We start from the raw sequence: 144,179 nt of genomic DNA, 5'->3' as shown, positions 1-144,179 counted from the left end.
TTCCCTCAGTAGGACTGCTTATCATATATTGCAAAGGATTTGGTATATTGTATTTTCATTTTAATTTTGTTCCAGGAATTTTAATACGTTTTTGGTTTCTTATATGACCCATTTTTCATTTAGTAATGAGTTATTTACCCTCCATGAGTTTATATACTTACTACAGATTCATTTGATGTCAACTTTAAGTTTTATTGTATTGTCATGTAGGATATATAGAGTTGTTCAATATTCCTGAATTTGTTAAGATTTGCTTTGTTTCTCAGGTTGTGGTTTATTTTAGTAGTGCTTCCATGTGCTGTGGAGTAGAACATGTATTCTTTAGTGTTAGAGTGAAATATTCTGTAGATATCTATTATGTTCTTTTGATATTTGATATTTTTTTAAACTCTGCTATTACTCTCTTTAGTTTTTTGTAATGGGTTGAAGTTAACCTGTGTCTTTTATCCTAGTTACACATTTTTTATGAAGTTGGGTGTGCCACAGTTTGGTGCACATCTCTGGACATGCAGATAGAGTCTTAGAATCCTAGAGATTGTGTGTGGTACAGAGAAGGGTATCAAATCTAAGCCTGAGCACTGGAGGTGGGACCCAGGCCAGATTCAGGGGTTGGTGCATAGAGAAAGATACCAGATGGATTAACCTAGCTAGGCCTTAGTAATGGCTGTGTTAATATGGCAGGGCAACTGTTGTGTTCTTAGGGTAGACTCTAGAAAGTACCTGAAAACATTTGGCAACATTTATTTGACCCTATTATCCATACATGCTTTATCAGCATCTAATCTGTGTAGATACGTAGCTCCACTTTTACAGCTGTTATCAGTATTTTACTCATTAGGGAACTCCAAACCACTCCTACCACCACTTACTCAAAGATAAATATTACATCTGCTCACTAAACTACTCATCATTCAAGTGTACAGCATAAGCCAAATAAACCCTTTCCTTCCCAATTTGTTCTTGGTCTTGGAGTTTCTTCATAGCTGTAGTAACCCAAACTAAGACAAAAGGGTTGGTGTGTTAGCTCATTCATTTATAGCGCTTACTGCTATTATAAAAAAAGAAAAAAAGAAAAAACTGGGTTCAAACTGGAGTGTGAACGGTGAGCAGGATGTAAAGTGAATAAGTAAAAAATAAAATAAAATTTAATTTAAAAAAAGGAAAGAAAAACTGTGTTCAATTCCCAGAACCCACATAGCAGTTCCATTTTCAGAGAACTGGAAACCTCTTTTGATCTATGTGGCCTTTGCACACACATGAAACACATACATATACTAAGGCATACATACATTCACTAAGGCATACACACACACACATACAAATTAAAATAAAATATTTTTAGAAATTAAAAGATAAATTAACTGAAAAGAGATAAATTAACTGAAAGAAGGAAAATCCAAATTAATAAAGTTGAAGATGAATAGAGAAACATAACAGCAGATACTGAGGAAATTCAGAGAATCAAGACAACGTACTGTAAAATTTTATCTTCTGCCATGCAGGGCATTGCCTACATAATGCCATGATAATGAATGGCTAGGGAAGCAGAGGCAGGGAGATTTCTGTTAGTTCCTGCTCAGCCTGATCTACATAACAATAACAATGACTTTATATTTTTCATTAAATTAGAAAATTTACAAAGAAAATGTGAATTTCTACATGCATATAACCTAACAAAGTAGAAACAAAATGAAGAAGATAATTTAAGCAAATCTATAACAAGCAATGAGTTAGAATGAGTAACTAAAATTCTCCCTATCTGGGCAGCAGAGATGGATTAGCAGTTAAGAGCAGTGTGCTGTCCTTCCAGATGACTGAGTTATGGTCCTAGCAACCATGCCAGCTAGCAACAGCTCACAAATCATCTGTAACTCCAGCTTCACAAAGATCCAATGTCTCTGTCCCCAATATGTGCCTGCCTTCATGGGAACCACCCCCTTCTACACACACACATACAACTCAAAATAGAAAAAAAAAAATCTCCTAAGTAAAGAAAAGCTCATCATCAGATGGATTCAGCACAGAATTCTAACAGACCTTCAACGAACTAGCATCAGAACTCTTGAAATTATTCTGTAAAAACTTTCTAAACTCTTTTAACAAAACCAGTATTACCTTGATACCAAAAAAAGGAAGATACAACAGAGAGAGAGAGAGAGAGAGAGAGAGAGAGAGAGAGAGAGAGAGAGAGAGAGAGAAGGATTATAGGCCAATCTCCCTGATGAGCACAAACCAAATTTGATCAGGTTGTCTTTTTTTCCCAATAATTTAGGGATTACATGACATATGCAAATTAGAAAAAGTAATTCATCACATGGATATATTCAAGGACAGAGAACAAAAATTATATAATCATTTCCATTGATGCATAAAAAGCCTTTGACAAAAGGCTTTCATTCTAAAAATCCTAGAGAAAGGATGGATGAAGGGAACATCAGTTAACATGATAAAAGATATGTATGGCAAGCTGATGGCCACAAATATATTAAATGAAGAAAAATGCCAAGCGTTCCACAAATATTGTGAATAAAACAGGGTTTCTACTTTTACCAACCCTGTTCAACATTGTGTTTGGAGGCCTAAAACAATAAGACAAAAGAACATCAAAGCATTACAAATAGAAAAGGCATATTAAAAATTAACACACCGTCCCAGACCCGGTGAGAGAGAGACCCAACCGCCTGGTCAGGTGGGCACTCCTGAGGCTGCAGAGCGGAAGAGACCACCAACACTGCTCACCCCTGCCCACATCCCTGGCCCAAGAGGAAACTGTATAAGGCCTCTGGGCTCCCGTGGGGGAGGGCCCAGGAGCGGCAGGACTTCTGCGCCTGAGACACCGCCGGAACCTGAAAGAAACAGACCGGATAAACAGTTCTCTGCACCCAAATCCCGTGGGAGGGAGAGCTAAACCTTCAGAGAGGCAGACAAGCCTGGGAAACCAGAAGAGATTGCTCCCTGCACACACATCTCGGACGCCAGAGGAAAAAGCCAAAGACCATCTGGAACCCTGGTGCACTGAAGCTCCCGGAAGGGGCGGCACAGGTCTCCCTGGTTGCTGCCGCTGCAGAGAGCCCCTGGGCAGCACCCCACGAGCGAACCTGAGCCTCGGGACCACAGGTAAGACCAAATTTTCTGCTGCAAGAAAGCTGCCTGGTGAGCTTGGGACACGGAAGCAGAATTTCTCTAGGAGGCACGGTCTGTGTTTACTGGAAGTCTCACACCCGCGGATCCCGGCCCGCAGCAGCTCTCTGCTCCCAGACCCGGTGAGAGAGAGACCCAACCGCCTGGTCAGGTGGGCACTCCTGAGGCTGCAGAGCGGAAGAGACCACCAACACTGCTCACCCCTGCCCACATCCCTGGCCCAAGAGGAAACTGTATAAGGCCTCTGGGCTCCCGTGGGGGAGGGCCCAGGAGCGGCAGGACTTCTGCGCCTGAGACACCGCCGGAACCTGAAAGAAACAGACCGGATAAACAGTTCTCTGCACCCAAATCCCGTGGGAGGGAGAGCTAAACCTTCAGAGAGGCAGACAAGCCTGGGAAACCAGAAGAGATTGCTCCCTGCACACACATCTCGGACGCCAGAGGAAAAAGCCAAAGACCATCTGGAACCCTGGTGCACTGAAGCTCCCGGAAGGGGCGGCACAGGTCTTCCTGGTTGCTGCCGCTGCAGAGAGCCCCTGGGCAGCACCCCACGAGCGAACCTGAGCCTCGGGACCACAGGTAAGACCAAATTTTCTGCTGCAAGAAAGCTGCCTGGTGAACTCAAGACACAGGCCCACAGGAACAGCTGAAGACCTGTAGAGAGGAAAAACTACATGCCGGAAAGCAGAACACACTGTCCCCATAACTGACTGAAAGAGAGGAAAACAGGTCTACAGCACTCCTGACACACAGGCTTATAGGTCAGTCTAGCCACTGTCAGAAATAGCAGAACAAAGTAACACTAGAGATAATCTGATGGCGAGAGGCACGCGCAGGAACCCAAGCAACAGAAACCAAGACTGCATGCCATCATCGGAGCCCAATTCTCCCGCCAAAACAAACATGGAATATCCAAACACACCAGAAAAGCAAGATCTAGTTTCAAAATCATATTTGATCATGATGCTGGAGGACATCAAGAAAGACATGAACACACTTAGGGAAACACAGGAAATCATTAATAAACAAGTAGAGGCCTACAGAGAGGAATGGCAAAAATCCCTGAAAGAATTCCAGGAAAACACAATCAAACAGATGAAGGAATTAAAAACGGAAATAGAAGCAATCAAGAAAGAACACATGGAAACAACCCTGGATATAGAAAACCAAAAGAAGAGACAAGGAGCTGTAGATACAAGCTTCACCAACAGAATACAAGAGATGGAAGAGAGAATCTCAGGAGCAGAAGACTCCATAGAAATCATTGACTCAACTGTCAAAGATAATGTAAAGCGGAAAAAGCTACTGGTCCAAAACATACAGGAAATCCAGGACTCAATGAGAAGATCAAACCTAAGGATAATAGGTATAGAAGAGAGTGAAGACTCCCAGCTCAAAGGACCAGTAAATATCTTCAACAAAATCATAGAAGAAAACTTCCCTAACCTAAAAAAAGAGATACCCATAGGCATACAAGAAGCCTACAGAACTCCAAATAGATTGGACCAGAAAAGAAACACCTCCCGTCACATAATTGTCAAAACACCAAACGCACAAAATAAAGAAAGAATATTAAAAGCAGTAAGGGAAAAAGGTCAAGTAACATATAAAGGGAGACCTATCAGAATCACACCAGACTTCTCGCCAGAAACTATGAAGACCAGAAGATCCTGGACTGATGTCATACAGACCCTAAGAGAACACAAATGCCAGCCCAGGTTACTGTATCCAGCAAAACTCTCAATTAACATTGATGGAGAAACCAAGATATTCCATGACAAAACCAAATTTACACAATATCTTTCTACAAATCCAGCACTACAAAGGATAATAAATGGTAAAGCCCAACATAAGGAGGCAAGCTATACCCTAGAAGAAGCAAGAAACTAATCGTCTTGGCAACAAAACAAAGAGAATGAAAGCACACAAACATAACCTCACATCCAAATATGAATATAAAGGGAAACAATAATCACTATTCCTTAATATCTCTCAATATCAATGGCCTCAACTCCCCAATAAAAAGACATAGATTAACAAACTGGATACGCAACGAGGACCCTGCATTCTGCTGCCTACAGGAAACACACCTCAGAGACAAAGACAGACACTACCTCAGAGTGAAAGGCTGGAAAACAACTTTCCAAGCAAATGGTCAGAAGAAGCAAGCTGGAGTAGCCATTCTAATATCAAATAAAATCAATTTCCAACTAAAAGTCATCAAAAAAGATAAGGAAGGACACTTCATATTCATCAAAGGAAAAATCCACCAAGATGAACTCTCAATCCTAAATATCTATGCCCCAAATACAAGGGCACCTACATACGTAAAAGAAACCTTACTAAAGCTCAAAACACACATTGCACCTCACACAATAATAGTGGGAGATTTCAACACCCCACTCTCATCAATGGACAGATCATGGAAACAGAAATTAAACAGTGATGTCGACAGACTAAGAGAAGTCATGAGCCAAATGGACTTAACGGATATTTATAGAACATTCTATCCTAAAGCAAAAGGATATACCTTCTTCTCAGCTCCTCATGGTACTTTCTCCAAAATTGACCATATAATTGGTCAAAAAACGGGCCTCAACAGGTACAGAAAGATAGAAATAATCCCATGCGTGCTATCGGACCACCACGGCCTAAAACTGGTCTTCAATAACAATAAGGGAAGAATGCCCACATATACGTGGAAATTGAACAATGCTCTACTCAATGATAACCTGGTCAAGGAAGAAATAAAGAAAGAAATTAAAAACTTTTTAGAATTTAATGAAAATGAAGATACAACATACTCAAACTTATGGGACACAATGAAAGCTGTGCTAAGAGGAAAACTTATAGCGCTGAGTGCCTGCAGAAAGAAACAGGAAAGAGCATATGTCAGCAGCTTGACAGCACACCTAAAAGCTCTAGAACAAAAAGAAGCAAATACACCCAGGAGGAGTAGAAGGCAGGAAATAATCAAACTCAGAGCTGAAATCAACCAAGTAGAAACAAAAAGGACCATAGAAAGAATCAACAGGACCAAAAGTTGGTTCTTTGAGAAAATCAACAAGATAGATAAACCCTTAGCCAGACTAACGAGAGGACACAGAGAGTGCGTCCAAATTAACAAAATCAGAAATGAAAAGGGAGACATAACTACAGATTCAGAGGAAATTCAAAAAATCATCAGATCTTACTATAAAAACCTATATTCAACAAAATTTGAAAATCTTCAGGAAATGGACAATTTCCTAGACAGATACCAGGTATCAAAGTTAAATCAGGAACAGATAAACCAGTTAAACAACCCCATAACTCCTAAGGAAATAGAAGCAGTCATTAAAGGTCTCCCAACCAAAAAGAGCCCAGGTCCAGATGGGTTTAGTGCAGAATTCTATCAAACCTTCATAGAAGACCTCATACCAATATTATCCAAACTATTCCACAAAATTGAAACAGATGGAGCCCTACCGAATTCCTTCTACGAATCTACAATTACTCTTATACCTAAACCACACAAAGACACAACAAAGAAAGAGAACTTCAGACCAATTTCCCTTATGAATATCGACGCAAAAATACTCAATAAAATTCTGGCAAACCGAATTCAAGAGCACATCAAAACAATCATCCACCATGATCAAGTAGGCTTCATCCCAGGCATGCAGGGATGGTTTAATATACGGAAAACCATCAACGTGATCCATTATATAAACAAACTGAAAGAACAGAACCACATGATCATTTCATTAGATGCTGAGAAAGCATTTGACAAAATTCAACACCCCTTCATGATAAAAGTCCTGGAAAGAATAGGAATTCAAGGCCCATACCTAAACATAGTAAAAGCCATATACAGCAAACCAGTTGCTAACATTAAACTAAATGGAGAGAAACTTGAAGCAATCCCACTAAAATCAGGGACTAGACAAGGCTGCCCACTCTCTCCCTACTTATTCAATATAGTTCTTGAAGTTCTAGCCAGAGCAATCAGACAACAAAAGGAGATCAAAGGGATACAGATCGGAAAAGAAGAGGTCAAAATATCACTATTTGCAGATGATATGATAGTATATTTAAGTGATCCCAAAAGTTCCACCAGAGAACTACTAAAGCTGATAAACAACTTCAGCAAAGTGGCTGGGTATAAAATTAACTCAAATAAATCAGTTGCCTTCCTCTATACAAAAGAGAAACAAGCCGAGAAAGAAATTAGGGAAATGACACCCTTCATAATAGACCCAAATAATATAAAGTACCTCGGTGTGACTTTAACCAAGCAAGTAAAAGATCTGTACAATAAGAACTTCAAGACACTGAAGAAAGAAATTGAAGAAGACCTCAGAAGATGGAAAGATCTCCCATGCTCATGGATTGGCAGGATTAATATAGTAAAAATGGCCATTTTACCAAAAGCAATCTACAGATTCAATGCAATCCCCATCAAAATACCAATCCAATTCTTCAAAGAGTTAGACAGAACAATTTGCAAATTCATCTGGAATAACAAAAAACCCAGGATAGCTAAAGCTATCCTCAACAATAAAAGGACTTCAGGGGGAATCACTATCCCTGAACTCAAGCAGTATTACAGAGCAATAGTGATAAAAACTGCATGGTATTGGTACAGAGACAGACAGATAGACCAATGGAATAGAATTGAAGACCCAGAAATGAACCCACACACCTATGGTCACTTGATTTTTGACAAAGGAGCCAAAACCATCCAATGGAAAAAAGATAGCATTTTCAGCAAATGGTGCTGGTTCAACTGGAGGGCAACATGTAGAAGAATACAGATCGATCCATCCTTATCACCCTGTACAAAGCTTAAGTCCAAGTGGATCAAGGACCTCCACATCAAACCAGACACACTCAAACTAATAGAAGAAAAACTAGGGAAGCATCTGGAACACATGGGCACTGGAAAAAATTTCCTGAACAAAACACCAATGGCTTATGCTCTAAGATCAAGAATTGACAAATGGGATCTCATAAAACTGCAAAGCTTCTGTAAGGCAAAGGACACTGTGGTTAGGACAAAACGGCAACCAACAGATTGGGAAAAGATCTTTACCAACCCTACAACAGATAGAGGCCTTATATCCAAAATATACAAAGAACTCAAGAAGTTAGACCGCAGGGAAACAAATAACCCTATTAAAAAATGGGGTTCAGAGCTAAACAAAGAATTCACAGGTGAGGAATGCCGAATGGCTGAGAAACACCTAAAGAAATGTTCAACATCTTTAGTCATAAGGGAAATGCAAATCAAAACAACCCTGAGATTTCACCTCACACCAGTGCGATTGGCTAAGATCAAAAACTCAGGTGACAGCAGATGCTGGCGAGGTTGTGGAGAAAGAGGAACACTCCTCCATTGTTGGTGGGATTGCAGACTGGTACAACCATTCTGGAAATCAGTCTGGAGGTTCCTCAGAAAATTGGACATTGAACTGCCTGAGGATCCAGCTATACCTCTCTTGGGCATATACCCAAAAGATGCCTCAACATATAAAAGAGACACGTGCTCCACTATGTTCATCGCAGCCTTATTTATAATAGCCAGAAAATGGAAAGAACCCAGATGCCCTTCAACAGAGGAATGGATACAGAAAATGTGGTACATCTACACAATGGAATACTACTCAGCTATCAAAAACAATGACTTTATGAAATTCGTAGGCAAATGGTTGGAACTGGAAAATATCATCCTGAGTGAACTAACCCAATCACAGAAAGACATACATGGTATGCACTCATTGATAAGTGGCTATTAGCCCAAATGCTTGAATTACCCTAGATCCCTAGAACAAACGAAACTCAAGACGGATGATCAAAATGTGAATGCTTCACTCCTTCTTTAAATGAGGAAAAAGAATACCCTTGGCAGGGAAGGGAGAGGCAAAGATTAAAACAGAGACTGAAGGAACACCCATTCAGAGCCTGTCCCACATTTGGCCCATACATATACAGCCACCCAATTGGACTAGATGGATGAAGCAAAGAAGTGCAGACCGACAGGAGCCGGATGTAGATCGCTCCTGAGAGACACAGCCAGAATACAGCAAATACAGAGGCGAATGCCAGCAGCAAACACTGAACTGAGAATAGGTCCCCTATTGAAGGAATCAGAGAAAGAACTGAAAGAGCTTGAAGGGGCTCGAGACCCCAAAAGTACAACAATGCCAAGCAACCAGAGCTTCCAGGGACTAAGCCACTACCTAAAGACTATACATGGACTGACCCTGGACTCTGACCCCATAGGTAGCAATGAATATCCTAGTAAGAGCACCAGTGGAAGGGGAAGCCCTGGGTCCTGCTAAGACCGAACCCCCAGTGAACTAGTCTATGGGGGGAGGGCGGCAATGGTGGGAGGGTTGGGAGGGGAACACCCATAAGGAAGGGGAGGGGGGAGGGGGATGTTTGCCCGGAAACCGGGAAAGGGAATAACACTCGAAATGTATATAAGAAATACTCAAGTTAATAAAAAAAAAAAAAATTAACACACCAAAATCAATAGCCTTCTTATATTCCAAAGACAGACTGAGAAGATAATCAGGGAAACAATCTAATACATAATAGCCCCAGGAGAAAAGATAAATTTGAATAAACTTACTAAAAAAGTGAAAAGACTTATATCATAAAAACTTTAAAACACTGAAGAAAGAAACTGAAGAAGACACTAGACAATAGAGACTTCCCGTGCACCTGCATTGGTAGTTTTATTATTGTGAAAATGGTCATTCTATCAAAATAATTTTTCACAGAAACTAAAAAAGAAAGAAAAAGAAAAAAGAAAAATTTCACATGGAAAGACAAAATCCCTGGCTACCCAAAGGAATCCTAAACAATAAAATCACTGCTTGAAGGACTGGAGAGATGGTTCAGTGTTTGAATATTTGCTACTCTCACAGAGCCCCCAAGTTTGGTGGCTCTAAGAAACCATGTCTGCTCAACCATATTTAATTCCAGTTCCAGGGAATCTGATGTTCTTCCTTGCCCTTTGTGAGCACTGAATCCACATTGGGCACTTACATGCAAAACACACATGTGTAGATAAATGTACAAAATATTTTTTAAAAGAGAGAAAGACTTCTGTAGGTATCATTATTTTTGATTTCTTGTTATACAATGGTATAGTGGTAGCAGCAGCATAGTAACAGATACGAAATGACATTTAATTCAGTGAAACAGGATTAATATAGATTTGTGTACCTACAATCACCTGGTTTTTTTTTTTTATAAAGATGTCCAAATACACATTGGAAAATAATACACCAGTTTTAATTAAGGTTTGCAAACTAAAACTTGACCTTTCCCTCTTACCCTGCATATAAATCAATTCCAGATAAATCAAAGACAGCAATTTTGGAACTTTAAGACTTGTAAAAGAATGACTAGGCAGTAGTACAATTCAAAACATAGGCTTATATAAGGCATTTCTGGCTAGGATTCCATTATACAGAAAATAGACCCAACAATCAAGAAGTAGTAGTTAGGTTCAGCCCATGGCTCTTTCCATTTTTCCAGAGGCCTGCTGGCATCAAGGACATCTAGGTCTGCCTTCATCTATGGAGTCCTGCCTGACCAGGCTTGCCAACATCTGGGACAACCAGGTAAACTCTTTCCCAAGTCCTTTGCCTGCCAAATACCCTTAGGCACACCTCTGCACTTCATTTCTGGCCCACAAAGCTGCTTACATGTCCAGATGCCTGCCTGTACCCAGTAAAACCCCTTTCCCCAATCCTCTGCCTGCCATGTAACCCTAAAGCACACCCAACAGCAATAAACTGCACCCCCTCCTCTGTGCTCCATTTTCTGGCCCAGAACCCTATCTCCATCTTGGTGGTCTGTGGGTACCAGATACAACCAGATAGCTACAAGCCAGCATAATAGCACAATCAACAAGGGCAAGGGCAATATTGCACCAGCAGAGCCCAGCTATCCTACTACAACAAGCCCAGAAGAGCCTAATGAGTTGAAGCACAAAAAAAGGACCTTAAATCCAATCTTATAAAGATCTTAAATAAGAAATGAATACATCACTTAAAGAAATACAGGAAAATGCAATCAAACAGATGAAGACAACGAATAAAACTGTTCAAGACCTGAAGATAGAATAGAAGCAATAAAGGAAACATAAACTGAGAGAAATCCTAGAAATGGAAAACCTAAGGAAGCGAACAGGAACTACAGACACAAGCAACACCAGAAGACTATAAGAGATTGAAGAAAGAATCTCAAGCATAGAGATATAATAGAAGAAATCAATACATTGGTCAAAGAAAATAGTCAGTCTAAAAAGTTCTTGACACAAAATATCCTGGAAATCTGAGACACTATGTAAAGACCAAACCTAAGAATAATAGGAATAGAAGAAAAAGATTCCCTGCTTCAAGGCCAAGAAAATATTTTCAACAAAACAACAAAATCACAGAAGAAAATATCCTCAACTTAAAGAGATGGCTATAAATGTACAAGAAGCTTACAAAACATGAAATAGATTGGACCAGAAAAGAAAACTTTTGCATACCACATGAAATGTATAGAAGTCTTGACTCAAATGGAGCTAACTAATATCTATGGAACATTTCACCCAAACACAAAAAAATATACCTTCTCTTAGTACTTCATGGAACCTTCTCCAAATCTCACCATAACAAAGCAAACCTCAACAGATACAAGATAATTGGAAATTGAAATAACCTCTTTTGGGCTGGAGAGATGACTCAATGATTAAGAGTACCGAATGCTCTTCCAGAGGTCCTGGATTCAGTTCCCAGCAACCACATGGTGGCTCTGTTATGGGATCTGATGTCCTCTTCTGGTGTGTCTGAAGACAACAGTGTACTCATATACATTAAATGAATAGATAAATCTTTTTTAAAAAAGACAGAAAAAAAAACCTCTTCTATCTTATCAGACCAGCATGGACATTGACAACAGAAACAACAAAAATCCTACAAAGCCTACAAACTCATGGAAACTGAGAACTTTCTAGAATTCATTTAAAATGAAGCACAACATACACAAACTTATGGGACACAATTAAAACAGTGCAAAGAGGAAACTTCATATCAAGAAATGCCTTCATAAAGAAATTGGAGAGCTCTAATATGAGCAACTTCCCAGCACACCTGTAAGTTCTAGGACAAAAAGATGAAAACACACCCAAGAGGAGTAGATGACAAGAAATAATCACACTCAGGGATAAAATCAATAAATAAGAAATAAAAAGGATAATACAAAGAATAACAAAATCAAGAGTTTGCTCCTTCAGAAAATCAACAAGATAGACAGGCCCTTCATCAATCTAACTAAATGACAGAAAGAATATCCAAATTAACAAAACTAGAAATGAAAAGGGAGACATAACAACAAGTACTGAGGAAATCGAAAGAATCATTAGGTCATACTTCAAAAACCTGTACTCCACAAAATTAGAAGTCTAAACAAAATGGATGGTTTTCTTGATAGACACTACTACCAAAGTTAAATCAAGATGAAGTAAACAATGTAAGATGACCTATAACCCCTAAAGAAATAGAAGCAGTCACTAAACTCTCCCAACCAAAAAATCTCCAGAGGCAGATGATCTTAGTGCAGAATTCTACCTGATGTTCATAGAAAATCTAACACCAATACTGCTCAAATGATTCCACAAAATAGAAACAGGAGGGACATTTCCAAACTCATTCTATGAGGCCACAGTCACCCTGACACCTAAACCACAGAAAGACTCAACAAAGAAAGAGAATTTCAGACCAATTTTATCTACATTGGTTTGAAAATACTCAATAGAATAATTGCAAATCAAATCTAATAACACATCAAAGACGTCATCCACTATGATCAAGCAGCCTTCATTCCAGGGATGCCCAAGTGGTTCAATAAGCAACAATCCATCAATGCAATCCACCATTAAAACAAACTGAAAGGAATAAAAACCCCACATCATCAATTCATTAGATGCTGAAAAACGTTTGACAAAATCCAACAGCCCTTCAAGATGAAAGTCTTGCCAAAATCAGGGGTTCAAGGCCCATACCTAAACACAATAAAGGCAATATACAACAAGCCAATAGTCAATATCAAATTAAATGCAGAGAAATAGTGAAAGAAGTTTGACAAAAGAGAAAATAATTCCACTGATGTCAAGGAAAAGATAAAGTTGTCTATTCTCTCCCTATCTCTTTAACATAGTATTTAAAGTTCTAGTTGGAGCAAGAAAACACTAAAGCCGATCATGGAAACAAGTCAAAGTATTAGTCTTTGCAGATGATAAGATAATATATACAATAGACCCAAAAATTCTACTACAGCTGATAAACCTTTTAAGCAAAGTGGCTAGATAAAATATTAACTCAAAAGAAATCAGTCGTCATTCTTCACATAGTAGCTTTACATTCATAATAGCTTTATTTACAATAGCCCAAAACTAGAAACATCCTAGATGTACCTCAACTGGATACAGAAAGTGGGGTACAGTTACACAATGGAGTATTGTGCAGATATTGAAAACAAGAACATCAGGAAATTTGCAGGCAAGTGAATAGAACTAGAAAATATCATCCTAAGTGAGGTAACCCAGGCCTAAAATGACAAACATGGTGGTACTCACTTTTAAGTGGATATTAGTCATAAAGTACGGGATAACAATGGTACAATGCACAGACCTGAAGAAGTTAAGTAACACGGAAGATCTAAGGGAGGATGCTTGAATCTCACTGACAATGGGAAATAAAGTAGACATAGGGGATGGATGTAGTTAGGGAACTGGGTGGGAGAGGGAGGATGGATGGGAACAGGAGGGAAGGAGTTCAGGGAGGACAGAGGGTAAGAGAACTGGGAGAAAGAACTGAGTTTGGGGGGAGCACATTTGGGACAAACTAGAAACTTAGGACAATAAAAACTCCCAGGAATCTATGAGGGTGACCCTAGCTAAGACAACTAGCAATGCAGGATACAGAACCTAAACTGGAGACTTCCACTGGAGGAGTGGGGACAACAACCCAGCTACAAAACATTCAGTCCACAATTTGTACTGCATACAAGATATGTAGGAGGAAAAGAGGAGTAGAAATTGTGGGAATGGCCAACCATGACTGATCCAACTTGAGACCCAGCTGCTGAGAGAGAGAGCCCACCTTTGCATAACTGTCCTCTGAGAGGCTTTACCCAACAGCTGATGGAAACAGATGTAGAGACCCACAGCCAAACATCTGGCAGACTCCAGGAAATCTTACAAAAGATTACAGGAACCAGGGAGGTAAAGACACCACAAGAAGACCTACAGAATCAGCTGTGCTGGATCCACAAGGGCTCAGAGATTCTAAACAACCAACTAAAGAGCATGCACAGGACAGAACTAGGCCCCCATCACATATGTAACAGATGTGCAGCCTTGTTTGCACATAGGGTCCCTACCACCTGGAGCACAGGCTGTCTCTGATTCTGTTGCTTGCCTTTAGACCCCTAGGCTCAATAGGAGAAGCAGCATCTACCTCTACTGCAAGTTGATATGCCAGGGTTGGTGGATATCCATGGGAGAACTCCCCTTTTCTGAGGAAAGGGGGTTGGAGGGTAGAGGAAGAAAAGGGAGAGGATGGGATTGGGAGGCTGGGAGGGAAAGGAAGCTGTTATTGGGATATAAAGTAAATAAACTTTAATAAAAGTAGTAGGAGTTTATGATGTACTACAAAGGAATCTCTCATTTAATTGAAAAGGCAACCTACAGAATGAGAAAAAAAATTTTGGTAGCTATACATTTGACAGAGGATGGATGCCTTGAATATACAAAGAACTAAAGATAGTAAAGACTAATGAAAAATCAAACCAATTAAAAAGCTAGTTGTGAACAGAACAGAGTTCTCAGAAGAACCTCTCATTTAATTGAAAAGGCAACCTACAGAATGAGAAAAAAATTTTTGGTAGCTATACATTTGACAGAGGATGGATGCCTTGAATATACAAAGAACTAAAGATAGTAAAGACTAATGAAAAAATCAAACCAATTAAAAAGCTAGTTGTGAACAGAACAGAGTTCTCAGAAGAAATAAAAATGGATAAGAAGTAGGTTTAAAAGTGTTCACCACCCTTAGCCATCATAAAAATGCAAGTTAAACACTACATGGGAAACATGAGTTTCACGTTACCACAGTCAGAATAACTAAGATTAAGAAAGGAAAAATAAGAAACATGGGTGAGGATGAGGGGAACAGGGAGCCCTCATATAATGTTGGCAGGAATGTAAACTGGTACAGGCACTATGGAAATCAGTGTAGTATTCCTTAAAATACTAGAAATAGACCTACCATGTTTCAGCGATATATTTCCTGTACATACATCCAAAGAACTATGCTTCCAGCTCCAGGGACACATGCTCACCCAAGTTTATACATGGTTTATCCATGTTTATAGCTACTCTAGTCATAATATAGAGGGTATGGAAACATCCTAAATGCCCACTAGCTGATGCTAGGTAATGATCTATATCCTGTGGGATCTATACCCAATGTAAATCTATTTTCATTTTGTATAGATAAAGAAAAATAAAATTTCTGGGCCAATGAATAGAACTGGAAAATGCACTGAGTGAGGTAGCCAAGACCCAGAAATAAAATGTCACATTTTCATTTACATGTGGATTTTACTGTTGACTCTTCAACCTTCTGAGTTTAACTTGGAAGTACATCAAACTCCAGTAAACTAGAGAGGAGCCATTGTTGGGGAAGAGGAAGGTATTGGTATACAATAATACATAGTTGTTAAAAAGAAGGAAAGGAGAATAATGAGGAGAGAGGTTAAGCAGAGAGCAGGATGGGAAGGTATTGTGGAAAAAGATCTCAGAAGAGGAGCAACACAAAGGTTGTTTGAAAAATCAATATGGAAATATACTATTTCTTAAACTTTATATATACCTATGAATATATAGTCATATATTTATTTAAAGGTGTTTAGCTGGAATTAACCTACACAGAAGGTAGTGCTATATGTTGCCAAATAAAAAATACAGCACCAGGTGTGTGCTGCCTCTCCTTGAGTTGCTGGTCAGAGGTATCAGTATAAGCTATTGCCACTGCTATTGGTTGCTCACCAAAACAAGATAGTGAGACCTCATTCCTAAAGACCCAACACAATGTAGTCACAGGATATGGAGAAGTGAAGTTAGTACTGACTGGGAAGCTTCCTTTCAGCTATCTATCATTTTTACCAGCAATGCAGGTGCTATGCAGGCTGCTGGTCCTTGGGGTCATCAACTGTCTTACTCCTAAGCAGATCCTTTGAGCTAGAGGAATTACTTATCAAGATATGCCCTTGATGTAATTGTGGCACAAATGTTATGAGATTAACTAACTACCTTCTAATTGAACTTAACAACCAGTCCTCATGAGGAAATACATCCCTGGTACTATAAATCTTGTCAAGAATCCATGGCTGGGAATGCATAGGTTCCAGGGTTGAATATACTAGTATTATTTTTGTTAAGTGAGCATAATTTCAAAGTTCCCTCTAAATTCACATCGCTCTATAGATTTGGGACTAGTATAGCCTTCATACCTCATCAGAGTAGTTATTGCGTGCAATGAACAATGATTAACACTGAAATTCACAACTGGTCAAAGTTCAGAGAATAAGTGTCTTTGGAATTTTAAAAAACAAATGGGATAGATATATCACATCTCCTTTTCCCAAGGCTTGGGGACAATGTGGGACAAAGGGATGGAATGATTATCAAGACAAAAACAGTGTCTTCTGGGCATGATTAGACCACTGGACTTATGAACTCTCAGCAATTATAGCGGCTTGCACAAGACTAGCACAAGCCAGTCAATATGGTGTGGAAAAGTGGCTCCTGAATCCTCACCATTACTGAGGAATTATTAAATCAATTGGGATTTGACACAAAGTCCTGCAGCGAGCTCCAGAGTGCAGCACTCTTGCCAGAATGAGTTATTGCTGTTGCAGTTCTCTTTGAGTTGTCTGTGTTCCAGTATGGAACCCCTCATCCATATTCCATTGAATCTTCAGTTTGCTTACTGGTTTACTAAGCCAGACTTGGATAGAAATATTTCTTTACTTATTTTTCAGTTCAACTTTATAATTTTATTACATTTATTTGTCTATGTGTATATGCCCATATGTAAGCATGCATGAGGAGGTAAGAGGACAATGTGAGGAGATTAGATCTGTTGTTCTACCATGGGGGTCATGGGAAACAAACTCATTAGACTTGATAGCAAATGTGCTTACCCACTGAACAATCTTGCCATTCCCTGATTTCATTTCTTTTGTCTATCATTGGTGGTCTAATCTGAGTGGAGGTGTTTTTTCATGTATCCTTGGGATTTCACACAATTACACAACTAAAAGTGACTTTGAACATTTGATCTGTCTGTCTTAGCCTCCTGTCCAGTTCTCTTTCCTGATGATGTGGTAAAAGTACTTATCAAAAAAAGTCTGTGCAGATAGACCAATGGAATAGAATTGAAGACCCAGAAATGAACCCACACACCTATGGTCACTTGATTTTTGACAAAGGAGCCAAAACCATCCAATGGAAAAAAGATAACATTTTCAGCAAATGGTGCTGGTTCAACTGGAGGTCAACATGTAGAAGAATGCAGATCGATCCATGCTTATCACCCTGTACAAAGCTTAAGTCCAAGTGGATCAAGGACCTCCACATCAAACCAGACACACTCAAACTAATAGAAGAAAAACTAGGGAAGCATGTGGAACACATGGGCACTGGAAAAAATTTCCTGAACAAAACACCAATGGCTTACGCTATAAGATCAAGAATCGACAAATGGGATCTCATAAAACTGCAAAGCTTCTGTAAGGCAAAGGACACTGTGGTTAGGACAAAACGGCAACCAACAGATTGGGAAAAGATCTTTACCAACCCTACAACAGATAGAGGCCTTATATCCAAAATATACAAAGAACTCAAGAAGTTAGACCGCAGGGAAACAAATAACCCTATTAAAAAATGGGGTTCAGAGCTAAACAAACAATTCACAGCTGAGGAATGCCAAATGGCTGAGAAACACCTAAAGAAATGTTCAACATCTTTAGTCATAAGGGAAATGCAAATCAAAACAACCCTGAGATTTCACCTCACACCAGTGAGAATGGCTAAGATCAAAAACTCAGGTGACAGCAGATGCTGGTGAGGATGTGGAGAAAGAGGAACACTCCTCCATTGTTGGTGGGATTGCAGACTGGTACAACCATTCTGGAAATCAGTCTGGAGGTTCCTCAGAAAATTGGACATTGAACTGCCTGAGGATCCAGCTATACCTCTCTTGGGCATATACCCAAAAGATGCCTCAACATATAAAAGAGACACGTGCTCCACTATGTTCATCGCAGCCTTATTTATAATAGCCAGAAACTGGAAAGAACCCAGATGCCCTTCAACAGAGGAATGGATACAGAAAATGTGGTACATCTACACAATGGAATATTACTCAGCTATCAAAAACAACGACTTTATGAAATTCGTAGGCAAATAGTTGGAACTGGAAAATATCATCCTGAGTGAGCTAACCCAATCACAGAAAGACATACATGGTATGCACTCATTGATAAGTGGCTATTAGCCCAAATGCTTGAATTACCCTAGATCCCTAGAACAAAGGAAACTCAAGACGGATGATCAAAATGTGAATGCTTCACTCCTTCTTTAAATGAGGAAAAAGAATACCCTTGGCAGGGAAGGGAGAGGCAAAGATTAAAACAGAGACTGAAGGAACACCCATTCAGAGCCTGGCCCATACATATACAGCCACCCAATTAGACAAGATGGATGAAGCAAAGAAGTGCAGACTGACAGGAGCCGGATGTAGATCGCTCCTGAGAGACACAGCCAGAATACAGCAAATACAGAGGCGAATGCCAGCAGCAAACCACTGAACTGAGAATAGGTCCCCCGTTGAAGGAATCAGAGAAAGAACTGGAAGAGCTTGAAGGGGCTCGAGACCTCATATGTACAACAATGTCAAGCAACCAGAGCTTCCAGGGACTAAGCCACTACCTAAAGACTATACATGGACTCACCCTGGACTCTGACCCTATAGGTAGCAATGAATATCCTAGTAAGAGCACCAGTGGAAGGGGAAGCCCTGGGTCCTGCTAAGACTGAACCCCCAGTGAACTAGACTGTTGGGGGGAGGGCGGCAATGGGGGGAGGGTTGGGAGGGGAACACCCATAAGGAAGGGGAAGGGGGAGGGGGATGTTTGCCCGGAAACCGGGAAAGGGAATAACACTCGAAATGTATATAAGAAATACTCAAGTTAATAAAAAAAAAAAAGAAATGTAAATAAAGAAAATATGGGGAAAAAAAGAGAAAAAAAAAGTCTGTGGAGGGAGAAGTCTAGACAGGAACTAAAGCAGAGACCATAAAACAGCTGGCTCACTTTCCCAGACTTGCTCAGCTACCTTTCTTATACTAATCCCAGGCCCATCTGCTCAGAAGTGGTATCACCCACAGAGGGTTTATCCCTCCCACATCAATCATTTATTAAGACAATACCCCTGAGAATGCGCACACCAGGTCAATCTGATGGTGGCAATTCCTTCGTTTGTATTTCCTATTCCCAGGTGTGTCTAGGCTTGTGACAAGTTGACAAAAGTATTGGGATTGCTAGTATGTGCTGCCAACACCCAGCTATTTTAAAATTTTAAAAATTTTAAGTGTAAATACAGCAAGTGTATATACCCATGTGGTATAATGTAATAATCCAATGTAAAATGTACTTTCCCGTTTTATGACTGTGCTGCAGAATGTCCAACACAGAGTATAATTGCCAGAGGGACAGGTACAACTCAAAGGTAGATTATGGGCACAGCATGCACAATTCCCTGGGTATTGGATAAAAAACTGGTAGAGAGACAGCTAATTAGGATTCCACAAAGCCACAGTGACATACCTCCTCAAAGAAGGCTATACCTCTTAATCTTTTTCAGAAAAGTACTGAGGAACTTCCCTAGACTCCTGAAATTTTATTGTGAGAAGCCTCTAACTCTACAAAAGTTATGTTTCTGGGCTTAGAAACTCATTTAGCTCAAGGAGAGCCAAGACTACTTCTGAAATGTCATTTGAATATCAACATTGAATTGTCCAAAGACTGAATCTTAAGTCCTGTATATTTGTGCAACCACTGGACAAGTAGGGGTACGAGGAAACAGAACTTCAAACAGCTATTGAAGGAATCAGAGACAAAAATTTCCCTATCAAAAAACAATACCAATGAGCTAACTCCAGGTGTCTAAAGGTTCCATCACAAATATACAAATATGAATAGCCAAAACAATAAGCCTTCACTAAAAGTTATTACTCCCATACTAATGTCCTCCAATAAAAGGATGACATAAATGTTATAAAAGGATGGCTTAGATAATATAATAGATAAGGATTTCAAGACACGATAATCTAATGATGAAAACAGAATTTATTAAAAAGGGATAATCTTTGAAAGAAGCAAAAATGGGATTCAAAGGAAAGCCATACTCACAGATTGAACCAAGTGGTAGAGAGAATATGGGTTCTCAAAACCAAGGAGGGAGACTTGGATCGCTCAATCAAATCTAAAAGATTATAAGAATAGAATATGCAGGAACACTTGAGACACTGTAAAAGAGCAAACTTGGGAACAATAGAGATAGAGGAAGGAGAGATGATCCAGGTTAAAGGTACAAAAACTATTCTCAACAAAATCATAAAAGAAAACTTCCTTAATCCAAGGAAAGAGATGCTTATCCAGATCCAAGACCCAAAACTCATGTCATATAACAGTCAAAACTCTAAATATATACAACAAAGGAAGATATTGAAAGCCACAGGAGAAAATATATCAACTTACATGTAAAGGGAGGCCCATGAGAATAATAGCTGCAAAGAAGACCATGAGAACCAGAAGAGATTGGACTAAATGTTCTATAAGTTATGATAGATCACAGATGCTACACTAGTATATACATAGGAAAACTATCACTCACAATTGACGAAGAAAGGAAATATTTCCATAATAAAACAGCTTTGGGGAATTTATGACCATGAAGCCACCTCTATAAAAGATATTAGAAAGAATACTTAGGACTGAAGATAAACATACCCAAGAAGACACAACCAATAAATAATTCCTGAAAGAAATGACTCAAAAGAGGTCTACAAATTTGTGCATGATATGGAACATCTTTACTACTTTAATTGTAGCACTCTGGAGGCAGTGATAGATTTCTGATAGTAAAGGTCAACCTAATCAGGCTGTACAGTGAGTTCTAGATTCGGAGTACAGACAGCTAGGTCTACAAAGAGAGACCATGTCTCAAACAGTAAATAAGTACGTACTACGTAAAAGAGGTCTGAAACAATACTAGAGAACAACCTGACAGAAATATATGTTGTTCAATAATTCTCAATAACGATGGTCTCAACTTCTCAATAAAAAGACAGATTAATAGAATGGATCAGAAAATAGCATCCATCTTTTTGCTGCCTTGTGGTACATCTACAAAATGGAGTACTAATCAGCTATTAAAAACAATTTCATTAAATTCATAGACAAATGGATAGAACTAGAAAATATCATCCTGAGTGAGGTAACCCAATCACAAAAAAAAAAAGCACACATGGTATGCACTCACTGATAAGTGCAAATTAGCCCAAAAGCCCGAATTAACCAAGATACAACCCACAGACCACATGAAATTCAAGAAGAAAGACAACTAAAGTGCAGATGCTTCAGTTCTTCCTAGAAGGGGGAACAAAAATATTCATATTTTCTCATTAGATTTAAAAGCCACTCTACAAGATAAAATCCATATCTAAAGCCATTCTGTAGCAAAGAACCTATGGCTAGTCAGGACATAGGCTCTTGAAAGAACCAACTACTATTATTCTGCCAAGTGGATGTAGTATTGATCCAACTCCTAATGACTCGTTAACATTTCACCCATAGATTATGCACCTCTCAACTGACATCACGAGAAGTTTCCATTTGTAATAGATGATTAACCCAGAGATCCATAGTAGTAAATTTGTAAAGGATAAGAGACTGCAGAATTCTCAACCTGTGGGGACATTACAGAACATATACACCAGTATTACACTCCCACCACCTTCAAAGGCTTGGGGATCATGTGGAAAAGGAGGACGAAAGAGTGTAAGGGCCAGAGGTGATTAGTGACTACATGGAAACATTTTGGACATGGTAGGGAAGCTTCACATATATACTTACCACTATTGTGGCGATATCTATAAGACCTGGGCAAGCACAATCTAGACCTAATCTCAGCATTGGGAGGAGAGTTGAGCACACAATCTCACCGCTAGCCATGAAGCTACTGACAATTGCTAGTTGGTAGGAAAGGGAGAGAAAACATTTGCTAAGAATGTAGTCTCTGGTAAAGAAGTAGATCACACATCCAATTCAAGAATATTTGAGCAACACAAATTGATTTTGAAGATGTTTTGTTTTGTTTTGTTTCTTACATTGGATGGGTAGTGAATGGGCAATGATGAATCTGAGAAGAGTTGGGGGAGGGGTGAATATATTCAAAACATATTGTATAAAAGTTTGAAAGAATTTCAAAAGAAGGCTTTTGTTTGTTTGTTTGTTTGTTTGTTTTTAAGTTGTGCTGATCATTCACCCCATCAAGAGACAACCGCTCAGAGTGGTAGGTCCACCTTAAGTCATGGTCAAGAGATTTAAGAAATAATTATCCCTTTAATAAGAAAATGTACTCTTTCTTCCCAGAATTACTGCTCTGACTAGTGCAACTGCCTACAGAGCTACATAAGTCTGCTGGTTTTTCTAAATTTCCCTTTTCTTCTTTCTCTCTCCTCTAAGATACTTTCCCTAACATTTTGGACTTCACTCTTCTTTAAAGCTTTCCTCTCTTTCATGTGATTCCTCTCTGCCATGTGGCTCTCCTCCATTCTGACCTAACTCAAATGGCATGGCTTTCTCCTCTTCTCCGTCTTACTCTTCTGAGCAGCTGCCAAGATTTACAAATTGCTTGTCCTGGGGTCTTCACTCAATCAATCCAAAGATTAGACATGAGTCTTTCTTAGCTATGGCTACTTAGGAGTGGGAGGAGTGAAGTGAGAGAAGTGGGGAAGCCAGCTATTCATCATGGACTTGTAGGTGATGGAGAACTTGCCCAGGTAGTGGTTGATTCCCTCTGGCTTGATTTCTACCTGGTTGAAGGTCTTGTTGTTATACATGCCCACCATGTTGTGCTCCATTTCAGGCAAGATAATCATGTCCCACTGTTGGGTCTTTTATCACTGCTGGATTCTTTTTCTTGGAAGTGCTTCATTCTTTGCCTTGGACAGGCACTTGTATAGCAAGTGTTTCTTCTGCCACATCTGTATGTCTGTGCACCAGATCCATGAGTTGCCCTCACAAGTCTGAATATGTTGGAAATGGAGTTACATTTGTTTCTTAGCTGCCTGCAATGTTAGTGTTGGGCATTGAACCTGAATCTTTTGGAATATCAGCAAGTGCTAAACTACTGAGTCATTTCTCTAGGATCATTGTTCCATTCCTAAATTATTTTATGAATCTGAAATGGGTAGCCTTATTCCATGGTAACATTTGGCAACTCTGGTGTGACTTCTCCTAATTGCTATTAATAGTACAAGAAGCTCATGGTTGAACTACATGGTATACCTGTCATAATTTCTTTCCCTTTCTTTCTTTTTTAAACCTGAATTTTCTTCTCTTCTCTTCTCTTCTCTTCTCTTCTCTTCTCTTCTCTTCTCTTCTCTTCTCTTCTCTTCCTCTTCTCTCCTCTCCTTTCCTTCCCCTCCTCTCTTTTTCTTTTTCCTTCCTTCCTTTTTCTTTCTTTCTCTCTCTCTTTCCTTTCTTTCTTTCTTTCTTTCTTTCTTTCTTTCTTTCTTTCTTTCTTCCTTTTTTTGAGGCAGAACCACATTCTGTGGTCCAGGGTAGTCTTGAACTCACATAGATCTACTTGGGATTTTCTTACCTCTATCTTAGAAGTGCAGGGACTACCTACATGAATCACTGTATCTGTCTTTAACTTTTAACACATTTTAAAATTTTTCAGGAATTCAAAATATAAATAAGAGGACACTCCCCTTTTCTCTAGCAGAGGGAAATAACTTTTACTGAAACACTCCCTGGAATTTGAAGATAGTGTCGTCTTAGAACTGCTAATTGGAAGGTACTTTTCTTAAGACAGGCATTATTCCTTGAGACAGCCTGTTTACATTAACCAACATTTCTCTAATGCTTGTCAGTGTTTTATAACACATTTTCAAGTGCCAATTGTAGCTTGCCAGTTCTCCTCAAGTGTGGAGGCTGCAAAAGGAGGAAATCAGAATGGAAAAGCAGTCCCTTGGGGTTGGTACTGCTACAGTAAAACAGCTTTGCTCTTCGGTCTCATTTTATGTAGTCATTCCTAGACAGATGGGAGTTAGAAATACTGGATGAACTGATTAGTCATTGTGTGTAGAATACAGATTTCTCTGTATTTTCATATTTATTGTCCTTTAAGGCATTAAGATATATTATTAACTACAGATTGATTGGCTGAAGAAGTGGCTCAATGGCTAAGGGCATTTGCTGTTCTTCCAGAAGACCTTGGTAGGATACTCAGCACCTATGTGTTGGGTCACAATTGTCTGAAAATTAAGTTTCAGGGGATCCCCCTCTGACCTCTGTGGATACACAAATAAACAAACAAACACAACGTGGAGAATGAATTTATTTACACACAAACCATAACCTGTTAATGTCTAACAAAGTTTTCCCTTTAATAAATACAATGCAGATAGAAAAAACAAAACTAAAGAAAAAACTATTTTCTTTTGAGGTGGAATCTTATGTAGCCCAGGGTAGCCTCATATCCCTATGCAGCTAAGGATAAATTCAGCTATATTTTGAACTATCTATACCCAGCCTCTATCTTCGTTGCTAGGATTGTAAGTGTGTACCAACTGGCTTGGTTTGTTCACTGCTGGAAATCAGACTCTGGCCTTTGTATATGTTAGGTAGGACTCTTCCAAATGAGTCACATTCCTACCACAAAGAAGCAGATGCACAGGGCATACTAGCTGTCTTCTCTCATGTACACCTTATCACTTTTCAAGGCATTTCTGGAAATCTGATTATTAATATGTTGCAAACAGAGTAGGTTCTTCATTCCTATTTGGAAACCTATCTGCTCTAGCAAATTTAAGCATTGCTAAGTGAATATAATGAGGGGGAAACCTATATTTGTACAAAACATTCCAGATTCTATCTCATCATTTTCTATTAAACAATGATACAGAATGAGTTCACAACATTCATATCTCATTAGATGACATGAATAAGCTAGAGATGACTTAAATATACAGGCAGATGTGCACCATATCTAAAGGACCTGAACATCCAGAGATCTTCATGGAGACCTAAAATCAATCATCTCAGGATACTGAAAGGAGACAATGGGACTCTGCATGAGAATAATGTCCACTGTTAGGTTTAGTGCCCTTTTTCATTTCATACTGATATCGAATGGTGGGTATTCAGTACAGTAATGGACATCAGCATAAGACTTCAAAAATAGAGAAAATTGTGTTGCACATAGATCATATGATGTGGCATGTTTGTATGCTTACACCTTACACACACACACACACACACACACACACACACACACACATACACACACACACACACTAAGTAAATACAATTTAAAACATTTAATAAACTCATTTTGAGACCAAGCTGGCCTCAAACTCAGAGACCTGCTGCTTCTGATGGAATAAACTTGTGTCTTTATTCCCAGCATTGAGGAGAAGCAGAGAGAGATGGATGTCTGAGTGTGAGGCCAGCCTAGTCTACAGAATGAGTAAAGGACAGGCAGGAACAGAGAAACCATGCTTAGAAAAACAAACTAAAATTATAAATAAATAAATAAAATATTTAATAAAAATAAAGAAGGCACTGAAGAGATGGCTCAGAGGTTGAGAGACCTGGCTAATCTTCCAAAGGACCCTACTTCAGTTCCTAGCACCCACAAATCATCTCACAAGTGTCTATAATTCCAGTTTCAGGGGATGATCTGGCACCCTCACACCAACATATGTGCAGACTGAACACCAACGTACATAAAATAAAATTAATTACTTAAAACAATAAAGATGAAGTGAGATACCTGACATCAACCTTTGACCTCCATGCATCTATGCACACACATGCTGGCATACACAGAATAACACGTAAAGAAATACAAATAAAAAGAAACAATGAAAAAAAGGAAGAAAAGAGAAAGGAAGAAAGAAGGAAAAGAACAAGAAAATTGAGAGGCTGGAGAGATGGCCAAGCATTTAAGAGAGACTGCTCTTATACCAGAGTTCCTTTTTACAGTTTCCAGCACCTATGTCAGGAGGCTCGCAATTATCTGTAACTCTAGCTCCTTCACAACTGGCCCACTGGGGCCTTTGAGGGACAGTAGACATGTGATACACACACACACACACACACACACACACACACACACACACACACACACTTACTTTAAAAAATTTTAAATGGGGCTGGAGAAATGGCTCAACAGTTAAGAGCACTGATTGGTCTTCCAAAGGTTCTGATTAATTCGCAGCAACCACATGGAGGTTCAAACCATCTATAATGAGATCTGATGCCCTCTTCTGATGTGTCTGAAGACAGTTACAGTATACTCATAACATAAAATAATGAAGTTTAAAAATATTTAAAAGAAGAAAAAAATTAAAGGAATATTTAAAAGTCTACCTAAAACTACCTAAGTTTCATGGCTGGGTTCATGTGATAAAAGAACAAACTATTCATAGAAGCAGTTCACATCAAGATGCTTTTTCTCAGCTGATTTAAAGAATAAAATGTAGGAAAAGCAAAGTATCATGGGCCAAACATGATTTGTTGAAAGCAGAAGCACTCCCATGCATGCCTACACACAAACTCTCTCTCTCTCTCTCTCTCTCTCTCTCTCTCTCTCTCTCTCTCTCATTCAACAGTGGAGACTTTTCGTCTGAAGTTGGGATGAATTTCCCTTTGTCATCAAGAGTTGGCTCGTATATTTCTATTTCAGGGGACTGGATATTCCAGACAAATAGTGAGATCTTTCCTACCATAGAACCTACAAGAGGAGATTGGAATTTCTGGTGGGAAGAGTCTTAGTCTTGGAGAGGGACATAACTCTACCTAGAGCCTCTCTTCACTATCTTTTTGTCTGCCAAGAATATGTCTGAGTCTTTATTTCTCAAAATTAAAATGCCATTGGATATTTAACATAAATAGCTTTGTTCTTCATCTTATCAATTTTTCTAAGTGATTATATGTGTTAAAGCCCACAAAAGATACGTTAGAGTATTATGAAGTCAATGACACTAAAAATATCCATTTTATACTAGTTGATAATTAGAGATTTCAGAAAAAGCAAACAAATGCAAATGGAGTAACAAAATAAAAACATCTGAGGATCCAGAGCAAAACCATTGGGCAATAATTTATTACTTATGGCAGTTTTCCATGATCAGAATAAAAAAGAATGTCTTTTTTTCCTAGAGATATTATATCAATTTTTAAACTGAAGCAAATAGCACTCACCCTAAGGAAATTAGGCGTAGGGGTTGGAGACTCTGCTTAGCTGCTAAGACTACTATCAGCTGTTTTTTCCTGAGGATCTGGGCTCAATTCCCACCATCTACAGGATGGCTCACAACCACCTGTAACTCCAGGGAATCTGAAACTGATTTTGGTCCCTTTAGGCACTGGGCATGCTTGTTTTGCATAAGTACTTGCAGGAGGAAACACCCATACACATAAGATAAAAATAAATAAAAGATGTTTTTAAAAGGAATAAAAATAGTTGTGAGTGATGATGAACTTGTTTTCTTAGACTTATAAAAATAATTTTCAAAATTTTACACGTGTGTGTGTGTGTGTGTGTGTGTGTGTGTGTGTGTGTGTGACTTGTGCTGCTTTTGAGGTCAGAAAACATGCAGGAGGTATAATCTCTCCTCAGATTGGACTCAGGTGGTAGGCTTAGCTCCAAGTGCCTTTATTTGTTGGACCATCTAAAAGCCTCTTTCTAGACTTCATCATGAGAAATTTTAGACAGAAAAAGGATAAAGGGATAATGACATGAATAGCTGAAGACTCATCCCATCAATTCTATAACAGTAAGCCTGTTGCCAAATTTGTCAAATTTGTTTTCTTTTCTCTCTGGACATACTATTAATTTGTGTTCTTTATAATTTAATCTTATATGACAGCCTATTGATATAATCATATCATTTTCATTAACAAAAGAATCCCAACTCTACCCAATGTCCAGCCCACATTAAAACTACCTGTAACCTGTTCCAGGTTTTCAATCTAATAGGATTGACATATAGCATTTTCCCAACCCCCACAAGCCCCAAAGATCTTGTTAGCTTCTCCCACTTATCATTCTCTCATTTCAGCCTCCTGAGTACTAGCATCAAAGGCCTGTGGGCCACATAGGACAAAATCATACATAGCATTAGCCCCTTGGCAGACATGAAGATTTCTGTTTTGTTTTACCTTTAGGTGCTGTAGATAAATCAAGGACCTTGAGCACACTGGGCAAGATCTTACATGACACATCTGAATTTCTCTTTTTATTTTTCTTTCTTTCACTTTTAATTGACTTTAACAATAAATATATTCTGGAGCTGAAGAAACAGCTCAAAGGCTAAGACCACTTAACTGTTCTTCTAGAGAAGGTGGGATCTGTTCCTACAACACACATGGTTGCTCATAAGCACACCTGTAACTCCATTTCTAGGTTATCCTAGCACCTTTTCTGACTTCTGTGGGCACCCAGAACAAATGTAGTACAAGTATATACATGCAGAACAAACACTCATATACATAAAATTAAATAAATATTAAGTTACAAAATAAAACCCTTATTTCTGTATTTATTATTATTGTACATATGCATATGAAGTGTGCAGGGGTACACATGTGGAAGGCAGAAAACAATTTTCTGGAGTCAATTTTCACTTTCCATTTTTACGTGGGTTCTAGTAATCAAACTCAGGCAGCTAGGCTGGCTTACCAAGTGCAATTACCAATGAACCATCCTGCCTGTCCATTTTCCTGAGATGTCTGTTTTTAGGAAACAATCCTCCGCTTACTTTTTTTTCGATCTGTCACTTAAAATTGACTTTTAAATTTTTATACTGGGCAAAAGCACTCAATATATATCCCATAGCAAATTTTGACTTTAACCCTGGCTGGTGTTTGACTCAGTAAGTAGCCTAGGCTGGCCTTGAATGCCTTGATCATCCTGTCTCTACTTCCTAATAGCTGGCAATGATAACAGGTGAGGCCCATTGATGCCTACTTGGGTCAGTTGGTTTTGAAAAGAGCCCAAGGGTAGTTGTTTTGTGGAACGCCTCAAAATTCAGTTTATGGCGTATGACTTCTAGACCTAGACTTTACATTTTAGAAATATGGTGGCACCTTGAACATGCCCTGGCCTGTTTGTGGATTCTGGTCCACAGAAGTCATCTATCCTTAACACCAGAGTCTAAGTGTTATTAAAGGCAGTGGTGGTACATATCTTTAATCCCAGCATTCTGGAGGGAGAGGCAGGTTGATGTCTGGGAGTCTGAGGTTAGCCTAGAATAAGTGTTCCAGGACAGCCAAGGCTACAAAGAAACCTTGTTTCAAAAACCAAACCCAACAAAACAAAACAAACAACAAAAAGAAGACCAGGGATCTCCTCTAGTTGAGTTAGGCCTTAAAAGCTTCAAAGTTAATTAAGCTTCTGGTTAATTTCAGAAAGAAACTTTATTCAAATAATATTGTTAGAACAAAAGCTTTCAAGATCTGAACAGTGTCTGTTTCAATCTGTCTGCTGACTTCCCATCAATTCCTTGGTTTATAGTCATTTAAAGGGGTCACATTCCCTATTATGCAAATTTTTAGGAAGCAGCATCAAAGTGCTTCCTCAAACCACTTTTGTCATTTTACTACTAAATTCCCTTCAACTACAGTGCAGCCCAAGGCAATACTGAACTTTGATCAACTTTACCAGGGATTAAAATAACAGTAAAGTTGTGTTCACTGAGGTCTTCACTTTGATAGGAATTCCAGGCAACATTTGACCAGGTTTCCAAATACTAGCTCTCCTTTTTCCAAAGCACCTTGCTGGTGTACAGGGAAGAGCTCTAGCAGGAACGTCTTCTTGGACTACTTTAAAGAATCCAACCTTGAATCTGTTGTATTGATGTGAAAATCCTTCACTTTTTCTTTTCTTTTCCTTAGAAAGGTGTTTTAGGCTTACCTGGACTAGAGGATGACCTTGAACTTTCGGATCCTCTTGTCTCCTAAGTGCTAGGATTATAGGCATACGTTACCATGCCAGGTTGATGTAGCACTAGGCTTTTAACACAGGGCCTCTTGCAAATTAGCCAAGTGTCTTACCAACTGAGGTATGCATCCCCCTTGCCCAAATGAATCGGACCACATGAACTTGAAAGAATGTGCCATCCCAAGTGCATTAGAAGTAAACAGGATTAGAAAGAAGCAATATGTGAAAGAACATGTAGTACAATGGTATTTCTATCTCAGTTCTGTAATGAGTGCTTATAAACACATGTCGTTTTGGGTTAATACTTCTCTTAGAATACAGACTTAAATAAACAAGTTTGTCTCAGGCTGACCATGATGTTCTAGGGCCACAGACAGAGACTCTAATGGCCTGATTGACTGACTTCCAGCTTCACAGTGTAGCACCTCTCGTTCTCAAACAGTTTACTTGAATACTGAGTGAATAGCTAATCTCTTGTAAGTTTGAGGACTTAACTGAGGTAAACGAATGGCTGGACTGCAAAAGTAATCGCTGTGTTTCCTCCCACCCTCATCCCGGTTTCCAGAATTCCTTCGCTCTCCTTTCACTAGCCTGTTTTCCCAAGTTTGGTTTCCTATCCTGTGAAAGTATTGAAATTGCAAAAGAGATCTTTTTAATTATAAGTACTACAGTAATGAATTCAAGTACACTCATTTATCATAAAGGGCTTTCCCATCTGTCTCTAAAGCATACTTAGAAATGCTGTGTATTTGATAACATTAGCACCAAGCATCTTCCACATGTTAATGTTTAGCGTTTTTAGATCTTGTTGCCATTTCCCTCCTCCTTACAACTTGGTGGTGGTTTGAGAAACAGCACATTCATCTGTGTATTTAGGAGTGCCTGTGTGGTCTCTTCCTAATTTATTTGTTCTTCTGTCCTAGGGGATCCATCACAATCCCCCTAGGCAGGGAGATTAGGGAATGGGGCTGTCTGCCTTTACCTACCCTGCCAGATGAGGAAAAACAACTTCCCCCAAGTCCCTCAAGTTCTTCTGGCCACTGTACAAATTGTTCTTGAGCATGGAGAGTTTCCAAAAGCTCTAATTAGCAACTCACAGCAAACATTTCTTTGCATTAGCTAATGATCCGGCCACACTTGTAAGCAAACAGAACCAACATATCTAATCAATGCTGAAAACCAACCAAACGACTATTAAACATCTGGATGTAATTTTCTAGTTAGAACAAAATGAAAACATATGCAGGTCCCTTTGATCTTCATCTTAACAAAGAAATTGTTGATAAAAAGCATACTGGTCAGTCAATGTGTAATTTTCATAACGTCTGCTGGTTTCTCTTCAAATGCTCCCAGTTTAATTTGGTTGGTTTCCTGCAATCTCTAATTTTACCATATTGTGTGAAACCACAAGAGATTCTTTGGATGTGTTTTTATTTGCGGTTTTACTGCTGCATGGATCTGCTACTGATTTTTTTTTTTCCTTCTCTGCCTACTCCTCTTAACCTCCTCTCTTTGGGAATGGGATATGAACGAAATGTTACAAGCACCACTGAGAACAATTTCTTGTGGACTCTACTCCTAGGTTTTTAAGAAAACACTTCAGACCAGACCAAACCAAACCCAAATCAACCCAACCCAAGCATGCTGACTCCTGCTTATAATCCCATTAGTTTGGAGGCAAAGGCAGGAGGACTGTTACAAATTCAAGGCCAGATGGGTTTAACATAGTCAGCTCCAGGCTAGCTAAATTTATAAGCAAGACCCTGTCTCAAATAAATATACTGCAGAACAAAGGGTGGGGATGTAGCTAAGCTGGTGGAATACTTTCCTTGCCTGCACAAACCCTGTGTGGTGACGCTCTCACAATCCTAGAAGCAGGAGAATCAGTTTGTGGCTAGCTTGGACTACACAAAACCCTGTCTCAAAATCAAAAGAAGACAAAATAGCCATGCCCATTTATTTCAAGTGACTATTTACACTGTGTTGAAAAACTGCAATTATGAAGAAATGAATGAAAACACACTTATATGTGCATCAACATAAAATGAAGTAAGAGGATAAAATTGGTATTGTTTTTTCTAAGACAATTTCTTATGGGGGTGGTATACTTAACATTATTGACAGATTTCAAAACAAAAGACCAAAGCCAGACAAGACATGGTGGTACATGTCTGTACCAAATCCCAGCACTTGGGAGGCAGTGGGAAGAGGACAGCTACACATTCAAATTTGAGGCCAGTGTGGTGTACAAAGTGAGTTCTAAGTTAGATGCAATATAGAATGAGGCTGTTGTCTCAAAAATCAAACACATATACAAAAATGTGAAATATCAAAATTATAGATTTATGAGTAAGATTATATGTTCTTTTAAGGAAGCAGAAGGTAACTGCACATATTTATTCATTTCAAACATATGATTAAAGCAACTTGATTGTCCTAAACACCATCATCTGTAACAGTTTGATGAGTTTTGCAGTATAATTACAGCATGCCAATCAGTACAAATGTGATCTTTGAAAATGAAAAAGGACACAGCCCTCTTCTGTTCTCAGGGAAGATAACCTGAATGGAAAGGTGCCTTCAAAATCCAGACATCTTTTTATGTGCTTCCAATTTTAAAATCATTATGCACCCCCCACTTCCGCAAACTGCACTTAGAAATAATCCGAAGGGCTGTTTTTCAAAGGCTGTTCCTAAGAAAGTATTAGTTAAGAGAGTAATTCTAGTTTTCACTCACAACAAATTGGGGACGCCAGTGAGTTCTGTGAACAGTTAGTTCAGAGTAAAGACAGTGATTTAGAAAGTGGGCAAGTAACAATACTTTGCTTCTGACCCTAAACCTAGTACTTTTAAATCTAATTATCAGTGTGTTCCAGTGAGTAGACCTGATAGGTAAAACTTTTGGATGGGATCCCGGGGAGAAAATTTCACTGTAGGCGGCATCTCAAGTGTTTCCAACCTAGCCTGGGAGCTGATCAGACTGGCCATTGACTAGGGAAAGTGATCAAATCACTGGAGAGGTTGCTTTCTCAAGTACATCAGGATCACAGGTGTTCAAAAAGCACTGAGTGTTCCTTTGGCTAATCCACACATCACCAAATCTAAGCCAAGGAAAGTGAGCCCTGGTTTTCTTTTCATTTTGCATCCTATGAAAATTAGTAACATAAACCTCTTCCCAATTCCACCTCAAATTACACTGAATCAGTTTAAGCGTTCACTGAGGTCTACAGATTGGCTGATACTTTTTTGTTTTTCATTTATAATTGATGTACTTACAGACACATCAGTAGTATACATGTTTAAAAGGTCATTTCAAACTCCGTAATGTATTGCCCATTTTTTCCCCAGTATTTCAAAGAAAAAAATCTGTTAAGTGCAAATTCATATCTACTTCAGAAAGTTCCTCTTAGTAAGTCTCTATAAAGTAAAATAACGGGGATGGATGTTTATTGATGCCCCAAACTTGTTAACTAAGTTTCAACAAAAGACAAATGCTTGCCCAAACAGTGCCTTTCTTACCAGAGAAGTTACCACCACACCGAGAAACTAAAACAGCATCATTCACTCGTGGTTCAAATAAAAAACTGCTCCACGAACTGCTCTTTAAAGAAGGCAAACCTATGATGGTAGTACAGGTTTTCTGCTAGAGAAAAAGAAAAATTTAAAAAATAAAAACAAAACCAAACAAAACCGGAGACTCTGCATTAGCTCCGTAGCATTGTCTCCTTTACTTAAAACTTCGAAATTCCTCTCAAGTCAATCCTCATTAAACAAGACCCTCAAGCTGCTTCTTTTACCAATTCTCAGTGGTTCGCAAGCCTCTGCCAGGAGTACAACCAAAGCAACTTAGGAAGGGGAGGGGCAGGTTTCAGGTCTCAATGCTGAGTTATCCCATTGCCTTTCATTTCCCAGACATTTGAAACTGACTAGTGCTTTCCAGGCAATTTCCAAAAACGCTCCTATCCAAACAGTGAGAGCATTCCAAAACCAGAACTCATATTTCTCGCGGGGCGCATCTCCTCTGTGCGTGAGATACGTGTGTTAAATACTGCCGGCACCATAGTGATTTTTCTTGCTAAATGGAGACAGGTCGACCTTTCAAGAAGTGGTGCAAAATCCTTCGAAGCCCATGCAGCGGTCCAGTCTTCCCAAGATGGTGTGCACAAGCCAGCTGCTGCACGTCCCATCAAAGACACAGTTCACTTCTCGTGCGTCCGTGGAACAGCAGCTCGCGGAAAAATAAGCCTCCGATAAAGTTGTGAATGGAATCTCACCTTCGGAGTAGCACAAAAGGAACCAATACCGGAAAACCGCATTCTGTTCTTGTTAGCAAGACGCATCCCTCCCCCAACAAGAAACCCCGCAGTTAGTCTCTGGTACTTTCACTGAGATTTTCTTCAAGGAAAAGCAGAGCGAGCCGCAGGCTTCTGCAAACTTCAGCCCCCTGCTTTTTCTTGCCTGCCGCGCGCAGGTCGCTCGGCTCGCGCGCACTGGCGCGCTCCCTAACTCGCCCCACGTTACTTTGATTGACAGCCCGGCCCGCCGCTCTCCTTCCCACCGACCTTCGGAAGCGGCTTGCCAATCTCGGCGTCTAGCCGCTCCCCATTGGCTGGCGTGGGTGCCCCGCAGCTCCTCGGGCGCCGCGGCACTCAGAGCGCACAGGACGCGCTGGCGGAGGAGGGGCACCGGCGGGTGGGCGGGGAAACAAGGCACAGAGGCCGCGCGAGGTGGGCGGAGCGAAGGCCAACACAGGCTGTGGCCGGCATGCGTCAGTAACCCACGTTGGAGCGGCGCACGTGGTTGGCCGAGCGGCTGCGGCTCCGCCCACGTCCGTGGCCGCCTGGGTGCTTGCAGCCCCCGCCACACTGCTCGGGCGGGGTGCTGGTTTGCTAGCGAGTGTGAAACCGCGTGTTAATGTAAGCGGCGCAAGAGGCGCGGGCGGCGGCAGGAGCAGCGGCGGGGACCCCGCGTCCCGGGGCAGGAGCCGGGACTCGCCTTCGACGTGGCCCTCTGTGGAGGGAGGCAGAGCGGCAGCGTGCTCTCCGTCGCGCGGACGTTTGCCTCCGGGTCGTGAGAGAACTTTGCGCCGGCTGGAGCTGGTCAGCCCTTTGCTTAGAGCCGAGGAGGGGAAGGCAGGCTCTAGGAGTGTTAGAGCCGGGTAAAGCGCCCGGCGGCCTGATGCCCGGGGCAGGGGCGCGGCGGGCGGCCAAAGAGCTGCACCGCGAGCAGTAGCCGTGGACTGGAGGAAGAGCGCATACTGGCGTGACCCTGCCTGGACCCTGCTTGGGCTCCGCAGCTTCAAGCCGCGCCGGAGACTCTGCAACGCCGGTCGACGAGCCGGGGGTAACCCGGAGCACACCGTCGTGGGAGCGGGTGACCTCCCGACCCGAGAAGCGGCGCTCGCCTCTGGCTGTCTACGTGGGTTTTAGCCAAGGCGCCACCTGCACAGCCGCCGACGCAGGGAGGAGACACACAGCCCCCCTGCATCCGTGAGCCACCGAAGGGAGCGCACCCCGGGCACCGGGTGGAGGGCCGCGGTAGGTCCGGGCGCCCCCGCTGCTCAGACTCCCAGGCGCGGGGCCGAGCCGCCCGCAATGTGGCCCTGAGGGCGGGGGCCGCACCCGTCGCGCCCTGGCCTTGCATCCCGAGCGCCCCGTGCGCCGGCCTGCTGCGCTGCTTCGCGTTCCTCGGTGGAATTCAAGTTGGAAGTGGCGCGGAGGATAGAGCTATCCCGGAACAGAGCCGCGGCTGCTGCCAGAGCGATGTTCCCTCAGAGCCGGCACCCAGTGAGTCGTCGGCGCGGGTGGGACCTTGCCCCGCGCGGGAGCCCAGGAAGCCCCATTTTCCCTTGCCCGCCCCCCCTCCTACTGGATGTCTAGACGGGCAGACGGGCGGACGGGCGTCGCGTAGTCACTGCCCGCTTATCCCGAGGCAGGAGTGATCCCTGCTTTGCCCTCGTCTTGCCTGTTTACTTGTAGTCAGTGCGGCCCGGTCACTCCGGGACTAGGGGCCGAGAGGGAGTTGGCATTTCATCTCCAGATCCTGGGTCTTTCTCGCACCGGTTGGGGAGGGGCAGCCGGGACAGTGGAGCTCTGACTTGGTCCTTCTCAGCCTCCTCCGGGCCGGGTGACCCCAGAGCACTGGGCACACACTGTCCACACTGGAGGCAGACTTATTTCTGAACCTCCTGAGAAATCAGGGTCCCAGGAAGATCTGCTTTCTCCCTCACTAAAGTGAACCGAGGGCTCGAGTTTGGGCCTCCGTTTTCCACCACCTCTAACTTTATTTATTTATTTATTTATTTATTTATTTATTTATTTATTTTTTGTTTATGTCCCATCTGCTTCTCCCTCTTCTGACTTTTCTGCTTTATGCCCTCATCCTCATATCTCCTCCCTTGGTTACCCTTGCTGGTCACCTGCAGACGCCGCACCAGGCTGCAGGCCAGCCCTTTAAGTTCACTATCCCGGAGTCCCTGGACCGGATTAAAGAGGAATTCCAGTTCCTGCAGGCGCAGTATCACAGGTGCGTGTCGACCTGCTCGGGTGGTGGTCACTTGGGGGGTCTCTTCTCACACAGGCCAGGCTGCTAGGGCTGTTGTACTTAGGGCTTGTGTCCAGGCGGTGGCGTGTGGAGTCACAGTTAAGTCCTGTCATTCACATTACCCCCCTTTCGTCGCTCTTCCTGGGCCGTCCCTTCTGTTGTCTCCTCCTCCTCCCATTGTTTCCCCTTTGCGCATTTGTGGCAGTTCCAGGGAGTCCCTTTTCGTGTATTTTGGAGTTGCATGAGAACCGTCAATATTTGCGCTTCGTTTATTTGTTTTGCAACAGGCTGAACTGAAACATGGGTTCAATCAATGGCTCAGTCCTAGAATGTGCGTTCAGGAAAGCAAAGCCGTGTTGCAATCGCTGTTTGCCATACTAGAAAATTGGGTTGCCTGAGACAAAGTCCATTAGGGAAGGCTAGATGGGTTTAGCTGTGCCCATCAAGGGTGATTAGGTGGTAAGATGTAGTTATGCGTGGCCCACACTCTGGGGTGTTTGGATAGACTAGGGAACTAGAATCACATTCACCTCTGTTCTGGGTTCTTTATGTAATCATACCTTCTTCTTTGGATTGGTTAGTGGAAATTATAGCTAAAAGCCCCATCTGTAGTGAATAGTCCAGAAAAGCTACTTATTTTTCTACTATGAGGTTTTGACTAATTGGCGCAAAGCAGTTTCTTCGAAGATTTTTACTTTTATCATGCTTGAGAAAAAGGACCAAGGAGAAGCTTGGTGGCTTGGGTGTGAATTTTCTAAAGTTAGTCAGGGACTCTGATTTTTGACCTTTTATCTACTTTTATACCGTATCTCCAGAACTTGAGGCATACTTGCACACACTGTTTACTGAACAGGGACAGAAGAACTTCAACCCACTTCGTTTGCTGTAGCTGCTTGTCATGTCTTGGCAGGGATTCAAAAGGTTTTGAAAGGCACTAGTCACTGAGAGGAGTAACTTTACTTACCAGTAAAGTTTTCAGACCTGAAGACTGTCTTTGCTGGAGAATGGGGGTTGTGCAAAGGACAGACTTTGGTGCGGTCAAGAGAGGGGAGGACAGCTGAGAGATCTGTGTTTCCGTTCTTGGCCTCTCTACGGGACGTGTGCCCCACGAACAAAAAAGGACAGTAGTTGGTGGATATTCCCCGTTGTTCACCTTTTCCAGCATGGAATACAAAGACAGCTTTTAGGAAGTATGCCCAGCTTACAACTTTTCTAAATTGTTTTTGCTTGAAGTGCAAATATGGGAGGCAGATGTTAAAACAAGTGACATAATGTTTACCTTAAGCTGCCTGTTTTGTTTTCATAGTCTTAAATTGGAGTGTGAGAAATTGGCAAGTGAAAAGACAGAAATGCAGAGACACTACGTGATGGTAGGTATCAAAGCGAGGAGGACCTTTTCTCTTTCTGTAATGGTGTGTGTCCTTCCCACAACCGTGAGTTAACGGCATGCCTGGTTCTTCTCTTTACAGTATTATGAAATGTCATATGGATTAAACATTGAAATGCATAAACAGGTAAGCTATAGCTAAATCTTAAGCTTCGAAATCAGTTTGTAGGCTTTCACTGTACCGGCTTTGTCCTCGGTAACCACATGTTAAGGGGTGGGTGTTTGTGGGCTGTTTGTCTGCCCCCTGTGAGTTGGTGGTTAGCACTCTGCAGTAAGGATTGTTTCTTCACAGTTACAAGACAAGCTAGGTGAGATGCTTTGGAAATGCTTATGGGTAGACAGGAACTGAGCTCAGTTTGCTTTTCCACATGGATGGATTCCTCCTTTAAAGGTCTCGGATATATTGTGGTCACTGGAGTTTAGAACAGTTCATATTTTCATGTTTGCTTATAAAATGTGGAAAGTGAAGGGTACTTGGGTGTTTCTTTAATTGGATTTAATAAAGCATCTGACTTTAGAGTGCTCTTATGCTTTGGGGTTCCATAAAGTGACACTCAGGATTAGTGGCTTATTAGCAAACATGTTTTTGAAAATTTTCTCAGTTGATGCAGATTTGGAGGTGAAAAAAAATTCCTTTTTACAGCCAATGAACGTGTTGGAAGGTGCTTCAGCCTTAGTGGTTTTAAAAGCATGAAAAGATTAGTGACTGGAAAGCTTTAGCAATGACTTGCGTTTGCAAGTTCCCATAAAATTCACACTTATGGCTACTATAATGGTGTATAAAAAGAGTATTGAGCTGGAACAAGACACTAAGGACCTCATAAGAGAAGAAAAGCTAAATGATTGCTCAGCCCAAAGGACCCTCAATTGAGTAGTCATTGTCTGCCAAAGAAAGCATTAATGGCAGGGTGCAAGTGTTCTGGAGATATGCTGACATTCACTTTATCAAAATGCTGGTACAATAAGTCTTTTAGAAATCGATTGACTCTTAAAAAATTATCATCAGATGAAGTTGCACAGTTGGACACGTTTCAAAGTGCACAATACATTTCTTACTTGATGTATATGTGCTATTTCATCTCAGACCCTTGTTTCATTAAATTAAAGAGCATGGCTGACCGGCTGGGGCATGGTGGGGAAATTGATTAGTTCAGCTTTCAGAGATCTTCCTTATATTCAAAGATTTTCATTAAGCAAGTTTGTTTCAGAGTTGAATTCTGCTTTTGTAACTCTGTACTCTTTGATTTTTAATTCATCATAGGTTTCATAATCTTGTACATTAGATCTGTTCTCAGATACATGTTTTCAGAGCACAAAGTTCAGAGCCTTTCCTTAATAATGTAATGATCCTTTTGCAAAATGTTTGTCTTACTGATTTGCAAATTTTCTATGTGCGGTTGTTTTCCTGTGTTTCTATAGCTGGTGTTATGTTGATTTTAAGTCAGTGATTGTGAGCTAGAATATCTTTTGTCTGTCGGTATTTAAATAAACTTGCTGTCTTGTTCTAATTTGCATCTTTTATTTTGTAAGTTTTTCTTTTCTGTTACACTTTCTCTTTTAAGTATTATGCGCACTTAGCTTTTTCTTAGGCACTTAAACTGGAAGGATTTAATGACTTATATACAAGTAAGCACCTCTCGGTCCTGTGATATGCGTTAGGCTTATTGGGGAAGCAGAAAGGTGTGTAGTTCTGAGTTTGGGTAACTTTTTATTTTCTATGTACAGAAAAGGCGTAAGGAGCCAGGAGGGTAGATTTAACCCTGGGGTGAACAAAGTTTTCTCTTTGGTTCTGTATTGTTCTGTGTGGGGATTATGAGTATATGTGAGGATCTTTGTATGGCAATATACATTAATAATATACTGTGTGTAATTTGGCCAGTAATTTGAAACAAGTGGGAAGTTAACAGACACCATATTCTTCATAGTAAGTGTATTAAGCCCCCTGAAATTTAGTTTTTATTGTAAATGCTAGCAGACCATTCACTAAAATGGTGTGCAAAGTCATGCTGTAATTTAGTTTAAAGTGATCTTACATTTGAAAAACATCCTTCTGAATGTCACATGTTAATAGTAAGTTTTGAGGAGGCATTTGGTGCTGTTGGTGATCATAATTCTTATTAAAACTAGTGACGCCTGGCCCCCAGGGTGTAGCCAGGCTCAAATTGATGCTTTTTGCCGCCTGATCACCAGCGTGGTCTAAGTGCTCATTATATTGTAGAGAGGGCCTTTGGAGCGCTCATTAGATTTGACAGGAATTCTCTCTAGGGGGAAACTGGGCATTAGCAAGACTCCTGACAGGCTGAAATTATTCCTGCTTTATGGCTTATAACCAAATGCTAGCAAGGCATCATCAGGGGACACAAAAAATTGTCATTTCTGACAACATCTTTGTTACTGAAGAAAGGGTAGCAGTGAAAAAAGGGTAGCAATGGGGAAATTTCTCAGGGAGAGCACTTGAATGCTGTTAAGATTTGTCTCTAGTACAGCTCCTGCTTTCCCTCCTCGCTTTCAACAGCTTTGTCAAGATCTCACCACTGACTTTTCTGTCTGGGAGTTTTAAAGTGGAAGTCCATCCAAATCAAGAGTGGTATAATTGTGGTTTCCTTTCTTGGTATGGTGCCCACAGTCCATGTTTATGTTGTGTCAACACTTCCTGATATAATCTTCCCATGACTTTTTTTCTCCATTCTGGGGCTGGTTACAGAAAAGGCAGCTTATTGAGACATAATTTTTCCCCCTTGGTGATTTTAATAGGTTGCTGATGTCTTTCTCTTTCCTGTGTGGGTGGTAAATTTTCTTTGTGATCAGCAGAGAGGTGGGACCGATTTGTGAGAAAGCAGGCAATTCTGAGAACACCGAAGTGTTGAAAATTGTATTGAAAATAGCAAGCTGGTGTGAGTCTGGGTTTAAGAGCTGATCCCTAGAGGAGGAACTATAATTTTTTTGTTGCGTCCTATGTCCCTTAACAGTTTGGGAGCCAAGATGTATTGTATGACCTCTATATCTTTTCTGCATGATTATAGAGCCAAGGATATAAGCTAGTATGGTGGCAAATACCTATACCAGCTTGGCAGTAAAGCAGGGGGATTTTGAATCTGAGATCAGCCAGGGTTGAGAGCACCCCTCAAAGAAAAGATGGATGTGGCTATAAGTGATGTTCCTCATTTTTGACTATCATTTTCAGTGGTTGTCTACCTCCTTTGTGACACATTGAGAAGTAGCTGGGTGGTAGGTGTTCCACCTTGACAGAGCACCTGGAGATCAGTGCTCGCAATCATGGAAACTTTAGCTGGGATTGCTTGATTCAAGAGTTATCAGAACTGCTTCCTGTCTCCTTCAGGCTGCCTTAGGAATATGAACCAGTTGCAGAATCACTTTTGGACCTGTGTCCTGACCTCTTTCTCCTGCTGTGTGTCTTTCCAGGTCACTCAATCTGTGTTGATCAGTGTTAAAATTTATAATTAAAAGCAAGTAACCAGATGAATGTTCAAGTTAGGAAATTTACTAGTGCTGGTTTTCAGCTATTTGCTATTTGTGGGGATCTAGTCACTGGAAGGTAGAAAGCTGTATCCATCCCATTGAGCAGTACTGTTGTCATCCTAAATTGTATTCAAGAACAGATAAACATGACTGGAATCTTGTTGAAGACTGGCAGCCAAGCAGTCACAGTGTATAACTGCTTTTTTTTTTTTTTTAAGATTTATTATATATAAGTACACTTTAGCTGTCTTGAGACACACCAGAAGAGGACATCAGATCGAATTATAGATGGTTGTGAGTCACCATGTGGTTGTAGAATTTGAACTTAGGACATCTGGAAGAGCAGTCAGTGCTCATAACCATTGAGCCATCTCTCCAGCCCCTATAACTGCTTTCTGTTAGAGTGAGCAAGATGAGCTCTACAACTTCAGCCTGACACTGGAAAGAAAGATGATCATTTTTTCAAAGGTTTGACTTTGGGAGAAGTCACATGATATTTCAGCATGAGTGTGCACGCGCGCGCGCGCACACACGCACGCACACACACACACACACACACACACACACACACACACAGTATCTTATATTGAATAAATTTTGGAGTGAAGGTACCATTCACAATTTAGATCCGTGCTTCTAACTTTTCCTAGAAAACAGATTATTCTTTAGTGTGTGCATGCTTGTGAATTATATTGGTGGAATCAGTAAGGATTCATTCCTTAGGTGAAACATTTCCTGTTTTTTCTATACGATTTACCCTTGTTCTCCTTTCATTCTGTTGCTGAGGAATGGCTTTGATTCCTCCTGATCCTCTGCTTCTCCATGCCCTCAGGTTCTACTTTTTTTTTTACTACCTAACAGTTTAGCTGTGTGTTGGCTGTTTTCAGTTTCTTGTTTTGAGAATTTTAAAATGTCACATTTTATTTATTTTGCCTGCATATATATGTGTATGTTGGGTGTGCCTGTGTGCGTATACAGTCCATGTATATTTGCATCTAAATTTGATCTAAGATCTTTTTAAGGATGTAATACAAGGCCGCTACACATGTAGGATATCTGATCTGCTGATATTGAGCTGCTGAAATCCTACAATCCTGAGAGGCCCCCCTCCCCCCAGTAACAGGCTTAGGAATGATTAGCCAGAGGGCAGCACTTAGATTTAAAATGCTCTACCAGGTTTTAATCACCTTGCAGTACAAAGAGGGTAGCTGTCATCAAGATTGGAGTGTCCCCTAACTTGGCTTTCATGAGCCAGGCTTGGTCTTTACAAGTATAAATTCAATGAGATAAAGCAGGTGTGTTTAAAGCCTGGAGTCTGCAGTGTAAGATTAGCTTGCAGGATTTTTTTTTTTAAACAAACAGGCTTGATTTCTTACTACCTAACAGTTTTTCCCCAGCCCTTGTCTAATTTCTGTCCATGGCCTGTATTCGGCCACGGGATGTGCCAAAATCTGGCAAGAAAATTAAGGAGGCATCAGAAAACAAGTTATAATTGCTAGCTTAAAAAAAGATTTATATTCAGTTATGTGTATGTTGGGGGTTTCACAGTACAGCAAGTATGTACATAGTGATGTAGGTTCACGAGGAGGTCAGAAAAAGGAGTTGGATCCCCGCAAGGTAGAGTTGCAGGTGGTTGTGGGAGCTGGGAACTGGGAATGGTCTTCTGCAAGAGCATTGTATGCTGCTACTGTTTTTTAGACAAGATCTCTGTATATCCAAGCTAGCCTCAGACAAAGAATTGGACCTGTGAAGTTCTCAGTGCCATAGTCACCTCTCCTACCTTACTGTACTGCCTGGGACAGATCCTGACTAAGATCTATTGGTTTGGATACTTTAAGGTCACATAATTAGGGACTGGGCATCTCATGAACAAGTCCCAGGTCCTTAGCTTATATCTTTATGAATTGAAAAGGAGAGTGAGTTAAAGTCTTAATTCATTTTAATGCACGAGCCACACCAGGACATGTTTACAGATCCAGCACTCTGTACAGACTGAGGGGAGCTCTTCACCAGAGCACTTAAGATGTTCTACCAAATAGTGTTTGTTAAGAACCACAAACAAAAAATAACCTTCAGTAAATAAATCACCTTGAGTGGTATTGAAAGGTAGAGTTAGTTACTGGTTCATGAACCATTTTACATTTCTGTACAGTTGAGTCTTTCTTCTTTTCCTCCTGTGGTTTCTGGATGTGGATTAAATGAGAGGAAACAGAGGAAGCAGTCCAGGAGACTTTGACTCAGGCAACTTGTCTACCTCCATAGCTTACTGATATTGTAGCCTAGCTCCTGCTATAGCCTAGCTGGCCTTGAACTTTGACAAAGTTGAATGTTTATACCTTCAGAGTAGCCCTTATAAGAATTATCTACTAGTGTATAGTATAATACTTAATGTGGAAAACCACAGCCCCACACCCCACACTCATGTCTTGAAACTTTGTAGTACTTGGGATGGAACCCAGGGCCTCACACATTCATAGGCATGTACTTTACATTCCCAGCCCAACTTGGTATTTTAAAGAGTGCTGGGGTATGTGTGTTAGGAGGCTAAGGGTAGGTGAGTGTATAAGTAGGAGGAAGATTATCTTTTTTTTCTGAGGCATAGTTTGATATGATATTCACATATTGTTCACAAAATTTTTCATTGTGCTTTGTATGTAGTATCATATAAAACTATAGTTTCATAATTTCTCAGCTTATTACCCATTTACAATGTCCTTTTTTTTTTTTTTTTTGGTTCTTTTTTTTGGAGCTGGGAATCGAACCCAGGGCCTTGCGCTTCCTAGGCAAGCGCTCTACCACTGAGCTAAATCCCCAACCCCAACAATGTCTTTTTACAATGTTTATCTAGTAACCTGTGATTTAGCACAATTATTTCAGTTTTTAACATTTAAAATATGAATTGTTTTATTCTTTTGACCTACTTTGAAGCAACCACAGAATCATTTTGAGAACATAGCATTGACTTCCTTCCTATTCAAACTTTCATAATGGTTTTCTTAAGTTTAGGGCTGATGGTGTCTTGCCATTTTTGACAAAGATGGGATACTTATCATTTCTGATAGAGAAAAAACAGAGAAAGAGAAAAAATTCTGAATTTTTTATCAATGAAACTTTCTTAAAAACTGTGGTAATAACCCACCAAGGAGCAGTATAAGCTAACAGATGCTGCTATGTTTTGCTCATTCTTTAAAGAAGGTAAGATCAGCTCATGCTAATGTGGAACACAGTCATGCTGTTCTGTTAACCTGCTGGAGTGCATGCAGTATTTAACTGGATTTGTTTTAGAGCATACTGATCCAACCGTGGTATTTACATTGTGATGTCTTGTGCATCCTGCTCACTAGGTATTTTGAGCACAAATTACTAGAGTCATTTTCTGCCCACTTGTAGTCCATGTATTATACTGCCGTGTTGATGTATTATATACATTTTGAGTGAATTGAATATTTTACATGTAGGGATGAAAGTATACATGCTAATGTATAATTATATCTTGTTGGCTTTTCCAGTGTATTGCTGGTTAAATACACCCTAGCTCAGTCAGAGAACTGCTTTTCAGGCCTGTTAGTACACTTGAAATGTAGGACCTTTCACGTAGTGAATGCTTCACGAGTTTGGGGCTTAGGGAGGGTGATCTCCTTTAAGTTTTAATTGCCATTCTGCCTGTCAGTCATCTCCTTCTATGCCTGCCTCTGAGTATTTATTATTATTGTTTCTTTCTGTACTGCCTTTATTTTCTGTCCTGCAGCTCTCTGAATCCACACAAATGGGTCTCTTTGTGTTAGTAGTCTTGGACTTTTCCTCAAACTTTACATGGTTCCCTCAGCTTCCTTCAAGTTCTTTTTACCTTAGGACTTTCTGAATTAGCCCACAGCAGTTAGCCCACACCACACATTTGAAATCTGAGTTTTGTCTTATGCCTTGTTTATTTATTATTCCAGCTTGTTCAGAGTCTACAGGTAGGTAGCACATTTATTTGCATTCTCTGGAGTTGATATACATCGCAAACTTGATGTGGTTAGTACACTCCCATGTTCCGTGCTGGTTGCAACCATTTTGGATCCCCATTCTCTGAGATTTGGTGAGAAATCCTTTGCTAGAAACAACAAAAGAAAGCCGACCATTTGTGCCCATTTTAATGTACAGATACAAAAAGTAGCCCTACCCAACAGTTCAGATCCATCAGTAAGTCCATGGAACCCAGGTTAAAATCTTGAATCAAGATTTGCAACAGTGGTTCTCATGTTAAAATTTAAAATTTAAAATGAAAATCTGTTCAGTTGGGCACTTACAATGTTCATGTTTATTTTTTTAAACTTGTTTGAGACAAGGTCTTATAATGTAGCTCAGATCGGCTGGAACTTGCTATGTAGACCAGGGTAGCTTCAAACTCAGATCTTCCTGCCTCTGCCTCTTGAATAAAGACATGTTATTATATATGGTGTCTGAAGTCTGTAAATTAAAACATTTTATGCTTCTTGCCTGTTACTGGTTTTGGTGTGTATAAGGGACTTAGGGGTAAAATGGTATTACCTAGCCAAGGCTGGCCTTAAAGCTAACTATTTTGCCAAGGATGTCTTTAAACTCCTGACATACTTGCTTCATCTCCTGAGAGCTTGGATTACCTGTATGAAGAAAGAGTGGATCTGGAGAGTAGGTGTGGGCTTGGTAGATGACAGGGACTTTCTTTTTCAGCCAGTGTTAGTCAGATTTGATGTGAGGAAGGGGTCTTCTTAGGAGTTCTATCTTAATGGATTCTTCCTATTTTCAACTAAACTTATCCTTGTGCTTCAGCATGTTCGGATTACCAACTTACATAGCATTAAGGCGGTTTTCTTCAATTCTTCCCCAAAACATAATTGGTACTTAAATAGAAAAGCTCCTTTGGGAAGGTGGCCCAGTGAAGTACTTGCTGCTGTAAGCATGAGAAACCTGACTTTGGATCTCCAGCAGTAACGACTGTTTTGTGCTTTGCTTCTGTAGCTTTAACATTTGTGTGTGTGTGTTGGGGGCCAGGGGAGGTTGCAGGCAAATAGTAGGGTGTGGGGTGGAGAGACAGAAGTGGGCTTTTTTCTTTAGCCCAGTCAGTGAGTTCTAGGCTCAGTGCAAGACTTTGTCTAAAAAATAAGATGAAGAATGACAGCAGAAAACACCCAACATTGACCTGGTCCCTCGTCCCCTCATTCCACATATACATGGGCACCTTCTTCAGCCCCACCTCTACCTCCCTGCACAAAGGAAATGCCAGATTGCCTCACCAGGCCTCCAGCCACTTTCCTTTAGTCCCCTCAATCAATCTCTACAGAACCTTAGAAATCTGCCTACAGTGTTTGCTAGGGAGACATTGTTTTATTATTACATAATTAGTAAAAGTATGTTCTGTCATACTTTTGCAAAATGAAGATAATTTTGAAATTTGTATGTATGTGGGAAGTGCCCTAGTTGAGGGGGGGGGGTTGTAGTTCTAGAGGGTGAAAGGAGTATGAAGTGCTAAGGAACAAAACTTATTTGAGACTCCCTGAATAGGGGAGGACCTAAGGCTAGGTTCCCAGACAGCAGGTTGGCTCTTTAAGAGCCAAGCTTTTGTTTATTCCCAGCACCCTCTTATGCTTTAAGCAAATAGTGAGTCAGAGCTACATAGAAGTGTGGTGGTGTCCATTGGTGTATTGACAGGCTCAGATACAGAAGAACCAGCATCAGGGAGGTAAACCATTGGGATTTTCAGTAAATATATTACAGCACGCAAGTGACTTGCCAATACTGCTTGTTGAGCAGTTTACGAGGGCAATGGCAGTATGGATTTTTGAATTAGAAGGAAAGGGCTGTTCTTTCTCTCTGCAGGAACATCTACTTGATGTCTGGGGAGGAAATTGATTTGGAGAACAAAATGCAGCTGCCTTTATGCCATTTGAAAGGCTTCTGTAGATTCGTGAGTGATAATAAAAAGATTGCTTAGGATTTAGGAAAGGGTGTCTTAACACTGATAGGCATCTTAGTCCAGAATGGAAAGGGATGGAGAAAAGGTATCCTGTCCTCATGCAGCCTACAGTTAAGGTGCTGGATTGTTCTACTCAGTGTGCGTGTGTGTGTGTGTGTGTGTGTGTGTGTGTGTGTGTGTGTGTGTGTAGTTACTGCTGTTGTTTGGCACATGGAGCCCTAGTAGCTCCTAATTCACTATGAAGGCTAGAAGTGAACTCCTGATCCCCCTATTTCTCCCTTACAAGCATTGGGATTATAAGCATGTGACATCATTCACAAATATTTTTTCCTCCCTCCCTCCCTCCTTTCCTTTTTTTCCTTCCTTCTTTCTTTCTCAATGATTTTTCTGAGATGAGCTATACCATCGTAGCTGAGCTAACCTTTAACTTGGTTTACTGGAGTAAGCACCATGTCCAGTTCAGATAGTTGTTAATATTTTGGTTACCAGGGCTGCTTGATTCATTACCGTGGAGTAGACTTTATTGGCATTAGGGTAACTGTTGAGTCCTTTAGTCGTGGAGCTTTTTGAGAATTTCCTATCTGTTCCCTCTGTCTTGTGGGTGGATATTAACCACATCACTTCCAATGATATACTCAACAAGTAATAATAGGGACAAGTAAAATTAGTGTTGACCCAAGCAGCTCCCCACAGGTAGTTATTTGCAGGAGGAGGGGTGTTAGAGCTGTTATCAGGTCTGTTAGGAGTCCTTCTAAATGACGTTCACGCTCTTGGCCTTACACATCTTGCTCCATTTATAGTTCCATCTTGTTTTTCAGTCCTGGTGTTCTTTTTCTTGGTTTGAATTTTCTTCATTTTTCTCATTCTAATTGTAAAGTCTTATTTTACTGATTTCCTCTTTAGATCATAAGCATTTGTCTTTAGGATCAAAAGGAGAATTTAAAAACCAAAATACAGCCCTTGTTGGCTGCATCCACTCTTTAAGAAATATAAAATCATTAAAATGACAAACATAGGCCAGCCAGCAGTGACTCAAGAATTTAATATATCCGCCAGATGAAATAAAGTGGGTTGGTTTTGTTTTGCTTTCCATTTACTTGGTTCATTTTCATAGAAGTTAATTTCAACAGAATAAATGATAGAAGAGGTATATAAGTGTGTTTTATATTCTTTTCTTTTTAATGCAACAAAACTAACTCTGAAGTTGAAAAAAAAATGTCCTGAAGATAAAAAAGTTTGTTTGCATAGTTACTAGATTAAGTTGTATGGTTAGAGAAAGTTTCAAGCCTTGAAACAGGGATGTGTGTGTATGTATGTGTACATGTGTGTTTGAATAGGGGGTACTGTCTGCATGTGGTTTTGTTTTTGATACAGAATTTGTAAAGTGCTGTGTAGGAGACTTGGAAAATTATTTTCTTTGTCTATCACTGGTCTTAAGATGTTGGTTGACTTGACAGTTGTTGCCTAAATGTTAATATTGGGAGAAGTAAAAACAAGAACAGCAAAACCCGAAGGACAGAGAAAAGTGTTACCTTTGAGAGTGGCTGCAGATACTTATTGTCTTTATTTTGTGATGGGGTCTTGCTCTGTTAATGGCTCAGATTAGTCACGAATTCCCAAGGTCCATGAGCCTCCTTCCTCATTTCAGTAATAGCTGGAACTACAGACATGGGCCACTGCTTCTGGATGACATGCTGAAAGTTGAGACTTAGGATTCTGAAGAAACTTGTTATGTCTGTGATAAGTACTTATGGTGAAGAAGGGCACAGCACAGTCAGCCTGTTCTCGGGCTGAAAAGTAAGTAGCCCAGCTGTCTGTAGAGTAAGCATTGGTTGTTGACAGCTCTGTGAGCTGTCAGTTGGCTGGGGCTTCAGAGCCTTCCCATTTGTAAACAAGCTTACTATCTTAAGTTCTGGGGCCATGGGCTTCCTTGGAGCCAGTGTCTACACAGCTGTAGAGAAGACTGGAATTGGCCCACTAAAGTTGACCTACCGCCCATACTTTTTAGCGGACCAAAGGCCAAACTCATATACTGCTAAATTCAATTCTTATTCACAGACAACCTTGGGTATTGGGGTATTGTTGAAGGAAATGAAGGATATTTGACTCTTGCTTTCTCTAAGAGCACCTAGAGTTTTCTTGTCGGTTGTTATATTTGTATTTATTTCTATTTCTTGACTGATTTACAAAGAACTTGACTCAGTTCTATTAAAAGCTCTGAGTTCAGTGGCAGTGTTTTTAAACAATACTTTTAACTATTGCATTATATGTAGCATGGATTCAATATTTAAAAAGTGATTTTAAGTAAGTTTTTCTCATCAGCTTCTGGGATTACTCTTGTCAGTTTTCTTCACTGCTGAGACTGACATTGTTCTTTGGTTTTTATGGCATGAGTGCCATTGCTGCTTCTCAGACTCAATGAAGAGCTTTTTGAGTAGACTTTGCATTGTGAGAATATGAGTACTGACAGTGTTTATAATGCGAAGTACAGTTGGAAGACCAGATTCTGCTGTTCATCCCATACTAGTTAATATGGCTGCACAAGGGAGATGAATGTGGCTCCTTTTCCAAGTCTATTACTCAGGAGGACTGTAAATTTGATTGGCTGTTACAATTCTAGCAGAATCATTCGATTTGAGAGCAATAGAAAGATAAGATATCCAATTACTCAAATGATTTGCAGGGTTAGCCAACGTTGTCATGGAGACATGAGTTGGAACAAATTAAATTTTAAGCAATAAAATAATCTTAAAGCCCGTCTGGGAACAAGAAAATTTGGCAGTAGCACTTACCTGAATTGAATCTTAGCTTGACACGATGTTGTTTGACATTGATATACTGTGGGGGCCTAAACTTATATATGATACATTATCTTTAAAAAAAAAAAAAGCCAGCTAAACCAGTGAAAGAAAATATTGATAAAAAATCAAGGGGCATGAACATTTATTCTGTGGCTTAAAGGATAATTGGCCTTAGGTTCCTAAGATGTTTTATATTTAAGGATTTAAATGCCTTAAAGATGAAGTGGCATTAATTGGACATTTTAGGAAAAGATTGATTTAGCAGCCACATGAATTTTCAGGGCTGCTGTCGTCCTATGTGTTTGCAAATGCAGTAGAAATCCTATGGTTGCCTCTCAGTAGGGGTGGAGGTGTGAGCATGGCATATGTCTGTATGTACAATTAAGATTTTGGCATATACTGCACTGAAGGTACATCTGTGTATTTGGTAAGTTTTCTACTTTGTGGTGTCTCTTGCAGACTAGAGAACTGTCCTAACCTTCAGCTGGTGACCTAAAACCCAAGTGAGCACTGGCCTTGAGGTCTAGAAGTTATTCCCCTTATTACTACATTGTTTAACTGGTTCCTGGCTTGTGCCCTGGATTTGAAACCAGCCCAATGCCCAGAAGCGTGGTAGCGGGTGGACCTTTTACCCACATGCCTGTTAGGTAGATGGAGATGAAAACTGCTCTGAGGTTGAGCCATTTGCCACATTCTCACAGCCTTCCTTCGATTTTCCTCTCATCCTAACCACAGATCATCTCAAATGATTCAGTAATGACTAAAGTGCAATATTGACCTTTATTCCCTGGTGGATTACTGTGTTTCACAGTCCAAATGACAGGAAGTCTATTCAGTTCTGCAGAATGAGTGCAGCATTATTGAGTCAGCCTAGCCCTGTGGGAACCAGACAAGTGCAGACCAGTGTAACAGAATACATGGGTTAAATTTGGTTTCTGATGCTCTGGGAAATGAGAGCTGGCATGTTCTGGGACCCACATGGTTAGTGAGATGTTTTCTGAAAACACCCACATGCATTGATTTGTCTGCTTTTAAAGTAACTTGTAACTTGGGTCTGGCCAGGAGATAAATTTCTCTCATTTCCGTCACCTGGGTTGCTGTCCATTTCTCTTGTACTTCTATGAACCCTAGGATGACAATTTAAAACCATGTTTCATAATTACAACTGGGTCGGGGACTGTATTTTCTTTGGCATAATTCTTTTTTTTTTTTTTTTTTTTTTTAGTATAAAATGAAGTTTATTTGGGACATGAGATGGGGACCTGAGAAGGGAGGACAAGCAGAGAAAGAGGGGACAGAGAAAGACAGAGAGGAAAGAGAAAGAAAGGAAAGTGTGGAGAGAAGGGGTGAAGACAGAGAGGGAGGGGACATAATTATTCTTATGTATGTTTGGTTACACTGTAGCCAAATACCCAACTCTTCTATGCAGCATCCAAGTTTTCTTCAGAAGCAGGTGGGGCGTTGTTACTTTAGAGGACTGGTAATTTTTTTTTTAAGATTGGATTTCTCTATAAGTTATATTTCAGTGTTGTAAGTCCCGCTTGCATAAAGCAGTGATTTAATTTCTGGTTAAATTATAATTCTCTTTTGCTTGCCTCAAGAAAAGTTGCCTCAATTATCTAGTAGGTCTGTATGCACCCAGGTCATTGTGCAGACAGTCTTCTAAATAGTGAAGCTTTTCTGGGAGCGATGCTTTGAAAATTTTTAGTGTTTAAAATTTGTTCTAAAATGCTTTTGAGAATTTTTTTCTTGTACAGTTGTTTGTTCAAAGTGGTTTCTAACTTACACCCACTTACTGGCTGAGTGTAGCTGGTACCAGTTCTGTGAACCCTAGGATGGGACAGGCGGGGAAGTATCTCCCCTGCTCCCTCCTACTTCTCTTCAGGATTCTTTGGAGCTTTGCCTTTTTTCTGATGTTGATTGAAAAGAGATTTATGCATGCCTACCTGGGAAACCAGGACCACTAACTTCCTTCCTGAGGGACTATTCCTGTCTGACAGCTCAGCCTGGGAAATGGAAAGATTGCTCAGGGGCTGGGTTTTTCCAACTAAAATAACACATATACATGTCACATGCACAGCCACTGTGTTAGGCCATGAGTGTCCTCGTTTTGGGTCTTGTGTTATAGTCTTAAGTAGTAGCTTTTCCTGAGATGCCTCTTGGGAAGAGCAACTGCTACCATGTGTGTGCAGGTAATTTAGTTATATATAGCATGTTTATAAAATTAGGAAATCCCTAGCCCACAGTTGCATCCACCGTCCAAGATTTCAGTGTGTTAAGGAAGCACACATGCAAAACTGTTTTTCCGTTGATGGCCAAGATGTAAACCACTGGGGTAAGGAGCCTTTGCTATGTCATAATGGACAGTATAAAACAGAGCTCACAGTTGTCTGGAGGTCAGTACCAACCAAATACAAGTGACTTGGGCCTCAGTGATAGCTGTAAAAGGGAATGTTGTTTGTATCATTGCAGTGTACCCCACCTTGTGAAAGAGATACTGCTTTTCAGCCAGTATTTGACTTCTTGTCCTGGTGTGGAATCTCAGTTGGCTCATGCAGGTCATGTTTTGGTTTTGCAGTTTCGATTCTATTCTTCTGGGGATGATGATGATGATGATGATGATGATGATGATGATGATGATGATGATGATGTCATTGGCTTTTCCTCCTACTGATCTTGCTGTAGGTATTTTGCTTTAATACAGAAACTGTATTTCCATTTTGTAACAAGTCAATATGATTTTATGTGAAAAGGCCCTTTGTGAACTCTGTAACAAGGGTTTCGGAATAATACAAATGAGCCAGTTACAAGCCTAAACAGCTGTGATGCTTTTGTCAAAGATGCAGCTTTACCAAAGTGACAAATTAAAGCCCAAATGTTCTGCTTGGCAACAGTTGGGTCAAAACATTTAAATCATTAATTAGAAGGAACTTAATGGGGGTGGGGTGCAACTCACACAAATACATCACAGGCTCAGACCTCATCTTAGAAAATGCAACTGAATTCTTTGGGGGAAAAATTAGGGCAGCCCTCAAGTGAGGCCGGACAAGCTTGTCATTTGCAAATAAATCAAAAGACCATCATTGCAGGAAGGAGACCCTGTGAATAGAGTTGCTTTGTCATTCTTTGATGAGCCCCACACTCAAGCCTGCTATTAAAAATGAATGCATTCAAGAGGCTCTGCATTAAGAACATAAACAATTAAGGGCACTTGAGCTGGTCTGCTGAGAGCTCCTGAAGAGATGGCAGAGTTTTCTGCATTCTGCCTCTAGAGCCAGAGAATGGGAGCAATTAGTGTTGCTATCTCCACCCAGGCAGCCTTCAGCACTTTTTTCTTTTTCTTTTCTTTTTTTTTTTTTCTCCTTTCCTCCCTTCTCTGAACCCCTCCTTGTTTTCAGAGAGGCTGACTATAAAGAAGAGCAGTGAAGGAGAGGGCTGAGCCCAGTTGGAAAGGCTCAGGTTTGGCAAGTGTAGAGGCTGCCAAGTGACAGAGAGAGGGAACATAAATATTACTATCTGCAGTAACTGTGGTAAGTTCTGCTTCGCTGTACCACCAAAGCTTTCTGTCCTTTGCTGTTCTTGGTTTTGTTTTAGTTAAAACTTTTAAGATGGTACCTTTATATTGCCACAGAAGTTGGGGGCAGTATCTGAATAGTACCTGAGATTTTGCAAGAACACATGACTTGTGTTCTTGTCTTGGTCTTGTTTTATGGAACTGTTAGGAAGGTTGCTCATATGTCATAAGAAGGCTTTGGAGAGAATTGGAGAGAATTCTAGATATGCTACCAGGTTAGTTATTTTAAACTTTGAGTCCATTTCCAGGAAGAATTGGTTTGAAATTTAGAGAGATGTCACAGGGCCAAGCTGGAGCTAAGCAGCTGGTGCTGTGCCACTGAGTGACAGTTAATAGAGGTAGATCCCATAGTGACTCAGAGTCCCCACAACTTTAGGAGTACCTAGGAACTGTGAGAAAGAATTGCCAGTTTCCAGGTCCAGACCTCTGGCAGAAGCCCTGGCGTTAAGGGAACTGCTCTGGAGATCCTGATTAGACACCACTGGTCACCTCCATGTGAGGATAACCCATATGGCAGGGCTGTTGCCTAGGGGTGACGTATGTGCCAGTTCATTCCTGAAAGCAAGACAATGACAGAACCAATTCTACATCCTTTTGATTAAGATTTTTCCAGTATGCCAGTTATTGACATTAAGTGTATTTTAAGCAGAAATCTACTTATTAGGATTTTGGATAACCTTACCAGGTCTTGAGCATGTTGCTAATACCAGAGGTTACAGTGTAAAGTCAGAGTGGGAAACACCGAAAGGTTACTCTTTACTGAAAAGGGGTTGGACAAGACCACTGGGGGAGATTTGCACTGTGGTGTACATAGCATTGTGGAGGCAGTTTGTATACATATAGCCTGAACTAACTTTAGACGTGTCAGCGTTATCTTCAGGAACAAGATAGGCATTTATGAATTGTGCTCCCCAGGTGGGAAAGAGTGACAGATATTATTAGTATAATGTTCTTTGTGGTGGAGATACTGACTATAGCTTGCTTGCTTATAGATTGTAGTTGCTATTCATAGTTCATAGTTGGAGTTGCTTATAAAATGCCTGTTCTGGCAGGCAGAGCCTTTTTGTCAGAGCAGCAAGAGTACAGTGACTATGTCTTTACAGGTCACCGAACCTACTTCTTGTGATGTCATTATTAGCTGAGGGGTGCCAAGGCTTGTTTGATTGTATGTCTACCCAATTGCATTGCTTTCCAAATAAGATTTGAGTTTATCAGCTTTGGGTATGGAACTTCTAATCTTCCTTTACTGTGTTAGTAAATCATTTTCTTTTTAAATGTTGACCTCTATATAGCGCTTTGAGGATGGACAGAGGCAGGCATGTAAATAATATCAGGGATTGTTAACATAACTGTTCTCTGGGTTGTGGGGTTGACAGCTTAACAAATAAATAACAGATTGAAACAATAAACCAAGACCAGTGTTTAGAAAGACTGAGGTTGAAGGAGTCACAGGTACTCTAACCATACAACATAGCCATCTTTTGTTTAGCCCATTAGCTTGCATTGATTGCCTGGCTACACACATGCACATAGATGTGCACACTACTACAGAGTTTCTGTTCCTCCTCACTCCATCTAGTGAACATATTGGCCATTTTAGAATCATCACAAATACATATTTAATGGTTACTTTTCATGTCTGAGAGTTGGCATGTATTTGACCATTCCTTTAATACTAGATAGTTGATTTATCAGGGTGTAAATGTTAGGTTTTTAGAAATGTGTCATGGTTGTAATGTGTGGAACTATTACCACATCCTCTCCCTCCCCTTTTGCTTTAAACCAGCTCTGCAGTGAAATTTATATATATATGGAATACTTTGCAATTTGAACTCTTTCCTTAGGATAAATTTTTAGCTGTGGAGAAGCCATTCCAAGTTTGGATAATTTTCTGCTTTTGAAGAACTGTCTCTCTCTTTTTTCCAAGACCCAACTGTACTGGGAACATGGGGTGTAGCTCAGTGGTAGAGCAATTATCTATCATGCCCTAATGTCAGTTCCCAATACTGCCCAAAAGAAAACCAAAAATGACTACTGTATTAGTTTACTGGCCACAGTGACATGCCGTTTTCCTGAATACACAAATTAGATTTTAATACAAAGTTTATTTTTTCAGAAGGTTATTTCCTCATTAAGCTCATGCAGCCCAGGTTTAACTCAGCTTCACTCTGTAGCTGGAGGTGACTTTGAATTCCTCATCCTCCTCTTCCGTGTTGCGATAACACTCAGTTTTATGAGATGCTGTGAATTGCAGTGTGTGTGTGTGTGTGTGTGTGTGTGTGTGTGTGTGTGTGTGTGTGTAATTTTAAGTTCTAATAACAAGTTCCAAATGACCAACCTTACTTAAAACAAAATCTTACGAACACTTCATTTACTGTTTTTCTCTAGGCCTCTTTGGCTCAGGGAGACCAAAACAAAACCAAATTGGGAAAAAACTGCAGTAGCTTTCTCTGCCTTTAGTTTAAGTACTACTTTTTAGGATCCTTCACTTGGTAATTTAATCCTGGTAAAATTTCACCTCCCTAAACTGACTTTGGGCAGAGTGCCACAGGACTGTTTAGAGACCCTTGGGCAATTACTCCTGCACAGTTCTTACCCTGCTTTGAGTTTCCAATGGTATTCAGTATGCATTAACTTTGGATGTAGAGGGGAAGTGCATGAACCCTGGGGAGTGGGCTCTTTATTCCTTGTAATTGAACAAAGTATGAGGAGTATGAGAAGAGAATGCTGAACTTTTAGGAATAGAATCCTGATATTGTCACACACTGATCCCCCAAGAACAAAGGTTAGTTTAAAAGCCTTGTAGAACATTTCTAGTTTTCATCCGTCACTGAGTTTTGAGGTATCTCTTGGTTTTAGCTCCTTGAAAGTATGCCTGTACCTCCTCTGCATCATTGTTATTTTGGTAGATGTTTTTGAATAGAGAGCCCGGCCAATGGTTCAATCACTAAGGATACTTGCAATATAACCCCGAAGAACTAAGTTTGATCCCAGCAGCTATGCAGAGTCTCATGCACTTGTGAGAGTAGAGACAGGATGATTCCTGGGACAATGATGGCTGTCTAACTAGTCAATGAAGTTTGCTTCTGATAAGGAACATCAAGGATACACAGTCCCTCTACTAGCCACAGCCTGGATATATAGATGCTCTCACTTTTTATGTACCTATACCACACACTCATAAAACACACACTGTTTGAGTTGACAATGGCCTCCAGATGCTAATTTGCTGTTTCTGCCATAAGGTGTCTGTTGTAACCTAACAGTACCAAAAATATTTTTAGCTTTGAGAGTAAAACCCTTTGCACGTGGAAAATTCAGTTGACAGTGTTTTAGTAGATGGTCTAGTTTTCAAGAAAGGTAGAAGGTGTTATTAAAGGCTTTAAAATGTGTTTTTTTAAGATTTATTTATTTTTATGTGACAAAGGTTTTGCCTACATGTATGCATGCATAACAATCATTCCTGGTGCAAGAAGACCATAAGGATCTCCTGGAATGGGAGTTATAGTTTATGAACTCCTGTGTGTCCTGGGGACCAAACCTATGTCTTCTACAAGATCAACAAATGATTGTTAGTCACCAAACTATTTCTTCATCCCCTAGTTTGGGAAACTCTTAATACTAACTAAGATAGGACCTGATATAACTACCCTGTCAGCATCGAAACCTAGAAGAGAAACATGGATGCAAAACATGGCTGTTAATTCATGCAACAGTAAGCATTTTATCAGGGAGCCCTTGGTATTTAGGCAGAAGACCGTATTCTTCTAAGAATCATCATCATTGTTATTTTCATTTATTTATTTATTCCCTACCCCCAACTACTGCTATCATCATTTTGAAGAGAATCAAAGGGAACATTTTGGGAAGTGTGGATATGGAAATTGGAGATTTAAAATCCCACTTAAAGAACTCACAAAGCATTTACATTCATCCTCACTGCCAGGAGGAAGGCACTCTTGTTGATATCATACATGTGGACAGAGCTGTGAAGCTCAGCAACTTGTAAGTAGAAGAAGCAAAGACTTGGACTGAGTTCTCCTGGCTTTCTGATCAGGTGGTATAAGGTTGCTTTGGAGACCCAACAAATGGGACTTGTTAATATTAAAATATGTTCTCTTACTACTTTCGTAGGTGAAGTGAGTAGCTGGAATGATGGTGGCCCAAGGCCACTAAACATGTTACTGTTTTATTATTTTAACCATATGCCATGCCTCTGTATCCATGTATCCCTGTGTGCATGTGTTACATACTCCAAATGAGTTATCATAATCCTTACCTTTTATGTTTTGCCATGCTAGGGTACTTGTGTATGTATATCAGGCAAGTAAGTACTGTACTTCTGATTTATATCTCCAGCTGTGCATATATTACTTAAAAATAATTTTATGTGTTTGTTTTGCTGAAATTTGTGAATTTATAACACATTCATGTCTAGTGTTCACAGAGAGAATGGGAGTTACAAGTAGTTGTGAGCCATCATATAGATGCTAGATCCCAGACTTTTGTAAAAGCAACCAGTGCTTTTAAATACTGAAGCATCTCTTTAGTCCCATGTATATCTCTTTTACAATTGAAATGTTAATTGCATTTGAAAGAGAATGAATAGGATGATGCTAGAATATGTGGAAGGTGGTAATGAGTACTACACAAACATGTCTCTACTGTGTGCATGTCCTAGTGTGTGCTGTGATGCATTGCATAACTACCAAAGAGGCAGGGAAGGGAGTGTATGTGCTCCGCAGGAGAATCTTGACTTTGAGTTACCTACCTTAAGTGGATGGTGATAGTGATAAATGAACTGTGCAGACCTCGCTGAGTTCTGGTTTGTATCTGGCACAGCTGTTCTGGTTTTGCCCCCTTGGGTAAAACAAGGTCATGGAGTTTGTTCCTACACAAATGCCCCGCCTGCACATTCCTTCTATAATGTGCTCTGTAATGCCATTCCATTGCTTGTCAGGAGAATTGGGTTGGTATCAATTAAATCCCATAAAACCAAAGAGCTAGTCTGCTCAGGGAACTAGAATCAAGTTGTAAGAGAAAAGGCAACTTTTACATATACCTTATCCTAAAGTTCTTGGAGTTTTTCCTTTCTCATGGATATGGCCTGTTCAGTTTGTGATTTTCATCCACTGATCTTTCCCCAACTTTTATCTTCATTCTTCTTAGTCTTATTTAAGACTAAGGCCTTGGATTGGCCTTAAAATCACTATGTAGTAGAAGACTTTGAACTACTCCAACTCACTTATATACGATCATACCCAGCCAGCAAACCTAGGGATTCATGTATCCATCCTGTCAATTTGACTACATATCTCGTTTTCTTGATTCTTTCTATTGCCTAATCTAGTAATAAAGGCAGTATCAAGCATAGATAGAAAATGATGAAATAGTAAAGACTTCTTTACAGATTGGATTTCCCTCTTCTCTCTTAATCTGCCCTTCTCACCTCCTCTTTTGTTCTGCTTTTGTTTTTCTTTGTTCTTTCCAGGTATAAGTTTGTTTGTTTGTTTGTTTGTTTGTTTGTTTGTTTGTTTTAGCTAAGCATGGACTTTCTCTGGTTTATTTACATAGAGGCAATACAGCTATTCAGGACTCCTATGTGCTTAGATGAATCAGGGTCTTTTTTAGCAAAGTCTTGGCGTTTGGTGACACCACATTTTTTCAACACGTCATGACTTGTTACACTCTAGACTGAGTTCTATTATTAGTAATATGTTTCACAGTTTATTTACTTTTTGGAAATAATAAATGTTAAAGTCTTAACCATTTTATTTTAAACATTGATTCTCTGTGAAGATTGTACTTAGGGAAAATCTTTTGGTCATTATAACTGTATAGGCATAATGAACTTTTTGAGCAGATTTTAATCTATAAATTTATTTACTTAAAAAAATTCAAACAGATTATTTTGGTAATTTTTCTCCCCCAGCTTTTCTCAGATTTTCCTTGTTTTCCTACCCATCCAACTTCTCTTTCAAAGAAAAAATAACAGCAAAGTAAACACAAGACCCACCAAAGAAGCACCATCATGATGTCCATTTGGTGTTAAACGACTGCTTCTAAATAATGGGACCTACCCTGGAATATAGTTGATAAACCCAGTCTCATTCCATTGAAAAAAACTGGCTTTTCTCTCCCAACAACAACTGTTATTATTATTACTATTATTAAAAAAAAAATCAGTGGATACATGGATGCGTGAACCCCTAGGTTTGATGACTGGGTATGATCATATATCAAGGAGTTGGAGAAGTTCAAGGTCTTCTTGGCAAGGATTGGGACTTTTTTTGCCCACTGCTCCTTCTCTTTGTTCTGGGGCTTTGTCTGGCTTGAACTTGTTTGGGTCATGTTCATACTGTCAGAATTCTTATTCTGTCTGGAAGGTACTGTTTCCATGGAGTGGTCCCCCAACTTTGGCTATTCGACTCTTTTACTCTGTTCTTCTGCATTGATCCCTGAGCCTGGAGGGGAGGGATTTAATGAAGATATGGTATGTAAGGCCAAGTGCTCAAAGGTCTCTCACTTGCAAATTGTCCAGTTGTGGGTCCTTGTATTTATTTCCATACACTACAAGAAGCTTCTCGTGCTTTAATCTATGGATATAGCAGTATGTCATTAAGAGTTGTGTTATTGCTATGTTCACTTAGTATACTTGGGCTCCTTAACAGTGACAGGCTTCGGTTCCACCTCATGGAACAGACAATACAATACAATACAATACAATACAATACAATACAATACAATACAATACAGTAGTAGTTGGTTAAAGTCTTAGTTAGTGTTTCTATTGCTGTTCATAAAATACCATGATCAAAAGCAACCTAGAGAAGAGTTTATTTCAGTTTGCAGCTCTATATCATAGTCCAGTACCGAGGGAAACCAGGGTAAAAACTCAAACTGGGCAGAAACCTGGAGGCAGGAACTGAAGCAAAGAGGAGTGCTGCTTATTGGCTTGATCCTTGTGACTTGTTCAGCCTGCTTCTTACAGTATTCAGGAAGGAACACCCCAAGGCTAACACTACACACATTGAATCATCAGTCCACACCAATCATCAATCAAGAAAATGTATTATATAGGCTTTTCCATAGTCAGTCTGGTTGGTAGCTTTCCTAGTTGAGGTTTCCTCTTCTAAAATGTGTTGACATAAAAGTCTCAAAATTCCAGTTTTGGCCATTCAGACTGGTGTATGATGAGATCTCAAAGTAGTTTTATTTGCAGTACCCCTGATAGCTAAGTAAGTTGAGGTTTTATAAGTGTTTCTCAGCCATTTGTGTTTCATCTTTTGAGAACTCTGCTTAGTTCTAGACCCCATTTTAAAATTGTGTTTTCTAGACATTCACTGTTGAGTTCTTTGTATATTCTAGATACTATATACCTCTGCCCTTGTATAATTAGTAAGAATTTTATTTTTAGACTATGTGTCTCTATTCAGTTGATGGTATCCTTTACTATATAGCAGCTTTTCAGATTGATGAGGTCCCATTTATTAATTGTTGGTTTTAATGCCTGCACTGTCAGGATCTTGTTCAGGATCCTGTGCCAATAATTTCCAGCCTATTTCCTGCTTTCTCTTTTATCAGATTGAGGGTCTGGTCTTATGTTGAGGCCTTTGATTCACTTGGAATTGGTTTTTTTTTTTTTTATTTTTTAACAGGATGATAACTTTTGGTTGTATTTCCATTCTTCTACACATAGCTATCCAATTTGAACATCACCATTTGTTAAGATACTCTTATCTCCAGTATGTATTTTTGGCTCCTTTGGCTTTATGTCCAGGTGTTAAGTTCTTCTAGTTCATTGATCAACTTGTTTCTTTTCCTTACTATTACTGGTCTGCAGTATAATTTTAAATCTGAGATGATTATACCTCCAACAGTTTTGTTAAACAGCATTCTTTTAACGTTCATTCTCATTCTCTCTCTCTCTCTCTCTCTCTCTCTCTCTCTCTCTCTCTCTGTGTGTGTGTGTGTGTGTGTGTCTGTGTCTGTATATATGTGTGTGTCCATATGATTTAAGATTATTTTTTAATATCTATGAAGTATTTTGCTGAGAATTGCATTGAATCTATAGAAAAGCAATGGTAATCCTATGATGAACCTTAACTGTCTTCTTTAATTTCCTTCTTCAATATCTTATAGTTTTTAATCCTACAAGTCTTTTACTTGATTTGGTTAGAGGTATTACAAGATATTTTTGAAGTTATCATGAAAGGTAGTTTCTCTGATTTCTTTTCTAGAATGTTTTGTTAACTGGTATATAAGGTTTATGATATGTATATCAATTTTGTATCCCACTACTTTGCTGAAAATATTTGTAAGCTATAGAAATTTCCTAGTGGTATCTAGGGTATTTTATATATAGAATCCTACTGTCTACAACAAGAACCGCCCCCTCTCCCCACGCCAACTTTCTTGATCTCTTTTAGTTGTCTTATTGCTCTAGCTAAGACTTTGCACACTATATTGAACAAGTGTGGAGAGAACGGACTTCATTGTCTGGTTTGTGATTTTAGTAGGCTTTAAGTTTCTGTTTAGAATGTTGGCTGATGTCTTGGTATAATTTGTCTTTGTTATGTTTCCATATATCTCGTGCATCCCTTGTTACTCTAGTACCTTTTATCATGAAGGAATGTATGATTTTATCAAAGTCACACACACTTTCTTGCAGATGTCGTGATTTCATTCATCATTATGGCTCTATAAAATTCTATTGTGTACATGGATCACATTTTCTTTAATCTGTTCCTCTGTTCCTAGGCTGGTTCTGCTTCCGAATAATTGTGAATAGGGATATCATGTGTGGTGCGTTGACTTATACAAGAGTGATATAGCTGGCTCATGCAGTAGTTCTATTTTCAGCTTTTTAGGAATCTCCACAGCTCTGTAGTTTCATCAGTTTACACTTGCACCAGCAGTGTATAGTGAACAAAAACAAGGGAGGAAGGCTGTGCCAATACCCCCTTTCTTCTGCTTTTGTCCTTTACACCTTGGAAAAGCAGGTTGCCTTGATATGGTTTTTGATATCACTTTGAATGAACTTGCTGTAACTGTAAAAATGTCCCATAGTAATCCATTGAAGGTACTCAATGAGAAGATATTAGGGGATTTGAAACTCCAGATTCAAGTGACAGTATAATCTAAACCATATATATTTTCTGATTCAAATACTCCTTATTTTTATTTTTTTAATGAAAAATTATGTATATTTTGCCAGTATGTGTGTCTGTACACCATGTGTGTGCCTAGTACTCACACAGGTTAAAAGAGTGCATGGGAACTGGAGTTACAACTTGTTGTGAACCATTATGTGGGTGCTAGAAGTGGAATCTGGGTTCTGGGAGAACAGCCATTTCACCAGCTCCATCATTATCTTTTAAGTGACCAATAAAATTTGCACTTACGCCTGTTCTATAGGGAGCTCTGGTATCTATAGTTTATTTCCAGGTAATTATTGGTAATGTGGCTTAAGGAACAATTTTCTACCTCTGGGAATGAGATTTGAAGACTAAAGTTTCACCTTCTGAACTGATTGGGAGGTGTTCTAAACATGTGTGTGGCTTTGTCTTTGTAGACCGAAATCGCCAAGAGATTGAATACCATTTGTGCACAAGTCATCCCATTTCTGTCTCAGGAAGTAAGTAAAATGTTCAGCTGTTAAAGTGCAATTATGCTGCTTCTCTGTTTGCAAATTAGCCAGTTTTAAGATGTTAATTTTATCACAGGGAACAAGTGTGAAGAACATCTGTTACATCTCAAGTGTGTCAACCCTGTCATTCTGTCTAAGGCATACAAGGGCAGGCTGCTGGAGGGGTGACAGTATCTCAACCCCAAATAATAATAATTATTTTTTTAAACTGAAACGTGACTATGAAGCATAAAGAAATCTATCTCTCTCTCTCCCTCCCTCCCTCCCTCCCTCCCTCTCTCTCTCTCTCTCTCTCTCTCTCTCTCTCTCTCTCTCTCTCTCTGTGTGTGTGTGTGTGTGTGTGTGTGTGTGTGTGTGTCACTATGACCTGGAACTCCTTGGGTAGAATAAGCTGAAGCTGGCCTCAGATTGACAAAACACTGTTCCTTTCTCAGTGCCACCACTGCTGGCTAGGTGTATGTTTGAGTAATAAATGCTTGATATGATTCAGGTACCCTTTTCTCTTTTCTTGAGCTGACTTGAAAGTAACTGCATTGGGGTTGATCTACATGAAAGCATGTATGCATAGTCAAGATTCATTCCATGGAGAGCGTAGATGGTAATCATCATAAGAATAAAATGAATAATCATATCATGTTGATTCACAGAGTAATAGATAAGCCATGTGGTTTGAGTTTACATTAATATGTGCAGAAGGAACCCTTCATAGAAGTAATTGGAGATTAATTCAGCATTGTATTTCAGTTTTGCTTTGAAAGTGTTATCTTCTTTTGGGTACAGAGGAATAATGTGTTTTCAATATGTAAAGATAAACTTACGGTGACAGGCGGGAGGCCAAGCTTAAGTGTGGAGTTGGTTGTAGAGCACCCTGAGCGCCTTTTGATTGCTTGCTAGCTTTCAGTGACCTCTACTGGTCTCCTCAAGTTAACTGTGACTATATGTTAACTACGTGTAGAGTTGGGGAGTGGACAAGGTGAGTTTTCATTCTTTAAACTGAAAACAGAACTTTCTCCTTGGAGTGTAATATCAAAAGACTCAGATAAATATTGAAAAAATTTCTAGTTTTTTTAACAATATTGCTGATGCATCTAGATTTTATTTTTCACCAGAGAAAACACCGACTGACTGGTTCCATTTTAAGTTTCAAGAGAGGTGAATTATTATAAACGTCATGTGCCTAAACATACCACTATAAGCTAGGACAGTCAGTCCTCCATGTTCTGTTTTTTGTAGTATCTAAAGACAGGTCATCATTATTGATATCCACTCTGATATTTACTATCCCACTGGGAGTTTAGTGATGCTGGAACTCTTCAGAAATAAAGAGAAGCACTGTCACATTGTCCTTTCTCTTTGTTCTGTGTTCTGTAAAATAACACTTGCATGATGACCTGCCTTTTGGTCTTTGTTGTCAGAATGAACAGGGAAATTCTTAGCTGTTGCTAACAGTTTTTTCTCCTTGTTTTCAAAGCATCAACAACAGGTGGCCCAGGCTGTCGAACGTGCCAAACAGGTGACCATGGCAGAGTTGAATGCCATCATCGGGGTACGTGGCCTACCAGGTCTACCTCCTACAGTGTGTATCACCAGCTTTCATTTCTTTATGGTTTGATGGTATAGCACTCAACTAAGTTTGTGTAACTTATAGATGAGTTATTTGGTTAATAAGGGAGGGAGAAAGGGGACTAGGGTTGTGTAGAGACGTGTAGGGAAGAGGACGTCATAGCACAAGAACAATGAGAGAACACTAGAAGAGGAAGGAAAATAACTCTCATTTAAGAGAAGTAAAGAAGTTTATCCTGTGATACGTGAAACCACCCTTGCTGCTAGTAGTAGGGTAGAAGGTGTAGGTCACTTTCTAAATACTTTCCTTGTTTCTTTTTGTCTAGTGTCATTCTACCACAGTGAGGTCAATACAGGACTTTGAATTATTCCCAAGTACTTCTTGCCTTTTGCTTTCTAGGCACTGAAACCTGTGTGGTTGTTTGATTCTTCTCTTTCTGGTTCCCCTTTCATGAATTTTAAAGTGGCATGCCAATGAAAAACTCCCTTTCCAGGGAAGAAGTGTTAATTGTCTGCCCTAGTGCTCTGTGGCCTTTCAGGGTTCATGTCTCTGGAGTTTAGCCATCTCTTCTTGCTGGTGAAGTTGGTTTCTCTTGTCAATCACAAGGAATTTGTTCTGCATTAAGGGATCCAGTAAGCCAGGCATTCTGTCTCTTCCTTTGCTGGAGTTCAGCTCCACCCACTGTAGAACCTAAGGTGGTTCTCACATGTTCTGCTCCTTTTAGATTAAAGGAAAGAAGTAGCTGAAATGGAGGTAGGGTCCTTTATTTTATTCATACCCAAGTTCCTCAAATGAATTCAAAATCACTCATTTATCAATTTATGTTAATTGCTTGTGAGAAGATGCCCTGCTGGTCTTTATAGTTCCCTCAGACACTTTGTAATGATAATTAGACATGCTGCTGTAGGGATTAAGAGTGCCATAGTCCAGTGCTGTGACAGACAATGGAACCAGTTAATCTATCAAGGTTTAAAATTACATCCCCACTGGAGATGGGAAAAACACAAGAGCCAAGGAGGATTAAAGAATGAGCCCCAGCTTGAAAACCCTCCTTTCATCAGTTTCTCAATTGCAGATCTGCAGTTGGGGTGCCTGTGGTAAGCTATTGGCAGTCAATTAGGTGAAATAAACTGGGAGGGTGACCTTCATTTCCTTTTAATAGCTTTTTCTTCCGTGAACCAGGGAGCTTCAGTGGATTTTCAGCTTAGATTTTATTCAAGCCGCTTTATTGCACTTGACAGCTTAGCTCTGCATAAACAGTTCTCCCTCCTTCCCCCCAGGTCTGGGCTCTGTCTTTCTTCCCCTCCTGTATCACATTTTTGACTGTTACTTAGTGGGCTCTCTAATCACATTCAACAAAGAACACAATTATGCCTGCATTTGTCTGCTGCCTTCTCTACCCTTTTCTAGTGTAATGAATTGCTTTATTTCAGAGATCAAATCAAATATTCACTGGCATTTTTGCACATACCGTGTTTGATTAGAAGAGACTAATCGTGATTGTACTTGGAGCTGGAGCAAGGGATTTTTTTAACCAAATGAATGAGGATGGAAAAGCCTGTTTTGATTAAAAGAAAACATATGCAAAGCAGATCTCAAGGGCCCTGTTCAACTTTGTGGGACATGTTTGTTTTCTGATAGGCTCTAAATTATTACATGTAATTTTTCTGGTCTTTGTTTGACAGTACTGGGGATTGAACCTGTGGCCTCACACATACTAAGAAAGTACTCAACAAATGAGCCACAGGGCCAGCTACGTGTAATTTTTCAATAATAGAATGAATACTAGTTTTTGAGTTCTCAGAGACACTGCCCAGACCGTTAAAATCTTTGTACCTGAATTGCAAAAGGAGGAAAATGCATTAGCCAGACAGATATTTATAGTTAATATTCATTTTGAATAGAATCAGAAAATAAAAATAGGTTATTTTAGAAGGGTGGGTGAATTGCAAATTTTATTAATAGCTTTAGTTTAGAAAAACATGTTGAGATTACAAAGTAAGATTAGCTTGATAGTAATAACCCAAGTTGGAGAATTGGGCCAAGAGTTAATGTATCATGGTGTGTTCAGCATTTCAGCATATGCAGTTTTTAATCATTCAAGTGGTGGGCTCTTTATGATTTATGACAGGCTCTTTGAAAGTTTGCAATGATCAGAAATAGCCCCTGACTTTAGTTTCATGCTATGGCATATGCTTGATTTTTGCTTGAAAAGAACTGCATATATCCTAGAAAATTGAAGTAGCATAAAATCGGGCTGACAATTCAGTGGACCTTTGCACCCCTTCATTGCACATGCAGTGTGCCAGCCCGTCTGGCCAGAGGGGAGGAAGCACTGGGAGACTGTTCACTCAGCAGCTGTGCAGAGAAAATGCAGCCTGTTTGTTAGCAGCTGTCAGTATTGTTCTAGGGTGGGTTAGGGTGAAGAACAATTGTAGAGGCCAAGCTCTTCATCTTCATTGACTTTCAGGCTAAGAAAAGAAAAGGTTTAGACATCTATTTTAAGTGTGAAAGATCATGGAAGAGTACCCTTTAAAATGCAAATGGGATGAAACCTTCCCTTCCTTTCAAGGTACTATCCTAGCTCTTATGGCTTGCTTGTCATTGCTAAAGATATTTTAGCAAAGTAGCCTGGGCTTGTCAAGGACACCAAACTCTCGGTGAGCTCAGCTTCTGTTCTTGGCCTCTGAGTACTCTTCTTCTACTGGAGGAGTGGGAAGGTTCTACTTTTTTTGTCCTTGTTAGTGAGTGATGCCAATTTCTTACCAGCATATTAATGTTCTGCAATCTAGGAGAAATACTGAATTTTAGTTCTTTTCTATTTGCCGTCAGCCTTTATCTAGAGTATTGATATTTAAGGGAGAATTTTCACTTAGTTATTTTTAACTAAGTTACTCAAATATTTTTGTTACTTTTTTTAAAGATAGGTTTTTACTATATAGCTCTGATTAACTTGCTACTAGCTGTGTAAACCATGTTGAATTCATGGAGATGCCTCCAAATGTCTTGATTTCTGAGTGCTAGGATTAAAGGTACTTAGCCAACACACCTGGCCTTTTGTTGACCTGCTAAAAGCAGCTTTGATAGCAAACTTGTTGACTGGCAGAATATTAACTACAACATTGCTTTTATTTTAAGAGAGAGAGAGAGAGAGAGAGAGAGAGAGAGAGAGAGAGAGAGAGAGAGAGAGTGTGTGTGTGTGTGCGCGCATGCGTGCGCGCGCGCGCACATGTGTTGATCCTTCTGCTGTTTACGTGTGTTTCCAGGGTCAAACTCAGGTCAAATTCACCAAGCCAAAGTTGGATTTCAGATTAGCACTTTACCAACTGGACCACTTCCCTGGCCAACAGGATTTTTAGTGAAGACTCCCTCCTTTTCCCCATATATTTGTGCTGTATTTACATCATTCTGTCCTGCTCTTCCCCATACCTTTTCCATTTCCACTCTCCTTCAAATTCATTACCTCTTTAATTCCCCTCTTGGCTCCTATCTTCACACACATACCTGGTGTAAGCACATACATGCACACACAGAATGCACACCCTATGGAATCCATTCCATGTTTCTCATATGTGCTTAGGGATGACCGTTTGGGATTACCTAACCTATTAGGGAGCTTGTTCTTGGAAAAGATGAGTTGTTACTTTTAGTAGTCATTAACTGTTTCTATCTCTGTCCAAGTGTAGGTAAGGCCTGGTGAGGTTTCCCCATCTACATTGAGATGCCAACTGATGTTGTCATTGGGTAGGTGTTGTTTTAGCAGTCATACTGTTCATGGATGCAGCTTCCTGTCATACAACTGTGAAGCTAACAAAGCATGACAATGACTGCAAGATAGTACCGAGGGTGCAGTACTGGCACTTACGGCTTGGCAGTAAGCAAGAGCCATCTAAGTGAACTTAAGGTTTACTGTATAGGAGAGAATTCATGCCCAATACTGAGTACCCAGCGAGCTACCTGCGGTTGGTGAGATCATGGACCTTAGGAGAAACTACTAAACCAGTATTATTTCCCAACCTTATTCAAATATGCTTATAGTCACTAAGAAGGAATAGCTCTTATTCTACATCAAAGAAGCTTTTTTCCTTTCCTTTTTCCCCCCATTTTACTGCAAGGATTGTTCCAATTGGACCAATTAATTTCACACAAAACCACTGTTGGAAAATAATGCATTGTGGGAAAGAAAACCTCATTCATTTGAGGCCTTGCTCCTGTATTGAATGTAGAGCCATATTGATGCCTACAGCAATATTAAAACTTTTTTCTTTTTATTTAAACTTGGATTTTTACTAAAAACAAAATATAAAACCATCTGCTTATGTCTTACTAGTGCGGTGGCTAATGGCTACCTGAAACAGGGATGTAGAGAACTTGAGGGTGAGTCTATATTCTACATGAGACTGAACTAAAGCTTCTTTCAACCTGCTCAACTTTTATTGATTGATGTTTCAAATGAATTTTTTTCAATCAAGTTCTATCACAACAAAATTAATGTGGATGTCCATATGCTATAAAGCTACACAGCTGCAAAAAACCATGCTCCTCACCCACACTTAATAGATGTCTTCTGTGCAGTGAAATACATGCATTCGAAATGTCTAGCCTGGTCGCTAACAACCCCTTTATACATCAGGTAACCTTACTTCACAAGGGGTACGTGGTTTTTGTCATCCATTATGTTATTTAAATTTTCTTGCTTGCTGAAAGAAAATAATTGGATTTTGAGTGAAATAATGTAAAAATAAAAGCTGAGTGCCCCTTTTAATTTAAAGAAAACAATTACATGGTTGTGTATTTTATTTCTGGCCACTTGTTCTGTAATTTTCTGGTAGTTATACACAGTAGATAGGTACATTTTAGTGTCCCTGTAGATACACAAATGTATGTATATCTGCAGATACACCTAGCTTCATATCTTTTGAGAGCCTAAGACCTTAGCTGGAAGCGGTCACCTAGCATGTGATCCAACTTCTATGAATTCTATGGTCATGGCAGTTTTGTCCGCCTCGTTTTATAGATGTAGTTGCCTAAGTTCTTAGGTGTAGCCTTGTGTGTATGGTTTATGCATGTTGCTGTGTCACCTCCTTGGCCTTTTCATGAGTTTTTGTGTTTCCTGAGTGCATTGTCTATGATTCAGCAGGGAAAAAGCACTGCCATTTTCCTCCCTGCCTGTTTGTTTCTGCAAACCTAGGACTTTGAATGTGCTACACATGCATTTTACTGCTGAGCTAGCCCTCCAGCCTTCTGTTTAGGCGTACGTACTCTGATGTTCAAACAAGAGGACAAATAGAGGTATAGCTAGGACAGACCAGTGTTGGTTTTCATTACTCAATAGAAGAGTATCCTAGTATCCTGCCTTTGTGATTTTAAGAGATACAGTAGAGATTATGTTTTCTGTCTATAAAATGTTAGTTTTTTTGGTAGTAGCCTCATTGTTGACTATATAAGAAAATGTGCACAGTTATCTATACCAGTATCTGAACTCGGGAACTCAAGAAATTTGGGTCTAATCTGGGGAATATTATTTTTCTTTGCAATCAATTTGGATACAGTGTGACTTATTTTTCATGCATATATTTTCTATAAAGACCAGGATGGCTTCAGTAATTGGTTAGGTTTCTACATTCCTGCTTCATAGGTAAACTCACACCTCTCTATACTTTTAAACCAACTTTATATGAAACACAAATAAAGCTTAGATTATTGTGCCTTGAAAGCTGTGGAATATGTGTGTGTATGGGATGCCTGTGTGTCTGCCCAGGGAGGGGACTATAATAATCAATTATAGATATAAAAAGCGCTGCACTGTTGCATGGGATGATTGCTTCAAGGATTAGCAAACTGTTGGATTATTTTCCTTTACCTATAGCTGTTGGTTCTTGATGAGATTGTAATGTTGGAAGCTTAAAGAGGATGAGCTGCTTATTTTTAGGACAATGCAACTAATGCCAGGAAAGCCAATCTTTAAACCTACCTTACATGCCTTTCTAGAAGAGTGTATCCTGATACTTGGAGAAGATCACAAAGGTACAATAAAGATGAATCTTCTTGTTTCAAAGATGTAAACCTTAAATTCTAATAGTGTAAGTCAATTCTACCATATTCTGCCCCCATTTTTTCTTTCATAAAACAGTCTCACTGTATAGCCCAGGCTGGCCTGCAACTCAGATCCACCTGTTCGAGCTTTCCTCATAAAAGAATTATAGATGTGTGAGTTTTAGTTGATTCCTTGGTATGAGCATTTCATACTTATACATATATGTTTTTAAGAGGGAGAAACTGCTCCATAGAATATAGGGTGTTGCATTTTATAGGTTAAACATGTGTGGGCCTGTGAGGATTTTTAAAATTGAGATACGGTTCATGTTAAATTGACCCTTTAAGTCTCATAGTTCATTAGTATATTTAACCATCACTGTCTCATTCTAAAATGTCACCACTGAAAGAAACCCCGTGTCTGTTATCATTGACTTCCCATGTCCTCTTTTTAACTGGCTTGTTCAGAACACTATATATAAGTAAATTCATATAATATATAATCATTCATATTTGGCTTATTTTATTTAGCACAATGTTTTTAAGGTTTTTCCCATCCCTAAGTGGCCTGGGAAGTGCTCTATAGACCAGGCTGGCTACAGACTCACTGGGATTTTCCTGCTCATTATGCCTCTGGAGTATTGGGATTAAAGACATAAGCTCCAGGTCTCAGATATTTTATGTTTTGAGACAGGGTTTGGGCTGGTTACAATCTGTGTATTTAAGAATGACCTTGAGCATGTGCAGCCTTCTGGGTGCTGGGATTGTAGACATGCTCTACTGTGGCCTTTATGTAGTACTGAGGGTCAGCTCCAGGGTTAAATATGCATTAGAGAAATGCTCTACCAAGTGAATTATAATTGGTATTTTCAGTCAATTTTATTAAGGAAATAATAGCATGGCATATATTTATCCCCTTTATTTGTCCATTTGTAAGTTCAGTAGACCATCATGTTGTGTCTACTTGTTGGCTGTTTTGGATAATACTGCTGTGAAATAATTCACAGGAGTTGAATTCTGTCCTTTTACCATATGTGTCCCCAGGATAGGACTCAGTTCTTCAGGCTTGGCCGCAGGAGGCTGTCTCTGGTCCTATTTGTAAGTTTTTAATGCAGATTTTTTTCTTCTGTTGGGAGTAAACCTAGGAGTGGGATTTGCAGGCCATTAGGTAACTTTATTTTCCAAAGTGCCTATACTGTTTTACATCTCCAGTGGTGTATGTGGAGTCCAGGTTCTGTACCATACATTTTCATACCTTGTCTACTTTGTTAGAGTGTAGCCACTGTAGGTGTAAAGAGGTAGATCCTTGTGTTTTAATTTACAATTCCTTTCTGGTTTTTTAAATGGATCTACCTAACACGGCTTTTAAAAATGTTTTCAGACCCTTTAAGTACTAGATATCAGACATAAGTCAGGCAGGGAAGGTGGGATATATATTGTAGTGGCTACACAAATGAGCTGGTCGCAGCAAAATTCAGAAAGAATAAAGATGGCAAGGTTTTAGAGGTGTGGCCTTTTCTTTCGGATCCCTTTCTGGATTTCTGTCACTTTATTTTGCTTTTTCAGCTTTATTGGAGCACTGTTGACAAATAGAAATTCTATTTAAGAAGTATAACATAATGTTTTGATTATATTATTACAATCAAACTGATGAACATTTTAATCATCTCATAGTCTAATCTCTGTGTAGGTGTGTGTGCGTGCATAAGTGTGTGTGCATAAACTTAAGATCTCTTAGCAAATTTCAAATACACTACATGGCATTATTACCGGTGGCCACCATGCCGATTTAGATTTCCAGAAGTTATCTTATGTAAATTGAAACTTTGAATCATTTGACCATCATCTTCTATTTTGCCTAACTCCTGGTAACTACTTTCATTCACTCTGTGCTTCTCAGAGAATCTAGATTCAGGTCAGGCCTGGGGATGTAGCTTAATTATTAAGAGTTCTTGTCTAATATGCATGAAATTATGAATTTGATCACCAATACTGTCATAAATTGAGTATAGTGGAAAATATCTCAAAATCTAGAATTCAGGGGTCATCTTAGCTACATACTCCACCCCCACGCCCCCACCACACACACACACACACACACACACACACACACACACTCACTCACACCCTCAGTACTGGACTAACAATGATAACAACATGGAATGATACTGTGGTGAGCATGTGAGTGCAAATGACTCTGAGACAATTTTATTTCCTTCTAGAGTAGGATTGCTGCATCACTTACTTAGTCTTTCTGTTCTGAATTTGTTTTTAGAAGCTGTCTAGTGTTTCCTATAATAATATTTGTCATTTAGGTTCCCAGAAACACTATCTGTAGGCTTACTTTCTTCTATACCTTTCACTAAAACTTACCTGGTTTCCTTTTGATATTATCATCCTGAAAGGCATCTCAATTTTTCTGAATGAACACTGATGAACAGTGATACATTTTGATATTTCTTTGATGTGACCCTTGAGAATTCCTTTTGTCTGTTTATTTGTCGTTGTTGAAGTATTGCCTAGTTCAGATTATGGTTTGCAGGTATTTTTTCCTATTTCTTAGATCATCCCTGTGTCAATTTCTGGACCTTTCAGTGCATTGCTACTTTATCTTCATTGCTTTCAAATGACTGGCGAGTTCTTGGTCCCAGTAAGTCGCAGCTTTCTGCTTGTCACTCTTGCCCCTCAGAGAGAATGAGAGAGATGGGAGGGGGGCACTCATGTAATAGGTTTTCAGATCTCTTAAGAGTGGCCTTGAAGTCGATGCTGCCAGACAAACTTCCCACTTGATTATGGAGGGCACCACTTTCTTTCTTCTGTTCTCTAGACCCCCAAGAGAAGAACAGAGAAAAATAGAGAGCTAGAAATTAAGGAAGAACATTCTTCAGAGTTCAACAATGTCACATCTCGCTCCCTTAACAATGTTTACATACATATTGTTCTCAGTGCTGCTTACTGTGATTCAGGTGTGGAGATGCCAGCTAAGGGAGGGCCTTTCAGTCTAGTTTGGTTAAGTGTGATTTTGGTGACATGGTTTTTCCTGGGTTTATAAAATGGATTAAACTGGAATTTGGTGGCTGGTGGCATGGAGAATTCTTAGTCCCATGCATACTTTTTTCATAGTTTGTGTACTTTCTGGGCAGCTCTATAGCGATGGATCCTGTTGCACTTGTGATTGAGAAGAAAAATGATAGTGACCACACCACTAATGGTTGTTCCAAATGTCAGTAATAGAGGCAGGTTTATTATAGTATAAATTCAAATAGCACGGCTACTTCATGATATGAATGAGGATATTTCATTCCCTGTGGGTTTTCAGGGTTTGGTGTATGCTCTGACCTTTTACTCAGCCAGTTCCTACCTCTTTAAGTCAGAGCAAATCTACACTTTATATGACCTGTTTAGGTATCAGAACACTCCGTGGAAAATTTCAAGGTAGCCCCAATTTGCCTTTTATTTCTTCCTTTCTTTATTGTTTGAATTTTTAAGTTGTCACTAAGATCAGCTTCAGAAAGCAGGTTTTCTTTTAAAATGTATTTATTTAGTTCTCTTATTGTTTTGTAACCAAGACAGACACAGAGCTTACAACACACTTATGGATCTGACCATTCTATTTTCTCAAGTGTTATGATAACAAGTGTGCCTTACCATGTCAGACTTTATGAGGTGTTAGGGATTCATTCAGGCTACATTGCCAGCCCCTTGTTTGTTTATTGCTTGCTGTATTTTGAGACAAGTCTGCCCATGTTGGCATCAGTCTTGTCCTATCCTGGCCTTCTAAATACTAGAAATGTGTTGTGTGCATGAGTGTGTGTGTGTGTGTGTGTGTGTGTGTGTGTGTGTGTATACACGTGCGTTTCAGTGCTCCAGTGGAGGTCAGAAGATAGTTGTGTTGGTTCTTTCCTTGCCCCACTACATCAGTTGTTGGATTGAACTTAGTTCATGTGGCTTGCTTTCAGATGCCTTTACCCTCTGAGCTATCTTGACAGCTCTCAGATTTTTGTTTTTTCAGGTGTGACAAGGGACTCAGATGGTGATGACAGTTAATGCTTGAATATTGAAAAGGATTATGTTTTAAACAGCAGTTTGCAGGATCACCTTGGACTTGGTGGGTGGAATCGAGCTGTAACCAGTTTTTTCCAGCAATGGTGGCATTTTGGGTCTCCTGATTGTCTGGAGAGCTGCACTATATGTTACAGAACAACATCTTCTCTCAGATACAAGACTAGTACTAGCCTTCAACTACTGTTTGTCCAGGTGTCCCTGTCAAGTTTCTCTGTTTGAGAGCCACTGGTCTCAGAAGATAGCCTAAGGAATGAGCTTTATTAGGAAAATGATGCCCTTCAAAAAACATCTTGTATTGTTCATACTGGTGAAGACTGAACACACAGGTCTGAGCAAGGCAGGCTTCCCTCTATCATTGAGCCCTACTTCAGGCCTTAAATTTTTACTTTAAAAATCACAGCTGTACGCACTGTTTTTCTTGTGTCTCTATATATTATAAACCTGTAAGCATTAACTGAGAAGTCCTAACTTTTTAAAAATATTTCTAATGCCTGGATAGGAGTGAATTAACCCATCCTTGCTGTCATCTTGAAAACCAGTAACAGATGACATTTGGGTCTATGGAGGGCAGGTACATGAAAGTTTTCTAAATAACAAAACAGTTGTTTTGCTGTCTAGGAAAGCAAGCATTGTATTTGACCTAAGACATATTTTTAAATGATGTTGCTGCTTTTTGCTCTGGGAAATGGTGGTATGTACCAGAATGTCTCAGGAAACTGGAGAGAAAGTGTCCCTTTAGTAGCAGATGGAAAGAAGTGTGGACTGCCCCTCTAAAGTCTAATGAATCTGATGTGAGCCGTTTATTTAAAATAAATGTTTATTTAAAGATTCCTGCCTTTCCAATATTATCTGCCTTTGGAAGAAAGGCTAGTGCCGTGTCTGGGAACTTGATTCTCATTTATAGGGATACAGGAACAAACATTGAGAAGTGGTACTGAGAGAAGCTGTGCTCAGGAAGTCTAAGAACAAGCTTGTATTTGTCACTGCCTTAGGCTCCATGGTAAAAGTGGATTTGTGACTGAGTCCATGACTTTGGGTGATCTCAAGAGCATTTGTCCTGGCTGCCCTGGGAGCAAAACAAAGTTGTCTTTGGAGGAGGTTGCCTTCTCCCTCTTTTGTGCTATGAATGTGAGCTTGACCTTTCTTTTAGGAAGCAGAAAGGATTTTAGTGCTCAAGGCTCTGAGTCATATTTGTGTCATACCTCTTAACTTTGAGCCAGTGCCTATGCATCCTACCTTAGGTGAGTTGTGGGCTCAGCTGGGATCATAAACATGAATGTGTAACTTTGGCTCAGGAGGCAGAATGCACACTCAAGTTTCCCAGAACCCAAAACATCTAGATGGCTGTGACTCATCTCTCTGTTCTTCAGTATTTGTACTTTTTACTACAGTTTTACTACATTGCTCTTAAAATTATATATTTATAAAAATATTTTTGTTAAAGCAAAAGAAAAAAAAGAAAAAGACCTTTGAGGTTTCCTGAGCCAAAGATGGATGAGCCCAGTTACCTCTAAGTGATAGACAGAGACAGGTGTTTGTGCAGGGCCTGGAGAACAGGACAGGAGTGGAAGGTCTCTGGGCCAGTTAGTCTGTTGAATATTCCCATTGATAGTTATTAGCCCAACTCTTCAGCTTAAACACATACAGTTCCTTCACAAGTGTGACAAAGTATAGGGCTGTGTAAGCTCAGCCTTCTTTTCAGAAGTATATTTTGATCAGCTTTCTAGTTTGTTGTTTTCCTTCTGTAAGTTACCTTGGAATTGGGAGGGAGGGGTGCATAAATCTTAACTGTGTAGGTACCTAGATAAATGTTGCCTAGCACAGATTCACTGCCAACTGAAATCCTGCATCTGAGGTGCTCAGCCAGTGGTTCCATCATGCAAGTTTGTGGAGGGCTAAGAGGGGTGTCATGCTGTGCTTGTCTGTTCTGCTCTGTTCAGTCTCTTTTTCTTTAATCAGAGCTGTGCCTAATGACCCGAGGCGGGCTTGTGTTCGCTTCACTGCTTCTCCCAAGCTGGACGTGGCTCGTGCTAGCGATGTAATGATAGTAATTGCTAGTAGGGCAGACCTGTTCTTCATCCTCCTCCAAGCACATTTCTTATGGCAGGTGTCTCGTTCCTAATTAAGTGCTAATGAGCATGCCTAGCAGACCGAGATGCTGCTGCCAGCTTCTTCAGTTTTATATCTCACTGTTGCCGAGCTCTTAAAAGGTGACAGAGCAAGAATTAGTGTCTTCTGGATGACAGGAAGGTGATTTTACATGTAAGGAAACTGTGATTGTGATCTCAAGTGGAGAATGAGTAATTTATAAATACTTTCCAAGAACGTTATTAATGCTGTCTGTTTGGACCTCACCCCTGTTTTCCATTTACCCCTCTAATTAAAACTAATTCTCTTAGGAGTGGAAATTTGAGATGAAGGTGGATTACTAAAGCTGTTTGAAGGTTCTGAGAGTGAAAATTTTTGCTATAAATATCAGCGTTTTTCATTGCTTAAGATGTTTTTTTGTTTACTCTTGAGAGTAGGAAGTGCATCTGAATTGAAATTAAAAATGAATTTCTAGTGTGGGTGGAAACTACTGAACTTAGCTGTGAAGAGTTCTGTGTTTTGGGCAATAAACAAACATGCAGTTCACTCCTGAGAAATGAGCATGAGTTAGAATCTTAAACATTTTTAAACATTACAACTTAGAGATTTAACTATTTTTACTGTGTCATCAAAATTGAATTTTATATTGGATAGCTGAAATACGTCTAGATAGATGGTTCACGCCATTTCTATGTATTTGAGTGCAGTACATTTAAGTGTGATACATGAGAGCAGTAGTGTGTTTTCTTAAGGATACATTTGTAACTTTTGGAATGGATTAGGTAGTAGAGCCAGCATGGGTGGCAGAACAACTGGCTGGGGATGGGGCCCTCTAAACCTCTGCAGTCAGCAGACAGTACTTCTCCCCAGGTTTCAACCCCTCAGTTTCAGCACTTTGTTCTGTAACATAGACAAGGGCTGGGTTTCAGGAATGAATTTTGGGTGAAAAAAGTTGACTCCAAGGTTTCTTCGAGTGGCCAGCCTGCTTCCTAGGCCCATCTCCTGCGTAGGGTAGTATGGGGCAGCTGTAGGGCTCACTGAGTCTTCCTTCACCCTATTGAACCTCAGAAAATGCCATGGAGCTTGGCTGTTTCGGAGAAATGAGGTAGTCATTGCTTCCCTACAGTTTGCAGAGGGCTTGGTGAGCTAGGAACACAGTGCAATGTGTCATCCAGATCTTGCTTTCTGAGTTTTGTGATAGTTAATGTTGGGTGAAATGTATTTACTCCATAAATATTGTGGTTACTTAATTGCACTTACCGTGTACCTTGACTAACTTCAGTCAGCTCAGGACAGATGTACAGCTTAGTCACTAACCACATTGAAGTTTCTCCTCAGAGGTACTCAGATAAGATACACACATGATTCTTTTAAAGTAGCCAGGCTTGCCCAATAATGAAGTTTCATTGTTCAGGTTGCTTGCAACTAAAAGTGGCAGGTGAAAACTCTAGGTTAGATTTGGGGATTGGCCGGGGTGAGTACTGAGGGGCAAAAGCTTTTGATAAGTTGAAAGCACTAACCTCATTTCCTCTTTCCTACCTCTGTCTCTTATTTCCTTCTCTGTGTCCAACTTATGGTTCTTTCTTATATCTTCTGTTGCTTCTACTTTTTCCTGGATGGTTTCTCTATCACCACCTCCTCCTCTTCCTCTTCTTCTTTCTCCTGTTTCTCCTCTTCCTTCTCCTCTTTCTCCTCTTCTTACTTTTATTTCTCCACCCCTTCTCTTACTCTTCCTTCTCCTCCTCCAACCACTGCCAACAGCAGCAGCAGTTGCAAGCTCAGCATCTCTCCCATGGCCATGGACCCCCAGTACCTCTCACGCCTCACCCTTCAGGACTTCAGCCTCCTGGCATCCCGCCCCTTGGGGGCAGTGCCAGCCTTCTCGCGCTGTCTAGTGCTCTGAGTGGGCAGTCTCACTTGGCAATAAAAGATGACAAGAAGCACCATGATGCAGAGCGCCACAGAGGTGAGAGGCCGGGCAAGCCAGATTAGGCTTTGCTCTCATACTCAGACAGTGCTGCAGAGCTGTGCCTCGCTGTGGAAAGCCCCAGCCCCACACAGAGAGCAAACAGTGAGATAACAGGAGCTGTCGCAAAGCTTTCCACTGACACTCAGTTCACCCTGCCACTCTGCAAGGTTTGCCTTGGGCAGCTGTGGGGTTTTCGATCTTGCTAGCCTGCAGGCATCTTGACATCTTAGTAACTGCCTTTTTAATGCCAGTGGCCTGTACCATATTATGGAGAACTGTTAACTGCTTAATTGGGTAATTTTCAAAGAAAGTGATGTTTGTTAAATGGGGCGAAATAAGAAGTTAAATTTGAAAGTGAATGTGTTCAAATGAAAGGCTTGACAATTGCATCTGTTACTAGTTTTGTAGGCTTTAATCCTAGTATGCATTAAATATCGGGCAAATTGCACTTGACTAATTTTTGAAGAAAAGTAATTTATTCTGTCAAGAAATTAAAAATAGGCTTTGTGTATGGTTAAACTGTAAATCTTATGTTTACAAAAATACTGTAATCTTCAGGAAATCACTGTATTAGGAATGTGCAATGACTTACATAAATAAAGCCATTTTTGAAACTGCCTGGGGCCTGTGTTCTAATTATTCCCCCCTTTTTTATTTCTGTTCTTGCCTCTGTGTCTGAACGGGCGTGTCTGTGCATTTCTTGGTAACCTCCGGAGCAGACAGAGAGCCGGGCACGGTAAGTACCCCAGCGCCTGTTGCACATGAACACAGACCCACTTGCTTTTCCAAGCTGCCTTCTTCGAACACAAGCACCAAGCAGACACACAGACGCCCTATGTGTACTGACCTGGGTTTCTCTTTTTTTTTTCTTTTTTAAAAATCATTTTATTTTTGTGAATACTTGCCCTCTCTTTTTCTTTATAAACCTGGTCTTTGAGGAGAGGTGCCTGCCTTGAAAGTAAAGCTGTTTACTGCAATTCCTTACACCTCAATGTACAGCCCAGACCTGCTTGAAAATGTGCATTATGTGTGGCGTCTAGTTTGCATATAGTGTAAAAGAATATTCATTTTTGCCTTAACAGCTATGTTATTTCAATCTAAATGGTTTGTTTTCATTGTGAATGCATCTTAGTTGATAGCTTTCCATATCTGTTTCCTTATTCTATTGTGGTATAACCATGATGTTAAATTTCCTTTACACCTAAGGCTGCATTTAGGAGCTTCATAGTGAGGGCTGTGTGTTTACAGAGTTCATATTTTCACAAATCTAGTCACATGTACCCTTTTATTAGTCACACGTACCCTTTTATATGCTGAACACTTTTCACTGCATGTGACAGTTAATGTTGGGGATACACATTTTAAAGTTGCAGGATGAGAACCTTCTCTGTTTAATCAGGGTGGCCCACAGGTTCTCTTTATTCTCATTCCTGAATACAGTAATATTTTAGCAATCTGTAAAATGTGGTTTAAAAAAGGAAAGAAATAGGACACTGAATTTTAAATCATTCCTCCCCTGTCTTCTTCCTTTCTGCCCTGAGAACTGAATGGAGGGCTTCTTGCCTTGAAGGAAAGTTCTGTACTATGGAGCTAGCTCCTAGTGCTGTTCCTGTTTATTTCTCTGTCTGTCTCTCATATTCATATTCTCTCTCTCTCTCTCTCTCTCTCTCTCTCTCTCTCTCTCTCTCTCTCTCTGTGGGTGTGGGTGTGGGTGTGGGTGTGGGTGTGGGTGTGGAATGATTCTATTATTTCTATAATATAGATCCCAGGAATTGAACTCAGGTTGTCAGACTTGATGGCAGGTGTCTTTAGCTTCACAGACTTACACACACACACACAGAAACACACACACCCCTACCTATAAGATGGATCTCACTGTGTATCCTTGGGTGTTGGTTGAGTCACAGATATGTGCCAACATATTAAAGTTTTTATGTTAAGAGTTTAGGAAGAAGATTGCTCTTCGACAAGTTCAAGATCCCCTACCACCTTTCTGTGTAGAATAGAAAATGCTTTAAAAGTTCTCTGAGATGGGTGCTGCTGTGTTCTTATATTGTGATTTGTCTAGAGGTATACATATTTATTATGGGGAAAAGTAGTTAGGTTTTTAATTATTACAGTATATGGTTTTAAAGGTAGAAGGGAAGAAAACAGACAAAAGCTTTAACCAGAAAATAAAATACCTAATATGCAGAGTATAGGTTTGAGTAAATTGGTTTTGCTTTATGAAGAAACCCTTATATTTTGCCATTTTGGTGTCATTATGGACTGTCACCCTTACTTCCATGTTCATTCAGTACAGTACATTTTAAAAGTCCAGCTTTAGACCTGTAAAAATCAGCAGAAGATGTAGTGAAGAACTGTGTTGCATGTTTTCATCTGAATTTATTTTATTTAAGAGGGTGATTTTCTAATTTACTATTTCCTGACTCTCTTAGCCTTGAATGTATTCATTGTGTGTTACCTACATGTAAGACTGCTACAGTTAGGAGTAGGTAGCTATACAGCAAAGGCATTTTGTCAGTCAAGGACAGGACAAGTGACAGAAATGCTAAAAGACACAGTTTCACCTCATAGCTCAAGTGTTTCCACTGGCAGAGGACTGAGAAATGTCTTGGGTCCAAACAGGTTTGTATGCTGAGGCTGCTAAGAGGCCTTGCCCACAAATATGCAATCTTTTCCAATTTTGACTAAAATTGTAAACAAGTACTTAATAATTGGAGGAAATGAGAGTGGGTAGGAGGGGATCAGTTGGATACTCGTTTTTAAATTGGTCTTCTAGTTAGCATATAAACTAAAAGGTTTCTCCGACTAACATGAATCTCTGCTTTCATTGTCCTTTTTTTTTTTTTTTTTTCTTTTTTGGTTCCTACTGGTTTTCCTTCTCCCAAATATATCCTCCCTCTAGTTTCATCCTCAAAAGAGTATAAAACAGTTCTTGAGTTTTAGGAAGCTATAGATTATTTCTGAGTTTATATTCAGTGACCTTCATAGAAACATGGAGGACAACAATGATAGAGTGATGATGGCTTGTGTCCTTTAACATGTAAGAGTTTTGATAAGCTTAGAAGTGTATGTATGTATATATTTGCGTATACTGTCTTTCTGCCTAATAATTATCATTTCAGCGCTGAAAATGGAAAAGTACACTAACTTTAGTCAAACATTAATAGAGCTTGTAGAGGAGTTAAATTATTCTCTTTATCTAAGGTAGGTTTCGATGCAGTAGAATAAAATTAAAAGTTAGCTTCTCAACTTGGCATAGAATTGAATATGAGAACCAGTGGGTAATGAAGTTTGAGTATTTTTAGTGCCTAAAATATTGTAGTACTCTTTGGTAAAGGACATGGAGTTGTGAACCTGATTTTACTTGACTCTTTGCTGCTATCCTTCTTCACTAGAGAGATGAAGAGGATGGTTTCAAATCAGTCTGACTCAGTGTTTTTCTTTTAACTGAGGACCCCCAAAGGACTCTTTTGATACACTTTGACATTTACAATATTAGAATAAAACTTTAAAAACCATTTAGATACAGAGCTATTCAGTTGTGTTAATCATTTTGATATTAATGAAAAAGCAATGTTTTCTGTAAAGCAGGCTTTTGATGAGTGAATTGCTTTTTAATATTTTCAAATATCTCTAATGCTGGCTTAAAAGAAACTTGACTAGGTTCTGACCAGCTCATATTTTCAGTCTGTGATACAATTGTTTTCATGTCATTCTTGAAGAAAATTTGTCTTAAGGGATTTGTGAAAGTCTCTGGGTCTTTCTTGGGGGATGGGGGTTCTTGACTCAAACTCAGACAGGTTGAGCCATGACTACACTGACTCCTTTCTACTATTTTTTGCTGCTTGTATAATAAACATACTACTTAAATCAAATGCAAAAATGTGCAACTCCAGAGGAAAATGGCTGTATGGTAGGTGCTTCAAAAATATTTCCCAATGATAGTATTACTCCGTTTGTTTTTTATGCTTTTAGGTTATAAAACAAATGAACCTTCACATAGGCAATATGTTTTAGTGTAAAAGCTGTAAAAAGAAAGTACTAAGAACAGAATATTCCCTAGTGGATGAGGCAGAATACCACGAAGGGCTTGTGCTGGGCTTTCCCTCTTGTTTGTTTAGTTTTAAATTTGACCAATAATTCTCAGAGTCCTTTCCCTGATTGCCTGTTTGTTTGTTGTTTTCTTAATTATTTTGTGTGCAGATGCCTCTGTACAGGTGCACCATGATCTATATGGAAAGGTCAGAGGACTATTTGTGGGAGTCAGTTCTGTCTTTATCTGTCTTGTCTTCTCAGCCAGCTTTCCAGCCTCTTCCTTTTACTAGAGTCAAGGACTTACACTCTGGTCCAGGCTGACCTCAAGACTCAGTGCCCATTTTCCTGTCTCTGCTTGCTAAGTGTTGGGATTGCAGGCAGAGCCTACCATGCCTGTTTGTTGTTGTTTTGCATTTTAACTTATAAACCTTTATATGTAAGTATGGCTGTTGAACAAATAAATAGTACTAAAGAAAGACCATATTCAGTGAATGAGTGTTTGCCTATGTGTATATGTACCATGTGTGCTCCTCTTGCTTGCCAAGGGCAGAAGAAAGTATAGGTCTGTTGGAACAGATGGTTCTTAGCCACTGTGTGAGCCCTAGGAACTTAACCTGTATCCTCTGCAAGAGCAACACATGTTCTTAACTGCTGAACTATGAATAATAAAAGAAATAATGCACAAATATTATTTAGTTTAAAGGTGACTTCCATTAAATTTTGTCTAAAAGGAGTGTCACTTAAACACATCTACTTGAAATCCTTGGCTTTGGAGGACCAGCAAATAATTACATTTCTTTAAAAAGAAATGGTAGAACAGGCTAGATTGGTAAGTGCATACCTGTAATCCCAGTAAGTGTGGGTTCCTCTTCCTTTAAAATCCAATTAAGAGAGCAAGCAAGATAGCTCAACTGGGAAAGGTGCTTCATGACCTGAGCTGAATCCCTTGGGCCCACATGGTAGGAGGAGAGAATTAACACCTGCAGCTTGTCTTCTAACCTGTACATGCATGCTGTGGTAGGTGTGTATCCCTACCCTTTGAGTACATACTCAGAAAACACACAATATTTTTAAAATGTATTACACAGGTTGTACAGTGCATTTATGGATGTGACGGTTCATCTCCCTAGGTGGAAGTCTGTCATCCTCGGAGCTAATCCAGCAAAGCAGGCCTGCTCAGTAGAGCACATTCAGCTTTGTTGAAAGTAAATAGGGTAGTGAAGGGTCTTTTGCCTAACTATTTACAGATTAAATTTTGAGAAAGGATGGCTTGGATATTCAGGGGAAAAAATTGAGATAATTCCTGTAAAATATTGACTTCCAGGGACTGTAGGAAACATGAACTCTACTTAGGCAGTTGCCTCTCTACACAATCGTGTTTTGGCAATATTTATCACTGCTTGAAAAAAACTGACATTCCTGCTGGGAATTAAGTCCTGAAGGAGACAGGCCTAGTGATCTTAGGGGGTTGGGGTTAGGGTTGGTGTGTACCTGTGATGGTGGGGGTGGGATTTCTTTCCTTAGATAAGTGCTGAGGCCTGTGCCTCCTGGGAAGACATTCAGGTCTGTCTAACTGTGATCAGTGCAAAAACAGGCATCTTTCACCCCTATCAAGTTTTTATTTTTATGTGTATGTGTATTTTGCCTGTATGTATGTATATGTATCACATGTGTGCCTAGTGTTCTCAGGGACTAGATGGCAATGGATCCTGTATTGGAGATGATTGTAAGCTGCTGTGTAGGTGCTGCGAAATGAACCCAAGTCCTGGGAGATGAGCCAGTGCTTTTAACCGCTGAGCCATCTGTCCAGTCCAGACCCCATAGTCAGTGTTAGACTTCGGTTTGTATAATTCAAAAACTTTGTGAGCAGGTATGTGGTTCTTTTCCCTTTTTCTTTCAACCTTGTGATCACTGCTATTTTCCCACTGGTAATTCAGATAGCATCTGTATATTTCAGGTGAGCTGTAGACAAAGATGCTGTTAGAAATCCAAACTGCTTAGGTCCTGACCTAATGTTTTGTTACTTTAGGGCCATTTCTTACATTAGGAAATGCAGTTTGAATATCTTATCTGAAGTACTTGGGTCTAAAAAGTGTTTCAGACTTGAGTTTTAGAATTGGGAATATTTGTAGACTTACTGGTTGTTAATGAAAATGCTCTGAAGTCTAAAGCTATTGCTTAAAAAGTTCAGGTTTTGGAGCTTTGAAATTTTGCATTTCAGATTAGAAATTTCAGCCATACGTAGCCAGGCTGAAAGAACTGAGAGGCACCAAAGTACCCCCAGTAAGAAAAACTTGACACACTGACTTTTCTGTCTCTGTTTTATGAGTTGGGGACATAATTGTGTTAAAGTCACTTAGGTTGTTTTTAAGTATTTGTTCTGTTCCTGAGTGAATTTGTTTTGCTTTTTCTAGAAAAGGAATGTGAAGGGCAATTTAGGGGGATGAGAAGTGGTGACAGAGTCATGTGGTTTAATGTGTCACATTCAAGTATATTACAGGCTCAGTTTCATCTCCTGCAAGGCCCACCTGCATAGGTCTGTGTGGTCCTGGTAAAACTTATCTACATTCTGCATGTAACTGTGAGACAGATGTGCCCTTTTCAGGCTCGCTGCAGAGTTTGGAGAGGTTACGTGTGTGCCCTATGGATATATTTTCTACTTTCTTGTTGATAAGTGATGATCCCTATGGTTATGAGTAAAAGTGCTTTTTTTTTTTTTTTTTTTTTTGAAGTGGGTAGTAGAAAATGTGAATGGCCAATTTGTACTGCTGCAAAAGTGTAGTGTAGGGTGATGGCTTAATTGCCATCAAGTGTCGATGGAGACAACAGACAGATGTGATGGGGTGCATCCTTACCTAATTGTTTTAATGTTCCCCGAGAAGTTAATTGTCAGTGTGGAATGTGCTATCAAATTAGGTTCCCACCGTCTTAGTGTAACTGAGGATAAATGAGGTGTCTCGAGTCTCCAATCTGTGCCTCTGACACAACCACTTGTCCTGCAGGGAAGAGACTGTTCCCAAGGGAATCAGCATAGCAGCTGGAGAATTCATTTGAATTGTGCTCTCTTGATTAGAGGAAAGCCTGTCTAACATTTGCTGTGTCAATGAGTGGCTCTCTCTCTTGTTTGCTATTGGTGGTTTCAAGGTTTGAATTTGTTGTCAGATAAGTTACTTAAGTGCTTGGAGATTTCTGAGTATTTGAGAAATGTAGCATTCACAAGGCATTTTGTTAAGTTAAATACAGGATTCTCTGAGTCGATGTGTTCAATCACTACTGATAAGTTGCTAAAAAAATAAAGTTCTTGGAACAAGATCATACAGACTGCTTTTATCCTTATCAAAGTACCTGAGTCTTTGCTGCCTTATTTAGTGGGTTGCAGTGACAGATCAAGATAACGTAATATCAAGCTTGCTTGAGGTTTAGCCAGTGCTTATCCTGTAAACTCTTACAGAAAACTATGGTTTTAAAATTGCATTTCAATGTTTAATGTTGGATATTTTAAGAACCTATTGGCTTCCCTTACCACCAGTTTGAATACTTTGCTTACTACTGTCTTGCTCAGTCTTAGCTCTTTACTGTAACAGACAACGCCCTGGTGTGTTTTACGAAGGATGTTCTCTATTACAAAGTGTCATCGCTCTTACCTAAAGGGAATGCACACAGGAAGTTTTCTTTGGGGATTTGTTTTTTTTCTGAAATAGGTGTTCATGTAGCCTAGGCTGCCCTTGAACTGCCTGCCTGAACTTACTGATTGTTGCAATTCTCGGCTCATACTACTCTGCCAGCATGCCAGGAAGTTTTACCTGGAGCTTTTCTCTTGAAGAACTCCATAACTGTTCTCTTGGTAGTGTGGGGTAGATGTGACTCCGGGAAACTAAGTATCTTTAATACTTATTTGTTTGCTGTTGGTGTAGATGCTCCAAGATTTCGTCTGCTCAAATAATCCCAGCTTGTCCTAAGGGAAGAAGCCCCTTTGTGCTGGACTATTAATCTTGTCCAGTCATTTCCTGTGTAGGTTCTTCATACAAACAGGAGAAATTAAGCAAATGATGTTGACCTGTTTTCTTTTTTCGTATATGTCAGTTATACCTCTCCCTTTAAGTATAAGCATATACAGGATATAATGTTATAGTTCAGAATTTTTTTTTTTTCCGGAGCTGTGGACCGAACCCAGGGCCTTGCGCTTGCTAGGCAAGCGCTCTACCACTGAGCTAAATCCCCAACCCCTAGAATATTAAGTATGGGTTTAAACCCTGATTGTTCGTGTTTGTCATGTTCCTGTGGGCTGCATAAATCCTAGTTTGAGGTCTTGTAGAAAACACACAATAAGATGATTTTGTTTATTTAACAGATTTTTAAAATAAAAACTTAAAATGCAGCCTGAAATTCCAGTCCTTGAGATGTTTATAAGAGAATTGTGCCCAATGTTAGCAATATTTGAAGGACCTATAGATGAAAACTTGCCAATCACTTGTTTTGGTTCTAATGTTGGTAAAAATCTGATGCTGTTAAATCTTCACTCAGCAGGCATCTATTTGATGAGTTCTGTGCAGTAAATTAGAATCTTTGCAAACTCTAGGAAGGGGAGCCCTTTGCCATGGCACACAGGTCTATAAGGTCTCCAAAACTGGTCTTTATAGAACAGCATCCAGGGTAGATGTATTGCTTGTGGCTTTGCTGGGAACTTGGCCAGCGCATGTCTTGGCTCATTAGTAGTAGGATTTATAAATGGAAAGTAAGAAAGTCTGTCTTTCTTGGTAGTGTGTGTGTGGAGGTGTGCTTATACGTGCAAAAATGAGGAGTCTTGAGGTCAACTTTGGCAATCTTCTTAGGTCACTCACTACCTTAGTCTTTCAGACTAAGGTTTTCTCACTGAACCTTGTGCTGCTCATTTCACTGAGACTAGTGGGCCAGTGAGCCCTTGGATTCACCTGTCTCTGTGGGCTGCCTGTTAATATTGGGGTGACAAAACACACCTGCTCCTTTACATGGGTGCTAGTGATCTAAATACACTGTTCTTATGCTCACACAGTAAGCATTTTATTCAGGAGTCATTCCCTCAGCTCCTTTTCTCTGTTGTTATTTGTTGTTCTGCATTTTGTTTATATTTGTTCTGCCTGTGTGTGCCTGTGCCCGAGTTTATGAGAACAGTATGAGTGCAGGTGCCCAAGGAGGCCCAGGGTGTTGGATTCCATGGAACAAAAATTACAGGAAGTTGTGAACCAACTGATTGTGGGTACTGAGAACTGAACCCAGGTCCTTTGCAAGAACAGTCAATGCTTTTAACCAGTGATCATTTTTTTCTTCCCCCCCTCACACTCCCTTTTTTAAGAGACAGGTAATATTATATTTCCAAATAAATCTGCTTACTTTGAAATAGACTATTTGGTTTTCCAAGTATCTTTACACTTGGTGTGGAAAGTCTGTAAACCTGATAGATCAAGAAGTTGTGTGTCTGGTGGTAAGGAAGGGTTATCAGACAGTATGTATCAGGCATCAGTATGTCACAATAGAATGTGTAGCACTAGTCATAAGAGCCATTGTTGGTTTTATTTGCATAATATATATGGATACAAATATTTTTTGAAACCAAGTTTAGAATTTAATTTCTTGGAAGAGAAAGCACTTGTGTATTCTACCACTGAAAGTGGTAGAATGGTTGTAATCTTAGGCTAGTCATATCTATTCTCTGGACATTATTTGGTATTCCAGGTAATATGCAAAATGAAAAGGAATGTCTTTTAAAGCTTGCCTTTACCTCTGCCCATACAGAGGCTTTTGTGCTTGATACATTATTGTTCTTTCCCCATATGTGGTGCTATATGTTCAACTGAAAGCCTTTTACATGCTAGGCAAGTGTTTGGCCAGCTTAACTGCAAGCCATTTTAGGAACTTAAGCCATCTCAATTTCATTGTTTTGCAATCTTCTTTTAAATGCTTTTTAGATAACGTAGACTTGTAGATAGCCTGTGACATAGTCATCAATTTTGAAGGAACAAAGGGCCATTCAGTCAATATTTTAGTTTTATCTTTTAGTTCTTAATACATGTATCTATCAGTGACTCATAATGACAATAAAGATAACTGTCCTATTCTTCATCCATAGGAGCAAGTAGCAGGTACAACTAGAACGGTATTTTTACTATCATAAGAAATTCAGCAGTACCTAGAAATTACTTCATGTTTCAGGAGAACAAAGGATAAACATCAAATATATACATATCTTGGGCAGTTGGAAGTCAGGAACACTGCTATTGTTTTCTGAGTAGTGTAGTAGCCTAGAGCATTACACTCAGAAAAACAGGTCATTGAGGCACTGTGTCTTTCTTGGAGGGTAGACTTAAAGGTTAGTAGACATCTGGCAGTGGCGTGAGGCAAGTTCCCTGGCTCTATCTGATGTTCTGTGCCTCCCTGGTCTACCTTTGCTGCTTTTTTGAATTAAATTGATAGCATCAAAAGCATTTAGAGATGCTTTGTTTTATAACTGTAGTTGAATGGGCTAATCTGTTAACCAGGAATGTTAATTACTAGCCCAGACCAAATTTAGGGGAGTTTGCAGAGGTTTTCAAAATCTTCAGGTTGTAGGCCTCACTCATATAAGCTGCTGAAATGGAAATTACAGTAGTAAGTTCCGAACTTTACAGAAGCAGAGGGCTCAAAACATGGTAACCTTACAGACCTGCCATGGAAATGTATGTTACTGTCCCAGCAGAAACTGGTGTTCTTGTAGAAGTGTGGAATGCTTTTGGGTTTGGACTGAGTATTGTGGACTATCACTGCTGATTTTGCTAGAGACTTTAAAGTTGCTCCAGACCTAGACTCTTTTATTTATTTATTAAATTTATTTTCAACTTATTCACTTTACATTCTGCTCACTGCCCCCTCCCACCATAACCCCGTCCCACAATCCCATTTTCCCCTTCTCCTGTGAGAGGGTGGGACTCCCTGGGAGTCCCTGACCCTGGCACTTCAAGTCTCTGAGAAGCTAGGCACTTACTCTCCCATTAAGGCACTGGTGCAGACACGGCCCCACTCATGATTCATTTGTTCTGTTCAGAGTCTGGATATAACCTCAGGGCTAGAATGTCCTCAATATACTAGTAACTGCTGTGCGTGGGGTTTATTAATTCTCATCCTTGGCCAGCCATGGGCCCTGGTTGGAGTCTGAGGGTTTTAAGGAGGTAATCTTAAATAATTATTTCATAAATCTAGTCAGCTCACCTTTCAGCTCCAGGCACTGTGGGCCTTTGAACTGAATTTGTGGGTCATTCTACCTTTTACCTAATCCTCCTGACCATTTGTTTTGTTTGAACAATCATGAATAAAAAAAAGCTCAGCTTTGGATCGACTCTAAAGTGGGACAAGAGGTTTCAAAGTGCCTTCTAGTCCCCAGGTTTTATTGTTTTTGTTTTTGGGGGTATTTTTTGTTGTTGTCGTTGTTCCTGTGTGTGATGGAATTGTCAAAGTCGGGTACAGGGCTTATCCTGGTAAGCTTGGAGAGCCAACCACCTGGCCAATTGTGTGTGACTGGTAAGGAATGGAAATCCACAGCCTTAAAAAATGTTACATAAAACATTTATTCCTGGTACATACTATGTATTGTGGTCCTCTTTGGGCCAGGAAAGGTGGCATAATTGCTGACTCTCTGTCCCTACCCCATCCTTAGTTCTCAAGCATCTTGGCAGAAATTGGGGTTATCTGGGCTTGTGAAAGGCAGTTTTTGCACAGCTCTTTCAGTATTGTTCAATGCAGTAACACATCACTGAGCAAATTGGCCCCTTGCATATGCTAATCCAGCTCTTACAAGAGCTCTTTGCAACAAGTTCTGCTTTAGCCTGAGGGGAGATGGGAATTGAAAGGATGGGCACGTCATGTCATGTGACCCCAAAATATCTAAAATGCCTGTTTTCTTTGGGTCAACTGTTCATACTCAGCATGTGCTGAAGAAAGTGTCCTGTATGGTTTGTGGCAAAGCTTAGTCCAAGTTCTTGCTTTTGTGTAAGAGCTGCTTTTGCTGTTGAAGGTTCACAAGTAGTTAAGATTTCTTCTTTGTATATTAAATTTCAGTGGTATTGACCAACAATGCCAAATAATTTTCAACAATTAATTAAAAGAATTTAAAAATCCTTTATTTTTATGGGAAATATGATTGGGCATTTAGGAACTACTATTACCCCTACGTGCATCTTAGGTACCTTTTAAAAGAGGCACATAGTGACTTCCTGTCATAATATGCCTAATAAAGTGATATCAGGAATTATTCAAAGACTTCATATTTCTCCCCAAAAGTTGCAGTGAAAATGAGTAAAAACACATCTGTATACAATCAGCAAGTGCCTATTTTTCCAACACTAAACAGAAGCACAATTTGAGTAAATAGGGCCTCAAGGATCTACCAGGGTTTAAACCGTTAGATAGGTATAAAGTCAGGTTTCTCTTGAAGCTCTGTCTAAATGTTTGCCACAGGGTCTTAAGACTTGTGACTTAATAGAGATGCAAGATTGTTGGAGTGTCCAGTCTCTAAAACAGTTTTTCCAGGTTGGGTTTCTTTGCATAAAAGAGGCCTAGGAAGAAAGCTTTATTAGTACTTTTTTGTCTTGCAGAGTAATTCCCTCTTGGTCCCAGACAGCCTAAGAGGCACAGATAAACGCAGAAATGGTCCAGAGTTTTCCAGTGACATCAAAAAACGGAAGGTGGATGATAAGGATAACTATGTAAGTGAATAAAGGACTTCACATAATGATAATTAACTTGCTGCTTTCCCTGTGAGCAAGTATACAGGTGTAATGCTAGAATGAAATAATTCTCTTATCTCTTCATACTGTAAAGCAGGTAAGTTCCTACACTGGAAGATGTTATTTCTCATCAGGGCTATATATTATATTCCACTTCATTTGGGCTTAGATCTTTCTAATTTAGTTATTCACAAAGGGAACCGGAGAGTAGTGTCAGGTTAGTTGAGCACCAGTACCTGGAGGCTGAAGCAGGAGGGTTACAATGACAAGGCCAAATTGGGCTATCTAGAGAGAACTTGTCATAAAATCAAAATTTGGAGAGATAGCTCTGTGGTAGAGTACTTTTAACACATGCCAGGCCTTAGATCTGATCAGCAGCATGGTAAAAACACATAGACACTACAAAACAAACAAACAAAAAACAAACAAAAGTATAACATCAGACTGACTTGAGCCACTTGCCTGTTGGCCTTGAAGGAAGGATCTACTTTGAAGCTGTGGGGAAATTTAGACACAGGCTTCTGTTTCTTGCTGGCTTGCCTAAGCCTTCAGCTAATAATAACAGTTTGTTTGCCAGGAATAGTGCCAGGAACCCTGTGCTCTGACACAGATCATTTCATTTAGTTCTTACTAAAACTTGCCAACTTGGGTATCATCTTCATTTCATAGCTAATGAAACTTGCCAGGAGCTTGTGTTTCAGCAGAGGTCATGGGTTAGTAGCACTCTGGAAGCACCTTCTTCCAAAGCCATGCTGTATTGCAGTCCTGAATCTATTTTTAGAATTGGCATTTCCCTAGAGGTCCTAGATCACTTCACAGTTTATATCATGATTTAATAAACATCTCAAAAACCAAGGTCATTGGCTCTCTCCAGTTTAACCCAAGCCGTTTAAATATCCTTCTACTACTTTCTGTTGCTTAGAGCTGCATGAGTTTGCTTTCATTTAGAACATTCAGTATCAGCAATCAAGAAGGTCTATGATGTTCAGAAGGTGGACCATTTGCTGATACCTGGTTCTGTATTATCAGTTTCTCCACAAGGCTTACATATTTAATTCAGCAATGAGGGACCAAGAATCAGTATCTTGACCTGATGTTTTTCTGGTACTAATGTCTTGTCTCCTTACAAAAATGAGATTATATTGGAACATGTGGGAGGCAAAACCTAAGACCAGAACTCTTTGACAGAACCTTACTGTATTGTGCTGGTTTATATTTGCAGAAGGGCCCAATACAAAGCTGCATTTCAATTGTAGAAAATAAGAATAATTCACGTCAGAATGCCATGGGAGGGGTTATAGGGTATGGGAAATGAGGATCTAGAAAACACAAAATTCTTAAGACAGAATGAAGATACTTTTCTACAGCAGAGTAAGATGAATTTTGTTTACAAAGCCTGTTGCATGTTTATGAAGAAGTATAAGGCAGGAGTTTTAGGTCCCAAACAGAAATGATAAAAAGATAAGAATATTATTTTTTCTACTTGGGTCATTATAATACTATATATGTATTTCTCATATTTATTTTTCATTGAAAGGAAAGGTTTTTTCTAAATTAAAAAGGAGTGCAATGGTAATAAGTTCTTTGCTATAGTTAATCCATTTCACCTTCTGTACTATGAGCATTTTAATAGATCTTTTCCTATAGAGAAGCCTTTTAAGTTTATGGTTGTTCACCATTTCTACTCTTGACAGCTGAGAACATTTGTGCTTTTCTTTGACACTAGAAGCAGATAGGTTTTCTTTATCACTTTTTTTTCAATGAAAGTATTTCAGTAAATTTTTAATTTGGATGCTTTTAACTGGAGCATTGGCTGTCAGTTTATGCTGCTGGTAACTTCCATATCACTTTTGTATGGCCTAGCAGTGCTGCTTGTACCGAAAAACCTAAGACTACCCCAGTGACATACTTTGTCCAGTAAAGCCAAACACAGCCACTGACTAGGGGCCAAGTATTCAGGCATCTGAGCTTATGGAGGGCACTTATTTTACACCACACTAAGAAAATGGAATTTTTCAAACTTTGATATAGGAATGAACTCATCTTTAACTCACAGCTTTTCTAAATGCAATGTAACCCTGGAATTTCCTGTGATTAGCCAACTTTAGAGTTCAGTGAGAAGACAGTGAAGAACCCTATACTAGATGGCAGTGCCCTTCAGCTACCTCTGTCTGCTTTTTATCTTTTTTTACTTCCATATATATGGTGCCTGAATGTACATGTGGATATATGAAGTTGACATTGTATCTTTTATAGCACTCCAATTTTTTGTTTTATAGAGTCAAAAGTCTTGCCAATTTCCTAGAGTCCATCTACCTAGAATGTCCAGGGATCCCCTATCTCTGTCTCCTGAGTACTAGAGTTACAGGTACCCTCTGAGCCTATATGACATCCGTTAATTCTGGGGATCTGAACTCCAGTCCTTATATACAGCAAATACGTTAGCCATTGAATTAAATCTCTTTAGCCACCTGATCCCCCCTTTTTTGAGACAGGAAATCTTATATAGTAGTTAGGCAGGCTTCAACTCATTTTGTAACCAAGTATGACATGGACTTGAACTTTCCTGACTTGAGTACTGGTGTGCAGCATTTCATCTGATATTGTACAGTTCTGGGCTTCAAATCCAGGGCTTTGTCCATAGTAGGTGCTCTGAATTGAGCTGTATCACCAGCTGCCGCAGTTTATTCTTTACATGTGATAGATTTTGGTTTTTTTTTGTTGTTGTTGTTGTTATAATTAGTGACCTCATAGAAAGGTGGCATAAGTACATTTATTTCTATAGTTATGAATTGACTGTGAGCCCCATACTGACTAGCTGCATATCTTTAAGTATAAAAGCAATGGTATGTTGTTCTTTACTTTGAAATGAAGTGCTCTGAATTCTAATATGAAGGTATACAAATTCAGATTCTAAGAAATTTACTCTCATTACAGACATCAAGCCCTTTGAACATATGTTTTATGAGCAAATTGAGACTGGGCAGCTGGCTTGTACTACAGCAGCATTTAGGTGGAGCTCAGTGTACCCTAGGTTATAGGGCAGTGGGGGAAAGGTAATGGTAAATGCCTATAGACTGGAGCCTGCAAGTTTGTTTAGCTTGTCTGCTTCCAAGAATTATTGAAAAAAACTGAACAGTTCAAAACTTATTCTTAGTTTTTACTAAACAAAATTAATTTTTTTCTAGGACAGTGATGGGGACAAGAGTGACGACAACTTAGTTGTGGATGTGTCTAATGAGGTAACTTTTTCATCAAGGATTTTCTTGAATAGTGTTGAGAAAAGTCCAGTTGTAAGTGAGTGGATTTGAGTTACAATATCTGTGTCTTGGACCTTCATGTATCAAGAATTTAATGGATGTTTATACAGAGTAGTCATAACCTAATTGAAACTGTAATTTCCCTTTTAAAACACTTGGGAATGTAGCTCAGTTCAGGAGTGTTTGTCTATCATTGGCACCAACTGTGTTTGATTCCCCAACCCACCAGAAAGAAAAATCTGTTTCCTAAGTCATTTTTAATTTCTATGTTGGATTTCTGGCTAGAGGATGCACCTGGGTATTGGGAGAGAAATGATTGTTTTCCTTATGATATGGTTCTGGGCATTTTATAAATACCATTTTCCTCATTTAGGGAGCATTATACTTCTCGAATCTAAAAGATTTTCAATATTGCCCTTTAGTTGAGAGTATAAAAGAGTATGTTCATTCTGAGCTAAAACATGTCAACTTGTTATTGTGTGTTGAGGACCCTTCTTCTCCACATGCAAGCCCCACACACTCACCCCGGGAAAACGGAATTGACAAAAACCGTCTGTTGAAGAAAGATGCTTCAGGTAGCCCGGCATCCACAGCCTCCTCTGGAAGTTCCTCATCCCTGAAATCCAAAGAAGTGAACCTGGTAGGTAGGAGCTGCTCTTTTCTCTGGGTGACACTGCCATTTTCTTTGTGGGACATGGGATCCTGAAGTGTGTGAACTAGGGATTTTGCTGCTTAAAGTGTGAACTAGGGATTTTGTGTGCAACTTTTGAAACACTTGCTGTCCTATTCACTATTTATCATTACCTCCTTTATCTCTCAGACCATGATTAGAATGACCGTGTAAGTTTCTGTTCATCAGTTTTTCCTTAGATATGGTCATGACTCAGCTCTGCGAAACTTAGCAGATATTGCTAAGCTACTGTTTATGGGGTAAACTGAGCCATTGTGCATATCATATCCGAAATGGCATATGCACAGGAGGCTTGAGATCGTTGGTGGATGCATCATAACCCATTCATGTAGTCCTTTAGCCATTGAACAAATCTTGTATTTCTGAGGATGGCACTGCTTGCCTGTAGTGGCTATATTTGGGAGGATCTGGCAAGAAGGAAGCTCTTGAACTAGAAGTCAAGTCTGTCTTACATTGTGAGACGACCTCAAAGCTGATGTTTGCGTTGGTGGCCTCAAGGTTATTGCTTTATGCAAGTAGAGTAAAGCCAAGCCTGAGTAACTTGTTGAGAATAATATCAAATCCTAAGCCAGAGCTTGGAGAATTTGGCTCACTCTCTTTTCTACACCCTGCTCCTTCTTGAACAGTGTTCTAGGGACACAGGAGTTGGAAGATAAAAGAAGATACCTTTTTTATTGTATTACTGTCTCAAGTTATAAAGGTTGCTGGCAGGTGATAAGTTTCCTGTTTGCACTGGTGAGTCTTCTTTAGCTAGGTAGCCATAGAGATGTCTTTTGGGGCCTGTGTATAAGCAGTGTGGGACAAGTACTTCTGGAACTTTATCTCTGAAATGCTGGTTTGCTTCTAAAATAATTGGTAGTTCCACTGTCTGTCACTGTCAGTCTGAATCCCCAAAAGGTGAGGCTGGGGAAAGGGTTCCACTTTATAGATTTGGAGGCCAGGTACATCCTTTGAAGTGGCTTGGAAAGAATCTCTGTGTGGTCATCTTTCTGACAGGGTAAAGACCCTAAGTTCACAAGCTTCATGGAAAATTTTTTTTTAAATAAAATTTGTGGAGGATCATGCTCTGTGTGTCTCCGGCTCGAGTTTTAATCTGGCAGGAAGAGGAAAGGTCAACATTTCTCACTCACAAGTTAATGCTGTCGACATTGTGTGGATTTATGAAAATTGGCTAGGGAGTAACTAGAAGGTGCCCAGTGCACCAGCTGCTGTTGTGATAAATTGTGTAATATGGCTTGGATTAAAAATAATACTCATTTAATTTGTTTAATGATACCAGCATGAAAAAGCCAACACGCCTGTTCTGAAATCCAGCACACCAACGCCTCGGAGTGACATGCCAACCCCGGGCACCAGCGCTACTCCAGGCCTCCGTCCAGGTCTCGGCAAGCCTCCAGCCATGGAGCCCCTTGTCAACCAAGCAGGTCAGCACCCCTTCTCCTACTGTGCTTTGTTTCTTCTATCCCAGCTTGATGTGTTGTCTGCTAATCTCCTGACAGTTTGCCCCTGAATGTGAACCACTTAGAGCTGTTCTCCTGTTTGAAAAGGCATGGTAACAAGCACATTTGTCCTGGATTCCAGCAGCTGCACCAGTTAGTCTCTAACTATTTACATTCAGCTTCTCTTTTATTTCAAAGTAGTTCAAATCCTAGTGATTACAATAAAGTTTCTGATAGTTATTTCAACATAATCTTACAAATTGTCGTTCTACATCTGGCTGATGTTGCTAATATTAAGTAAGCCCTTTGTCAACCAACCAACCAACCAACCAACCAACTAACCAAAGTGGCTGATTTTATAGCCAAAGTATATATTTTGCCACCTGTAGTTGGCTGGGCTGTTTTGTTTTATTTTGTTTTGTTTTTTTGCTACATCTTCAGGAATCAGGAAGTTGGGAGGGTTTTGCTGATACTCTAGCTCATGAGGTCAGTCATAACTTTGAAATTGATCTTCCTCACTGGACAAGCTAAAATGCAGCAGCTTGAGTCCAGGGAAGTTAGGCACCAGAATGTTCTTCCTAAAGCCCTGCTCTGGTTTGCGTAAATCCAGGATTTGGTTTTCATTTGGAATTGGTACCAGGGAGTGGAAAGTTCGGACTCAAGGAGAAATCTTGGATTTTATCCAGAAAATCTTCTTTTGAGATTAAGTCAGGTAAACACTCAGAATCTGTGCCTTGGCTTGCCCTTTGTGAATTGGGTGCAAAGATGTCGATTAATCCTCCTGGCTTCCTGGTGTGGCTGCTTTGCCAATGAGGAAATATGAGGGTTGTGCTTTCTGTCCTTGAGGAGAATTCAGCTGTGGGAAGGAATGGATCTTGTGTCTAGATTGGGGATCATGATTGCTGTCCCCTGAAATCCTGCCCATTATTATAACTAATGACTAGAATCATTGGTCAGGTTCGGCATGATAGTCAGTTTCATCATACATGCCATGTTTCCTTGCAGCAGCTGGCCTGAGGACGCCCCTGGCAGTGCCTGGCCCATACCCTGCCCCCTTTGGCATGGTGCCCCATGCAGGCATGAACGGAGAGCTGACCAGCCCTGGCGCTGCCTATGCAGGTCTACACAGCATGTCTCCACAGATGAGCGCTGCAGCTGCTGCAGCTGCTGCTGCTGTGGTGGCCTATGGGCGCTCCCCAATGGTAGGTCAGGTGCTTGGGTGTGCTCCAGTGAGTAGGCAACCCAAAGGGTACAGGGCCCAAGGTGTTTAGTGATCAGGCAACAAGCTTCTGGGTACACGAACTGGGATGAAAGGCATAGAATTGTATCCTGGGTGATTGGGTCTAAGATATATATGCCCTCACTGCCTTAAATGGGATATACCCAACAACATGCTTGAAAACAAACACCAAAGGTGATTCTCACTGTTCAAGCCACATATTTACCTTCTGGTCAGCCTTGGCCAGTATACTGGTTATTAAGCTAGGGCAAATGTCTTTTGTTTCAGCATGTCTGTGGATAAAAACGGCAGTGTTTAGAGTTTCCTTGGATGGATGGTTCCAGGGTAGATACAGCTTTCTCTCACCAAAAGTATTTTTTTTTTAAATCTGAAAATATTGAAGTGATTATTGTCATGTATTTTTGAGCTGTTTTCCTTTTTCTACATCTTCAAAAGAACATTTGAGAAGCCATAATCTTTTGTTTTCTATACCTATATGTTCTTTAAAGTGAACACACTGGCTTATGTAAAAGAAGAGATTTTTGTCTGAGTTGGACATATTTTAAAACCATTGGGCCAGTCTCTCCATGTTGCCCTATGTTTTGTCACTCAAATGACCTAGGGTTTTTTGTTTTTGTTTTTGTTTTTTTTACCTAAAAGATACAGAACTGCTTTTGAATGATAAAATTACACAAGGAAAAGGAGTAAAATACAACTCACAGCAAATCTTTCCTGTAAGCCATTTGAAATATATCATGTACAGTTTTGTTTTCTTTACCTCCTTGAGTGGATTGCCTCTTATAATCTAGTGTGAAAGTGCTTAATTGTTTTTATGGTGCACAAACAGGGGTAGCATAGAGTCTGTAAATACTGACTTTGATGAGTAGTGTCCAACAGTTTTGGTTACCATGGGGGATGGGGTGGGGTCAGTGCTCTTATCATTTTAGGATAATAGCCTGTTACACTGTAGCATTCCAAAATGTTCTAAGGGTTCCCAAGGATGAAAAGAATGAAATAGCCAATGGTATTAGTGCTAGATAGACTGTTTCCTATCCTCCCTGTATTTGCTTAGAAAGACAGGACCACCGATGTATATGGAAAATGTTTATCCTGGAAAGCTGGTACCTGGATTGTACAAATTGATCATACCTCATCTCCACATCACAAAACAGAAGTGTGTTTTATGGTGTTTTAGATGTGGTTGAGTTACTACATTGTATGTTTTCTTTGGAAAAATACCAGCCCTTGTTACTGTGCCCACTTAACATTGCTTAGGGGATATGTGGATTTCTTATATGAACTAAATGTCCACAGAGTGTCCACCTGGCATAAACTGAGTCTGCCACGCTTTTCTTTTATTATCAGGTTGGTTTTGATCCTCCTCCTCACATGAGAGTACCTTCTATCCCTCCCAACCTGGCAGGAATACCTGGCGGGAAACCGTAAGTACCTTTGTTCCTTAGTTTGGGGATCTGTTTCAGAAGTGGTAGGGTCAGTAGTGTGGAATCCCAAGGGCAGATAGGTTGGTATGTTTCCAAGGAGCCTTCTGAGGAGTGCTAACACTTTTCTATAAATAGGTAACTTGTAGGTATCATTCTTCTATCTTCTCCATGCGTGTAAGCTCCTAGCTCATGCATTTAGTTATTTTTGAAGAGAAACTATAGAAGATGAGGACAGGTAGGAGGAAAGAGCTGGAGAAGCTCTTTTGCAGGAAGCTGTTGTCTTGATGTGTGGTTGGAAGACAGCTGCCACATTTTTGCTCATGCTGTACACAGGTAAATTGTCAGAAACTCTTCAAACCATGGAGGCTTAAACTGCTATCTCTTTACCCAGAATAGTACAATCATCTCCTTGTTTTTTCTAGAAATACGTTATTTGGTTGGTTGGTCTTGTGAGACACCCATGTCCCAGTTTTGCTGGGTACTTTGCTTTTTCAGTTTCCTTATGAGCGAACAAGAGACTTAAGTTAAAGGATACAAAAACATTCAGAGTGTAGAAACACTGCATTGCTTTATTCTAACTCACAAAAGTAACAAATTAAATAAAAATCACTTCCTTTTAGTGTAAGTTATTAGAAACATTATTTCAAAGAATTGCTGATTTTCTCAAGTTTTATACAAAGCAGAATTAAAATGTAAAGGTCAAGTCAATCTGTGTGGGGAGGGTGTGTGGCTGGGGGCATTATGAAGTTGACTTTCCAAATGAGAGGTTCTAAAGGGTATGCCTCAGGCCTCCATTTAGTCTTTATCCCACCCCTTACCCTCAGGACTTGTCTTTACGTTTAATCTGTATATCTTGAGGGAATATGAAGGACAAGTAGCTGTCTAGTAGGAAGAGATACGAGTTACAATCCTTGAATAGATGTTCAGGACATGCCTAATGTAGAGCATATTTTTTTTTAAAGTTTGTATATGCGTGTGTTTGTGTGAATGTTGTTACAGATGGTCTGTGCACCTGAACATGCACACACATGCAAGATTCGAAGCAAAACATAGTGATATAAGTGTTTCCTTGGCTTGTGAATACCTTGCATTTCTTTGTGTTGAAGATGTTTTAACACTAGTCCTAGTGAATCATAATGTAGGAAGCAGACTCAGGTGGATTGCAATTCTGAATACCTAGACTATATACCACAACCCTTTTTCAATATCACCACCAACAAAAAGCTCTGCAACTATAATTTAACATAATGTATATCAAAGTGCAAAGGCTATAGTAGCAGTTTGTTAAGATTTAAGGTATCCATTGATACCTGGATCTGAACTGCCACTGCTAACATGTATGTGGTGATGACATGAGCTGCATTGTGTGAGGAATACAGGATTGATGGGTAGTATGGAATCGGTGAAATTCCCCATTGCTAAGTACTGGTTATATAGTCTCATTTCTAATACTAACCCAATAATTTTCATGGAAGAATATGTACCATTTATTTTCTCAGTGCTTCTTGGAGATTTATAGTGACACATTTAGTCAGAGTCATACTTCTGAAACAGGATAATTTATTTGGAGGAAAAACCACACAAATTCTAAGAACTAATTGTTATAAGAGTCAGTAATCTTGAAGTGACTGCTAATTTGTGACAGACAGTGGCCAATGTTTACATACCACCCTTTGATAGAACTGCTGGGAGGCACTTAAGAGAAATAGAGACAAATCAGCATGTCCTGGATAGGGTGAACAAAGAATAACAGCTATGCAAATAAGTCTGAAAAAGAGCAGCTGAAGGAATATTTGGGTAGGCCTGCTGGGAGTGGGAAAGGTATCCATGGCTTCATAGCATATCCTGTATTTAAGAACAAAGGACTTTTCTCCAGGAAGAGGCTTCTCTCTGTGTTTCCTACTGTGAGGGTCTAATAGTGTGGCCCCTGAAAGAACAACTACCAACTACAATTCCACTTGTATTAGGTTATATTCAGGCAGAGCAGTAGGTGACAGACAAACACACACATGAACAAAATTGGGATGGGAAAAATCTCCTTAGAAAGGAACATACACAATGCTAAATCTCATGTGTGAAGCACTAGGTCAACCAGGATCCAGTGATAGGGACAGCCAGATCACATAGTGGGCAAGAAGTAAAGGACTCATGCATATGGATAAGTGCCTCCAGAGAATGAACTCTAGGTTCAGCTGGGCTGGAGGGACACTCACATCTGTGGCATAAATGTTTATGTCTGTATCAAGTTGGTTATGGTAACCACTCCATGCAAAGCATACCTCTGAACAGATAAGTCCAAGGACACAACATACAAATGTGAAACTCTTTAGGACCTTGAGTGGTAATTTAAATCTTCATTCCTACCCCCAGAGGCCACACTGCTGCTAAATGAACATCATCTTGATATTCTTAGGCTCAGTTGCAAAATACAGCATTTTACCCATTGCTTTAGTCTTTCCTTGTAGGGTACGGTTTGAGGCCCCCACATCTGCTCATCAAGTTTCCAGGCACTGTTACATCCTCTCTGTGCCTCTTGCATTGGGACCTACTGCCTGGCTAAAAGGGACCTGAATTGGAGCTCACAGCCAAGGAAATTTGTGGTGGGGAATAGACATTTGTCTTCTACCCTTTCAGAGTCTTTCTATGGCCTTGGGGCAGTGGTTCTCCATTTCCCTAATGCTCTGACTCCTTAATACAGATCCTTATACAGTGTTGACCCCCCCCCCCAACTAAAATTATTTTTTGTTCCTACTTCCTAATTATGCTCTTGTGTTAAATTATAATATAAATCTCTGTGTTTATAATGTAAATATCTGTGTTTTCTGATTATCTTAGATGACCGCTTTGAAAGGGTCTTTGAGCCCCCAAGCCACATGTTGAGAATCACTGTCTGGCACTAAACTGACAAGACAGTTTTACAGAATACACATAAATTGTATTAAGTCTTTATATGTTGTTGAGATTCCACACAAGATAATAGAGTAGCAAAGGATAATCAAGGCAGAGAACTCACACAAGAACACTTGTGCATAATGGAATGATGACAAGAGAAAGTTCTGATTCAGAGCTATGATGTGTTGGGAAATGAAAGAAAGGGGTTATTTTGATCGGTTCGGCATTGGTCCCTAGATTTTGGTGATAAACTGCAGGGTGGTAAGGTTAAGGACTTAGCTTTTTGGAGTTGGGACAGAAAGTCTCTCAAAATATGCTAACAAAGCATTATTTAGGTTATATCTTAGTTTGCTGTAGTAAACACCACAACGAAAGGTTGCTTTGGGAGGAAAGAGGAAAGTGTTCATTGAAGTCACACTTCCAAGTAAACAGCTTATCTCTGAGGAAAGTAGGGCAAGAACCTGAAGCAGAAACAGAAGGAGAATCATGAGGATGCTTGCTCTTCAGGCTTACGTTCAACTTGTTTGATTACACCTCCCAGGACCACCTCCAAAGAATGACGTGATTTTGGAAATGCTTGGGATTAGGCAGTGGTGGGATGCTTACCTAAACCATAGCCCTGCTGAACAGTTATCATGTATCATGCTTCCTCGGATGCTGCACTCACACAGCCTCTGCAGATATACTTTCACAGACATTTGCATTCTGGTAGCCTTCTGTGAGGTCTGTGACACACACATTGACCTTGAATTATAGTCATGTGAGTATTCCTGTTTCTGCCTTCTTTCTCCTAGTAGAAGGTTCCCCAAATTTCCTTGTCCCTTAATTGGAGATACCCCTTTGGGGTAGTTGTAAGTCAGATTAATTATAATTTGGCTTCAGATTGTAGAGGAGTTCAAGTTTTTTTACCCTGTGCTTGAACATCAGTCACATAATTCTGAAGTCTTCTACCTACTCATTTAGTACTTAAATTATGCTTTTAAAGTCCCTTTTGGGGTATAGAGCCTAAAAGGGAAAAGAAAATCAGGCCATTAGAGAGAAATTACCTCTTAGGAAGAAACTGTTTTTCGGTAACTTCTAGCCAGGAGGGGTTCAGTGCCAGTGTCTTTTATCCCACCGCCCTCTGCCTTCTCTGATGATTAACGTGGGTACCATAGATAGCTAGTTTAGTAGATTTGAAAACTTAGTTGTCTTCAAACTTAATTATGTATGGGGGTTCTTCAGAAAAACAAGTAATATATAGTAAAGAGGAAGGGGACTTTATATGAAGAATTCACCCATGTGATTATGAAAACTGAGAAATCCTGTGGTCTACCATCAGTAAGCTGGAATCCTGGGAAATCTGACTGTGCGCTTCTGAGTCTGACGGCATGTGACTAGGTGGAATGGAAGGTATAGCACTCTCAGCTGGTATTTTAGTCCAAGTCTGATGGCCTGAGAGCCATGGGGACTGGTGTCGAAATGACAGGGTAGGCTAAGCAAAGAGTGAAATAAACAATACATTTTTATCAACCTTTTTCAGTTTTAGCTGGGGTTTTTGTTTTGTTTTGTTCTTTTGTTTTGTTTTGTTGGTGCTGTTTTTGCCATTGTTTTGGACAATACTCAGTGTTGCCTGCCTACATTGGTGAGGGTGGGTCATTTTATTCTGTCTACCAATGAGATAATCATCTCTTTAGAAACAACCCCCAGTCACAGCTAGAATGTTTTCAGCCATCTGGGCATTCCCTAGCCTGGGCAGATTGACACATTAAATTAACCACTATAGTGATATTTGGCTTTTGAAGGCTGTTGCTTGCTAAAAATTGTGTCTATTCTGTGTTTTTCTTTTGCTATATGGGTATTTAACTTGTTTTCAACTGCTGGGTCGTCTGGTTTCTTCTTCAGTCACCTTGAAGCAGGGCCTGTCTTTGTGTGGTTACAGTTGCCCCTCCATGAACCCCCTTTTCCTTCTTTATCTCTTCAGAAATGGCAGAGTTTATGAGATAGAAATAGAGTTTGTGTATTTTTCTTCACATTTGTCTACAGCAGGTGGTTTCGTTTGCTAGGATTTTAAAATTGTTCAACATAGCCATATTTCCTTCAGAAACCTTAGCACATGTTTTGCATTGTGTTGCAACCTTGCTCTTTTGTCCTTCTCCGGCACACTTAAAAGTCTGGAATGTTTAGCACATTAGTACTTGGACATCTCATGTTGACTCTGCCTGAGTAATATCTCTTCTTATCAACATCATACATTTTTTTCTGCTAGTAATCAGAAAATAGATGACTTGTTCAGACTCAGTGGTTAAGCACCAGTTCTTCTATGGGCTGATGAAGATATTTCATGTGACTTTAAAGAACTATGGAACAGGAAAGGCAGAAATGTCCTATGTGATAGATGTTGTAGCAAAGATGCAGAGAAAGAGCTACCTGCAGAGAGTGGTGGATGGGGCCCAGGTGATATGTACCTAGGAGAGGGGATGCTCTTCTAGGCAGAAGGGAAAGTTCCAAGTAATGTGGGACACCTTGAAGATGTGGTAGCAGGGAATGTTTTGGGAGCTAGGTTGTGCTCCTAAGTGGCAAGGAGCTTAGTGTCTTGTGAAGCAAGATTAGTTGGCTTTAAAATCTTGAAGGATCTCAGAAGCTGTAGAGAGGCTAGAGAACTAGTCAAGGTTGTTGAACTGCTCAGGCTTTTTGTACCTGTTAATATAGTAAGGACTTTCATATCAGCAGTGCGATGTCTTTGGACAACAGGGACTTATCCTTCATCCCCAGAGTCTCTGCTTCATTACTATTTACTGGATTCTGCTAGTGTGGTTTGATCTTTTTCCAAGTCACCTGCAAGTCTTTAAACACCTGTTTTCTTTTGGTTGCAGAACATGAATAGCTTTGTTAACAGAAGATAGTCTGCTTGCTCAGAATGCATTCTTGGTATTCAGCTTACTGTTTTGGGAAGAACCTCAGGAGAGGACCTTTTCCTTTCTAGTACGTCATCTATACCATTTGCCCAATAAATGAAAAGCCCTTTGCTCTCAATAGGTGCTGATTTCCTTTCTTTTTAAACTGGTAAGTCCAGTGGGCTTTCCTTTCATTTCTTCAGTTCTACCTCCTGATTTCAGAGTCAGAAGTGAATGAATCAGTAGGAGTTTAGCTAGAAAGCTGTGGAAACAGGGGCCTCTTGATGGGGGTGGACTTAAAATAGTGGAGTGGTCCCAGATCTTTCCGTTTCTGACTCAGTTTGCTACTAGTATCCTTTCCCTGTGGACATTTCTTCACATCTTTACCTATAGACTTGTCACTGTGCTTGTTCAGGTGACCTACTTACCTCATTAGACATCCCTTGCTTGCCTGATTGTTTCCACCTGTGTTTTTCCTGTATTCCCCCCCACACACACTGATACTTGCACTTCCCCACTGGAAGTTACATTCAGCAGAGCCTCATTGGCTGTTATATTTGTGGTGGATTAACAACGCTGCTGTTTCCTGGAGACTCACTGTAGTTCCCTAGTACTGTCTTAATTCTAACAGCCAATCCTTACACCAGAATGTGCTTCTATTGTTTTTTGGGGGTGTTGTTGGTTTTTGGTTTTGGGGTTTTGTTGTTGTTACTGTTTTTGTTTTGTTTGTTTGTTTTTGTGCCATGTGGATCAGGAGACAGATGCTTCAATAGCTAGTCAGTAAAACCATACACGTTTGGTGTAGCTAGCAAGCTAATGCCCCTTGTCAAGTCCATTTAATAGAAAAGTCTAGGTTCTTCAACCCTGTCTTCGACTTAATGTAGTGGGTGAGTTGGGAGGGAGACATTCCCTCTACTTTTTCGTGAATGAGTAAGTGTGCCATTTTAAAGATGTAATACAGGTACGGAGCAGTGCATGTATCATGTGTATACTGCTCAATTGCTTTTTACTGGTAGTACCCACCTCTTCCTAACAGCTCATTGAGGAGCAATACAAATCTTTCTCTTAGAAAGTTTGCTCATCACTTCAGCCATGTGGAAAACCTGTACTATGATTTTTTTGCCTCTTTCTTAGCCTGTACAAACATAATCAGGCCATTCTTTTGTATCTGTAACTCAGGTCTAAAAGACTCATCCTCACTTATTGATAGTTTCAGGTCAAGTGAAATCTGAAAGTATTAACACTATAAATGTTTTTTTTCATGATTAGTAAATTAAACTTCATAGATTGTACATTAAAAAGCTAGCTCTAACCAGTGGAAGGGGAAGCTCTGGGTCCTGCTAAGACTGAACCCCCAGTGAACTAGACTGTTGGGGGGAGGGCGGCAATGGGGGGAGGGTTGGGAGGGGAATACCCATAAGGAAGGAGAGGGGAGAGGGGGATGTTTGCCCGGAAACCGGGAAAGGGAATAACACTCGAAATGTATATAAGAAATACTCAAGTTAATAAAAAAAAATTAAAAAAAAAAAAAAGCTAGCTCTAATGTGTCTTTTGGTTTAGGTTGCCCCCTGGGACCCCGTAATGTATCCCATGAGGATAAGGAAAGGGGGTTATGCTGACTGACCGTTTGCAAATAACCCATCCTGATTGGTGATGTTATTCCTAATTTCTCAGCCAGTAGAGAAGATAGTCTCCTCTGGGGTCTCTACCATTGACATGGACATGACATGGGGTATCGAAAGTTCCTGTTACTTTTGTGGGTGAATAGCTAATTCCAGCCATCTCTGTTCCCTTCATGTTTTTCTCTCTGGATCCCTGGAAAAGAGCACACAGCCTGAGTGTTGTTCTGGTTTGTTCATGTACTAAGGCTCTATACCTTCCTCTTAGGCCCCCAGGACTGATTTATTAGCATCCATATGTGCTGCCCACGGGACAGATGGGTATTCACAGCTCTCATTACACTGTGAATCCAATTTAAGTTGCCTCAATATGATACTTCTGAGCTCCTGTGTTGTTGGAAGAAGAACACACTTTGAGATAGGTCTCCCCAAACACAATAGACAGCTCTCCCATCTGTATTTGGTACAGATAATTTTATTAATCTGAAACATTTAACTCTGTAACCAGTGGAATTCTCATTAAAGATAATACCTGGGATTGCTGGAAGGGCATCTGATACAGATTTGTTGGGGCCCCACCTGGATGTATGAAGACCAAGCCCATTATGAGGAGCACCATTCCCTAGGCAGGAGATCCTCAACAGTGTTAAGAGGAGAAAGCTAGGTGAGAGCGGGCAAGTAAGGTTGGATTCATGTGTTTATTCTCTTTGCTCTTGACTGGATTTGATACTTCAGGTTTGTCACCTGACTTCACCATAATGGTGGACTATAGCATGAGATTTCAACCCAGGTGAACCCAGCTTTCTCTGAGTTGCTTGTTTTCAAAGGGTTTTGTTATTGTTGTTGTTGGTAGTTGTGGTGGTAGTGGTGGGTTTTTTTGTTTTTTGTTTTTAATCACAGCAACAGAAATGGAACAAAACTACAACATAACTTTGCTTGTGGATTTTGTTCTACCGGTTAATTGAAGTCCAGAATTCTTTTTTTTTTTTCTTTTTTTGGGAGCTGGGGACCGAACCCAGGGCCTTGAGCTTGCTAGGCAAACACTCTACCACTGAACTAAATCCCCAACCCCTGAAGTCCAGAATTCTTGAAGGACAGGAATAGTAGACTCAAACCTCTAAGCTTTGGTAGTTTTTTCTCCCAGAGCAACAAAGTACTATTTGATTGGAACTACTGATATCCCATAATAAGTAGTGTGAGTACCTATTCAAATAACTGTATTCTGCATTTATATATTTCTTTATTGCTAAGAATAGAGAGAGAGTCTTTCTGAATTGAAAAAAAAATCAGAGCATGATTTTGAGGATTGAAGAATTAAGGGCTGAGGCAGTGATTTTATATATATGTTTTTTTCTCTCAGAACATTCTTTGTGGCTTCTGTTCTGAAACTCAGTTATTCAGTCTGAGTTATACTATTTGTTTGCTAGGCCTGAAGACACATGCCTGCTATAGTAGTAAATTGGGAAGGTTTGACAGGAAGATGAAAAGTTCAATGCCATACTGTATGGCTTAATGGGACTCTGTCCCCAAAAGGCGATCTAGATCTGTGATGTTCGAGAGAGGAGAATAACAGGGTTCTGCAGTCTAGGATGAGAGCAGAAACACTGCACATCTTCCACTCTTTGGCTTTGCTGTGTGTTTTATGATGACCATTGTGTGCTAGCTCTTGGGAGTCAGATAATAATTTAATACATTAGAAGAAAAAAGTCTTGAATTTGGTTGCCAGAGATAAAACTACATGACCAGGATTAGGCTCATTTGTGCTGAGCTGGGACACAAGCACAGCAGATAGACAACATGAAAGTTTCCCTTGTTTCTCATGAAAGTCAGCAACCCAGGGCAGGTGTCAGCCCAGCGGGGTCTTCTACCACTCTCTGAAGTTACTTCATCTTCAAAGTCAGCTTGCAGTCTGAGGGACTTCCTGAATCCAGTCAGCTTGCTTACTTAGGCATTGGGAAGGAAAGGCATTCTTTTTTCTTTATTGTTTTCATCGAGCCTTGACCCTGCATACCCTACATAGTACTCAACCCCGAGCTATCCCCGGTTCCTTTGCTTTACTTTTGAAAATGTTAGAAACTTTAATATTTAGGAAGGTTTCAAGTTCACAAAAACTGTGCAGAAAGTTCTCAAGGAAAGTTCCCCCTTTCCTACCTGCCTTTCAAGTAAAGAACTAAATTGAAAGTGCTCTATGCATCTACCTGCCTCTCATTGTTCAGCATCTGGTGCCCTGGCTAATGTGGAACTGGGAAGATGCTCTTGTAGCTGGTTGCTTTGCCTCCATTAGATAAAATTGTGGTTCTGGGGTAAATATGAGAAATTGCTGGGTAGGAAATCTGTCATCTGATATCAGATCTCTTTTATTTTTTTCTTGGTTATGTGAGAGAAATTTGAGACAAAAGTGTAAATAATGTGTTTTAAAAGCAGTTTTTTTAAAAACTTAAATTATTTTGTTTATGTGGTGTGTGTATTTGTGTGTGCGTGTGTGTGTGTGTGTGTGTGTGTGTGTGTGTGTGTGTGTGAATATACTATGTGTGTCTGTTCATAGAGGAAAAGAAGAAGGGGTCCGATCCTGTAGAGCTTTGTGTATCTTAGAGCATTGTAAGATAGTAGCTTGAATACAGACTTTAAATGTAACGACTTCAACTTGTTTTGATTTCAGAAGGAGAAACCATAGCAAGGAAGCCCCCACCTTTCCCCATCTCCCACTATAGCTCCCTTTGTAGTAAGTATGGTTTTCTTTCATTTAGAGCATACTCCTTCCACGTTACGGCTGACGGACAAATGCAGCCTGTCCCTTTTCCCCCTGACGCCCTCATTGGACCTGGGATTCCCCGACATGCTCGGCAGATCAATACCCTCAACCACGGGGAGGTGGTGTGTGCAGTGACCATCAGCAACCCCACAAGGCACGTGTACACAGGTGGCAAGGGCTGCGTTAAGGTCTGGGACATCAGCCACCCTGGCAACAAGAGCCCCGTCTCTCAGCTGGATTGTCTGGTGAGCAAGCATGAGGTTCACCCAAGCTTCACTTTCATGAGGAAATAGAAGCCCCTCTGTTTTCTATGTTGGCTGGTCAAGCTTCTGCCCTTTTTGCTAATTGAGCAGGATTTGGTTACTGCTACTACATTGGTTAAATCCCGATGTTGATTTATTTTTGGAGATGTTTTGCAGTGGTTTGGAGTTCACTTTGTAGACATGATTTCCAAGATGGTGTCCTGGAGTAGAAAAAAAAGTAGTTAATGTGGACTCTGATCCCAGCTCCCTATTCATTGTTAAATTTCCCTGTAAACTTCAGCTACATATCAAACCATCAACATTGGCTAATGTGGCATGAAAACCCAAAACCAAACTGGTTTGTTATTGTTGAGGAGGTGTGGAGGTGGCTTTGCCTTTCTGACATAGCTTCAGTAAGACTGGAATAGAAAGAATTATTTCCAAAACCACTAAGCTATTCCATCAAGAGTCTAAAAGCACCTATTTGCCTTATGATTGCCAGACCCGTAATACTGGTCTTTAGCAGACTGTCAACTGGGCTGTCTTGCTTATACATCTAGATGATGTTATTCTCAAATGAGAAGGGCAGATCTTTTATTAGAGATAAAGACCTAGTGATTGTGTGTGTGTGTGTGTGTGTGTGTGTGTGTGTGTGTGTGTGTGTGTGTGTATGCTCGAATGTAGTGGTGGTTTTGTTTTGGTAGTGCATACTTAGACTGAAAGCACCCTTTGGCCCTCTATCAGGGTTGGCTTTGATAGAAAGTCATCTTTTGGCTTTTTGATTAAGAAGATTCCATAGACAATAGCATGATAATATTGAGAAAGCCAATCCCTCAAATTCTTAAATAAGTACAAAAGCAGATTTGTGGGTCTGCACTGTCCAACAGTAAATGATGGTGCAGGGTCATGTTCCCCACAGAAAAGTGCATTCACACCTGCCTTCCACCTAGAGGCTTTCAGTCTGTCTGTGCAGTTGCAAATTAGGAATACAGCTGTGCAGACCTGTGAGTTTATTCTTTGGAAGAAAACAATGGCAATTAGACACTGGTCCTTCCTGTAGAACAGAGTGTTCATGAAATCTCTCTCTTGAAGTTAAAAAACAGAACAGCATTTAGGAATATACAGTATTATCAGTTGGCAGTGCTCCACAGTGATTACATTTTGCTATTTCACAGAACAGAGATAACTACATCCGTTCCTGTAAATTGCTACCTGATGGCTGTACTCTCATAGTGGGAGGGGAAGCCAGTACTCTATCCATCTGGGACCTGGCAGCTCCAACTCCCCGAATTAAAGCAGAGCTGACATCCTCAGCCCCTGCCTGCTATGCTCTGGCCATCAGCCCTGACTCCAAGGTCTGCTTCTCATGCTGCAGTGATGGCAACATCGCAGTATGGGACCTGCACAACCAGACCCTGGTGAGGTGAGTAGAGGGACTCCCCTGGGAGAGTGTGGAAACAGAGGCTAACTGGCCCCCTGTGGGTGACAAGTGTATTTGGCATGTGCCAGAGTGTCACCAAGACCTTATGTCATTCACGTTACCATTCTTTCATCCACATTGAGATGGCAGATGTGGCTTTGTCAAGGGACAACACAATGTGGACAATACAGGGGTCTCCAGTCTAAATGATTTGAGGTTGGCCAGAGTCTTGTTTGTGCAAATCGAAATCTACTGACACAAGACAACAAAAGAACATTAAAAATAAGCTTCCATTGCATTGAAACCACAAAATAACTTTAAAATATCTGTATTTCTCCATAACTAACTAAGAGGATCATTCCACCTGGGAGCACACAGGCCTCTGATCGGCTTCTAGATCCTCTCTCTTCCCTCAGCCACTCCTCTTGTTCCATTTAATGCTCATACCAGAGTCATTCCAGAAACTGTTTTTAAGAGTAAGCACTTAAGTCAAATGTAGTGTTGGGTGAAAACCTGTAACTTAGTCTTTGGGAAATAGAAACAGAGATTTTAAGTCAAGACTGTCTGTATCTCTATCCTCTACTTTATAGATGAGAGCCAGGCACAGAAGTAACTTTGCTCTGGTCCTGTAGACAGACCTGGCATTCTGTTGCATGCTGGCTCCCTGGAGTAAGCAATAGTCATGTGTGTATGTGTGTGGGCGGGGGGTTGGGGGTGGTGCCTTGTATGTGGTTTAGCTTGGACTGGCCATGCGTGGCCAGTGTCTCCTCTGTGTGACAATCCTGTATTTCCTATGACACAGCATATTCTCAGAAGTCAACAACTTGACAGTCACATGAGGATGTACATGAAGGGGGAGGCTAGAGGAACTCCTCCACCATTGCTGATGGTACACAAGGAAAGATGTTTGGGATGAAGGATTAATAATTCGTTGAGTTGAAAAGGTTATAAGAAGTCAGGATGAAAGAAAAAAGTCGTGACAATTGTTTGAAGAAACAAAAGGAAGAAAGGTACCACAAAGATCCCTTCATTCCAGGGTGATCATGGAGAGGCCAACTAGTACTGTTGAGTACTTGCTAGTCAATAGCAGGGAATAAGGTATGTGAAAGGAGAGGACGAGTAGGGACAGGGATTGACGTAGGGATCATGCTTGTGAAAGACTCCTGGTTCATATCTTGGCTAAGAATTCAGGGTGATTTTTCTTTCTCTTGTACTTTTAAATTCTAAGCTTGGCACTCTGTGGTAATAAGGTATGATGGGGCCTAGAGAAAGAAAGGACCTTTTTGGCATTGAAATTCCTAACCAGTTCTATTCTGGGTCTTTCCTGTTTCTGAAGGTGGGTCCTGACCTCTCTGATCTGCCCTAGCCAAAGCATGCTCAGCATGTAGAGTCAGGTTTATAAATGTCACTGCATACCCCATCTGCCAAGCCCAGACCCCACCTTGGTCATATTCTTTCCACTGCCCATCTGACTTGTTGCCTCGTGCCCTTCCAGGGGTCAGAAATCCCTGCTACCTACTGATTTTGGATTCTCTTTGAAAGTTGTGTGAAGGTCACCTGTAAAGAAAGCCTTATACCAGGGATGGGGTTTGGCCAGTGTCTGACCTCCTCAGTACTTTTCTTTGTCTCTACCTAACACCTCTGAGGTCAAGAGGCTACTTGACTTGGTCTCTGGGAGTCCACATTTTCTAAAGCAAGGCCCTTTATGATTCAGAAGGGCTGAGTACACAAAGTTCATGCTGTGCTAGCAGGAAGGGCTCTACTGGTAGATTATCTTCTAAATGAATGTGTTCTTGGAAGAAGCCTTTTCCTTTCTGTGGGTTCAAGTCTTGGCCACTGAAGGACTGTTCTTTATCTTTCCTTAAGGAAATTGGTTTTTGTGTGTTTATCTTTATTGTCTCTTAGTACTTAAACTCTTTTCCAGACCAGGGAAGAATTTCACTGGGTCTGTTTATCAGAGACCATAGGATACCTGGCTTCTGGCAGCATCCTGCAAGCCATTCCATTTCTTTAGGCTGTGAATGTTGAAAAAAGAAACAGAACCTGCAGGGGCTGTTTCCTGTGCTCCTCAGGGGAAGGTTACTTTGATACTGCACACCAACAGACACTGAGATGACACACAGTGAGTCCAAAACTAACAACACAACAGTGTTTACCTTGAGCTCTGGCAGGAAATCATTATTCAGTCTGGTTTGTTTTATCAGGCAATTCCAGGGCCACACAGACGGAGCCAGCTGTATTGACATTTCTAATGATGGCACCAAGCTCTGGACAGGCGGTTTAGACAACACTGTGAGGTCCTGGGACCTGAGAGAAGGAAGGCAGCTGCAGCAGCATGATTTCACTTCACAGGTGAGTGCTTGGCTCTGGCCTGCTGTGGAGTCCAAAGGGTTCCCACCTCAGCATCAGGGTAGCATGATAAGCAGATGAGTTTAAAACCACAGATATACAATACTTTCTCTCTCTCTCTCTCTCTCTCTCTCTCTCTCTCTCTCTCTCTCTCTCTCTCTCTCTCTTTCCCCCACCCTCTCTCTCTCTCTCTCTCTCTCTCTCTCTCTCTCTCTCTCTCTCTCACACACACACACACACACACACACACACACACACACACACACACACACACACTCACTATGCCCCCTTTAAAAGGGGAGGAATGATTACAAAAATCCTGCAAGTCAAACCATGTTAAGATGCTTTATGTACACGTGGTTTTGGTGAAAGGTGCAGTAGAGAATAGACAGGTTTTCTTCAGCAGGATACACAGTCTGCTGAGTGTATTATCACCATCAAATGCAGAACGAGATTGAAGTGAATGTTAATTTTTTTCAAGGAGTTTGAACTTGTGGATGCCCATCTCCTTTCTTAACCTTATAAAACAACCATGGCGAAGCCCCACCACTGAGGGGCAAGTGCACACTTGGTTCCATTCCTAACCAAGAAGGTATTTGCAATTGATACCTACTGGTAATGGAAAATTCGTTTTCTCCTATGGAGGGTCATTATATACATCTGCTACACTCTGGGCAGGCCCCATGCCTCAAAGTAATTGACCAACACGAACTCCATGGGCTTTGGGAAGAAGGGGGCTTTTTTATGTTCTTTGGTTTGGTTTGGGGTTTTTTTGACTTACTGATGTTTTGCTTGTTTGTGTGTTTGAGAGGGGAGGGAGGGAGCAAGAGAGAATATAGAGGTCGTTGGATAAGAAGGTGAGGAAGATCTTTGAGAATGGGGGAAGGGAAGATGATTAAAATATATGAAGATTTTTTCAATAGAAAAAGATATATCACTTGCTTGCTCACTGTGTTTTTTGTTTTCAGGTAAAAAAATTAAAAAATTGGGTAAAAGTGGAAAACTATATATATTGTTTTAATTCTATTCCGTTCCTCTGATAAAATATCATGACCAGAAAGCAGCTTAGAAGAAAACAATTTATTTAATTAATTATTCCAGGTCACAGTCCATTGTTGTCAAAAAGTCACAGTGGCAGGAGCTTAAAACAGGTCACATTGCATCCATAGTTAAGGGGCAGAGAGGACAGGAGTACTGCATACATGTTAGTATATTATCTGTGTTCTTCTCATTCAGTCCAAGGCTCAGCCTGTGAAGGGGTGATGTACATGGTGGGTCCTCCACCTCAAATAACCCAACTAACAAAATTTTTCACAGTCACGCCTACAAGCTAACCAAATCCAGGTAATTCTTTGTTGAAATTCTTCCCAGACAACTCTAGGTTGTGTCAACTGTCATATCTACTCATTTTAGGTGACTGTTGATTTTAGCTTTACAGTCATTCCTGTTCTACACTTCTGTAGGATATGCAGCATACTATTTTAAGAAAATATCAAATGTCTATAAAGGTCAAACATTGCAAGCTTATATCAAATACAGACAATTATATTACCTATCCTAAGCAGGTATCAGTGCCTGGTCAGTTTTGTTATACCATCCTTACTCCAAACATTGGATTACAGATCCTAGACATTTTATTTCTCCCATAAGCATATTTCAGTTAGCATCTCTTAATGATGACTTCCAATGCTATTCTTAAAGATAATTTCTTATTTCACAGCATGGATGGAACTTTTAGTCTCCCATTTCTTCAGTAGAGGATTCTGGACTGGGCTGCATTCCATGTCCCTTCCCAGTCTGGATTTGGCAGATTAAACCTGTTTTTCAACCCAGTACTTACTTGCACGATTGCTGCCATCTCACTTCCTTAATTTATTGCGTAAAGCCGTCAGTGATCCTGTCTTACCTATAACAGATCTTCTCCTTGGGATACTGCCCAACTGGGGAGTGGCTTGCCGTGGGCATGGAAAGCAGCAACGTGGAAGTTCTGCATGTGAACAAGCCTGACAAATACCAGCTTCACCTCCACGAGAGTTGTGTGCTGTCCCTAAAATTTGCTTATTGTGGTGAGTTTAGCTATAAGAGTGTCAAGGGCCTAAATGAGGGAATACTTTTTAAAATATGTTTAGAGATTGTATCTTGGGGGGGGGTGCTACTCCATGCAGCTAGATGCAATAATTCTATTGCCCCTCAGAGCAGAGTAATGTGTGTCTCAGCATGCTTTGTTAATTTGAGAAAAGTCAGCAGGCACTGAAATATATGGTAGGGGTGGGGCATAATTGTCAGTGCTCTGAAGTGTGGAGGGTAATGATATTTAGAATAGGACAACAGTGAAATCACTATGTGCTGACTATATAATGAGGAAACAGTGTTAGAAGGATGTTAGATGCACTCAGATTCTTTTTCTCTGAATAAGATCAGAGAAGGGAAAGTCCATGTGGAGACTCTCAGTGTGCTTTGTATGCTCACATATTTGTTCATTGGCTATGAAGATATATGGGTGACTGACACTATTTAGGCATTCTATATGTATCTAATAAGATGAGCATTTCTGATTAGTTTGATATTTAATTCTTATGCTCTCATTGTTTCCATAACACTGAGTCATGTACTAAATGACTTGTACCAGTGCTCGCGTGTGCGCGCGCGCGCGCACACACACACACACACACACACACACACACACACACACACACACAGATGGGTGAAAAAGTTAGCTGTCTTCATCCTTTATCCTCCTGCCACTCACTTCTTGTTTCTGAGGCAAGATGTCTCACTAAACTTGGAGCTCGTCCTTTGGCTACATTGTACACTAGGTGACAGCAAATGCCCAAGACCTATATGTCTTTGACCTTCCCACACTTGTCCCTGAGGCTTAAATTCTAAGTACACATAGGCCACATGGTAGAAATCTGAATATGTGGACATGCTTGCACATGTTTATCCACTCAATAATCTCCAACCTTCTGACAACTTTGATTATGAACAGGATCACACCAAGGAGCCTAGATTTAAAACTCGCTTGGATCATACCGACAACCCTTTGGATATGGAATTTAATATGTTAAAAATGTTGTCTTTTAGGGATAGCTAGATCATTTCACGGGTAAAAGCACTTATTATTACTAAAGCACGGTGACCTGAGTTCAATCTCTTAAACCCGTGATAAAAGCTAGATGAGGTAGCTCACATCTGTAGACCCTGTACTCTTACAGTGCAATGAGAGGCAGAGACAGGAGAATGGCTCTGGAAACTTATGGGGCATCAATACACACAGTAATAGAGAGCCTGTCTCAACAAGGGGGAAGGAGAGGACCAACTTCACAGATCTGTTCTCACTCACACATGCTCCTTGGACTTTCAATTTGCATGCATAAACACAAACACACATGCACACACACCACACACTAAAAACAGTGCCATTTACTTAATTCCAACAGGGGGATTTTTAATATTGCTGGAATCACGTGTGCCTTTGCTAATTCTAGGCAAGTGGTTTGTGAGTACTGGAAAAGACAACCTCCTAAATGCCTGGCGGACACCATATGGAGCCAGCATATTCCAGGTACAAAAATGCCTACCTTGTGGCCTTTGAAATAATTAGTGAGGTTGCCTCCAAAATGGAACACATTAAATATTCTGTGCCTGCTGTTTTTTCTTACAGTCCAAAGAATCTTCATCAGTGCTTAGCTGTGACATCTCTGTGGATGATAAATACATAGTCACTGGCTCAGGGGACAAAAAGGCTACCGTTTATGAGGTCATCTACTGAGAATACCATGGCTTCATATTTACAGTTGAATTGGGCCAAATGTTTGGAATTTGTAGAAATAGAACTTATAATTTAAAAAAAACAAAAACAACATCAAAAAAACTGAAGAAACCTGTTTCCAAATCTTGACACAGAACTGCTTTGCGTCTACAAAAAGAAGGCACCAAGTCTATCAGTAGACACTCACCTGTCTAACTTTGGACACCACAATCACACCGAGGCCACAGGTGTGGAATAGAGGAGCAAGCTGCTGTCTGCCGTCCTGCCTTTGCTGACTGCGAGCTTACCGTTCTGTTTCTCGCAGTTCAATTCACCTTGAGTCTTTGTAGAGCAGTGGTGTCTCCAGTGAACTTGTTTCTTGGTTTTGCATCTTGTGATTTTTTTTTCTTTTTGTATTTTTGTTGTTTCAACATTTGTATAAATTGTAAATATATTTGGTTTATTACAGTAAAACCTTTAGTACCAGTAAGTGGTATTCTTCCTTGACTCTTTTTAATCAATACGTTCGATTCCTAAATGTAGGTTTTATGAGTAAAGTCTACGTGCATATAGGTAAGTTCCTGGTACACTTGACTTTGCAGAAATATACCTGACTGTGGACATCTGCTGTTTTGGGACTGATCCCATCAAGTCCTTGGGGATCAACAGAAACTCAGGGTCAGAACTGAAACTGTCAGTTAATGACAGATTTAATAGATGCCATTGGAATTACTTTAATACTCATTCTTTGAGATTCTTGTAATTAAAACTTAAAACTTATTATGATTTTTATTCTGGTTTTAGTATGTATAGGCTCTTACACTATTTTTAGGCTCACCTTGAGCTGGTAGCAATCTTCTTGTCTCAGCTTGGACTACAAGTGTGGGCCACCGTTCCTGACTTTTTTTTTAAAGTTAGATAATGTATCAAACAGTGATCCTGTTTTCACATATATTCATCCCTCCAGCCTTCTTCCCCTTCATCCCATCTGATCTCATATCTCGTAAGTGTGAGCTTGTGTGTGTTTGTGTGTGTGTGTGTGTGTGTGTATTTATGTGTGCGCGCGCGTGCATACGCGTATGTTTAAATATAAGATTGCATTTATGAGAGAAAATCAGTCTTTTTCTTCAAGCTTACAAAGTTCTGCCTTTTCCTGGTATCCTACTGACAAATCAAATCAGTATTATAGGAAGGCCCAGTCTTATCTACATTATTTCTCTTGTATTTCAAATAATATATTGATGATTCATGTTTAGTTTTATGATGTGTGCTGTTTGGAAAGCTCTGGAGTTCATGTCCCTGGAAAACTGAAGTGGAAAGTCAAGTCTGTTATATCTCATTAGTTCTTACTTGATCTATTATGCTGATTTACTTAATGCAGCAAGCTTTGCCCCATTCATCTCATTAAGACTGTCCCTGCTGCTCTGGACATTGCAGTCTGGCATTAATCTTTTGCCCTTATTTTTATAGACACGTTTTTATTAATTTGATTAGGTGACATCTGTAACCCTGGGCACTTAATAAGTTACCAAGCATGTTTTCTTTTGAAGAGGCTACACAACTTATGCTTTTTATATTTGTTGTTTACTACCATGTATTAGAAAAGAAATGGTTAGTAAGTGGCAGTAGCCAAGGAATTTCCTGTGTCCTTGTTTCTTACTATTCAGTGAACTGGTAGCTGTTCTTTATGCTTTCATTTGTCACCAAAACCTTTTTATATCTTTAAAAATATTAGTTTTCACCCAAAAACATTTTTTAAAGTTCATTAAATATTTTTTATTAAGTAAATAGCAAATCCTAATGGAAAAGCTGATTTCTGTCTCCCTTCCCTATATTGTGAGTAGGTCTCTCCTCTTCTTCCACCGAGACAGTCAGCTATATAGTGATAAAGAATGCAGAACTTTATTTCTCTCCTAGCTTAGACTCAGGCACAGGCCATAGTATTGCTGTAGTTTACAAATCCACTCCTAACTACAAATAGGGAAGGATGGAAGTCCAGGAAAATGAGCCAGTGAATAGAATCTGTTCCATCCCTCCATTACCAGTCCATGAGATGGAACAAACATGGTGTGTCCAGCCTAAAGGGAAGTGGCTCTAGGAGCTGAGAATGGGAAGTGGAAATTTAGGAAACTGTTGAGGTCATCATTTCTCACTTGTATAATATGAATGGTAAAATTGTTGTGCCTATTGCTCAAGGTCTTGTGAACCATAATTTGATACTCATCATGATATAGTGGTACATGTCTCATAAATGGAGCACAGATGGGGCCATTGTCTTTCCCATTATAGTATAACTCCACGTTAACTGTGTGTTTGTGTGTGTGTGTGTGTGTGTGTGTGTGTGTTTGTGTGTGTGTCTGTATACACATAGGAGCTTTTACATTTGTAGGTTTCTCTATGATTATTTCAAAGGTCTTTAGTGTTGTTAATCATTCTCTGTTTTCCTTCCTGTGCCCTGTCCTCCCATTCCAAACTCAAATTTAATCCATCATGTTTCACTATTCCAATTCAACCCTTTATGCAACCATGTTCTATGTTTTCCATTGAAAGCCCCTCCCCCAACAAATACTCGTTTCCTAACATCTATGGTTGTTCCAAATATACATATCTGAAGATTCAAAGTTAATATCTACAAATAAAGGAAAACATTAAGTGTTTGTCTCTCTGAGTTGGGAGTTACCATACTCAAAGTGATTCTTTCTAGTTTTACTTAATTTGCCTACACATTTCAGAAGTTTGTCTTTATCTTTTTCTAACAACTGAATAAAATTCCAGTGTGTAAATAAACTTCCTTTTCAATATCCATTCATCTGTTGACATTTAGGCTATTTCCATTTCGTGACCTACTATGAGAAGAGCAGCTTTGAACATAGATGAGTGGGTATGTCTATAGTAGGATATAGAGTCGTTTGGGTCTGTGTCCAAGAGTGGAGGAGCCGTGTCCTGTGAAAATCTATTTCTAGTATTTTAACAGTTATCCACACTGATTTTCCTAGTAGTTATATAATTGTATACCCACCAGCAGTAATTAGCTGCTGAGAATTATTTTTCCATATCTAAATAAACATTTGCTGTTGCTTGCTTTTTTTATTTGAGCCATTCTGTTTCCACTGTAAGGTAATGTTAATTTGCATTTCTCTGATTGCTAAGAATGTTGAACATAAAAGGTCCTCAGCCATTTGTAGTTCATCTTTTCAGGACATTCTCTTGATGTCCATGCCATATATGTTGTTGGTTTTCTTGTTGACTGTTTTGAGTTCTTTGTGTATTCTAGATACAAACCTCTGTTAGATGTATAGCTGGTAAAGCCCCCCCCCCCAAAAAAAAAAACCTAGGATATGTCTTCCCTCAAATGATGGTGTGCTTTTTTGTGTTCCCCTTTTAGATTCATGAGGCCCCACTTGTTTGTTAGTGTTAATGTACTACCAGAATCCTATTCGGAAACACCTGTCTTGTGCCTGTAAGCACAAGCACCTTCCCTACTTTTTCCTTAGGTTTAGTCTACTGGGTCTCATGGTGATGCCCTTGATCCATTGGCATGAACTTTTATACCGGGGAAGATAGAAGGATCTAGTTTTCTCTACATGTCACTATCCAGTTTGACCAACAGCACTTTTTGAGGATGTCATTTCTCCAGTATGTGATTGGCCTCTTTGTCAAAAGTTGGGTAGCTATAAGGATTGTGAACTTAAATGCAGGATTGTAGTTCTATTGCATTGATCAGTATCTCTGCTTTTATGCCAGTAACATGTTGTTTTTATTGTGATAGCATTGTTACACCTTAAAATATAACAAAGTATATGTATAAGTGTTGATACATCTAGTAGCTTTTGGTTCAAAATTGTTTCATTTTTCTAGGGTATTTTGAATTTCCATAAGATTTTTTTTTAATTTCTATGAAGAATTGTGTTAAAGTTTTGGTGGAAACTGCATTGTATTGGTAGACTACTTTTGATAAGATGGCCATTTTCACAGTTTGCTACCAACCAAACAATGGTATGAAGGGAGGGGGCCTTTCTGTTTTTCCAATCTTTTGGTATTTTCAAATTTTTTCTTCAGTGTCTTAAAGTTTTTAATTCTGTAACTCTTTCACTTGCATTTATTCCAAGGTTTATTTGTTTGTTTCTGAGGCTGTTGTGAATGGAATTGTTTGCCTGATTTCTTTCTCAGTGTGTTGGTCATTTGTACTTAGGAAAGCTACTGGGTTTTGTGTGTTTATTGTTTATTTTGTATCTTCTTACTTTGTCAAGTATGTTTATCACCTGTAGGAAATTTCTGGTGGAGTTTAGGGTCTTTTCTTTTTTTTTTTTTTTTTGGTTCTTCTTTTTTGGAGCTGGGGACCGAACCCAGGGCCTTGCGCTTCCTAGGTAAGCGCTCTACCACTGAGCTAAATCCCCAACACCTAGGGTCTTTTCTATGTAGGAATTTGTATCATCTGCAAATAAGGATACTTTGTCTATTTTCATATTTACAGTCCCTTTATCTCTTTCACTTGTTTTATTACCTGAATAGAATGGAGGAGAGTGGCCATAGAAACACTTTTTCCCCCTCCATTTAGGATGATGTTGCCTGTGGGCTTACTGTATATTGCCTTTCTTAGATTAAGCTAAGTCCCCTGTATTCCTAGATTATTTAGGGCTTTTCTCATGCAAGTATGTTCGATTTTTGTCAAAGGCTTTTTCTCCACCTAAAGAGATAATCATTAGATTTTCATTATTCAGTCCATCTATTTTAGTAGATTACATTTATTTCTATGTATGTGGTAGATTATATTTATTTATGTATGTATATTGAACAATTTCTGAATCCCTGGGATGAAGCCAACTTGATTATAATGGGCAATCTTTATGATGCGTTCTTGAATTCAGTTTCCAAGTTGAAGTGGAAACTTAAGGATTCTTTGGAAAGTCAGTTGTGTCGGAAGCTGTTTTCCTGGTGCAAACATTTGAAGTGTTTTCCTGAAGCAGACACAGATTAAAGGATGTTTTGCTAAAGCAAGCATATGGAAGGACATGTGAAGAATTCTTCCCTAATGACATGCATGTATTGGTCTGCCTTACATAACATAGCTGAGTTCTGTTTGTTATGACTCCACAGAGAGAGTTACACACACACACACACACACACACACACACACACACACACACACACACACACACACACAAAACCCTCTGGCAGTATGCTGCGGTTTCTTGCCGCTTCCTCAGACTTAGACTGATATAGACTCATGAGCTCGGGTAAGACACATGGTGAGGCAAGACCCTTGGAGGATACATCATATTTGGAGGGAGTATAAATAGGACTTAAGGGACTGTCCTTGGCTTGTTTGCTAGTAGAGCTAGCTGTACAACTCACCTTTGCATCTTCTCTGAGAGGCACAGCTAAGAACTTCTGACATTCTTGTTGACCTGGGTTCCTCCTGCTGATTAACCTGAGGCCTGCCCGTCTCTGCTAGATTATGTTACCTGTGCTGATTCAAGTTTGCTATCCTGACTGTTGAACTAATTGGACTGCTGGTATATCCATGAAGTATTTGCAAGTAAGCCATGCTGCCAGTGCTGAGCTGTGAACAGAACTCCTGATCTCCTGACAAAGCAGATAGAATTTGCTCCAAAGAACCATTTCTAAATAGGTCGATTCTCCCCATATCCTTTCTTTTCCTCTCTACCTCTGATGATTGGAGAGCTACAAGGAAAGTTAAAGGTTTTAGAACCAACATTAAAAGTAGATGATTCATCTACGTCGTTCAGATTTTTAGTTTGTTGGAATATAGATATATTTTAAAATATTTTTTAAAAATGATTTTATGATTCTCTGAATTTCCTTGTTATATAACTTATCTGATATAGTGACTCCTTTTTATTAATTTGGATCTTTCTTTTCATTGATTTGGCTAAAGGTTTGTCAACCTTTTCAAAGAACCAACATTATTAAATCGATTCTTTGTTCTGTTTGCTTTGTTGTTTTCTATTTCATTAATGTCCAGGGCTGATTTTGATTTTCTCTTCCCATCTACTTCTTTTTGGGTGCTGTTTATTGTTTTTTCCAAGGACTTTGTGTGTGTCTGAACTTATTTGGGAGAGTACCTCTACTCAAGCCTTCTCGGTGGAAAGAGGCTTTGTATTTCTTCTCTGAAGGAATAACCTGGTATTTTTCAAGTCTCAGGTTCCCCTAGTGCATATCTGTAATCACAAAGTCCTCTGTCCCCCTATATTTAATGGATAGTTTTGTTAGGTCTAATAATCTTGTTTGACAGATTGGACTGTTCAGGACTTGAAATACGTCTTACCAGGCTTTTCTGGTTTTAATATTTTCTTTTTTTTTTTTTTTTGATTTTTTTTTTTTATTATCTTGAGTATTTCTTATATACATTTCAAGTGTTATTCCCTTTCCCGGTTTCCGGACAGACATCACTCTCCCCCCTCCCCTTCCTTGTGGGTGTTCCCCTCCCAAACCTCCCCCCATTGCCACCCTCCCCGCATAGTCTAGTTCACTGGGGGTTCAGTCTTAGCAGGACCCAGGGCTTCCCCTTCCACTGGTGCTCTTACTAGGATATTCATTGCTACCTATGGGGACAGAGTCCAGGGTCAGTCCATGTATAGTCTTTAGGTAGTGGCTTAGTCCCTGGAAGCTCTGGTTGCTTGACATTGTTGTACTTTTGGGGTCTCGAGCACCTTCAAGCTCTTCCAGTTCTTTCTCTGATTCCTTCAACGGGGGACCTATTCTCAGTTCAGTGGTTTGCTACTGGCATTCGCCTCTGTATTTGCTGTATTCTGGCTGTGTCTCTCAGGAGCGATCTACATCCAGCTCCTGTCGGTCTGCACTTCTTTGCTTCATCCATCTTGTCTAATTGGGTGGCTGTATATGTATGGGCCACCTGTGGGGCAGGCTCTGAATGGGTGTTCCTTCAGTCTCTGTTTTAATCTTTGCCTCTCCCTTCCCTGCCAAGGGTATTCTTTTTCCTCATTTAAAGAAGGAGTGAAGCATTCACATTTTGATCATCCGTCTTGAGTTTCCTTTGTTCTAGGGATCTAGGGTAATTCAAGCATTTGGGCTAATAGCCACTTATCAATGGGTGCATACCATGTATGTCTTTCTGTGAGTGGGTTAGCTCACTCAGGATGATATTTTCCAGTTCCAACCATTTGCCTACGAATTTCATAAACTCGTTGTTTTTGATAGCTGAGTAATATTCCATTGTGTAGATGTACCACATTTTCTGTATCCATTCCTCTGTTGAAGGGCATCTGGGTTCTTTCCAGTTTCTGGCTATTATAAATAAGGCTGCGATGAACATAGTGGAGCACGTGTCTCTTTTATATGTTGAGGCATCTTTTGGGTATATGCCCAAGAGAGGTATGGCTGGATCCTCAGGCAGTTCAATGTCCAATTTTCTGAGGAACCTCCAGACTGATTTCCAGAATGGTTTTACCAGTCTGCAATCCCACCAACAATGGAGGAGTGTTCCTCTTTCTCCACATCCTCGCCAGCATCTGCTGTCACCTGAGTTTTTGATCTTAGCCATTCTCACTGGTGTGAGGTGAAATCTCAGGGTTGTTTTGATTTGCATTTCCCTTATGACTAAAGATGTTGAACATTTCTTTAGGTGTTTCTCAGCCATTCGGCATTCCTCAGCTGTGAATTCTTTGTTCAGCTCTGAACCCCATTTTTTAATAGGGTTATTTGTTTCCCTGCGGTCTAACTTCTTGAGTTCTTTGTATATTTTGGATATAAGGCCTCTATCTGTTATAGGATTGGTAAAGATCTTTTCCCAATCTGTTGGTTGTCGTTTTATCCTAACCGCAGTGTCCTTTGCCTTACAGAAGCTTTGCAGTTTTATGAGATCCCATTTGTCGATTCTTGATCTTAGAGCATAAGCCATTGGTGTTTTGCTCAGGAAATTTTTTCCAGTGCCCATGTGTTCCAGATGCTTCCCTAGTTTTTCTTCTATTAGTTTGAGTGTGTCTGGTTTGATGTGGAGGTCCTTGATCCACTTGGACTTAAGCTTTGTACAGGGTGATAAGCATGGATCGATCTGCATTCTTCTACATGTTGCCCTCCAGTTGAACCAGCACCATTTGCTGAAAATGCTATCTTTTTTCCATTGGATGGTTTTGGCTCCTTTGTCAAAAATCAAGTGACCATAGGTGTGTGGGTTCATTTCTGGGTCTTCAATTCTATTCCATTGGTCTATCTGTCTGTCTCTGTACCAATACCATGCAGTTTTTATCACTATTGCTCTGTAATACTGCTTGAGTTCAGGGATAGTGATTCCCCCTGAAGTCCTCTTATTGTTGAGGATAGCTTTGGCTATCCTGGGTTTTTTGTTATTCCAGATGAATTTGCAAATTGTTCTGTCTAACTCTTTGAAGAATTGGATTGGTATTTTGATGGGGATTGCATTGAATCTGTAGATTGCTTTTGGTAAAATGGCCATTTTTACTATATTAATCCTGCCAATCCATGAGCATGGGAGATCTTTCCATCTTCTGAGGTCTTCTTCAATTTCTTTCCTCAGTGTCTTGAAGTTCTTATTGTATAGATCTTTTACTTGCTTGGTTAAAGTCACACCGAGGTACTTTATATTATTTGGGTCTATTATGAAGGGTGTCGTTTCCCTAATTTCTTTCTCGGCTTGTTTCTCTTTTGTATAGAGGAAGGCAACTGATTTATTTGAGTTAATTTTATACCCAGCCACTTTGCTGAAGTTGTTTATCAGCTTTAGTAGTTCTCTGGTGGAACTTTTGGGATCACTTAAATATACTATCATGTCGTCTGCAAATAGTGATATTTTGACCTCTTCTTTTCCGATCTGTATCCCCTTGATCTCCTTTTGTTGTCTGATTGCTCTGGCTAGAACTTCAAGAACTATATTGAATAAGTAGGGAGAGAGTGGGCAGCCTTGTCTAGTCCCTGATTTTAGTGGGATTGCTTCAAGTTTCTCTCCATTTAGTTTAATGTTAGCAACTGGTTTGCTGTATATGGCTTTTACTATGTTTAGGTATGGGCCTTGAATACCTATTCTTTCCAGGACTTTTATCATGAAGGGGTGTTGAATTTTGTCAAATGCTTTCTCAGCATCTAATGAAATGATCATGTGGTTCTGTTCTTTCAGTTTGTTTATATGATGGATCACGTTGATAGTTTTCCTTATATTAAACCATCCCTGCATGACTGGGATGAAGCCTACTTGATCATGGTGGATGATTGTTTTGATGTGCTCTTGAATTCGGTTTGCCAGAATTTTATTGAGTATTTTTGCGTCGATATTCATAAGGGAAATTGGTCTGAAGTTCTCTTTCTTTGTTGGGTCTTTGTGTGGTTTAGGTATAAGAGTAATTGTGGCTTCATAGAAGGAATTCGGTAGGGCTCCATCTGTTTCAATTTTGTGGAATAGTTTGGATAATATTGGTATAAGGTCTTCTATGAAGGTTTGATAGAATTCTGCACTAAACCCGTCTGGACCTGGGCTCTTTTTGGTTGGGAGACCTTTAATGACTGCTTCTATTTCCTTAGGAGTTATGGGGTTGTTTAACTGGTTTATCTGTTCCTGATTTAACTTCGATACCTGGTATCTGTCTAGGAAATTGTCCATTTCCTGAAGATTTTCAAGTTTTGTTGAATATAGGTTTTTATAGTAAGATCTGATGATTTTTTGAATTTCCTCTGAATCTGTAGTTATGTCTCCCTTTTCATTTCTGATTTTGTTAATTTGGACGCACTCTCTGTGTCCTCTCGTTAGTCTGGCTAAGGGTTTATCTATCTTGTTGATTTTCTCAAAGAACCAACTTTTGGTTCTGTTGATTCTTTCTATGGTCCTTTTTGTTTCTACTTGGTTGATTTCAGCTCTGAGTTTGATTATTTCTTGCCTTCTACTCCTCCTGGGTGTATTTGCTTCTTTTTGTTCTAGAGCTTTTAGGTGTGCTGTCAAGCTGCTGACATATGCTCTTTCCTGTTTCTTTCTGCAGGCACTCAGCGCTATGAGTTTTCCTCTTAGCACAGCTTTCATTGTGTCCCATAAGTTTGGGTATGTTGTACCTTCATTTTCATTAAATTCTAAAAAGTTTTTAATTTCTTTCTTTATTTCTTCCTTGACCAGGTTATCATTGAGTAGAGCATTGTTCAATTTCCACGTATATGTGGGCATTCTTCCCTTATTGTTATTGAAGACCAGTTTTAGGCCGTGGTGGTCCGATAGCACGCATGGGATTATTTCTATCTTTCTGTACCTGTTGAGGCCCGTTTTTTGACCAATTATATGGTCAATTTTGGAGAAAGTACCATGAGGAGCTGAGAAGAAGGTATATCCTTTTGCTTTAGGATAGAATGTTCTATAAATATCCGTTAAGTCCATTTGGCTCATGACTTCTCTTAGTCTGTCTACATCTCTGTTTAATTTCTGTTTCCATGATCTGTCCATTGATGAGAGTGGGGTGTTGAAATCTCCCACTATTATTGTGTGAGGTGCAATGTGTGTTTTGAGCTTTAGTAAGGTTTCTTTTACATATGTAGGTGCCCTTGTATTTGGGGCATAGATATTTAGGATTGAGAGTTCATCTTGGTGGATTTTTCCTTTGATGAATATGAAGTGTCCTTCCTTATCTTTTTTGATGACTTTTAGTTGAAAATTGATTTTATTTGATATTAGAATGGCTACTCCAGCTTGCTTCTTCTGACCATTTGCTTGGAAAATTGTTTTCCAGCCTTTCACTCTGAGGTAATGTCTGTCTTTGTCTCTGAGGTGTGTTTCCTGTAGGCAGCAGAATGCAGGGTCCTCGTTGCGTATCCAGTTTGTTAATCTATGTCTTTTTATTGGGGAGTTGAGGCCATTGATATTGAGAGATATTAAGAAATAGTGATTATTGCTTCCCGTTATATTCATATTTGGAAGTGAGGTTATGTTTGTGTGCTTTCATTCTCTTTGTTTTGTTGCCAAGATGATTAGTTTCTTGCTTCTAGGGTATAGCTTGCCTCCTTATGTTGGGCTTTACCCTTTATTATCCTTTGTAGTGCTGGACTTGTAGAAAGATATTGTGTAAATTTGGTTTTGTCATGGAATATCTTGGTTTCTCCATCTATGTTAATTGAGAGTTTTGCAGGATACAGTAACCTGGGCTGGCATTTGTGTTCTCTTAGGGTCTGTATGACATCTGTCCAGGATCTTCTGGCCTTCATAGTTTCTGGCGAAAAGTCTGGTGTGATTCTGATAGGTCTGCCTTTATATGTTACTTGACCTTTTTCCCTTACTGCTTTTAATATTCTTTCTTTATTTTGTGCGTTTGGTGTTTTGACAATTATGTGACGGGAGGTGTTTCTTTTCTGGTCCAATCTATTTGGAGTTCTGTAGGCTTCTTGTATGCCTATGGGTATCTCTTTTTTTAGGTTAGGGAAGTTTTCTTCTATGATTTTGTTGAAGATATTTACTGGTCCTTTGAGCTGGGAGTCTTCACTCTCTTCTATACCTATTATCCTTAGGTTTGTTCTTCTCATTGAGTCCTGGATTTCCTGTATGTTTTGGACCAGTAGCTTTTTCTGCTTTACATTATCTTTGACAGTTGAATGAATGATTTCTATGGAATCTTCTGCTCCTGAGATTCTCTCTTCCATCTCTTGAATTCTGTTGGTGAAGCTTGTATCTACAGCTCCTTGTCTTTTCTTTTGATTTTCTATGTCCAGGGTTGTTTCCATGTGTTCTTTCTTGATTGCTTCTATTTCCATTTTTAATTCCTTCAACTGTTTGATTGTGTTTTCCTGGAATTCTTTCAGGGATTTTTGCGATTCCTCTCTGTAGGCTTCTACTTGTTCTCTAAGGGAGTTCTTTATGTCTTTCTTGAAGTCCTCCAGCATCATGATCAAATATGATTTTGAAACTAGGTCTTGCTTTTCTGGTGTGTTTGGATATTCCGTGTTTGCTTTGGTGGGAGAATTGGGCTCCGATGATGCCATGTAGTCTTGGTTTCTGTTGCTTGGGTTCCTGCGCTTGCCTCTCGCCATCAGATTATCTCTAGTGTTACTTTGTTCTGCTATTTCTGACAGTGGCTAGACTGTCCTATAACCTGTGTGTCAGGAGTGCTGTAGACCTGTTTTCCTGTTTTCTTTCAGCCAGTTATCGGGACAGAGTGTTCTGCTTTCGGGCGTGTAGTTTTTCCTCTCTACAGGTCTTCAGCTGTTCCTGTGTGCCTGTGTCTTGAGTTCACCAGGCAGGTTTCTTGCAGGGGAAAAGTTGGTCCTACCTGTGGTTCCAAGGCTCAAGTTTGCTCGTGGGGTACTGCCTAAGTCCTCTCCGCTGTGGCAGCAACCGGGAAAATCTGTGCCGCTCCTTCCGGGAGCCTCCGTGCACCAGGGTTTCAGATGACGTTTGGTGTTTTCCTCTGGCGCCTGGATGTGCACAGAGTGCAGTCTCTTCTGGTTTCCCAGGCGTGTCCGCCTGTCTGAAGGTTCAGCTCTCCCTCCCACGGGATTTGGGTGCAGAGAACTGTTTATCCGGTCTGTTTCCTTCAGGTTCCGGCAGTGTCTCAGACGCAGGGGTCCTGCCGCTCCCGGGCCCTCCCCTATGGGAACCCAGAGGCCTTATACAGTTGCCTCTTGGGCCAGGGATGTGGGCAGGGGTGGGCAGTGTTGGTGGTCTCCTCCGCTCTGCAGCCTCAGGAGTGCCCACTTGATCAGGCGGTGAGGTCTCTCTCCCACGGGGTTTGGGAGCAGAGAGCTGCTGCGGGCCGGGATCCGCCGGTGTGGGACTTCCGGTAAACACAGGAAGTGCCCGGCCTTAGAGGAATTTTGCCTCTGTGTGTCCTGAGTTCACCAGGCAGGTTTCTTGCAGGGGAAAAGTTGGTCCTACCTGCAGTTCCAAGGCTCAAGTTTGCTCGTGGGGTACTGCCTAAGTCCTCTCCGCTGTGGCAGCAACCGGGAAGATCTGCGCCGCTCTTTCCGGGAGCCTCCATGCACCAGGGTTCCAGATGGCGTTTGGTGTTTTCCTCTGGCGCCTGGATGTGCACAGAGTGCAGTCTCTTCTCGGTTTTAATATTTTCTATTCTAATATAATTGCCTTTATCTCTTCCATAAAGCTTTCAATGTTCTTTAGTCTATGTTCATATTTTAATCATACAACATGAATTACTTTCTTCTTTGGATATTTTTGTACCTACGTGAGCATAACTTTAGGTTTGAAAACTAGTCTTCTATGGATTTACTGAAGATATTCTATGCAGTCACTGTAGCGTTCTGTATTTCTTTTTATACCTTTAATTCGGGAGGTTGAAGTTGTTTTATTTTTTTCTTCATATGTCATTTTTAGAATTTTGGTCTTCTGATATTTTGGTTAACTCTGTGTTCTTCTGGTCTGTGTTTCATCACTTCAGCCCTGGTCTATACGATTTTTTGGCTGTGTGTCAATTTTATCTTAGCTTTTTACATTTGTAGAGCTTTGAGATATATTATTATGTCATTTATCAGTGTGAGCCCTTTTAGCCATAACCTTTCCTCTAAGGACTGCCTGCCTATGTCCCTGAGGTTCTGCAAGTTTTCTTCTCATTTTCATTTGTTTCTATTTGTTAAAATCTCTTGCGTTTCTTTAGTTTAAGAGTGTGTTATTAGGTCTCCAAGTATATTTTCTGCGGTTATCATTGTTGTTGATTTCTAGTTTGATTATACTGTAATTTGACAGATGCAGGGATCTTTTGCTTTGCTTTTCTTCTTTTTCACATCCTTCCTTTTGTTTGGCCTTCTTTGTGTTATTCAATATGCTCAATTTTACAGAAAAGTGTCATGTGCCATTGATAAGAATGTATTCCTTACTGTTGAGTACAATATTTTGTAGATCTACCAGGTAAGTTTAGTTGACCTATGGTATGATTTAACTCTAACATTTCTTTGTTGAAATTTTTTGACTGCTGTTGTTGTTTTGGGGTGTTTGGGTTTTTCTTTTTCTTTCTTTTTTTTTTTTTTTTTTTTTTTTTTTGAGACAGGATTTCCCTGTGTAATTTTGGCTGTCCTAGAACTTGCTGTAGACTAGGCTGGCCCCAAACTCACAGAAATCTAGCTGCTTCTACCTCCTGAGTTGGGACTAAAAGTTTGCACCAACATGACCTGGCCTTTGCTGAGTTTGGAGACATGTCTATCTAGTGTGAAAGTGAGGTACTGTTTCCAGACCTATGCAGTGATTTGTGCCTTTTAATGCTAGGACTCAGAAAGAGTGTGGACCCAACAAAGCCTCACTGTGTCCTTTGAGCAACGTGGTTTATTTTATCTGATGAGTCTTGGTAGGCTGCCTTCATTTGGGTAAAGGTGACTACACTCATAACTATGACAGCTTTACAGCAAGCAGCCCCAGTATTTACTACCTTGGAATATGCTATACACTTTACCTGTATCCCCTGTAAACTTTGTAGACTGAAATACTAGAATTGTGGAAAATAAACTATTCTTATGCAGAGTTGAGTATGGGATGAGTAGGGATAAAGTATGAGTAAGGGGAAAGTAAAGTAGAAGAATGAGAAACCAAAATAATACAATGTGTTAGGTTTAGAAACAAGAACAATGAAAAGAAGAAAAGTTTTATAAGGCACAAATAACAATGTATCAATCGAACATTTAAAATATAAAATTGTGGTTATTAAAACAAAAACAAAGAAAGTTAATTTTAATGAATATGATATTATGATGTATTTTTCTATATATAAAGTAAAATTTACGATTTAAAGACATCTAGATCCAAATGAACAGTAGACTAAAACAGTCATGGTTTTCTCAGTCAGTGCTTCTTTCTGGGTGGAGAGAGCCCGCCTGCGTGTTTGCCCTAATCCAGTCATCATCAAGCATCACCTCCTCACACAACCTCCTGGACTCCATCCTACTTCCTGAGCACAGAATGCTGAGGATCCCCCTTGCAGATTTCTTTCCACACTGCCTTTTTCCCTGGCTGTGCCTTTAAGTTGGACTTTTCCCTATTTTGCAGCTCTATTGGTTTGTAGCCTTTTTCAGGGATAGAAGCATAAGCAGTGCAACTTCCCACTTAGGGTCCCTTTGTTTCTATGTAGGGTTGTGGGGAATGGGTCCTGGAACCATTTTTTGGTTGGGTCTTCTAAGAGATCAACTCCTGTACTGTTGTAGTCCCTCCTTTCAGTCTAACTGGTTACCTTGGGAGAGAGTCCAGAACTTTCTTTCCAGGACTCTTTGCTCTGAACTGTTAGCAGAAGAGGGTGACTGGTGGTCTTGTAAAGCTCTCAAATTTCAGGCTAACATACTCCTAATCAGGCACTTACTGAGGTTTGCTTTGCATTTTTAACAGCACTAAGTCCCAACCTGGGATACTACCTGTACATTTCTCAATGTTTGCACTTGGAAGTGTCCTGTTGACATTAATCTTATTTTTTGACATTAAGTCTTTTTTAAAGAGTTCTTTAAGAAATCAACTCATTGTTTGGCTTAGTTCCAGCACAACTACTTTTATAATCAGTCAATCTGTCTTTATGTCTTTTCCCTTGTCTCTCTCCCCCACCCACCCTCTCCTGTTTATTTTATTTATACTTGTGTTCTAAGTATTATTAAGAATCAGTAATTTGTGAAAATTAAGTGTTAATGATCCTTTGATTACCTCAGTGAGGTAACTGAGTGTATGAATGTTCTTTTCATTACTTTAGCAAAATACCTGATCGACTCAATTTAAAAAGTAAAAGGTTGGAGCTAGTATGTAGTTCAGTGATAATAGTGTTTCCTTAGTGCCATTAAGAAAAGAAGGGGAAATCTTTATTTTGGCTCATGTCTTTGGGGATCCAGTCCACGATCAAGTAGATCTGTGCTTTGTAATGGTTGCTTCTGCTGTGCTTGAATATCGTGATAGGAGTATATGTATGGTGGTACAAATAGCAATGGCTCAATAGAAGAGGGACTTTGAATAGGTACTTGGTCTCTCTTAGAATTTTTGTTGCTGTGGAAAGACAGCGTGACCAAAGCAGTACTTACAAAAGAAAGCATTTAATTAGGTTTGGCTTACAGTTATCTGCTATCATAACAGGAAGCATGGCTATACACAAGCAGACATGCTGCTAGAGCAGTAGCTTAGAGTTGTACATCTGGATCATCAGATGCAGCAGGAAGAGAGTATCAGTGAGCCTGCTTTGAGCTTCTGAAGCCTCACAGCTCACTCAGTGATACACTTCCTCCAACAAAGTCACACCTCCTAATAGTGCCACTCCCTGAGTCTGTGGGGGCCATTTTAACTCAGGCCACCACAGGGTCCCTATCCCCGTTAGGGACACAGCCACAACTACTTTTACAAGACACTTACCTGGGGGCTAAGCCTTTAACATGGGGTCTCTTATGAGATGTTTTAGATCTAAATTATCTACGGAAACTTTAAATAGTAAAGAAACCATCTTAAGAGCAGAAATCTGTAGCCTGCCCTGAACTACTGTTTTAACAGCTCTGTAATTATATAAGTAACACTGCAGTTGTAATGAGAATGTCATCAAAAACAGCCCAGTGGGCACCATGTATCGGAAAAATTCATTGGAATGAATGAAGTCCTGCCTAAGTGTACACCATGGGGGATACATATTTATAACTTCTCTAAGTGTACACCATGGGGGATACATATTTATCACTTATCTGTAGCCTTGAGCACCTCTTAACTTTTCTCAGGTCTTTCTTCAACTGAAAAACAGACACCCTTACAGGGCGATTGGCAGGATTAAAGAAGTTAGAATCTTTTTATAAATAAATTTTTTATTTTTATAAAAAAATAAATCTTTTTATAAAAAAATTGAGATGTTTCTGTTTGGGTCCAACCAAATGGTAGTTACCTACAGGTGACTTAGGCAGTCAGGGTGAAGACTGACAGAAGCTTTCATGCCATGTAAACAGTACATTTGTGACTCTATTTCACTTAAATGATATGATGGCTATTCTTGGTTATCAATTTAACAACTTCTATAATTAACTAAGATCCAAATGGCTAGACACACCTATGAGGGATTTTTTTTTCTTAATTGAATCATTTGAGGTGGGCAAAACCAACTTTTCCACTGAATCTTTGAGGTGGGAAAATACACCTTTTTTCCAGATCTTTTAGGGCAGGAAGGTTCATCTTTATCTTGCTAGCAAGTCCATTCCTTCACTGGCATTAGAACCTACTTCCTCAGGATTACAGCATACACTGAAGACCAGCTGAGACATTCAACCTTTTGGACTAATCAACTACTAGATCCTTGGACCTTCCATTCATAGGCATCTGTTGAATTACCTGGACCACAGGAATGTAAGCAATTCTAATAAGCCACTTGCATGTGCGTGTGCGCGCTTGTGTGTGCGCGCTTGTGTGTGCGCGCTTGTGTGTGTGTGTGTGTGTGTGTGTGTGTGTAAATGCTCATGTTGTAAGTTCTGTTCCTCTAGAGAACCCTGAATAATATAGATTTATTACTTGAAGTGTAGTCACTTTTGCTGTAAATGATTGTATCTCTTGCTGTGAGTAGGGCATACTATGTCCTGTTTCCCTTGTTCTATGTCTAGTTAAAAATTTGTTCAGCAGAAATGTTTCAGCTTTATTGTTTGCTATGAAACTGATGTGATTAGGTGCATACAGCATCCAAAACCATTTGCAAGATGTTCAGCAGCTTGTTTCCAAACCAGAGACCCTGTAATGTCACTAAAGGAAGAGGTGGACTACAAGCATTAAACAGGAACCAAAATATTTCTATTTTTTTTGTTTGCTTTCCCTGGAGTTTTTTTATGTACATATAAAAATATGAGCACTCTATATTCTGCTCATTGGTGATTACAAGTTCTTATGCTTTCTGTGTCTTCATAGTTGACACATAGATTCCTGACTCAAGCAGGTGAAAGACCATTGTAAAATTACTAAAGTGATATTCTTTTTACAGTCAATAATAATTCTGTTCCAAACATCCTCACGAAGGACCTCTTCCTACCTCCTTCCTTCCTTCTTTCCTTCCTTCTTTCTTTTTCTTTCTTCATCCTCCTCTTCCTTATTCCTTTTTTTTCCTTTCTTCTTCCTCCCCTTCCCTTGAGCTGTTACCGGTGATCTCAAGAATATTCAATTATAGAGCATAGATATATTCCAAGTATTTTTACCCCTCCCTCCTTATCCCATGTTTTGCCTTCATACTGTTTCCCTTTCATTTTTGAGCCAGACTAGCTTTGAACACAACAATCCTCCTGCACCAGCTTTCTGATTGCTAGAATTACATGAGCATATCAACATGCCTTCCTGCAGCCACATTTGATTTTGATGGTTGGCTTGCTTTCAGTGAAGCATATAGGTAAAGTCAGCTGCCTCTGATGAAAACAAGTATCTCATTTAGGATTTACTTTTAACAAGCACTTTAAGAACAACACCTTTCACAAAGAATGTTTTATATGGAGGAAGTGAAATAAATCATCTTTTTTTATAATATGAATTGTAAGCACTCAAACAAGGACAATGACAGAGCCTGTATACTCTGAGGTTTTTTTGGAAGTATGTGAAATGATCCATGTGCTACTCTGTAAAAGACTGTTAATGAGAAAGACAAAGCTCTTATTCTTTCGGTGAGTGGGTAAGTGGCTAACTGCCTAGAGTTTTCCCACATGGGAGCAGATTCCTTTTGTGGTTTAGAGCGTGCTCTTCAACTTACACTGTTCTACTCATTCCAAGTGCAGTGTTCTGCAGTAGTGAAAGCCTGATACAAAACCCCACTTCTGGAGTGTGAAATGAGGCCATTCTTAGTAGTTTAGCTCAGAAGAACTCTCTCAATCCCATCTCCTCATATATATCAGACAGCCATTTTCATGCCACTACATTCTCTATTGCAGTGTGCATGAAACTTATTTTTAAAAAAGCAACTGTAGTCCTTTGGAAAACAAGTCTGTTAGTGTGAAGACACACTGACTCATGGGAGGATGTGACCTAGTAAGATTTGTTTGCAGTTTCTCTCTTTTTCCCATGTAAGAAAAGTGAACATGAAGAATTTGAAAAGAAAAAAAAAGTGTGTGAGAAGGTTGGTCAGAACCATGGTGGCCTGAGCATGAGGGATGAGATAGTTGTCACCAGGTCATAGTTTCTAAGGTCTGTGACAGGCCTTGCTATGTAGTTAGGTATTGAACTTGAATAAAGGAAACTTTGTTGTATTTTTTGGAAACCTTTTGAGATGGCTATTCTTTAGTGTCAACTTGACTACATCTGGAATTAACTAAAAGCCAAGTAACTGGGTGCATATGTGAGGAACTTTTTTTCTTAATTAAAACATTTAAAGTGAGAAGGCCTGCTTTTTTTTTTTTGTTTCATTTTGGGGGGATGAAGATGGTGGTTATTTTTGCTTTTCAAGATAGCGTTTCTCTGTGTAATCCTGGATGTCTCTGGAACTCACTCTATATACCATACTGGCCTCCAGCTCAGAAATTCACCTGCCTCTGCCTCCTGAGAGCCAGGATTAAAGGTCTGTACCACCACACCAGGCTGGAAAGATCCATTTCTAATCTGGACCTTTGAGGTGGGTAGATAGTGTTTGTGCTGCCTAATTTTATGTCAAATTGACTATGGATATGCTGGCTAACTTTATGTGAAATTGACTGGATAGAGTCATCTGAGAGAAAGGAATTCCAAGAAAATTCATCTGTAAGATTCAACTGAAGGCAAACGTAGAGCTTTTTAACTACAGATTGATAGGGGAATAATACTCCTACATGCCCTGTGTAAGCGCCTGCCTTCATATTCCTGCCATTTTTTTGAGTTCCTGTCCAGAGGACATAGCCTTTCTTCAATCCTTCCCCAAAGGTACCTATGGCCTTTTACAAAGGTAACTACTCTGGGAGAAAGAAAACAAACTTTCCAGGATCTATTGGATACTGGTTCTGAATTGTACTGATTCCACGATACCCCAAGAAACATCAATGGCCCTCCAGTTAAAATAGGGGCTTATGAAAGGCAGGTGGTCCATGGAGGTTTGTCCAAAGTCCAACTCACACAAGGTCCTCTGGGTCACTAATCTCATCTAGTAGTTATTTTCCCAGTCTCAGTCTAGATATAGTCAGACATTGGGAAAATTCCCACAATGGTTTTATGACCTGTAAAATGAGGGTTATTATAGTTGGAAAGGCTAAATGGAAGCCTTTAGAGCTGTCTGTGCCAAGAAAAATGGTGAATCAAAACCAGTATCATTTCCCTGGAGCAATTATTGCCATTATCAAGGACTTGGAAGATGCAGTAAAAGTGGTTCCCACATCTTCCTTTAACTTTCCTATCTGGACAGTGCAGAAGACTGAGTGTGAAAAATGAAAGTGACAAATTGCAACTGCTGTACCAGGTGTCATGTCCTTATTTCAGCAAATTAACATCTCCTGGAACAGAGCATGCAGCTTTTGATCTAGCAAATGCCAGTTTCTTGCTACCTGTTTGTAAGGACTACTAGAAGCAAGCAAGGGCAGCACTATGCCAACAATTTTTGCCTCAAGGATATATTAACTTCCAGCCCAGTGTCATAACTTAGTTCAAAGGGATCTTGATCTTCTGTGTCTTCCACAAAATTCCAAATCGCTTCACTAAATTGATTTTATTATGCTGATTTAATCAAATGTGCAGGAGGTAGTAACACCTTTCAACTTGTTGGCAACACATTCGAATCAGAAGTTGGGAAATAAACTCAACCAAGATTCAAGGGCCATCTCAGTGAAATTCTTAAGAGTCCAGGAATGTGGTGCGTGCAGAGAGATTCCTTATAAGGTAAAAGATAAGTTATTGCACCTGTCCCCTCCGACCACCAAGAATGAAGCACAGCATTCATTTATTTAGTGAACCTATTTAGATTCTAGAGACAGCACATTCCTTACTTGGATGTGTTTCTCCAACCCATATATCAATTAACTTGGAAAATGCCTAGTATTGACCGGGTCCCGGAACAGGAGAAGGCTCTTCAACAAGTCCAGGCTGCTGTGCACACTACTCACTTGGACCATATGATCCAGCAGACTCAGTGGTACTTGGAGTGTCAGTAGCAGAGGTAGATAATATTGTTTGGAGCCTTTGGTAGGCCTCTATAGGTGAATCACAGAAAAGACCTTTGAGTTTGGAGCAAGGCTCTATCATCATCTGCCGATAACTATTCTCCCTTTGAGAGAAAGCTCTTGGCCTACAATTGGGCCTTACTCAAAACCGAACATTTGATAATTGGCCGCAATGTCATCATGCAACCTGATCATCCTATCAGAAGCTAGATGTTATCTGACCTGCCAAGTTATAAAGTAGCATGTGTACAACAACAATCCATTATCCATGGAAGTGGTATCTATGTGATTGGACCTGAACAGGTTATGAAGGCAGAAGCAATTTATACGAAGTAACCCAAATGCCTATGGTTTCTACTTCCATTACTTGGCCATCTGCTGCCAAGCATGCACCTAAAGCTTCATGGTGTGTGTCCTATGATTGATTGATGAAGGGAAGACTAGGTCTAGTTACTGATCATTCTTCACATTATGCAGGCACCACTCAGAAGTGGACAGCTGAAGAATTACAAACCTTTTCTGGGATAACACTGAAAGACACTTGCAAAAGGAAATCTGCACAATGGGTAGAACTTCGGGGAGTACACATGGTTATTTTGTTTGGAAGGAGAAAAGGCCAGGTGTGGGATTGTTGATTGATTCATTGTTGTAGCCAGTGGATTGGCTGAATGGCTGGGACTTGGAAAGAGCATGATTGGATAAATGGTGAGAATGATATCTGCAAAAGAAGTGTGTGGACAGATCTTTTGAGATGAGTGAAGGGTGTTAAGATACCTGTGTCCCATGTAAATGCTCATCAAAAGGTGACTTCAGCTGAGGAAGAGCTCAGGAAAGAAGACTTATTCTGTGGACAGCCTCTGTTCAGTCATCCTTTAATGTGCCTAGTGGGTCCATAAACAAAGTGACCTTATTTATGGGGTCAACAATATATGCTACCAAATGCCAGGACTAACCTGTCAACAGTTGCTGGTGAATGCCAGATCTGCCAACAGCAGAGATCAACACTGAGTTCCAAATGTCACACCAATACCCAGGATGACCAGCCAGTGACTTGGTTGTAGGTTGACTACATTGAACCATTTCCTTCATGAAACTGTTAAAACTTTTCTTTACTGAAGCAATACTTATTCTGGCTATGGATATAACTTTCCTGAATGTAATGCTTCTGTCAGAACCACCATCAGTAGACTTACCTAAAGCCTTATCCACTATCATGGTATTCCAAAGAGTACAACTTCTGACCAATAAACTCACTTCACAACCATAGATGTGTGATAGTGGGCCTACGATCCTGGAACTCACTAGTCTTAGCATGTTTCCCACCATGTTGAAACAGTTGGCCTTTCGAATACAGTTACAGTGCCAACTTGCTGGAAGCTTAGAGGGCTGAGGCTAGATTGAACCAACTTCGATTATTTGGTACAGTTTTTCTCATTGCCAGAATCTATGTGTCCTGGAATCAAGGGTTTGAAAAGAAAATAGTTTTACTCGCTGTTTCTCCTAGTCACCCTCTAAGAAAATGTTGGTTTATTATGTTTTGCTGGCCTAGAAGTTTTGGTTCCAGAGCTGGGAGTGCTTGTGCCTGGAACCACAACAAACATTCCACTGAAGTTGGAGCGCAGGCTTACCCCTGTCCACTTTGGGTTTCTGATGCCATTAAGCCAACAGACAAAGGAATAGCAGTGTTAAGGGTGATCGATCTAGATTACCAAGGAAAAATTGGATTGCTTGTCTGTACTGGTGGTAAGAAAGGTTATGTTGGAAAAGGTCAGGGAAACCTGGCTTTGGGGTACTGCTTGCACAAACATGGAGCCACAGTCTGTCTTAAGAGAGGTTCTGTGCACCAAAGACAGGCCATGACAATCAGAAGAACATGTGCAGGCCACATCAGTCAGAAGAACAGGTGAGTGACCTACCTGCCTGAGCACTCCCATACTTTCTAGATTTTAGATTCCATTCCCAAAGACCTATTCCAGTACCCCACACACACCTCACTGCCCTGCTCTTGTCCCCAATATCAGCTGCAGGGCACACCAGTCTGTAGAACAGCTGTCCTAGTGGAGGCCACAACAGTTTAAAGAATGGGTACAGACCAAGCAAGGCAGAAAAATAGGTGAACTCTGGCAGAGACTCACTGCTGGACAAGAGACCACATGGGCCTACAGAAATACAGGTAGTCCATGAGCCATATTGGACTCGTCTCCAAATTGAGTGGATATCCATGCTGTACCACAGACCAAGATAGCTGCCAGAAGACTGGCCATGAACTTGTACAGAGACAACCTACTGCATCAGAAGTCATGCTGGCTACCAGAAATCCAGGCTGCAAAGACCAGAAGACCAAAAAGGAAACAGAAACGAAGGGACAAAACACCCACCCAACAAATACAAACTCAAATCAGCACCTAGACTATGATAATCCCAAACCCAAATGCCTAAATACTCGTGCACTAAGGACAGGCCATGACAATCAGAAGAACACGTGCAGGCCACATCGGTCAGAAGACAGGTGAGTGACCTACCTGCCTGAGAACTCCCCTACTTTCTAGATTTTAGATTCCATTCCCAAAGACCTATTCCAGTACTCCCACACACACCTCACTGCCATGTAAGAACACAACCACAGCCAGGGTGATACCACTGGAGCCCAGCTATCCTAGCACAGCAAGACCTGATTATTACAACACAGCTAAAGCGTAAGAACAACTCTAAAATCAGCTTGACAAAAATGATATGGGTCCATAAAGAGAGGGAAAATGCCTTAAAGAAGTTGAGGACAGGACAACCCAAAACTTGGAGGAAATCAATAATTCCCTTAAAAATAGTAAGAGAGCCAAGGTGCAGCAGGACTTATTGAGGTGAAGGAACTAAGACCTGAAAATGGAAATAGAAGCAATAAAACAAAAACTGAGGGAATTCTGAGAGTAAAACATCTAGATAAGAGAACATTAACTACAGACACAAGCATCACCAACAAATGCAACAGGTGGAAGGGAATTTCAGGTAGATAAAATCGGAGAAATTGATGTCATGAACAACAAAAAACGTTATATCTAAAAGCTTGCTAACACAAAATATCCAGAATATATGGAACATTAGGAAAAAACCAAGTCTGTAGAAGAATCTGAGCTCAACTGTGTTATAAAAAATGTATAAAATAAAATCATAAAACTTTTGCTAACCTAGTGGACATGTCTATAAAAGTCCAAGAAGCTTAGAAAACACCAAATAGAAGGAAAAGAAAGGAAATTATTATGTGGACGGCCACATAATAATTAAAACTAAACATATAGAGCAAAGAAAGAATATTAAAATGTGCAAGGGGAAAAGGCAAAGTAAGATATAAAGGTATACCTATTAGAGATAACACCCTACTTCTAAATGGAGTCTCTAAAAGCAAGAAGGACCTACATAAATGTTTTGCTGCTCTAAGACTGCAGATGGAAACACAGAATACTATACCCAGCAAAACTGTCAATAACCAAAGAAAAAGAAAACAAGACATTTTACGACAGAGTCCAATTTAAACTATTTCTATCTATAATAGAAATACCCCCACAGAAGGTACTAGAAGGAAAACTCCAATGCAAAGGGGTTAAATACACCAATGAAAGCACAGGCAATAAGTAATTTCATGACAGCAAGTCTCAAAGAAATTAAACACACACATACTACCAACAAATACAAAATAATTAATCTTTTGTCATTAATATCTCTCAAAACTCAATTTTCCAATAAAAAGACACAGGCTAACAGAATGAATGTTAAAACAGGATTCATCCTCCCACTGCATAAAAGAAACAAATTTAATCAAGATAAATATTACTTCAGAATAAATTATTGAAAAGGTATTTTAAGTAAATTTTAGTAGAAAGCTAGTGTAGCTATTCTAATATATAAGAATATACATATACATATACATATATATATTAATTAAATTACTCAAAAGAGGTGGGAAGGTTATTTAATTCTCATAAAAGTAAAAATCTACCAAGATGACATTTCAATTCTTAACGTTTTGCCCAAACCACAAGAGCACCCACATTTGTAAAAGGAACATTACTAAAGCTTAAGTCACCACTAACCAATGGGTAGACTATCCAGACAAACACTAAAAAGAGAAACAATGAAGCTAACAGGCATCATGAATCAAATGGACATTATAGCTATATAGAGAATGGTTCACGCAAACCCAAAAGAAACAAAAGAACAATAGCAAAGGCACTAAGATCAAACAATAATAATTGGAACTTCTTGAAACTAAAACACTGCTATAAGACAAAGGACATATTCAAAAGGACAAAACAGCAGCCCACAGAATGAAAAAGGACTTTCACCAACTCCATATCTGTCAGAGGGCTAATATCTAAAATATATATAGAACTCAGGAAATTTTATGTCAATTAACCGAATAATTTAATTTAAATATATGTCACATATCTAAACATAATTCTCAACAATGGAATCTCATATGGCCTGGAAACACTTAAAGAAATGTTGGACAACCTTAGTCATCTAAGAAATGCAAAACAAAATACTCTGAGATTCCATCTCACACCTGTCAGAATAGCTATGAACAAAAACTTAAGGGACAGGTCTTCCTGCAAGGATGTGAAGCAAGGGGAACACTTCTCCATTGCTGGTGGGAATACAAACTTGTACAGCCAGTTTGGAAATCAATATGGTGATCTCTCAGAAAACTGGGAATTGATTTGCATCAGGGCACAGCTATACCCCTCCTGGACATATACCCAAAGGACACTTTATCATACCAAAAGACCACTTAACTGGTTATTATCTTATCATATCAGCTTCCTTTATAATAGCCAGAAACTGGAAACAGTCTAAATGTCCCTCAACTGAAAAATGG

The 144,179-nt window shown here is 40.0% G+C and overlaps 1 protein-coding gene across 22 annotated transcripts; it reads left to right on the top strand.

Moving 5' to 3' along the window:
• Window positions 1-35,357: 35,357 nt before the first annotated feature.
• Window positions 35,358-118,805, top strand: Tle1 (TLE family member 1, transcriptional corepressor). 22 transcript variants are annotated; one of them, XM_087549761.1, is made up of 22 exons: window positions 35,358-36,279; window positions 36,918-37,018; window positions 38,343-38,406; window positions 38,506-38,550; window positions 53,221-53,323; window positions 63,791-63,853; window positions 65,337-65,441; window positions 79,380-79,584; window positions 80,307-80,323; window positions 92,232-92,342; window positions 95,552-95,605; window positions 96,111-96,263; window positions 97,594-97,738; window positions 98,364-98,465; window positions 98,759-98,955; window positions 100,338-100,414; window positions 110,549-110,798; window positions 111,971-112,218; window positions 114,402-114,567; window positions 116,480-116,630; window positions 118,053-118,129; window positions 118,229-118,805. In XM_087549761.1, the coding sequence occupies exons 5-22, from the start codon at window positions 53,243-53,245 to the stop codon at window positions 118,334-118,336; spliced, it is 2,310 nt and encodes a 769-aa protein (XP_087405887.1). In that variant the 5' UTR covers window positions 35,358-36,279; window positions 36,918-37,018; window positions 38,343-38,406; window positions 38,506-38,550; window positions 53,221-53,242; the 3' UTR covers window positions 118,337-118,805.
• The last annotated feature ends 25,374 nt before the right edge of the window (window positions 118,806-144,179 follow it).

Source organism: Rattus norvegicus, chromosome 5, assembly GCF_021556685.1.
Source record: "Rattus norvegicus strain SHRSP/BbbUtx chromosome 5, alternate assembly SHRSP_T2T, whole genome shotgun sequence".
NCBI classification, from domain to species: Eukaryota; Metazoa; Chordata; class Mammalia; order Rodentia; family Muridae; genus Rattus; species Rattus norvegicus.
This window is presented reverse-complemented; position numbering and strand designations above follow the sequence as displayed.

Bases quoted from the DNA above. Each gene is read 5' to 3' on its own strand.
- Tle1 (XM_087549747.1), top strand. From the start codon at position 36,256: ATGTTCCCTCAGAGCCGGCACCCA. The intron at 63,854-65,336 runs GTAAGTAAAATG...TTGTTTTCAAAG, and splicing joins TCCCATTTCTGTCTCAGGAA to CATCAACAACAGGTGGCCCA. The intron at 65,442-79,379 runs GTGTGTATCACC...CACTGCCAACAG, and splicing joins TACCAGGTCTACCTCCTACA to CAGCAGCAGTTGCAAGCTCA.